Source organism: Dermacentor andersoni, chromosome 11 (genome assembly GCF_023375885.2).
Source record: "Dermacentor andersoni chromosome 11, qqDerAnde1_hic_scaffold, whole genome shotgun sequence".
Lineage (NCBI taxonomy): Eukaryota > Metazoa > Arthropoda > Arachnida > Ixodida > Ixodidae > Dermacentor > Dermacentor andersoni.
In genome coordinates, this window is record NC_092824.1 from 27,070,532 (window position 1) to 27,214,710 (window position 144,179).

General features: G+C 46.7%; 1 protein-coding gene across 1 annotated transcript; it reads right to left on the reverse strand.

The window, feature by feature from the left end:
* Window positions 1-34,487: 34,487 nt before the first annotated feature.
* On the reverse strand, window positions 34,488-103,435 carry LOC126517581 (uncharacterized). Its single transcript, XM_072285165.1, has 5 exons — window positions 102,993-103,435; window positions 98,645-98,722; window positions 97,427-97,792; window positions 47,317-47,428; window positions 34,488-34,627 (listed from the first exon to the last, which is right to left on the reverse strand). Exons 3-5 carry the CDS (start codon window positions 97,787-97,789, stop codon window positions 34,488-34,490), a joined length of 615 nt encoding a protein of 204 aa, XP_072141266.1. The 5' UTR covers window positions 97,790-97,792; window positions 98,645-98,722; window positions 102,993-103,435.
* Window positions 103,436-144,179: the final 40,744 nt, after the last annotated feature.

Consider the following 144,179-nt stretch of genomic DNA (forward strand, 5'->3'; position numbering starts at 1 on the left):
AGACAAGCAGGCAACGACATCGTATATTGTGAGAATTATATTCCCCTTCGTCTTCTTCATCTGTATACACTGTATATTGATTATGATGGCCGCGCCGTTCTCTTCAGCGCGTGACGCTGCTGAATTAAGCATCGAGGTGCAACAGCTGCCTCGCAAGCAGCTGGTGTTTTAAGTCTAAGCAAGATCAGTAGGGTAGAAGGTGCTATTTCTAAGTTCGTGAAAATTATCGCACTGGTTGTATCGCACTGGTTGGTTAGACTCACTCACTCAGTCGTAATTTTCCTTCCAATCTTCAACATTGTCCCAGCGGAGGCCAGCGGACATGGTAGGTCGCGCTTGCAAGTGCTGGCAGTCCATGGGGGAGCGGTCGAGTGGGCAGAGACGATGACGCTGGAGGCTCCTGGTGGCTCTTGGCCTTAGCGATGGAAAGGTGGAAATGATAGTAGTTTTATCTTACGTGTAAATCTGTACACATTCGCGTAGTAAATAAATTAAGAAGCTTGCTGTCATGTGCGCATAAACCGACAGGAACACATCTCATTCGATGATGCGACACCTCTGATGATGTGACAAATCTCTGAAGTGCGGACCACGGCAGCAACAGTTAGATAATTTACCTTCTTGCTCATTTTCGCTTCAACACGAAGCGGCGAAAACTCGGCGCACTCAAAGCTATCAGCCTTCGGCGCACTCTGTCTGCTTCGCGGATTGCTTTCACGATAGGGCCTGCGCAGCCCTCTCTTCTTCCCCTCCCCCGGTGCATTGCGCGCGGCGGAAGACGGTGCACTTCGTTCCCCTCTCATCCCTTGCGCGTGCAAGATTGACCGCGACTGCCGGCTCACCCTCGATAGATTTGACTCGCACATGGAGCATACGTCTCGCGACGATGATGTTATCGCCCCTGGTCTTTTTATGGAACATCATATAATATGCACCTCTAGTGTCCATGTACTGCTACTGCAATAAAACAAAAAAGTACATCTGACCGGGATTCGAACGATTGACCGCTCCGTGGCAGCCAGACCTCTGTGTAAGCCAAATTCCTTTCATGGAAGTGAAAGTTGCTTTGTGTTCAATTTGCATCCTACCTGGTTCAGGCCAAATGACATTGAAAGGTATCTCTCATTTTTTTAGTTCCCTAGCTAGAGTCCTACAGTAAGGCATAGGCATCCTTTGGCAAGTACCTCAGCAACATTTGTCACGTGATGCTTTTATCTGCAATATAAATGCATAATTGGTCAATATGACGCACATAATCGTTATAATACTGTAGAAGTAGATGATTGGCAGTGTTACAAAAATGCCGGGTCACGTCGCCGTCTGCGCGTCAAGGACATTGCAATAAACTGAAGGTGAAAAAAGAAAATTTCAAAATGGCTTGGTAGGACCAACAGAAGATGCTTGTGATGGTGTTTCGGCTCAGGAGATCCAATTTATCTGCAAAATAAATACATAATTGGTCAAGTTAACCTATGTAATCGTTATAACAGTCCAATAGTACATGATTGGTAGGGATGGGTGGACATAATAGGGTAGCTAAATAAGTAAGCAATAGCGAAGTAGCATACGAGACAAAAAATGTTAACGCATTAGTAGACGATTCTCAGAATTTCTGTAGGATATTTATAGCATCTATTTGCACTGTTTCGAGCCTACGTAGTACTAGATATATATCTCGATGCTTCGCACATAACTATTTGTCTAAACAAAACTAATACAGCAGTACTAGTATTTTAAGAGAGCCGAGATCCACCCGTTGAACTAGTGGAGCCAGGTTTCAAAACGTCACCAAGCGTTTAATAACTGTAAATTGCTTTCCAAATGAACAAAATGTCAATATTGCTTGGAGATGTTGCACCAATAAGTACATATTCAGCATGAAATGCTTTTAGTCCCCGTTCTTGGCTACATTCAAACATCCTTGCTCCAAAGGCGAGAGCTGTTATCGTGGCTTTCAAACGAGGACATCCGGGCAAGTTGGGAGAACAAAACAAAACCATCCGGGCAACCGCATGAAACTGAAGAAAATATTCGGTCTCTAGCCCCCAACCTTTTGTACAGGATCGCGTTACGTACCTAGTTACTGCACAAACAACTTACAAAAAATGTATTGCCCCCGCTGAAGTTTTATTTGTCATTTCCAATAGTGACGCTCAAAAGGCAAACATAGGGCACCATGCATTTCATTCTCATATTTTGGCGCTGAGAGAGGGTAGCTCTTTGGAAGACCAGCAGTCCGTAAGTTCTGCGGTGCTGGTTTTGTGTCGCTTCGAGAGATTTTGCCACTCAACTTTGCTTTGCTTTTCTGCATTAACGAATATGACAAACGGCTCGCTGCCCCTTGTCGATTAGCTTTGTCTCTCTTTGTTACAGAGAAATAACCGCCATTTAGCTTAGTAGTTACAGAAGAGTTGTCAAAAAGCCCCGTGAAAGTCCTGTTGCTTAGGAGGAAGGTGACCAACATGGCAGCATGTAAAGCGTTCTCTACGTCACCACTCGTTCGAAAGTCCGTGGTTTTCATGAATAGCAGAAGAAACAAGGCCAATGACGAGGTATTATAAGTGTGATTCACTACCCAGTGAAATATTTCATAATTCCAGGTCTGAATTCCCTCAATATTCCACACAGGACAATGGATGCACAGGCTGCTGTGAAGTCCGGGCGCTTCTCTTGCTCCATCTCCAAGGCATGAGCATAGCGTCGATGGTGAGCCCATTTCGGTTGGTCATGTGCACAGCCACTCCCCGCGGTGGTGTAGTGGCTATAGCTTTGCGCTGCTAAGACCCAGGGTGCGGGAACAAATGCCAGCCATGGCGCCTGCATTTCGATGGAGGCTAAATACAGAAACGGCCATGTACCGGGCATTGAGATCAGGTTAATGAACTTCAGATGATCAAAATTAATCCAGAGTTCCCCACTACGATGTGTTTCATATTCATATCATGGTTTTTGCAGAAAAGACCTGAGAGAAAACCACTAAAGCATGCTACAATTTTTTATATTAGAAATTGACATGCAGCCGTTCCATCGTCAGTCAAATAAAATGTAGAAACATGCATATATCGGAACGTCAAAGCACGTTCACGCGAATCGGAATGCACCGCTAAATATTCTCCCAGTTTTCGACAGAAACTAAAACAGGGCGAGGATCCTAGGGGGATTAAGATGCCGATGCCAAGAATTTGACTTACGTAATATAACGGAATAGTCATCGCGTGCTAACAAGAAACGACCATGCGAATCTACACGAACTTTGTTGTTGTTACACAAGCGTCTAGAGATAGTAACTTTGAAGAGATAATGTAGTCAAGGGGCCCTAATTTTGGTCTAAGGCAGTTAATCTACTTGCGTTTTTTAATCCCGCTCAACTTGTGAGCTTGCAAAATAAACTCGAAATTTCAGCTTGGATCATTCATGGTCAGGAAAACATAATAGTATATAGAAAACCCCTATATGTTTTCTAAGGGAATATTCTGATTATTCGTCACCTGCACGTGCACCAGAAAAACAAATCTATTATGTAGCTGACGTGCACCACGTTAGCTTATCCATAATATTTGAAAACGCGCCTGCTTTAAAACGCAGCTGTGCCTGTGCTCACACTGATTCCTGCAGCGTGATCACACTCTCCTGCTCCAGGAAGCAGAAGATGCGGAGCTATCTGCTGCGATGGCGGCACGCCTCATACAACCGATGTGAGAAGCACCATTCAGAGACAGCGTCCACGCAGTACGAACAAAGCAAGAGCTGAAGTTCTTAAGAAGGGCACAGCCAGGCCGGATGGCGGAATCCAACAAAAAGGTACAGATCGGCTACCTTTGCTTCGGAGGCGATGCCCACAACATCGCAAAATACTGGTTCCGCCGCGTTGAGTGTTTGTATTGTCGGTGGAGGAGACAGCTAGCGTCAATGTGAAATTCCAAGTCACGTCAAGAAAACGTAACTCCTTGTTATGAAGCGTCCTCGGATAGAGAGGACTATAGTGAGTTCCTGTTACACCTTCGTTAGTCGTCGACATGACTGGTGATTCGGTGGCGAGGATTAATCGGTGGGTCTCCGGTACATTTACAGTTGCGCGAAGGAACCGTACCGCAATTCCTTAAGGCGCTTTCTGTACCGTACGCGTTACAGGAGCCTGTAAATGCAGAAACCTGAAGGTTGGCTGACACGGGCACACTTACACCGGGCACCAGCGCCGAGTGGGAGACGCCACTCATTCCTGTCGTCAGGAAGGACCGCTCCATCCACCGTGTGTGGCGATTTCAGAACGATAGTCAACACAGCATGTCACACAGAACAATATCCGCTGCCAGACATAAGCGATCTATTTGCGAAGCTCAGCGGAGGGAAAATATTGACTGGAATCGATTTGAAAGATGCATACAACCAGCTACACATAGCTGGCGCGACGAAGAAGCTGCATACGAGGCAATGAAGCGATTAATAAAGGAGGCGCAGGTTTTGACCCACTGTGACTTAACAAAACTACTCATCTTGGAAACGGACGCATCCTCATGCGATGTCGGGGCAGTCTTGTACCACAGAGTGGACGGCGTAAACCAACTAATCGGTTTTCCATCTCACACCCTGTCTGTCACCGAGCGAAATTATGCTCTGGTGAGGGGGGGGGGGGGGGGCGTGAAACCGGTAGTGCTATGGTAGTGTGGCTCACGCACTTTCTCCTTCTCGTGTAGGTTGCATTAGCTCCAGAACGCTTTCAACAGGCCAGGAATATAACAACCACAGGATTATGGTCACATCACCGAAATGTTCGCCTGCAACAGTGAAGAAATGTTTAAAGCACTCGATCGTGGACCAGCTATGTCTACTGCACTGGAATCCGGCATATTTCGAGCCACAGTCAGCAAACCATGGTCCACAGCCATTATCTCCAGCCTACAAAAAGCGGCAGACTGCAGTGTCTCTCTGGGGCGTGGAATCGGCAGTGCTATTACACTGCCGCTCACGCACGTTCTGCTTCTCGTGCAGGTTCGTGGATATGTACCATGCGAGACATTTGCCCGTTCTTATCCTTCCGGTTCCACCCCGTATCCTGCATAACTGTGTACGTATGTACTCGGACGCCAGTGACCGCTCATGGCATCGCATTTTGTTGCTCCATCCTTATGCCTTTTATTTCTTACTGTTAATACTCTGTGGTGATATTGAAATGAATCCCGGCCCTAGCACAGGTACGACACTACAGAAAACTTTGAATGAGCAAAACGTGATTGTTCGAAAGCTTAATACTTTTGAGGCGAATCAAGCGGCCCTAAAGGCAGCTATAGATGATTTGACTTCACGTGTGTCGTCAACTGAAGCAAAAATGTCAGTATTGCCGAACTTAGAATCCGCCATTACGAAGTGTTCTACGGCATACCTGGTGGGAATGTTCGCGAATCTTGGTCATCATCTGAATGGCTTTTGAAGGAAGTATGCTGAACAATATTACAAGTTAACTCTGAATCGATGGAAAAAGCCTATCGACTTGGAAAATTTCAAGAAGGAAAAACGCGACCCTTGATCGCAAGGTTTGGGTCTATGAAAGAAAAACATTCGATTGTAGGAAAGGCCAGGAATTTGAAAGATGCAGGTATCAGTATGTCGGAAGACTTTTCCAAGCCAGACTGCAAGAGAAGGCGAAATCTTTGGCGATTTGCTCAGGAACATAAAAGAAGGACGCACGTGTGCAATTAAAACGTGACATACTTTACATAGACGGCATCAAGTGCACCTATGATGACCTTTCAGACGAGGTTTTGCCGTGCTAATGACCCAATAAATCCTTATCGACTTCACTTCCTTTTTTGGTCGTCAATTGTTGGAGTAGTGAAAACAAAGTTAATGTTTTGAATAACTTACTGTGCATGGTCAAACCAAGTGTAGTTACCGGTACCAAATAATGACTCGATGACGATGTAGCGAGCTGTGAAGTATTTCCTAACTTTACATGTTCTAGAAAAGATAGGAATTATCACGCAGGTGGTGCATTTACTTTGGTAGACCGGCGCGTTCGTTCTATACGCGTTAACATTATACTGGATAGGAGTGAAGCTGTTTGGTGTGAGCTGAAACTCTCGATAGGCAAATCCCTACCAGTGTGCTCCTTTTACCGGCCACGAATTGTTTCAGCTAGATAACTGCGTCATTTTACTGCTACAGCTACAAAACTCACATCCGATTACGTCATTGTGGGTGGCGACTTTACCTGATCTCAACTGGTATGAACAGCCGATAGCGTCTGGAACCTCCCCTTGCTTGAAATCTGAAATTTTCGATCTTATGAACCTCCTTTTATTAAGACAAACCGTGCTGAATGAACCCTACGCGAGGAAGTCATATCCTCGTACTTTTTTTTCACAAATATGGCAGCAATGATCCAGAACATAGAAATATTGCCAGGGATCAGTGATCATGACGCTGTACTATGCGAAATAAATAAAGGGTTTACAATGAGAAGAGTCGGTGCATGTACAATTATGCCAAGGCTGTTGTCTAAGCAATACGTACTTCACTGGAAGCGTGTGTTGTTGTATTCGAAACACTTGCGGATGGAGTATTCAATGGAAAACCTATGAGTTCTATTTAAAGAAACAATTTTTGAACTGCGTAACTGGTTTGTTCCGTCGTGGGTATTGACTAGAAGGCGTAATAGAAGTAAGCCATGGTAGACTAAAGAACTGGATGCTTTAGTGAAGCGTAGGCAAAGAATTTACCGTTCATTCAAACGATACCCTTCTAAAGAGAACTTATGTAAACTAAAACTGGCAACCCGGGGGGCGAACAATGCTGTAGTCCAAACAAAATCAGCCTACTTTAAAACAATAGGGAAGGATATAAAACGAAATAAAAAAGACATGTCTATTCCCGTTTTGACAAATGGAGATGTTATAATTTGCGTCGCCACAGAAAAGGCCAAGTTGTTGAATCTATATTTTACATCAGTGTTATCTGTCCCAACAGATCCTCGGAAAGATCTGAAATTGTTGAAAGGAGAATCCGCGCCCATGCCGAAAATAGCGATCGAAGCTTGGGGCGTTGAATTACTACTTAGGGATTTAGATTGTGGAAAATATGTGGGCCCTGATTGTTTACCCAATTTTACGTTGGAAGTTGTGCTCACATATAGTGGCAATGTAACTGTTAATTATTTTTGAGACGTCCTTGGAGCACAGTTCACTTCCGACTGATTGGGAAATTGTATCCGTTGCTGCTATACATAAAACTGGCCCGCGCAACGTTATTAATAACTACCGTCCCATTTGCCTCATTTCTGTGAGCAGTGAAGTTCTAGAGCATGTTTTATATACCACAATAGTCAAACATATAGATAGCATTTTTTTGTTTAACTGAAACCAGCATGGATTTAGACAAGGACTATCATGCCTCACACAGCTAGTAGAGTACTCACGTCTGTTTGGGAGAACTGGGCGGGAAATCATCGGTTGAATGCATTATTCTTGACTTTCAAAAAGCCTTCGACACCTTTTCACATTGCCTGTTACTGAAAACGCTAACAAGCTTTAATATTACTCCCGAAGTTATTGCGTGGATATCCGAATATTTACGCGAGAAGCGAGAATATGTAGTCGTAAAGGGCGAACAATCTGCAATAACTAATGTTACGTCAGGAGTACCTCAGGGATGAATTCGAGGGCGCCTTCTTTTCCTACTTTGTATCAATGACAATAGTGAAAACCTACAGTCCCATATTAGATTATTTGCACATGACTGTATATTATACCGCAAGATTACATCTGAAAGTGACTCCTTCGTAATTCAAAACGATTTATATGTCATGGTGTGAGCGATGGGAAATGAAACTGAATCTCGAGAAAACGGTGTGCATGAGGTTCACCAGTAAAAAAAGATATGCTGAAAAAATTGAATACACAATAAATGGCTCTCCAGTAAAATTGGTATGTGAATATAAATAACTAGGCGTTTACTTTTACCCCTCTTTATAATGTAATCGGCATGTGGATTAAACCGTAGGCACAGCTTGTCGGAGCCTTGGATTTTTACGACGAAAACACCTTTGTTTCCACAAGAAATGCGGGAGTTACTATAGAAGTCATATGTAACATCTGTGCTGAAATAAGCATGCTCTGTGTGGGATCCTGAGACTAAAAAGGTTCAGTCCATGGCAGCAAGATATCTACTTGATATAGCAAGTATAACAGGCAGTTTAGTGCAACGAAATCTAAGGTAATGCTAAACTGGCAATCTCTGCAGCATCCAAGAGCGTCGTTTCGACTGAAGCTTTTACACAGCATATATCATTCTCCTGCTCGAATTCCCCATGACGTTACATAAGCCAGCATGTCTGCACATTAGCACGCAAAGATCATGAACATAAAAGAATACAAATGTATTACTTCGACCTCAGCAGCTCTTTTTTCCCCAAGAACAATCAGTCAGTGGGAACGACTTCCTTCCTCAGTTGTAGGAATTTTTTGTCCTAACAAGTTTTGTCTGCATTAAACGTGATAGAATCACTTGATCCCCAGTGCTTGATAAATATCGCGCATACGTCTAACAGTTACGACCTATAAAGAATGCCAGTTGCAAATGACATCCTTTTCTTTTAGTGCCTCTTCTTTCACCTTGCTCTACTGTAACTTCATCACCGCGTTCTTTTGAGCAAATTATTACTTGCTTTGTTCTTTGCCATTTCATTATGAATCTTTGTAATCATTGTGCTTCACGTTCTTTTTTTTTTCGCATGTGACGTGTGACATCTGCAACGTGCCTGTGTCCGATGTGGCTGCGTGCAACGTGGTTCTGTGCTTTTCTGTCGGTGTATAATATTCTATGTTTTTCAATTACACGAATTTATGCAAACCTGAAATTTTGATGCTTGTTCTTTCTGTGCACCCCCACTGTAATGCCAGAATTGGCGCTGTGTGTACTAAATAAATAAAAATAGATTGAGCTCGAAGCCTTCACGGTGGTATTCGGCGTGGCGAAGTTCCGCAAATATTTACTGGGAAAGACATTTACATTAGTTACCAATCATAACCGCTGATTCCCGATAAGCCAATTCCTGATATTCCCGATAAGCCAATAACACCGTTGGCAGCAGCAAGGATGTAGCCTTGGGCTTTTTTAGTCGGTGGCTACAAGTACTCCATTCAGTAAAAACCGGGAAAGGACATAATTGCGGCAGATGGTTTGAGCCGTCTTGCCGTGTAAGTTCCACATCATAAGACAGTGAAGTCAATGTTGAAAGACGAAAGTGAGTATGTGCTTCTAAAAACCATCTGGCCACCGGGCTGGTGTCGTTGCACAATTTAGCCGAACTGACGGCACATGATGGCATGCTGAGGCCGGTTATGAGTTATGTTCTGGAAGGCTGACAAAGGAAATTGCCTTAAACACAAGAAGCATTGCGGCCTTTGTTCAAAAAAAAAAAAACGAGAGCTGACCTGCAGCCACGGTTTTGTTTATTGGGGAGATCGGGCCGCGATACCCACTGCAGCTCGGAACTCAATGCTGCAGCTCCTGTATGATACCCATCAAGGCACGACAGCGATGAAAAACCTGGCTCTGACACTTTTCGGGTATCCCGGACTGCTTTATCGTGCATATTACTCAGAACGACAGGAATGGAGACATTACTCATCCTCTGCGTTTATTCCATTCTCTTTTTGCTCCCCCTTGGGAGGCTGCAAGCGCGCGCCTTCTCATGGCGCTGCGGTAGGCAGCGACGCCTTATATAACATATCCCCTCGTGAAAAAAAAATGGTCCGTTGCTTCCTGATGTAGTCATGCAGCTTCTTTGGTGTCTTCTTGTTGCGGGCGCTTCTCCTCACGCGCTCTTCGTATCTTGGCAAATTACCTGAAGCTTGTTGCGTGCGCCCTGCAGCAGGTGGTTCAGGATTCAGGGGTGCGTTAACTGCGCTTGATGTGCCAGGTTGTGATGGATGGCTTACAGCCGCACTAGTTGAGTGATCGGATGCCGGTGACCAGTTCATGACAGCAGTGGTACCTAAATTCATTCTGCTGATAGCTTCAGGGTGAACGACCGCTAATTTGGAAGCATTCTACACCCACCCATCTTTCAAGAGGTAAGAGGTGGGTCCGCGCTTTCCAATAATTTTCTTGGGCGCAGAAAATTGTGAAAACTTCCCATGAACTGCAGGTGATTTAACCCGCACCTAGTCACCAACGGATAAGTTGGGTTCCTTGGCACCGCGTTTTTGATCGGTGTAGCGCTTCGACGTCACTTGCTTGTTCTTGATGCGCTCTCTCAACTGCTGTAGTGCCTTTGAAGGGTCATTGGTGAAACATTTGTCAGGGAATCCCACAATGTCAAGTCTGGTACGAGGTTGGCGTCCATGAAGAAGAACAGCGGGTGCAACACCAGTAGTCGCATGAGGCGTACAGCGATATGTTTGTAGGTAATCAAACATCGCTGTTCTTATCTCACGACGTTCTAACAGGGCTAATTGAATATAGGACTTTATTACCCTGTTAAATCTTTCCACTAAACCGATAGCTTGCGGGTAATACAGAGAAGAGTTGTAGTGGGTGATTCCGCGCTCTGTGAGAAAATCTTCAAAATTCGCCGAAGAAAATTGTAGTCCATGATCGGATACGATACCACGTGGATATCCTTCTCTTGAGAAAAGTTCAAGTAGGAATTTGGTCACTGTAGACATGGTCGTATCGCGTACGAAAGTCACCTCTGGCCACTTGGTGTAATAATCAATAAGCGTAATGGCAAATCGACAGTCAGCTGTAGCTTGCGTGAAAGGTCCCACAATGTCGATAGCAACTTTGTCCCAGGCTTTCTCGGGAAGAGTGACGGGTTGCTTTGGGGCTGTAGATGTACGTGCTGATTTGTCACATGACTGGCAGGCTACACATGTGCGTACAAGTTCTTCAATATGATTATCCATGCACGGCCACCAATATGACTCCCTAAGACAAGCTTTGGTGTGACTAATTCCTGGGTGTGACTCATGAGCCAGATCCATAAGACAGCGGGTCAAAGCTGAAGGCACGACAATCCTGTCACCCCGGCAATGAATGCCGCTAACAACAGAGAGTTCAGATCGCACGTGAAAGTACGGTAGCAGCTCTTTTGACAAGGATTTCTTGTCAGGCCAAGAAGTAGTGTTAAGCTGCTTAACTTGAGAGATAGCCTGGTCGGCGGCACTGGCTTCTTGAAGCTCTTGCGTGGTAACTACTGGTGACAAGAGACATAAATTCTTCTTCGGGTGCATCATGGATGAAACTCTGTACGGGCAGCCGGGAGAGTGCGTCAGCCACGACGTTTTCGCTACCCTTCCTGTATTCCATGATGTAGTTGTAGCACGGCAACCGTGATGACCAGCGCGCAATCCTTAGCGGACAGTGACCTGTGCCTTTCGTTGGGAGGAGCGTAACCAAAGCAGCGTGGTCTGTCCGCAAGATGAAAGGTCGGCCCCACAGGTAAACGTGCCAGTGCTCGCAGGCCCAGACGCAGGCAAGGGCCTCACGTTCACCGACGGAGTACTTCCGTTCATGCGGTTGAAGAGTGCGTGAGGCGAACACGACAGTTTGCAGTGATGTTCCGTCATCCTGCTGCGGTACAGCACCTAATCCATATCCCGAGGCATCAGTTGTAACGTACACGGGTAATTGAGGATCAAAAAGGTGAAGAACTTCGCAAGATGTTATCAACGCTTTCAGCTGCTCCAAGCCGGTTTGGGCTGCCGCAGTCCTAGCGAAAGATTTGTTTCCTCGAAGCAAAGCATGCATTGGCTCCACAACATCAGAAACATTTGGGATGAACTTGGAATGGAAGCCTGTGAGTTCTAGCAGCGAGCGAAGTTCATTAATATTTGTATGTGATGGTGCCTTGGTTATCGCCTCGATAGATGACATCAGTGGGAATAACCCTTTGGCGCTGACAACATGGCCTAAAAAATCGACTCTGTGACGTCAAAAACACATTTATAGTTGAGCCTGAGGCCAGCGTCAGAGAGCCGTTCCAAAACAGTGCGCAAATTTACCAAGTGATCCTCTCTGGAGCGTCCGTACACGATTATGTCGTCAATGTAAAACAAGACGCATTTGCATCCTTGGAGGATCATATGCATCATCTTCTGAAACGCTGACGATGCCGATGCTAGACCGAAGCACGCCCTCTTAAAGCGAAATAGTCCGTCGTGGGTTATAAACGTCGTAAGATCACGACTCTCTGGACTTAGTGGCAACTGATGGTATGCAGAAGCTAAATCTAGCTTGGAAATCGCTGTGCACCAGCCAAGCTGTTCAAAAGTTCCTCAGTTTGTGGCAGGGGAAAACTGTCCACTAATATAGCTTTGTTTGGCTCTCGTAGGTCTACGCACGTGCGAATCGAGCCATCCTTTTTTCTGGCTACGATGATTGGTGAGACCCACTCTGAAGAATCGACGTGCTCAATGATGTCCTATGTTTCTAATTTTTGTACTTCTGCCGAGACTTGCTCACGAATGACGAGTAGTAGTCGTCTCAGTTTGCTGGTCACTGGTTGAACAGATGCGCGAACTCTGACCTTGTGAACGAAACCCTTGACAATTCCTAGCTGCTTTTCAAACAAGTGCTCGAACTCGGAACGTGATTCAGGAGGAAGCATAGGAGTTTCTTGCGTCATTAGCAGACACCTGAGAGGTGACCCTTGAATCTTCATATCCAGAGCCGCGATACCATCTAAACCAAGAATTGTTGTTCCTCCCGATACAACGTACTGAAGGACAGAAGTGCATCGGCCATGAAATGAAACTGGAACAATGAAACATCCTTTTATAGGAATTGCTGACTTAGAATAATCGAGGAGCTGGAGTGATGCTGATGTTAGAGGAAATACAGTATCGAAATTGCGTCGGTAAAGTTCTTCGGCTAGGATTGAAACCGATGATCCAGTGTCAATCAGGAACGACACGGAAATTCCTTCAATTTCCAACACTGCATAAATTCCCTTCTTACGACTCCAGGTGTGACAAACACTTATGTGATCGTCCGTGTCAGCTGTATCTGCGTCGCCTTCCATGGCATGCTGAATTTTCTTTTCAGACTTTCGAGAAGACTTGCACATCTTTTCCAGATGGCCAGTCTTTCCACATCTGCGACACTTATGTGTCTTAGCTTTGTAGTGAGGGCTATTCGCCAGATGGTCCAAAGAGCCACAGCGATAACATTCTTGCTCTTTCAGAGCTCGACGACTTTCAGTTGGCGTCGTATAGCATGTGCACGTGTCACAGTGCTTTTCTCTCATATTTGAAGTGTTCGTGTTTTTAACGTGATGCACTTGTGCTTCATGTCGTGCATGTTCTCTCGCTTCTCTAGTCACCTGATCATGCTGTCTCGCAATGGTAAGGGTCCGAGAAAGCGTAAGAGACTCCTCCAGTAAAAGGCGTTCACGCAAGTATTCGCTAGTAGTTTTTTCTATAAGCTGGTCGCCCATCATGTCGTCCGCCAAGTCACCGAAGTTGCACGCTCCTACGAGACCTCGTAGCGTGGTGACGTAATCGAGCGCAGTCTCACCTGGGGCTTGTGCACGTCGACGGAAACGGTGACGCGCTGCGGTGACATTGACAGAGCTCTTGTAGTGACTTGCAAGTGTCGCAACAGCGCAGTCGAACTCATCTGGGGCAGGAGTCATCAACGTCCCTCCGGTGGCGCTCGAAGCCAAAAAGCGCGGGTCGTCTTCCGACGTGAGAGTCTGGAAGATACGTTGCCCTTCCAAGCCCAAGCAGTTGAGCAGAATCGCCTTCCGACGCATGGCAGGTAGGTCGGAGGCGCACGGCGCCACCATGTACTTCTTGAATGCTTGAATCCATTGCTCCCATGGGATGACTGGGTCTCCAGATGATGACAGGAACGGGGGTGGCGGTTGTAGCCCCGAAATACTCATCGTAGAGGGTGATGTGCAGCAATCGACGGCACAGATGAAGGGCAAGCCGGTAGCACATGGGTTGTTAAATCCTCGTCGCCAATTATGTTATATCGTGCATATTACTCAGTACGACAGGAACGGAGACATCACTCTTCCTCTGCGTTTATTCCCCTCTCTTTTTCCTCCCCCTTGGGAGGGTCCAAGCGCGCGCCTTCTCATGGCGCTGCGGTAAACAGCGACACCTTATATAACACGGACTTTACAAGGATGTCCAGAATATTGTTCCAACGTCAAAAACGGGACTGTAGTGCAGCAGATACAGCCGCAGGTTGCCGTTTTAATTATGAGCGCAACGGCGTCTTCTTCTTCTTCACTGCGCCTCGAAAAATACGCTCATGCACTCTCGCGTGGCCCCGTTCTTCATCGGAGTACAGGCGCAGCATTTGCGTCCCTCCGAAAGAAGCATCGTCCCGATGCACAATTTAAGCGTGTGAGGGCCGTGTTTCACGGCACCAGAGCTAAACACGCAAAAAAGAAAGAAAAACAAATCAAAAGTTAGTTCGACAGGTATGGCTTCATCCGTACCACATGCACCTCTTCAGGGAAGTGCTTGCGGCAAGTGGAACAATTGTCACCGTCGGGAACGACCTCGTAATTCACGTCGCTCAGGTGGTGGATTACTCTGTACGGTCCAAAGTACCGTCGTGGAGTTTTCAGGAAACTCTACGGCGGCGTATGGGTGTCCAGACCCATACGTTTTCGCTGGGAGTGCAGAAAACAGATGTGTATCGAAGATCGTATCGTTTCGCGTCTTGGTCATGCTGAGTGCAGATATGTACGCAAGCAAGCTCTCTGGATTCTTCGGCGCGCTGGGTAAATTCGTCAACGTCGGTAGGTATGCCTTCAAACTCATGCGGCAGCGCGGCATCTAGCGCCGTCGGGGCTGTGTGACCGTGGGCCAAGCTGAACGGTGCCATTCTAGTAGTTTCTTGTCGAGTGGTATTGTAGTCGAAGGTAACGTAAGGCAAAAGCTGATCCCAGTTCTTATGTCCTGATCCCGGCTGGTATACATGCAAAGCATGTCTGCGAGGATCTTACTGAGACGCTTGGTTAATCCGTTCTTCTGGAGATGACATGCGGCTGTTTTCCGGTGGCTTGTACCCCTCAGTCTGCAAGTGGAGTCAAGGAGTTTGGCAGTGAATGCAGTTCCTTTTGTCCGTGATCACGACTTTGGGGGTGCCGTGCCTAAGGACGATGTGTTCGATGAAAAAAGGAGCTGCTTAGGCTGCTGTGCCTCGCTGAGTAGCTTCCGTCTCCGCGTAATGCGTCAGGTAATCGGTGACAACAATTATCTATCTGTTGCCACCGGTTGAAGTTGGAAATGGGCCCGCGAAATCCATCCCAACTTGGGCGAATCGCTGGCCTCGTACCTCGACCGGTTTTAAGAGACCTGCAGGCTTACAGGGAGGTGCTTGGCGTCTTTGGTAGTCGGCACATGTTTGCACGTGATGTTTTACAGCAGCTTTGGCCAGTAATACTCACATCGGAGTCGGGACAATGTTTTTGTGTAGCCTAGATTAGCTGCGATGCTTTAAGCGTGGCATGTTTTTAGCATTTCTTTTCGAAGTGATGCCTGTAAGACAAGCAGGTACGTGCTGCCACTGGCAGAAAAGTTCTTATAGAGAACATTGTTCCGGAGACAAAACGGCAGTGCGCTGGTATAAAGTCGCGGAACTTCTTTACTTCGGCCTTCCAAGAAATTAATTAGTGGGAGCAATTCTGGGTCGTGGCGCTGCTCCTCTGAAATGGTCACGGCGTTGACAGTGCCCAAAAATTTAGCGTTCACATCACCGGTAACTGCAGACTCGACGGGTGACCACGAAAGGCAGTCGGCGTCGGCGTACCTCTTCCCTGATCTGTAAATTATGGTCACGTCGAACTCCTGAAGCCTGAGACTCCAGCACACCAGACGGCCAAATGGATCTTTCAGCTTATTCAACCAAGAAAGGGAATGATGATCACCGACAACCTGGAAGGAACGGCTGTACAAATGCGGATAAAATTTGATAACTGCCAACCCCACGGCGAGGCATTCCTTCTTGGTAGTCGAGTAGTTTCGTTCCGTACGAGAGAGAGTTCGGTTAGCGTAGGCGATTACTTTTTCGGAGGCGCCTTGCCACTGCTCCAGTATGGCACCCAGACCAACATTGCTCGCATCATTGTAAAGTGCTGTGGCAGCATGCTGGTCGAAGTGCGCAAGAACAGAAGGCGTTTGCAGGCGTTCGCGTAGTTCGCTAAATGCTACTTGCTCACTCCCCCCCCTCCCCCCCACACACACATAGAAAGCGCAAATCGTCGCATGTCAGGCGTGTTAACGGCGCAGCAATACAAGAAATGTTCGCTATAAAGCGTCGGTAATAAGCGCACATCACCAAGAAGCACCTCACTGCCTTCTTGTCGGATGATGTGGGCAACTTTGCCACAGCGTCTATTTTGTCTGGGTCAGGTCGTACATCCTCGTGACTGACGACGTGGCTGAGAGAGCACAGTTCACTGAAACCAAAATGGCATTTTCGGGCTTTAACGTCAGGCCAAACGAGCGTATGGTTTAGAGAACAGCGAGTAACCAGCTTAGGTGCTCCTAAAATGTAGCTGACAACGATATAACGTCGTCTAGATAGATCAAGCATGTTTGCCACTTCAGACCTGATAGTACGATGTCCATTAGACGATGAAGAGTCACCATATGTTGCGGAATGTTTGTGACTGCGCCGTGATCTCACTGAAAATCCATCGCCGAGATGAGTTCCTTGCAGTAGTCGGGGAGAATGACGAAAGTGGCAACGAAGCTAGAATCACCGATATGAATTCGCGCGGTGAATGTTTCTGTTGGTGCCACTAGCTGAACCCCGGCACTTCTTATGTGGAGCCCTGTCGACGGCGTATTCACTTTCCTGATGTGATCGGCCAGCTCTTGCCGAATAATAGAGAAGTCTGCGCCAGTGTCAACAAGTGCGGTGACGTGATGCCCATCCACCAGAATGCTAAGATCGGCACGGGCAACGTCGTCGGAGTGAGTATTTGTCGTCGTCAAGCCGTCTTCGTTGGCCTTAACATTCGTTGTCATCATATCGCCTTCGTGGGGAACGTGGGGGGTATTTTTGGCGTCTCTACACAGGGCAACCTTCCCCCCGGAGGTCACTGCTGTTAGTTTCTTTGCCGCGGTCTAGTGGAGCGACCAGCCCTGCCGACGTCAGTGGAAAACTCTGGTGGTTTGGGGAAGTGTGACGCGCAGGTGATAAGAACTGCCAGCGACGACGTGGTAAAGCTGCTTGGCGGGGTGACAGCTGATCACTGTTTGGGGCGCGACGGTCGTCGAAGTGCAAAGATGCGGTAGGCGAAAAGACACCGGCTCCAGCATCTGCATGGTGCCTGGTTCGCTGCAATGGAAGCGGAGGTGTCGACGGTCGACCTTGCGCCGCAAGTCTGTACGGCGAACTGGAGGTCGTCTCATAGACTCCCGTTGCCAGCACGGCATGGGAACGGGGCTGCAATGGCGTTACGGGCAGTGAAGGGGGAGGACGTCGGACCATGTCTGCATAGGTCGGCTGACGTGTTGCTGGACATGGGGCTGGTGAGGAGAAGACTTACTGCGCACGACTTTGGCTACAGAGACAACCACCGACTCTGCAGAAGGAATGCCAAGGGCTCGCAGCTCTTCACGCAGGATGTCCCGAATCATGTCCCTTAAAGAAGCGTGGTCGATAATCTGGGCTGCAGAGCTCATTGGCGTGTTGTTGGGCTGGTGGTCGAAGTGGCGGCAAGGTTGCTGAAGCGCCCGCTCGATGACAGTCGCTTCCCTGATGAATTCGTCGACCGTTGTTGGCGGATTTCGTACAAGACCGGCAAAGAGGGGTTCCTTAACTCCGCGCATCCGAGGACGCACTTTATTTGCCTCGATTATATCGAGGTCAGGTCGGCGAAATAGACGAGCCATATCTTTCGCATACACGGCGACGGTTTCGTTGGCTTTCTGTACACGAGTCTCAATAAGTTGTTGCGCGTAATCTCGCCAGTACCAGATCGAGAATATATCGAGGGTCTGACGGCGAAAATTTCCCCACGTTTGGAAGCTCACTTCCCTTTTCGCGTATCATGTAGAGCGGTGTTTTCTAGCGCGAAATAAGCTTGGGCGAGATTTTGTTGGTCGATCCATCGATTTACCAGTGCGAGGTGTTCGTACTGGTCATGCCAGTCCTCGACATCTTCAAAAGCATCGCCCTGGAATATTTCGGATACGCGAGGCTGTTCAAGAGTCACCTGGGAAAGGCGAGCCGCCGTCTGTGAAGGAGGGAGAAGCGCCGATGATGTAACCATGCTGGTGGGAGTCGCAACGGGAGGGAAGTCCGGGTTCAGACTGAGCAGGTGCCGACTGAAACGGCGCGCTGGATTCGTCACGAGAGGTGGAGCTTCGGAACTGGGTGTAAGGCTACAACTAGAGGTCTTCCCCATGGGGTTGAGGCTCGAGCACCTCCACCAGAATCGCAAAGTCAAAACGGGGGTCGTAGGGCAGGAGGCACAGCGTCAGGTCACCATTTTAATTATGAGCTCAACCGCGACTTCTTCCCCACTGCGCCTTGACAAATACGCTCCTGCACACTGGCGTTCTCCTCTTCTTCCGCGGAGTACAGGCACGGCAATATCATTCACGCATGTGCAGTGTGCCATAAAAACTGCACGAAGTCGCGCGTGCAAGAGCCAATTTCGTGGCTGGACACATTTGAGCAATGGTCGAGAATCCACGTTGATTTCGTAGGACCAGTCAAGAGCGAATGTGATGATCGTATAGTGTATTCGCATGTCAAATGGATCGTAGTTGTTCCATTGAAAAGAACTAGCGCAAAAAACGCTGTCGAAGCATTGGCTGCGCTGACCTGCCTGCAGGGTCTGCGTGCTTTGGTATGACAAAGAACACGTGGATGAATACCAAATGGGCATTGAGTTCTTGCTATTATTAGTATTATTTAATGTAGTTGCCACCTACCTCTGGTAGCGATGAAAAGAAAATGTACTTGCGCACCCGGTGACAAAAGGGTGCGCCGGCCGGAGTGATCTTCCCACCGGAGCGAATTCCCCTCACGCTGTTTTCACTGCCACAGCTCATTTACTATGTTGGAAGTAGGCAGCTTAATTATGTTTCCTCCGGATCTTCTTCCTAAGGTGTAAATCAATCAATGAATCAATCAATCATTCAATTAATGCAAGCAATCAATGCAATCGTTACATTGTCTGATTAAAACATTCACCGACCGATCAACTTCCCCAAATCAACTCAATGCGATGGTCATGCACGCGCATTTGACTGCGCTACTCGACAGTCATGTGATTAGCTCGCATACCGACGGTCGCGAGCGAAAGAGGGGAACGCACTAGGCCCACTCGTACTGTGCTGTGCACCGGGACCCTTCTTTTTTCGTAACCTCGGCTCGCTCGCTCTCGGGCCGCTAAATTGCGGCACCCGGCTCCATCACTTGCTGCCGCTCGCGGCGCCACCGTCCTCGCCACCACAAGTCGTGGCCTCCCAGCACGGTTATCGAGCACTGCATCACGATTCCCCTCTCGAACACTTTGTGTCATCATCATCATCATCAGCCTGGTTAAGCCCACTGCAGGGCAAAGGCCTCTCCCATACTTCTCCAACTACCCCGGTCATGTACTAATTGTGGCCATGTTGTCCCTGCAAACTTCTTAATCTCATCCGCCCACCTAACTTTCTGCCGCCCTCTGCTACGCTTCCCTTCCCTTGGAATCCAGTCCGTAACCCTTAATGACCATCGGTTATCTTCCCTCCTCTTTACATGTCCTGCCCATGCCCATTTCTTTTTCTGGATTTCAACTAAGATATCATTAACTCCCCTTTGTTCCCTCACCCAATCTGCTCTTTTCTTATCCCTATACGTTACACCTATCATTCTTCTTTCCATAACTCGTTGCGTCGTCCTCAATTTAAGTAGAACCCTTCTCGTAAGCCTCCAGGTTTCTGCCCCGTACGTCAGTACTGGTAAGACACAGCTGTTATATACTTTTCTCTTGAGGGATAATGGCAACCTGCTGTTAATGATCTGAGAATGCCTGCCAAACGCACCCCAGCCCATTCTTATTCTTCTGATTATTTCAGTCTCATGATCCGGATCCGCAGTCTCTACCTGTCCTAAGTAGACGTATTACCTTACCACTTCCAGTGCCTCACTACCTATCGTAAACTGCTGTTCTCTTCCGAGACTGTTAAACATTACTTTAGTTTTCTGCAGATTAATTTTTAGACTCACCCTTCGGCTTTGCCTCTCCAGGTCAGTGAGCATGCATTGCAGTTGCTCTCCTGAGTTACTAAGCAAGGCAATATCATCAGCGAATCGCAAGTTACTAAGGTATTCTCCATTAACTCTTATCCCCAATTCTTCCCAATCCAGGTCTCTGAATACCTCCTGTAAACACGCTGTGAATAGCATTGGAGAGATGGTATGTCCCTGCCTGACGCCTTTCTTTATTGGGATTTTGTTGCTTTCTTTATGGAGGACGATGGTGGCCGTGGAGCTGCAATAGATAGATATATTTCAGTATTTTTACTTACGGCTCGTCTACACCCTGATTTCTTAATGCCTGCATGAGTGCTGAGGTTTCGACTGAATAAAACGCTTTTTCGTGTGGAATGTCTGGAATGAAAAGAAGAGTTGTTTGCTGCGTTCAGGCACAGATGAATGTTGCACTTCTATGTTACCGACGTATTGTTTGTGCAATATGGCCGCTTACATCTTTTTCCTTTATATCAAATTCTGTCCAGTGGCCGACTTGGTCAGATCGGGAGTCTTTGGGTGGCATTGCAACCGTTGGCCCCTGTGCTTTTCTGACTTGAATCTGGAATTCGATGTCTTGACTAGAAGGCCTTCCTGGTCGTTTATTGGGTAGGCACTTGTTATGCGAGGTAAGGCATTCTGCATTTTCAGCTTTGAATTGAGCCAGCGGTAGTACTTGTTCCTTCCCAAGCTGCTTCTGCACCCTCCTGAACAATAGCCATGCTGCTACTACCGATAAGTCTAGCATAAGCGTAAAAATTCGAAAGTGCCATTTATTCGACCTGATATGAATGCGGTAAAGTCCAAGCAGTTAGTCCAGCAGGTCTACCCCGCCCATGTGCCTGTTGTGGACCTTTACTACGCTGGAGCAATCAATTTCGCGAAACTCCTTGGCGGAGGTACACCAGTGCTTAGTCTTTTGGACTGGATTTCTCCCAACAAAGCTCGACAGAAATGTCACGGCGCGGTTATCGTACTACCGCACACGCGATAACTCCACGTCATCTCTCGCGCTTGTGAGTTCCTCTGAAACACCACATCTTTTACATTTCAGTTCCTTTTCGCTTTTCAGGTGACAGTTTGGTAGACAATTCACCCTCACCGTACTGATCGACTAAATTCCACCTTGTGATAGAGTTACCTGCAGCTTCGGGCTACTGAACAGATGGCAGCATGTTACCATATTTTGTCTTTCAAGTTCATACTGTGCCAAATATGGCACACACCAATTTCGCGTTCTCTGCTGTTGTTGCAGGCGAAATTGAGAAAACTAATAACTGGCTTGAATTGGTGAGACCATAAAATATGCCAACATAAGTTTTCTATGTTTCTGCGGTGGAAATTTTCAATGAAAAAAATACCAATTGCTCGTGTTTGCCCCCTCCGAGTTTCTCGTCGCTTCCAAAAATCTACTTCGCCTCTGTTTTGCGTATCACTCAAGAGATGGCAGCACTTGCCCATAATCAGTGCGCATAACTATGAAAATTACTCTGACGGTATCACATTCTCCCATGAGCATCTCGCACACGCGTAAAAAAATGGTAACCACTATGTGCCAAATATGGGACGCCATGCAATAGAGGGTTAACGACGTAAATTACGAGATTTCGCCGCTACAGCTTGATGAATCCTCAAGTCTGGCGCCTGTTTACGTCGTCGACGTTTCGCGGCGGAAGCAATATTCCGCCCTGAAATCTTTGCCTTGTATGCGCCGAGACGGCGCTTCACCACCCAGGGGTCCTGTTACGGAAGGATGAAAGAAGAGAGGAAGAAGATCGCGGGACGCTGGCTGTTGGTGGTCAGCCACCTTAACTACTCTGTCTCATTTTGTATATATACTTTAAATGCACTCTTTCTATACTCGCAACAACCCCGTAGCGATATTTTACTTCGACAACAGGTGTCACTTGGCTGGGCGGAACCAAATGCCGCCAGAACTGAGCCACCGGTCCTGTGGACAAATGTGACGCCCTTGACCGCTGCTTGAAGACCAATGCACTACAACATTCCTCAAGTAGCTATTTAGGTCAGGAAATTCAGCCAAGGCATGGAGGCGAACTAATTCGGTATCTTGGTTTAGATATCTTGATTAATAAGAACCCAACTGTCCGCTCCGACAAAGCTTTGTAACTTCTTGATCGGATTGCTAACGCCTAACTAAAGCCGTCTCACAACGTTAATTGCCTAGACAACTGGTTATGCCAGTGTTTCTGTATAGTGCATCTAACACACCAGGGGTTTTTTCGGAATCTTGTAGGCTGAACGGGCTTATTAACAAATGGATGAAGACGGTTCTTTATTTACCTGCAGGTTTTCCCAATATCCACATATGGTTACCCTCAAAGAGGGGGGGGGTTGGATGTTATTCAGTTGCAGAGTGCTGCTCAGGCGGTTCAGTTCAAGAGCCTTGCGCGTTTGCTTAGTATAGGAACACATTGGTGGACCATGTATTTGATAGTATATTAAATACGAACTTTGTAAGAATTTCTGAACTTTTTCCAAATCCCTTCCGGAATAACTTTCCCGAAAGCTTTTGAAAGAGCCCCTAATAGAGGATCACAAACGTGGTGGCCTGATCTAAAGTCAAAATACATCAACAAGGACCTCCTGGCACATCAAGACCAAATCGCCGCTAACACTTGATAGTATTGACACGTTGATGTGGGACTCCCGCACCGCAGGACGGCGCGCGCAATGGTCCGTGCCATGAAAGATGATGAAGAGCATGAGCTGCACGTTCTTTTTCTGGCCCGACATTAAAGAGAAGCGTCTGCTTTGTGAGACTCCGGCTGCAATCTACGTTTCATTTTTCTGGTGGAGGTGCAGGGCACATGTCACCACTCCCAGATCGAACACTGTCTACAAGCCCAGTACGAAGTCCGGTCGAGCTGACTCCTGTTCACGTACGGACGAGCCGTCGACTTCAAACACTGCCACCTGAGCACGAGTCTCTATCCAGCCGAGTCAGAATCATGAGCACATCGGTTCCGTCTTCTTCCTCAACCGCATCGACCGAGGTCATCTTTAACCAGCCGCGAATCTCCACGTCCTTCCATGGGGACACCTTCGAGGATGTTGAGGACTGGTTCGATAAGTTTGAGCGTGTCGCAGACTTCAATGGCTGGACTCCAGAGCGCAAGCTACGCAACACCTATTTGGTCCTCGAGGACTATGCACGGACGTGGCTGGAAAACCATGAGGCAGCCCTATAGACATGGGATGAATTCCGACGGCAGCAAATCAGCACATACGCCTGCCTCGATCGCAAGGAGCTGAATCTGCAATGCAGGCGAGAGTACAGAAAGCGTCGCAACGTTTTTGCGGACGCACGGATCCGACCATGCTGGAAGAAAAGAAGCTCAGGAAGAACTTGATGCGCAGTGTCAAGCAAGAGGTATTCGGTGGCATAATACGCAACCGACCAAACAACGTTGCAGAGTTTCTCGCGGAAGCCATATAAATGGAGAAAGCACTGCAGCAGTGAACAGGGCAGTACAATTGCGACGTGTCGACCCTATCGCGTGACTTTCTCGCTATACCATTGGACAACACGGCCGCTCTGCGGGAGCTCATTAGGCTTGTTGTTCGAGAAGAGCTTCAAAAGCTCCAGGTGGCTCCAGCATCGGTACAGCGACTCGCTGTGGATGAGGTCGTCCGGGAGGAAATCAGACAGGCAGTCCCAGTCCGAGAACGAAGCGAGACACCACAGCACGAGGTACGGTAGCAACAGCCTCGCATGCCGTATGCGGAAGGTGCGCGAAGTTCGTTGTCCCCGAGTTTTCACGGTGTGAGCGACGTCCCGGCCTTTATGGTGTGCGCGCCGTTGAACAAGCAACTGGTGACTTCATGCCTCGCCGCACGCCATTCATGGCTGAAACAAGACCACCCCGCAAGAGCGACGTATGGCACACTGCAAAACGGAGGCCCTTGTGTTTTCATTGCAGTGCAGCCGATCACCTCTACAGGGCGTGTCCTTACCGCCGAGCTGGGCTCCGTGTGTATTAATGGAATGTGCCATGCCCGCTAAATGGTGAACGCCCTCCTGGAGATCGAGGCCTACCTCGTAGACGCCAGGACCTTGTTTGGCCGATGACTCCGTGACCCCCGGTCAGGTAGTTGTGACCGGGGGTCACGTTTCGGTCACCCACCCGAAACAGGTCTTCTAGCCCCCTCTTCACGCCGAGCGCAACAAGGCGTCGCTCACCCAGCCCTGCCTCCCCGGAAAACTGAGTCCAACGACCTGCGGAGGTGAGGTCGCTGACGTTGTGAACGCTGAAGAACCTTCACTACGACTACCGCGATATGACGTAATTGAGACGCAGAGAAAGCAGGGTAGTTCGATGTCAGTATCTTGGGATTTACCAGTTCGCATTCATGACAACGAAGTCTCAGCGTGAATGGACATGGGTCCGGACACGTCTGTTATAAGCCAGAATCTCGCGCGTATACTGAACAAAGTTTCCGCGCATTGGACCAGAACTCAGATCCGTACTGCAGGAGGGCACCCCATAAGTCCCATGGGCCGGTGCATGGCAGAAGTCAACATTCGGGGCTTTACATACATCGACGAGTGCGTCATTCTTCCTGAATGTTCAAAGGAACTTATACTCGGCATAGATTTCCTTCAGGTGAACAGTGCCATCATCGACCTGCAAGAGTCTAGAGTCAGCCTCGTTACTACGCAAGCCATTGTGAACAGTAATAGTGACATCGCGCTTCACGTAGATGGCAATCACGTCACGTTGCCACCCAAGAGCAGCGTGCTTACCCTTGTCCGATGCGACATGGAGGACATCGCCGAAGGAATTGGTGAGGCAAATATCTCCCTGCTCCTTAAACGCCACATTTGCATAGCCAGAGGGCTTCTTCAGGTGCGAAACCAATGTTCAATTATTTTGCTAACAAACTTTAGCTTCGAGTATCGGCCTGTACCGCGAGGAACGACAATCGCACTCCTTCGCGAAATCACTGATGTTACTGACATTGCCACATTGGAAATCGCATCGTCTCAGCAATCTGAATTACCCAGCCTAATAGAACGGATTCACGTTAACACTACTCTGCTAGACCATCAGAAAGACTGTCTACTTATTCTCGTGAATGAAATTGCGGACTGTTTTTCAGCGTCATCCAAAGTCCGGCGCACGTCAATCACAAAGCACCACATTATTACGGACGAGTACGCACGTCCTGGTCGTCAGCATTCTTACAGAGTGTCTCCAGCGGAAAGGTAAGCGATCAAGCATCAGGTGAAAGAGATGCTCCAAGACGACGTGATCCAGCCGTCCACCAGCCCGTGGGCCTACCCTGTGGTGTTAGTCGGGAAGAAACACAATGCACTACGCTTCTGTGTAGATTAGAGCAAGTTGAACCGTGTCACCAAGAGCGATGTTTATCTATTGCTACGCGTAGACGACGCGTTGAATTGTCTACAACATGCCAAGTTTTTTTCTTCATTGGATCTTAAATCAGGTTATTGGCAAGTCAAAGTTGATGAGCACGATCATGAAAAACAGCGTTTGTGACACCTGACGTGCTTTATGAGTTCAAAGTTCTCCCCTTGGGCCTCTGCTTCACACCTGCTACCTTTCAGTGGATGATGGATACCATGCTTGCTGAACTCAAATGGCAAACCTGCCTCATATACTGGGACGACGTCGTCGTGTTCTCGGCACTTTTGACGAACATCTCGCACGACTTGAGAGAGTCCTCGCTGCGATCCATTCTGCCGGCCTTACATCAAGCCTGAAAATGCTACTTCGGGTTCCAAGAGCTCAAATTCCTTGGCCATGTCGTTGGTCCTACAGGTGTCCTACCAGACCCCGACAAGTTAGTTGCCGTCGCCGAGTTTTCACCACCCACAGAAAAGAAGGCTGTCCAACGCTTCCTTGGTTTGTGCGCATATTATAGGCGCTTCGTCGAAGGATTTTCCAGAGTCACTGAGCCTCTGACAAGGCTTACACGCGACGATGTGCCTTTCATTTGGGCGGACGACCAGCAGCAGTCGTTCAATGAATCGCGCAAGGGTTTGCAAGCGGCCCCACTACTTGCTCATTTCAACGAAGACGCTGATACTGAAATTCACACTGACGCCAGCAATGTAGGTGTCGGCGCAGTTCTTGTGCAGTGGCAAGCTGGTGCGGAACGCACCATTGCTTTACAAGCGGCAGTCTCACCAAGGCTGAGAGAAACTACTCCACCACTGAAAAAGAATGGTTAGTGGCTGTGTGGGCAATTGGTAAATTCCGACCCTACTTGTACGGTAGACCCTTTAAGGCTGTCAGCGATCACCACGCCCTCTTCTGGCTCGCCAACCTCAAGGATCCTTCAGGCAGATTAGCCCGTTGGAGGCTGCGCTTACAAGAGTACGACATTACACTTGTCTACTGATCTGGAAGGAAGCACAGCTACGCTGACTGTTTGTCACGCGCACCACTCCCTACGACGTCATCGGACCCTGACCATGGCTTGCCATTTCTCGGCGTTATCGACACCATCAAGATGGCTGAGTACCAGCACGCTGACCCTGAGTTGCTGCCGCTGATCGAGCACCTTCAAGAAGTTAAATGTGTTTTACCCCGCTTGGTCGTGCGCGGCTTATCACGGTACTATTTTCACGACAACGTCCTTTACAGGAAAAACAGCGGAAGCGGTCCAAATACGTACCTCCTTGTCGTGCCGTCGGCGCTGCTCCAAGACATTTTGCAAGCATGCCATGATGAGTCATGCCCGGGCACCTGGAATTCGCCAATACATTAGCAAGGATACGACAGAAGTATTACTGGCCCTGGCTTTTTTTCTGTGCAACGGTACGTGAAGACCTGCCGCGATTGTCAGCGCCACAAGAAACCACCAGTTAAACCGGCTGGCTTTCTCCACCCTGTGGACCCTTCTCAAGCACAGTTCCAACAAATATCAATGGATTCACTTGGGCCATTCCCAGTGACCTACTCGCGCAACAGATGGATAGTTGTCGCTACCGACTGCTTAACCCTGTACGCCGAAACCGAAGCTATTCCGCAAGCAAACTCGTATGAAGTGACCAAATTTTTTTTTACGCCGTCTGTTCTCATCACCTGTCGCAGTACAGCCTTTACAGCCGAACTTATGCAGGACGTTCTCCAGCTGACGCATAGCTCTCACCACAAAAGCACTGCGTATCACCCTCAAGACAATAGATTAACGGAACGTCTGAACAGAAAGCTGGCTGATATGCTCTCCATGTATGTCGGCATAGAGCATAAGACGTGGGACGAGATTTTACCCTATGTGACCTTCGCGTATAAGAATGCTGTAAAGGAGACAACACAGTTCACGCTGTTCGAACTTGTATACGGGCGCCCCTTCACGTCAAAACTTGGCGCCATGCTACCTCTGGCCGATAACGGACCGACCGGCGAACACGTGAAAGAGTTCGTACAAAGAGCTGATGAAGCACGCTAGCTTGCTCGGCATCGTATCCGGAGTCAGTAGCATACCGACAACCTTCGATAAAACCAGGGTCGACGTGAGGTCCATTACAATACCGGCGCCTGCGTGTGCTTCTGGACGCCCACCAGTCACCGTGGACTCTCGGAAAAGTTGCTCCGCCGGAATTTTGGTCCCTACAAGTTTACAAGCTGCCTTCGTGACGGGACCTATGAAGTCGTCCCCTGCAGTTCTGACCCCGGTTCGCTCCGTCGTTGTCCTCGCGCTGAAGTTGTTCATGTAGTGCGCATGAAACGTTACTGTGCGCGTACATGAACGCCGAGATGCACCTGAAGAGCTCTATTTCTTGTATTCGCTTAAATAACTTGTTGACGCGACCGAGAAGGTCGCTTTTCGCATGGGGGGCAATTGACACAATGATGCGGCGCTCCCGCACCGCGGGATGGCGCAGGCAAACGTCGGCGCCATGAAAGACGACGAAGTGTGCAGGCTGCACGCTCTTCTTCTGACTCGCCATTGAAGAGAAGCGTCTACATTGTAAGACTCCGGCTTCAACCTACGTCACAGTAAACGATTCCAAGTTGTTGAAGGAAGGTGATCGTCTTCACGCATTGCCCCTTCGGACTAATTTTTATCCAACGAGGTCTCTTACTAAAAAAAAACAGCGATCTGACTTCCCGGATCTGCTTCCCGATCGACTTCCCGATCGGACTTCCCGCATGACATGAAAAACCGGAAACTGCATTCCACATCTTGCAGGAATGTGAGTCTGTGCACCTCGCGCGTACTGAGTCACACAGCTTCGTGGCTAAACAGGTGGCCCGTCTAGTCCGGGAAAAGAGACCGAGCGTTACGGTTCAAGAAGAACCTCAGTTAACGGCTCTGGAGGGAACGAGGCTGAAGCCTGACATTGTCATCGAGACTGACGGTGAAGTATTGGTGGTCGACTTGGTTGTCGTATTGGATGCCAAGGAAGGGTTGCTCAAAGACAAAGCGCGAGAATAGCAGCAAAGTATGCTCCTCTAGGGAGCTGCTTTGATCCGCGCAAGAAATTTTCCTCGCAAGGGTTGGTTTTCGGTGGAAGGAGAATGACATGTCGTCAAACTTAAGAGATGGGCAAGAACTTGGGTATGTCTCGCGCGTGTCTGGCTTGGCTCAGTGCCTGCGTCCTTCGTGTTAGTTTAATTTGCCCTAAAATATTTAGAAAGAGAGTCTAGGCTCTCTTTCGAGATTCAATTCGCGTTCTTTGATGTTTCATCTTTTCCTTTGTGGTTTAATTTTCTTTTCCATTTTTTGTAAATTTGTTATTTTTATTTTCGCTGTTTTTCGCATTTTCTTCCCTTGAATGCCATTTTGTTGCTCTATGACATATTTAGTTGAGGCTGGCTACATTAAAAAAAAGATAAGTATTACCCACTGACTCTAGCTTTCCCATAGGTATCTCATTTACAAATGACGCCTTGGGGAGGCCAGTACTGGACAGCAAGGGCGGACGTGAGGTGGGGTCTCCCCGCCCGTGCTGATCCTTCCCAAACGTCCAATAGGTTAAATCTTGCTGTGGCCACTGGCACCACAAGTTTCTGGCGCAATGTATGTTAGTAGCTGGGAGCCAGCGGCTTGGTCTTTCGAGGGACGTTAGCATCAGTAGCTCAACGCAGGCGTCGTCGCGGCGGTATACAGAAGTGGTGACACGCTGTGCGACTGAGGCGCCGAAAAAGGTATCCTGGCGTCTGGGACTTTGCATTGTGCTGGTGAAGGTACTTACAAAAACAGACAAAAACAGCTGGCGAAAAAGGGGGGGGGGGTGGAAACCGTATTAATAAATATGAAAGTGCCACGGGTTATACTTTGAGGGGGCAGGTGTGTATAGTAAAAAGGGTCGTAGAGTGGACATAAGCACGTGACGTGCACAACTGCGCACCAAGTCAGTATACTAACCCTTTAAAACTAATATGCTGATGATGACGAGGCCGCCTTTGACGAAGATAGGTCTTCCTATCGTAACGTTGGCCAAGCTTTCTGAGGCAACTTATCCATGTTTATAAACTTTATACCGCCGAAAGCGCAATGTACTGTACTTTGATAATTTCCTCTAATTTTCTTAAGTATTCCACAAACTTTCTTGGGATGACGAATGCTTGTTATTATTTCATTGTATAGGCATTTATCATTCTTTCGATAAGTTTTGCTAAACATTTGAAGCGGATGTTTGGAACTAATCCTTTCCAGCGCATCTAGTTGCAAGAAGAATCTGCTGCAAGAAATTGTATTTGTATGCACAGACATTTAGGACGCACGCACTGCACCCACGCTCAGTCCATGAGCGCAAAATACTAATAGACAAAAAATCGCAAACGCGAAAAACGTGGAGCGCCAGAAAAAGCGCTCTACAAAAAACGGCAGGTGAAATAAGTCGTGGTAGCAAACCCAGATCATTTTTTCGCAGATGGTGCCACTGACTCACGTTATCAGGCTCATTAATCCCAGCCTAAGGAGCACGCTAGCGAACTCGCCCTAATAAGTCATCAGTACTGCGTGTGTTTGTGAAGTATCCTTGTTTAGTGCGGAGCGGTATAGTGGCGCCACACAGCATACACTCGACAAAAGAAGGCTCTCGCCTCCCAGGTTCTGGTCCGCATTGTTGCGCCATATATAGCTTTTTCGTTCGTGATTACACACATAACACACAAAATGCTTTATAAGAGTACAAGAATGCGTGCAAACTCTAAATCTCGGAAGGCCAATGACACATAAGAGGCTTCCGACAAGAACGTTCGCCCAACCAGTGCAAACACTAAGTATGCGCTGAAATAGGGAAAAAAAGCCTACTTGTCACAGTCTTCATTTGCGTCTAAATATTTGTGAACTCAACACAACAACCGAGTTCTAATTTCGCACTAATGAACGAGGTGTGAAATATAGCTTCAAGGTGATAGATGGCACCGCGAAACATTTTGCTTATTCTGTACTCTCCTTCATATAGTGCCATCTGTTGACTTTGTACCACTACGTATCAAGTTGAGAGGATGAAGATGGCTGCCGGTAAGGCAATCTAGTTCTGCGTTGTTGCAAAGGTATCGGATATGTAACGAGTGGTCAACTCTAGTGCAGTTCTGCACGAGATTTCTTATTAACTCCTCTGTGGCAACCACCACTGTGAAAGGCACACCATCCATATTATAGTTCCAGCGGCTTGAAAGGACGGATCCATAAGGGCGCTGTCACAGTCACTCGTCTTTCTTTCTTTCTTTCTTTCTTTCTTTCTTTCTTTCTTTCTTTCTTTCTTTCTTTCTTTCTTCCTTTCTTTCTTTCTATCTTTCTTTCTTTCTTTATTTCTTTCTGCGCGAAATCGTCAGGCAGACACTCCATAGCCCGCAGCCTTTGTGCAAATACTCAGAGTGCACGTCTGTTTTAGGGGCTACGAACTCTTCCGCCTTTGTTACACTTCTAGAATTTTTTGTTATTTCTTCTGTCACTCTCCTCAGCGTACGATAGGTGCTTTCGACCTTCAATTCCCTCTTCAAGTCTTTTCTATAGCCCTTTTCCTTTTTACTTTTACCGCTACATCACATTTCTGCGGTAACCTGCTTCGTCCTAAGTGTTATCCACCCGTCTGATATTTCGTTCTTTTTATTCGTTCCCTCTTTTTCTACGCGTACACACGTGCGTTATTGCACGTATGTGAGTGCCTTCGCCTGTCTGTGTGGTCCCGTATTCGTAAGTGCGTCAGCGTGCGTGGGTGTGTAAATCTGTTCCTAAATGCCTGAGTCTGTTGCTTCGCCGCAGTAATAGCATCTTTGCAGTGATGTACCCTTTACAGAAAGGAAAAAATATACATTTGGTCGCGTAGATCGGTGCAGACTCTCCGGTACGCCATAAAAAGGTCACGCCAGCTTGTCATCCAGTCTCACCACTTTCTCCCTTAGAGGCCGTCCAATGGTATTAAGAAGAAATGATACAAGGCCTCTTGAGGAAAAGAAATCGGGAAGGATAAAACAGGGCAAGGACGAGTGATCTTGCCAGCTAAAAGCTGCTGAGCAAGAACGTGCGTGAGAAAGACGCATGCTATTCGCGAAAGAAACAATAGCAGCTGGTCTGAAGGCTCGTTGTCTACGCTCTTAAGTCTAGTGTGTCGTTTACCCATGATTTTCCGATAGTGTGGGATGTCCCATTATTATCATTGTTCACTTTGCTTCAAGTTAGCGATTCACCCAACGAATCCCGCCATCGTGTGCCGTCCTTTCTCTTGTTTGTCTTTTTTTTATTCACCTTTTGTTCGCCCTGGCAAACTCACCACAAGTAGACGTGTCTACACAAACGCTGCAATAACGCTGTCAAATCGGTGAGATGCTAAGGCTGGCGACTTCGAATGATTGCTCCAGAGGACACAGACGGAGCAAAGAATACTCTAAATTTCCTACCAGCAACACATTTTTCTAATACCCTCCCCACTTAACTGGCCATTTATGTAAGCATACGCACTATAGAAATTGAAATTATTTAAAGAAAGGCAGCGAGGTCGGTCTGAACAAGTATGTGCCAACGTCCTGCTACTAAGTGTACCGCTACTGCTGTGCGGCTTCGTATGCATTTTCGCTGAGGCCAAAACGCTCAGAAAATGTGAAGGCAAAGGGGGCACTCGATTTACGCAAGGGCATTCTTTATTTAATAATCTGGATAAAGTTGGAAGAGTTTCAACCATTTACCGCCGGCTTCTCCAGATGTGATTGCCGAATGATTAAAGGAAGATAACATGAGGTGACTTAAGATAACATGAGGTGACTTAAGAAGCTTTCTGACAATGAAACACTCATCCATCGATTAATGAATTGGTTATAGCTCGACGAATCAATGAATTACTATTCTGCCATCACAAAGGAAGATAGGCCTATGAAAGACGTCGCAGTGACTGGTTCCGAACTTGTTTTGACAACATGGATTTCTTAGTCGCGTACTAAAATCTAATTACACCTGCACATCTGCAGTCTTTCTCCGTGATAACACGGTCAACACAACCGGGAATCGAAACCATGACCTCGTGTTCAGCAGCAAACATGACTGCGATACGGTGTGGCTAATACACACTTTTTCTTCATTTCTAAATCATTCCTGCCCGCACTGCCTATGCAAGTGATCTTGCAATTATCGCTAAAAGTAAACTGCAATTATCGTTGAAGCAAGCCGCATCGGATCTCCCGTAACGATAAAAGCTCAGCTCGCTGCCTTGGTCTTTTAGTGCATCACTATATTGTCGCGGGGATTCACGAGTGCACGAGGAAGAGACGAAATCGTATGGTACAAAATTTACAGGCTGCTGCTACCACAGGATGGTTGACAGCATCTCACGCGGCAGTCCTTCGCGGAGGGAGTCCTTTGCTCGCATGCTCAAACGCGATGCCTCGTAACATCACTCAGGGTGGATGGAGCGCCTTCACGGCGCCTCCTAAAGTCCGTCAGTACTGCTAGTCAAGAAGAGTGGTAGGCGCGACACATGGAAAGCATCAGTAGTAGTAGTAGTAGTAGTAGTAGTAGTAGTAGTAGTAGTAGTAGTAGTAGTAGCAGTAGTAAACGACTTTATTGGGGGCCTGCTAGGCAGGTCCCTACTCAGCCGTTGGCTGGTCCCATGTCGGAACAGAGAGACCATGCCTTTCTGCTCGTTCACGGGCCATCAGGGCAGCCAGGTGCTAGACGTCTTTTTTCGGGTCTGTGATGGCCTTCGTCCAGTCTTCTCGGTTAAAAACATGTAACACAGGGCATGTGTTACAGCATGCCGGAGCATGTGATCTAATCAGCTAAATTCAGCGCCACAATCTGGGCAGAGCGGATCAATGTCCGGGTGGAGCATGTTAAGAAAGCCCCTGAGGGGTAGCACCCCGTCTACATAGGTAGTAGACGTAAAAGAAGAAGACCGGCAATGTGGCAGCGGAGTGATGAGGTAGTCAACATTGTCGAGTTTGCGTAGAACTTTGTAGGGTCCCGTGTAGAAAGAAGCAGTTTCTCGCACAGGCCTTGGCGTCGAGTCGACTTCCTGACTAGAACCAGAAATTCATGAGGGTACTCGAGTTCGTGGTGCTGGCTATCATAGCGCTATTTTTGGGAGGCCGGCAATGCACATAGCCTAGTATGAGCAACCTGGCGAGCTATTCTGCCCCGACAGATGACGTCCTGAGCACATGCGGTGGGTACGGGGGGACCAGCAGGAAGGAGCGTCCCGAAGGGCAACGCAGCATTGCAGCTGTGCAAAAGCAAGAACGGCGTATAGCCGGTGGTGTCATGCTGACACGAGCTTTAGGTAAAAGTAACGTAGGGTAGGATGGCCTCACAATCGCGGTGATCAGTAGAGATGCACATAGGCAGCCTATCCGACGGTAAGACCGTTGGTCAATGGATGGTACACTGCGATAAAGCGTTCTTCAGTCGACCAGCTACGAAGAAACAGCCGCCATGATCAATAAGAAGCTGGCCCGGTACGCTGTTTCGAAGAATGGTGTCATTGAGCAGAGAGTCTGCAACGTCTGTTGCGCAGCTACTGGTCATGGCGCGCGTCATAATGAAAGGTTGTTTCAGAGAATTTGCTGTTTTGTATGCTACCCCGTTTGCGGACTTTGTATCGACCACTTTTATCATCTTTGAACGGAACTGAAACGCCGGTTCTTGCGTTGTGCGGATTGCCATCGGCTGGGAAGAAACAGAGCAAACTGCGTACGTACTCCTCCTTAGTATAGCTAGGTGCAGTCCCCGAATAACTCTCTCGCAACTCACACATGCGCACAATTTACGGGAAAAGGCGGTGCAACTCTCCAGTGTCTGCACCTTTAATAAAATGGAAATACAGTCTCTCATGGCACATTCACAATGGGGAATCCGGCGGCTACAGCGAACGGAATTCTCCTGCCGCTGAGGTTTGCGTCGTGCACACTACTTGCCCACCGCGCCACCGGAACGCGGTACAGAGCCATCTGCTGTGTAAGATGCTCACCTGCAAGCAAGTGCGGGATATCCCGCAGTTGCCGCAAAAATCGCTCCGGAATCGATCGTCGCGGAGGGGGCTAACCCGGCGGATCTCGCTGCCCCGCCGAACTGGGTTCCGCGCCGCTGCAGACGCCGAATATCTCAGTGTGAACGCGCCATAACAGCGGTCTGTGAACTTGTACACGCAATTCATTTGAGTCACAAATACTTCATTCACTGTGATCTTGACTCACTCGCCTTAATTCTATTGTTCCACATTTTGCAGCACGAATGGATCACAAGGTCTTAGCGTTCACCGAGCGGCATTTCCAACACCTGGTCGCACAGTAGCAGTGTAGAAGCGCTAATGGTTTCTGACGCTTGTGCGCTTTTGCCCAATGCAATGCGGGGTGCACCGCCGCCTGCGCAATCTCGTGTTTCTAGAGCAAACTACTGCAAGGAAATAAATTCACTCGCCATCCCCGCCCTGCGTAAGTAAATGTCCAGTGAAGCTGTTGAAAACCACCACTGCAACTGCTGAAGGGGTATCCAGTGCTTTATTGTTGTAGAGTAACGGCAGTAAAGGTTACTTCGACCGTACACCTCCACTGGTAGTATTACCCTTCTTTTTATCTTTGCCGCTCCTCGTATTCACACTGCTCCTCGGGAGCCCGAACTAGTATTCGTTGCCCACCCATGGTGGTGTTCCAACAGCAATGATATCAGTTGCCATGCTTCTTCTTTTAGCGCGGACTCTTGCGCAACCGTAATCTTTGCAGGGAAATGTCTGCGGTTAAGCCCTATGCATGTGCTTTGCATTGTTATCAGGAACGCCTTATCATCAATTAGGTAGTTAGGACGCTTGTTTCGTGCTTGTTCTTTTTTGAAACAAATGGGGTGGTGTATGTTTTATGCGTGGTGCCAAATAATGAATGCGCTTTTCGCTTCGCTCTCCTTCGCTCTCCTTTTTTCTCATGGATGACAGAAAAAACGTTTACTGATACACGGCAATAGTGAAGATTGTAGCATGTACAAATTGGATGACGGTGAGGGTTTCTTCAGTGAAAAGAAATATCTTCTGGCCTGTAAGAAAAAAAGCTCGTCTCAGTTCGTGAACCTGGATTGCGCTCGCGTATACAGCTACTATTCCTGTTTTGTACATTGCGCGTAGACTGCTTAAATATGCACGACGCGAACATTAGTGTGGTGCTTGCCTTCGTCGCACATGGTGGTCTAGTAACGAGGGACAACCAGCGGCGCAAGCAGATTGGACAGTGTACCACCGTTTTGGATCGGTAGTTGCCTTAAGTTGCACTGCGAATCAGTTGGGTGATGCACGCATCTGATGGCATAGCCAACACAGCGACATGAACTACGCGGCATCTTAGTGTTACCTTCTTTCCAACATGTAGTTCCTTTTTGTGCTTTCGGTGGCCTCTAATATGTCGCTCACACTTTGTGCACCACCTGCTCTCAATATAGACATGATCAGTTTTGTGGGAATTGCAATTTCACAGGTCTTTCCACCCATGTGGATGTCAACCTCATACTCTTTGGACCATGTAATCACGTATGATAGCCTCTGGTGACGCCAAATTATCGCCAAAGAAGGCCACAAGCAAATTTTGCACATGGCTGCAGCAGGAATGGATAGAACGGGGAGCATCAATCAGGGGAGGAGTAAGTGCTCACCTTGATAGGCTGCTGCCCAATGCACCTGACCATCCCGCTCATCCTAGAAATGTAATACAGCAACAATCACCGAGTGGTACAGCATTGAAATAGGACTATGCAATCAAACCACTTCAGCATACGACTAACATAACGCATTTGCACTATACTTTATGCATTGGCTACCATCCACATGACAGCAGTGAGCATACACGCACACGGGTCGCTTACGGCACATTCAACCGTCCGGCTGCCGGCGTAATGCTTGCCTTCGTCGCAAATGGTGGTCGGTTAACAAGCAACAACCAGCTGCGGAAGCAGATTACCAGTGGGTCCTACCTGTTTGCACTGACAGTCACCACTGAAGAGGAGAAACTGCACTGCAACGCAATCGCGTGACGGAAGCATCTGCTGCCGCTGCCAACATAGCGACATGAAGTACCCGGCATTTCAGCGTTACCAGCTTTCCAAACTGCGCATTTCTATTTGTTCGGTCGCGTGCCACTAATGTGTGACTCACACTTGGTGCCCCACATTCTCTAAATATGGGCATGGTCGATTTTGTGGGCATCACCATTTTTCAGCCACTTTTCCAGGCCGTTCCACCCATGTGCGTATCAACTTCGTACACTTCGGACCATGTAATCACTTGTGACAGTCTCCGTTGATGCCAAATCATGGCCGAGGAAGGCCACAAGCAAAATTTACACACGGCAGCAACAGGAAAGGACGGAATCGGGAGCACCAATGACGGTGCGTGTAAATTCGGAGTATATGTCGCTGTGCGGACTGCAGGAGCAGGTGCTTGCCTCTAGAGACTGCTTCCCAATGCAACTGACCAGGCTCCCACATACGAGAAACGTAACATGGTCACGAGTACCAAGTCGGACAGCAGCACAACAAGATTCCGCAATGAATCACTTCAAAGTAGCTTGTGAAAAAACACAGGCTGTCTACCAAGAATAGTAATTCTGAACTAGGAATCAAATATGGGAATGAGAAAGCTTGCATTCAAGAAAGAAGCCACTCTGCCTTGCAGGCATTGAAGGCCAAAAATATTTAGAAATGTTTAATGCTACATAACACACGGTACGAATGTTAATGCAAGACACTCGCCAATGCCACATAAGCTATTTCAGGGGAGCAATTGGACATGGCAACGCACACTAGAAAATACTGCTACAGATATGTTATGCTACTAGACAGTGACTGGTGTTAAGTATGAGCAAAGAATTGTTTGACCTTTAATGTTTCGATGAGGAGGAGGAATAATCTTTAACAATATTGTAGACTGAAAAAGCTTGCATTCATCGAAAAAAAATTATTCTTGGCACAAATGGTATTTAACAAGGCCAGGAAACATTATGGAAGGGCAAGCTGGCGGAACTCCTTTGGCCAGCGTCGTCTGTGCTTGTTGAGAGGTTGCAGGTACATCTGAAGACAGAATTTTTGTTGTTGTGTTACCTGGACGACTCGGCCGATATACGTGTTGGTGGAATGATGCCAGAGGCTCTTTTCACTCTTAGCACAGTCGTCTGTAGACTTCATATCTCATCGAAATACTTCTGGAACAAGTTCATTGTTCATGGAGTAAAGCCTTGTGAATTCGGCTCCAGCCTCTTCCTGAAGGTGTAGATGGGGGCTCCCGTGATGACCAATATGTGTTTGGCAGAGACTCTGTTGGTGCAGAACAGTGACACATGGCATACAGCAGAGATTATCCAAACTCATGTAGTGTTTTCTTTTATGTTAGAACCACATATGCTGAACTGTAAATACGAACAAACGTTCATATCATCTGCTACAAACAAATGACATGTATCTCAGGACTATCAAGCCAATACATCATATATCAAGCATCTTTATTTCTGAACTAGGTGTTGTTTACCTTGTAGTAGCAGCCAAAGTCCACACAATGACCTTGTTGCAGCAGGCACCAGCTTCTATTTAGTGCGTGGAGTGCGTCGATTTATACTAGTGCCACCGTCATTATTGCATGTCTGGAACAGAAATTTTTGCCGCATCAGAAATTGAATAAGCACAATTTTGGATTATGAAATGCGAAAAGATGTGACACATATTTGTTTGACATATATATTGTGTGATATTTTGCAGGGTGTTTTGAAGCATGTTGCGCTCTTGTTGTGTGCTGCGCGTGCTCTCTGGTGTCAAAGGCCTAGTCAGGTGCCTTTTAGTGCCGCCTTTTGTCTTGGCACCAAGACAAACCGCCCTTGAGCGTTGTTTTGTCCATAAACAAACAAACAAACAAACATACGTGTAATGGTTTGCGACTAGAGAAGACATGCAAATATACATTGTTTGTTGTAGGGTGCTTAGCAGCATGGTAAATAAATATTGCTGCTCTCAATGAAATTAATGTCTGCCTAACTACAGTGCATGTCAACAGCTAAAGTAATATTAAGATCACAAATGAGAACATTTGTTCGCTCATTTATACAGTATAACAGATCCCACTGCTGGTTTCACAAGCAAGTGCATGAATGACATGAAGCTATTAGAAAAGATGCTTTCTTTTTCTGCATCAGCATGATGCACCGCTTCGCTACTAAAAAAATAAATGTCCTCAGGTAAACTAAACTGAACAGCACGAACATTTGAAACCAAAGAGGTACGAATTATCGGTGCGGTATCATGCGTGCAATTATTGTATACATTAAATTCAGTACTTTAGCTTCAGTTTATCAAAAGGTTATTAGGTTCGGTGGACGAAATAACTTGCAGGCAGACTGGAAAAAAAGATATATTGATAAGGCTACTCACTCATCCATGGCTACGGCTACAGCGAGATAAAAAATATGACGCGCTTTCCGATATCGCTTCCTCTTTCGTATAATGATGGCTCCGCAACTAAATTTTTATTGTGGAAACAGCAATGGAGGGTCCCGACTGCCCATATGTAGTGCAGCATCTAGTTCGTTAACTTGTCTCCGCCTTTGAGTTAACGAGAGCAATATTACATGAGGATTCAGGCAGCGATAATAAACGACTCGCCGGTATTGCTGTCCTCAGTCGCAGAAGATTGTTCCCGTTTCGATGCAGATGCATGGCTCACGACAGAAACGTAGCTTTCGGGCTTGCTTGTCCGCTTGCAAACGCGACAGTTCACCCCAAGGTAAATAACGCTGTACATCTAAGCGCAATAAACTAGTTTTTGCAATAAAGAAGCAACCAGTCTAAGTGCACGAACGAATGAATCCGTGCCGCCATGCACTCGAAAATACAGGTAAACATTTTAAATCCATGCCCGAGGTCTCGTGGAAGATCGATGATACTGAACGCTGTTTGCGTTTCAAACGAGAAAAAAACAATAAACTTGCTAATGAAGAGTACCGTATTTATTTAGCAATGATAATTTTATGGGCTGCTTCGGTAAGTGTAGAAGAAATTTTGTAAAACAAAATTGCGCTTAAAACGGCGCCTCTTGCGGGTAATATTGAAACTAACTCCAGCATCCCGTGAGTGCTTCTACTATGCTTGTTTTTCGCGCTGTGTGGCCATTTCTTCTACTTGAGAGAGTGCGGGTCTTGGCGCGTTGCTGGCGGTGCGGCGAGCGCTAACTGCTGGCGAGATTTGGAAGCGCGGCGCATGCGCATAGATTCTTAAGGGCCGTGCTTGCCCCGCGTCGTCAGCTACTTATCAGCCCTGGGCGTGCTAGGCACTAGCGCGCGCTGATCCTTTCAGCTTTATTTTTTTTTCGCAGTGTGACGCAAATGATACCAACTCTGCCTCCTGCTTGTGGAATAGGCGGACATTTTATGGCTGCAAAGTCACGCTTAGTATGCTCTTTGCTATCAAAAGTGGTCAGTTTCTGCGAGCAGCGTGTGAAAAGCATATGACTACCTCTCCGAAAAAAAAGCAACCTTGTTCATATTACTGATTACCCGACGAGAAGCCGGGCAGAATTGCGGCAAAATTAGCGCTCTTCTGCGCTTGCCGAGCACAGGGGTGGAGAAGTAGCAGAACAAGCGGGGCACACGGCGCCCTTACGACCCTGTGCGCATGCGCCGTGTTTAGAAATCTCGCCGCCAGTTGGCGCCGCGCGGGCCGCTGGCCATGCGTTCGCGTGTTCCGTCTAAGAGTGAACCCTACTGTACTTCCTATCTTTCTCATGGTGGCTGAATCATCACCACGCAGGAGTTCCCTACGGTAGGTAATTATTCTAACAAGCAGAGTTTAGCAGATTAATTAGCAGGCTTTACCTGACGTTTATACTTTCGTGCAGTGATGTTGGGGTAGCAGTGTATTGTATATCAAGATACACGATACAATTGTTCGTGTATCGGAAAAGCAGATACAGATTCACGTTTTGCCACAGATATCATGAATCAAGATATCATGAGACAAGATACCCAAGGAGTATGTAAGATAGTACGTAAGATACATGTATCTTCGATATTGCCCAACACGGCATACAACACAGCTACAACACGCATGCGCACAAGCCACGGGCAAAGGTGGCGCAACTCTCGCGTGTCTCCACGTTTAACTAGTCAGAAATACACTCTGTAACAGCGGCCCGTGAACATGGCCGGACACATGGTTGCAGTCCATAATATGCCATTCACTATATTTTTGCTGCACTCGCCTTACTTCTATCGCTCGACATTTTGCAGCAGGAATTGATCTCCGCGTGTTAGATAGAGATCATCCAGCGGCATTTGCAACAGCCGATCACACAGTTTCAGGATAGAAGTGGCAATGATTTCTCGCACTTGCGCGCTCTTGCCTGATGCAATGTGCGTTGCGCCGCCGGCTGCACCATCTTGTGTTTCAAGAGCAAAGTGCTGGAAGGAAAAATAGATCACTCGCCAACCCGGCCCTGTGAAAGTAGATGTCTAGCGAAGCTCTTAAACAGAACGACAAATGCCGAGGGGGACATGCAATGGTTCTTTGCTTTAAAGTAAAGGCAGTAATGGCGATTTTCACGGCACGCCACCGCTGGTCGTATTGCCGTTTTTTTTTTTTTTCATTTAACGCACCTCGTATTCACGGTTTTCCTCGGGAGTCCTATGTCGTACGCGTTACGAACCCATGTTGGTGTCTCAAGAACAATGATATCTGCTGCCATGCTAGTTATTTTATGTGCAAAAGGCTAGGGACGTCCCCCCTATGTCGCAAGCCGCCGTCACCGAGGCGGGTTGCGAAACTGTAATCTTTACTGGGAAACTTATGCGGAAAGCACTAAGGACGTGCATTGCATTGTTACCAAGAGTGCCTTATCATCAATTATGTGGCTCGGACGCTTGTTTTGTGCTTGTTCTTATTGAAACAAATGGAGTGGTGCATGTTGTATGCGTGGTTCCAAAGAATTTATGCACTTTAGGCTTCGCGTTGCTTAGTTTGAAGCCTCATCCACCTCCAACGCAGGTCGGCCTGGTATTCATACCTCCGGGATGCGCCCACATGCTTGAACATGGATGATTCATAAAACGTTTATTCATACACGATTATCGTGTTTAAACACTGCAACAATTCCAAAACCGTGAGGGCTTGCTCCATGTAGACGAAAACGGCTTGACCTGTAATAAAAAAAGATTGAGACGTTTCAGTTCGTGAACAACGGATGGCGCGCGAGCATACTGCTGCTGTTCACTTTTTGTGCCTTGCGCGTAGACCGTTTTAATATGCACGACGCGAACATGCTCAACGACCACAGCAGCGTCAAAGCGCAAACGGAAAAGTTGCGTACGTGGTGGATAACGCTGCGTTGATCTTGAAGGTGCAACGCCTGGTGTGCCAGAGTAAAAGCACATATCCAAGCAGGGCCTCGAGGCGCAAGGCTTTACTGAATTGAATCGCTCAAAGAAAAATATGTCAGAGAAATCGCAAAACAGGCCCAAAACACGCCCTAGAGATATGATAGCATCGGAGTTTCATTTCACTATACAAGAAAACACAAATCTGTTGCGCGTAAATTCAAACACAAGCCCCTTACCCGAGCGGCGCGGACCGCTCGATTCCTTGCAACAGCGACGCGCTCGGCTCTGCGCATGCGCAAGAAAGCTGCGATTGCCGGGAAGCGTGAGAAGCAGTCAGAGGTCATTGAACTTTATCGCGTCCCACTCTTAAGGGTGAAGCTTAAGTGCCCTCCAAATTTTGCCGCGAACTGGCACAGCCAGCCACCCGGATTCGAAGCACAAACTAAGGACGCGAACGCGGAGAAGGTCTTCTCGACATCAAGGAGCCGCCTCCTCCGGTGCTCACTTGAATCGCAACGACAGGCATAACATCGCCGATTTCATACGCGGCACATGGAGGCGTGCGCATTAAAGAGAGATTTTCTTAAGTGACCGACTGCACTTCGAGGCATCAGGTTCTCGCCTGTGCCAAAAAATTGTTTATGCGATTGTAATCTTGTTGTTTACTTTTGCAAGCTACGCTAGGAATGAGTGAAACAATAAACACATTATGCGGATCCTGCACACGGTGGGAATCGATGTAAGCGAAGTTTTCTGCACTGTTTGCTATGACCAAACGTACTTGGCAATGACATGCACGCCACATGTTTATTTCTTTATCGTTTAGTCCAACGCGAGGGAGGTGGGTTGATGTTAGGAGTTGCTTTGCATGCACTCCTATGCTTGTCTGCGAAGTACACATAACTGTCATTGTTGTGCGTCACGCATGAGAACCATTGCGAGTGTTGAGAATTGTCATTGCCTCACTGGTACATCGTGTCGAGGCAGAAATATTAAGCTTTTATTCACTTACGGGGCTGTATGTGCCCAAAACTAGACTCGTGCGATGAGGCGCGTCGTAGTGGTGAACTCGAAAGTAATTTTCACGCCATGGTGTTCCTTAACGTGTCCCCTAATTTGAGTTCCGGGGCGTTTCTTTTATCGTGGTCCAAATGTGGCTACTACCGTCGTAAATGTCACGATCTCGAGAAACTCAATAGCCGCAAATCTACCGGGGCAGGCACATAAATGTTCATTGGACTCGTGACCGCTTTCCTACTGTGGCCTAGACTCTACGGCGCGCTGTAACGCGGCTCTGCTTCAGCAGGCCATGCGTAAGTTGTCCGCTTGATAAATTTGCGTTGTGTTTTCGCAGCAATAACAGAAACGTACCTTAACGTACCTTCGACTTAAATTAATGATGTTCCCCCGCAACCGCTCTCGCGTCAATAGTAGCAGCCTTTCCTTGCATTTTCGCATGACCTATCCCTATCCTCTTCTCCCTCCTTGTATGGAAACCACGAGCGAAGAGAGGCAAGGCTGTTATTCACTCGTGTCACGACTGCATCGGCCCTACACCTTCCATGCCCCCTTCCTACTGTTCTATCTAGCTTCCATCTAGACGTTAGCGTCCGTAGCTGGGTAAGCGCTGCAGTTTCTGCAATGCCTTTGCACGGCGCCACGGATAATTAGAACTCTTAAGAGGTTAGTCCTGCGATGCCAAGGGAGCTCACATACTACGTAATGAAAAGGTCGGAAGGAGTTTTATTGCATCGCCTTTCCTCTCTGCCGCGCTCCTGTCCTGCATACATAAGCATTAACCACCCTCCCGCCCGACCCCCGACGCGGTGTGCGAGACAGCAGCGGCAGCAGCAGCAATAGTGAGGAAGTAGAAGCAAGAGGGAAAGATAGCTTCGCTTCATTAAATTACCTATATACACTCGGTGTCACCCTTGTGTAAAGCCCGGGAATGGTTGTCTCCAGGGTGCTCAGGAACCAGCCATCGACATCTAACGGTAGTTGCAGGGCCCAATTGTGCCCAGCACCTGCCGTTAGATGTTCGGGCCAGAAACTAGCGTTAGACGTCGCTAGTTGCCTCCAGAGCGCCCCGGTTGCCGCCGTTCCCGTGCTCTACACAAGGGTGATGTGAACTGCACGTCACAGAAAAAGCACATCCATATATTCAGCTCCTAATGAAGACGACGGGTGTTATAATTCGCTTGCGGACCACCCATGCTGGGACCCACATATTATATGGCCTCTCCAAACGGTCTTCCTTCGCAAGAACGGACCGTCACGACTTGGGTCCTCTGACATCACGAGAGAGCCTTAGATTAGAGGTGCCAAACAGATTGCGTATGCAAGAACTAGGGACCATGGTACTACGCAAGCTCAGACCCCTACCTCTGGACCGCGGACTCTACTGCTCCAATAAGCAGGCCGCTTGCGGTCCTTAATCTAAAGCTCTCTACAGATAAACATCACCGGTTGGTATAAGCCAACGACGTATTCTGCCACATGTTCAACTGTACAACAGACGTTGGCTACCTGCACCGATGTTTCTCCAATTCACGCTACAGCTATGTTCAGGGCACTTAAATGCACTGATATTTAGAGACCTTTACTTCTTTACCGGCAACACAGCTTCCGGAAACTCTTAAATTCAGTTCCTCGGACATTTAAAACAGAAACGTGGTTGCATTAAGGTCAAATTTGCTTTGTGCAACACCCATATAAATTAATTATGCTGCGTTTCTCCTTTTTGGTCGCTTCCCACTGTCGTATTTGTACTCTTGCTATAGGTTAGACTATGAGACACCCGCGTATATTGTTTTTCTCAATTGTGGTTATGTAAGGTAATTAGATTGTATATTTGTTTTAGTGCATAAGTCAAAGCAGAAAAGTTTTACACTGTCCTTAGAAACCTGCCACTCTTGCTTCTGCACCTCCTCCGCTATGCCACGTTGCCATCTAGGCGGTAGTGCCTCAAAGTCCCGCTTTGCGGACGAAAGCCTGTATAAAGAAACATCGAGTACGAGGTCGCGTGATGGTATCCCGGCCACGGCGCACGTATTTCGATGGGAGCGAAAATCCGAAACCACCAATGCACTTAGATGAAGGTGCACGTTAAAGAAACACAGCTAATCCGAAATTGCGGAGTACCCCACTACGGCGTGCTTCATAATTAGATCGTTGTTTTGGCATGTAAATCCGCACAGTTTAATTTTGATAAGAAACCTGGAAAAACTTTTGAAATTAGATTTTGTTTTGAAGACAAGGTCTTCTTTGTCGACTTTATATAGATTTGTGATGCGTGGAATCTGGGCTTGTGGTCACATTCGCCGCATAAATTAGATAATTAGGTGCCTGCTGGTGCAGATAAGGCATCGAAACCTGGCGTCACAATGTAGCTGTGACCATGTCTTTAATGTATAACACTAAAGCTCTGAATAACACGGAAGTGCCCATAAATGCAAACATTGCAGTAGATAGCACGTCGTGCAGGATGAAAGTAAACACTTGCTAGCATCAAATTTAGCCGCATAATACTACTTTTCTCTATTTACTATTACCGTATATACTCCGGTAAAATCCGCACTTTCTTATTCCGAGATTAGGGGTGAAAATTGGAGGTGCGCCCATAACAGGAAGAAAAAAACTTTTTTTTCGTGAATCTTTTCTGTGGTACCGGCCTTTATTGAACTACTGTGGTGGCTTGTACAGGCTCTGGATATTCCCTCAGAGGGCCACCTTCCCGCTAGAATGAATTCTGAAGCCCCAGAGAACAGCGATGGCAGCCCCTCGGAGGCAGCCGCTAGATCTTGGAGGCTGTGACATTGCTACCTGGAGGTGCCGGAAATTCGGCATAGCTGCCTTATATTGCCACCGACTAAAAATAAAGAAAGCTTCCGTACTCTCGCACCACACAACAAATACCACTACCAACATTCTAACGAAATTCGAGGGCGCGGCCTACACAGTCACAATTTTTAAATATTTGTCTTCGGGGATTTTTTTTACAATGTTCTGAGTGCCATTTTTACGTGGGTGCGGCCATTACACCAGTATATACGGTATTCGTATATTTTTAGGGTTGTTTCTTTTCCGGTTTTATATATATTTTTTTATTTTCGGAGGGTAAAAAGGGGGTGGTATTTTTTTCAAGCTGGAAATTTGGGAGAAATTTATTTTTTTCCGGTAAAATCTACAATTGTACGAATAGATAACATTCGGGTATTTTTCAATTTTATTGTAGGGTGTCATGAGTGTAATGAGAAGGAAAGTCACTGAAGAATAAAAGTGGGTTGGAGTGCATATGGCAGACATTGTCAGCACCAGTTGGAAGGTTACAATTATCATTGAAAAGAAAGGCGTACAAACAATGCATCTTACCGGTGTTGACATATCGGGCAGTGACTCGGACATTGATACAGACGCTTGAGAACAAGTTAAGGAACGCGCAAAGAGCGAAGAAGAATGGCAGGCATAAAGTTGAGAGACAAAACAAGAGCGGTTTCGATCAGAGAGCCTACACGGATAGCCTATAACCTAGTAGGCATTAAGAGAAAGAAATGGAGCCGGGGGGGTCATGTAATGCGCAAGTTAAATAACGGGTGGAGCATAAGGGTTACAGAATGGGGGGCGAATAGAAGGGACGCGCAGTCGAGGACGGCAGAAGACTAGGTGGGGCGAAGAAATCAAGACATTGGTGGTCACTAGTTGGAATTGTTTGGCGCAGGACAATGGTAATTAGAGATCGCAGGGAGGGGCCTTCGTTCTGGAGTGAACATAAAATGGGCTGATGATGATACTTGACTGTAAGCGCAAGAAAAGCCTATTGTGCCTTTTCTTCAGCCGGCCTCCGCAGAATGTCACGGTGAGTTACCAACTCCTAGTTAGGCGCGCTCGTTGGGCGGTTGGTTGAGGGCCTTGTAGCGTCGCCGTTCTGGGCACAGCTTGTGAACAACTATCAGTAACTAGAGTTCACTTAAGCAAACAGGCTCTAACTTCGTTGTCTCGACGCAGGGTTCGTGCTAGCACGTGCGCACCGCGAACTCTTTGTAGCATGCAAAGAGAGAGAGAGGGAGGGAGAGAGAGAGAGAGGGAAGGAGAGAGAGAGAGGGTGGTATTTGGTTTCAGAATTCGCAGAAAAGACGCGTTTAACCCGGATATCCGGAGACATGTCCGGAATGTAAAAATCTGGTCAAATTGTGGTTGACCGGTAAAGAACAAGGTTACGTTGATACATTTCAACATCTGCATAATTTCTGCCAAACGAACATCTGAGAAAATAACTGAGTCTGCTTGCAAAAATGCAATAGAATTAGAAATACTCACAAATACTTACAAAAGAGCTGCCAATCAGGAGGGAGGGCGTCCTTGAAGGCCCCCGTGACTAAGGCCACACCGCACGCAACACCATAAAGCCCACACAGCGCCTTTAGTGCCATCGTGGTCCACTGCACCAAACATCCGACAGACAAAATTTGTGAAAGCATGATGTAACATATTATGAAGAGCTGGAAGTAGCTATCGCTCAATTCAAGTTTACAAATGCGTCACTAAATAAAGCCTTTGAAGTGCTATGCTTGAATAATTGGGGCACAAATTAGGTGTTATTGTGATCTCGATATTTAGTCTGACCAGCTCTTTTGAAGTGCGCATCTGCCGGCCAATACCAAAGGCTATAACGAAAAAGCGCAGGCTAGCAAAAAAATAGTTATTCAAATCCGTTAATTTCGCTCATTAATAGTTTGTCGACAAAGCTATTGATATTGTATTACCTGAGTATCATATGATAAACAGAATGCTATTGGAAACAAATCCGGAATAGTATTGAATCGGTAAGTAAAAATTTCACAAGGTTGTGCCGTCCTTCGACGTGAACAAGCCGTTAACTTACAGAAGTTGCGTGATTTATGAACAGTATATATATGTCCCTTGTAGATAATAATTATTAGGTCCATAATATTTCAAGTGACGAGGAACTATGAAGCTGGAGTTTGATACCGCTTACTGCTGCAAGAGCCACAACAAAATACGCCTAGGTTAAATTGATGTGTCTTTGCCGATGAGGCAGTTGCCACTAAACCTGAAGAAATTTGTGCACACAAAAATTAACATGCACTTTCACGATAGGGACCTTCCACACAGCAAGCAGCTTGGGTCAGCTGGAGTAGCGGTCACCAGCAGGCTTCAAATTAGCGTACGTTTAGTGAAACAAAATTGATGCTTTAAGAACTGCGGGAATTAAAGCGACGTTTTGCTTTTGAAGCACAACACGTACAGAGCACCATAACATTACATAATCTTCAATTCCCTCGCAGGAGTTGTTGCAAAAGTAATATCACGTCACATTTGCAACATCACGTCTACCAGGTCAAGGTGTTTAGTCTTCAAGCATAAGCTCGAACAGCTCACCTGAACAAGGATGTAAACGCAAACATGTACTACAGTACCAGGTGCCTACTTCCAACTGCTGTCTGTCTAGCTCCCCAGCAACCACTTCCCTTTTATATGACGTAGGTGCCCAAAGGCGATAAGCAATTTCTTCTTCACGGCTGGGATAAGCGAGTAAGTAGAGCAAATGTCTATATTAAATCATGAATTTTCACACGGGCACTTTAAATGGACACTGAGCATTCCTCTACCCAATATTAACAAGCTGGATGTCGTGGACAGAAAGCACCAAGCACATCATGGCGACCAAACGGAGACGGGGGACTTCGCACTTCTGCGGGCGATACGACACGCGGCTAGCCAACGCAACAATCGCATCGAACACGTGACCGAGGAATTCTAGCTTTGTCAATTCTTAAGAGCCCAGCCGCGGTAACATTCAAGAGGCATCTTTCAGGCACTTTCGCTATCGCACGCGTGCTGAAGCGACAAGTTTAGTTGAATCTAATTACCTACATCAGGCAAGCCATTCCAATCACTTATGCTTTGTTTTAGTACAACGGCAAATGAGCTCGCATACTGAACATAAGAAGCATTGATCCACGCCGTTTTCATAAAATTCCTTTCTGTCGCTCTCTAAACAACACCGAAGTCGAAAATTTCCTATGTAGTAGCACCTCTGTACAAGTCTGCAGCGAAAATAACAGTCGAAAAAATTGTTGAAAATGATGCCCTCATATCAGTTACAGGAGTTGCACGATGAAGAATGTGGTTGCCGCTTGTTTTTTCTTCCCTATCCCATCTCTCCTCTCAAGCCCTTCTTCTTCTCGCCCTGTGCTGATTAGGGCACGTGGAGGCTACGTCATAACCCTGGCCAGGTTCGCGTTGTTCTTTTTTTCTTGTTTCACAGCACCGCTCTGTTCAGGTTACCACCACTTTGCCACGTCTTTCGGCTGCCACAATGCCTCCCGTGCCGGGCCGTGCTCCTGCTAAGAAGGGCTGCGATATACCTTGTATGAATAACGTGCGATTGCTTCACGTTTTCTTTACAATGCGTTATTAGCGGGCCGACAATCCATCCCGCAAGGACAAAACAGAAAGTGCGAGAAAGCGGACGAAGGAGGCCCCGCTACTCGCCGGCGCTTTGCCAGAATCGAAATGTGATACGATGCCGCCGTGTTTCGTTAGTAAAGACTTGCCAGTGCCGCTTGCATGGTGTACATCACCGGCACCAAAGAGAAAAACGAAAGGTGACACATTGCGTCGTAGCCACGAGGAAATTCGATTTCGTGTAAAGTTCTTAATGTTCTTTTTCCAAAATAAAAAAGAAAACGAGAACGATCGATTTGGGACAGCGAGTCGCAAACCAAAACACGCGACACGTATACGCGCCAGCAAACAACACAAGGAGGAACAGCAAGCGCTGACAGCATCAACTACAAGGAGGCGCGCTAGGCTCCAGGTGGCGCAGTGGCGGACCGACGTGTTTTTCCAGGGGTATATCAAGAAAGTAAATCACCAAATATTGTTTGTCACCTCCACCCTTGGAAAAGGATGACGAAGGGAAGAAAGGAGAGGCATTGCCAGTAGAAGAGATTGAAAGGGTGATTATCGCCGGCGACACAAACCTTGCTAGCTGCTCAGAAGCAATTGCGGAGAGAGTGAAAGTCAATAAAAGAGTGGCGGTAGAGTCATTTCACGGCGAATAATCGGTTCCGTCATTGAGCGAGCAAAAGCTAAGCTCGCGGAAAATGCCCACGGCCGCAACATTGTCGTACTAGCAGGTGGGCTAAATGACATCCTAAAAAAGAAAGGCACAGGACTAGCCCAGCGCTGGGTGAAGGAGGGTAGACAACTTGCGCGAGCTGTCCCCTCAGATGGAGATCGTGGTGTGCACGGTGCCGGAGGTGCCTGTACGTGACAGTAAAGTACGAAGAGCCGTAGTGGCTACTAGTGAGGATATATAAACAACGACCTGGGAGAAAGGTTTCAAGGTTGTAGAAGTAAACAGGCAAGTGAGAAGCTGTGGTCATTTAAAACGAGAGGGGATCTACTTCAATTACATGGTTGGACCAGAAATGGGCAGGAGACTTGCTGGACGCAGGGCGGCTTTCTTGGGGGGCCCACGGGCGCTCAGGGGGCCTCTCTAGGTAGTAATGAAGTAGGCGCCCCAGGGAAACCGTAGAAAACCATCGGCATCAATAACAGAAAATGAGGAAAACAAGAAAGAAAGCTCGCTATGTTATAGGCTACAAAAACATTCAGGGCAGCCCAAGAAAGGAAAAGCGGGTAGAGATTGAGGAGCTGTTTAAAAGAGAACAAATAGGGGTGCATGCGGTTACATAATCGAAAATTAGACACCTGGAGGAGCCGTCGGTGTTTGAGAATCATGTTTTGGGAAGGGCGCAACAAGCCTAAATCGGAAATAAAGGGAGAGTGAGACGGAATGCTCATCCATCATGGAGCCAAATGCAAAAGAATAAGTTCAATACGTCAAGAGCATGTCTGCTTATCCTGTACTATGAGTGGAAAGAAAACTTCGCTGGGTGTAACGCATTTGTGGACCGGAAATTAGAGCACAGAAGAATCAACAGTTAGCTGAATGCCTAAGTTCTGATATTACGGGATTCGCGAATGATGCCGAAATTATCCAATTAGGTGACATAAATTCCCAGATAAAGGATCTAGATGGCTATACAGAGAACATCGGGAAGTGAATGCTAGATCTTTCCGAGCAACGTAACCTCGTTATCGGTAGTACAGGGCCCAAGTATGACGGGCAGACCACGTGGCAAGTAAGAAACCGACAACTCATAATTGATTACTGTTTGATCACAGAAGGAATTCATGACTGGTTGAGGGAAAAGGTCATTGACGAGGAGGCAAATAGGAGCATTGGGAGTGACCGTAAACGCATCATTTTGAAATTGGGAGATGTAGTTATGAAAGAGAACAAAGAGCGCAATATCGCGATTTCAAATCCTAATGCCAAACAAATAGCAAATATAGTCACAAGAGTCGAGAAAGAACTTTGGTATTGGCTAAGCAAAGAATGGGAATATAGTGAGCTTCTAAGCACAACAACGACAGAAACACAGAAAGAGAAGTAACATGTTCGCTCGAAACGAAAAATGAGCCCAAAAAGCTGGTGGAACAGGGAGAATACGAGAAGCGGTCGCCATATGACAGAGAGCATCCCCAGAGCACAGACACGCAATGAAGCCGCGGTTGGCGCAGGATGAAGTAGCCAGAAAATGGGAAATATAGCGGGGAAAAAATTGTGTGGTTAAGATACCGGTGCAAGCATAAATAGAAGGATAAAGTTAACGTTTGTTCTCAGAAATACGTGAGAAAAAAAGGTCGCACGTACAATGTTTTGGACCTGCAGATAATATTGTTACGAATGATGTTTATTTACAGGGTGAGACGAGGTCCGAGATGGAAGCTACAGGCCAGGCCCAGCCGGCGCAGAGTACCCCGAGATAAGGCGCGCACACTCTACTTCTTCTTTCTCTGCCTCAGTCGCGCAGTGCTGCGACAATATTATCAGGCAGGAATTCTTGAACAGTTCAGCAGCACATCCTAGATGAAGATGCAAACAAGCTTGAAGGGGACGCGGCATTAAATTACATAAAAAAAATAAATACCAGCCGATACTTTCCAAGGAAATGAAAGGGTTCTGGTAGATGAAAGAAGGGGCTTGAAAGACAACTAGACGGAAAAGGAGCTGGTGCTAAAAAATGTCAGCTCGAAGAAAGCCGATGCGAAAATTTTATAGCGCACAGCCACAGGGCTATAGTTGGTTCCCGTTAGGCTAAATAATGGACTAAGACAAAACGTCAGCAAGCTGTGTTGAAAGCAGTGGAAAAAACTTTAAAAGAAAGATGTATACCAGAGAGTTCGGACGGGCGACAAAGTAGAAGGACCTTAATTTATAAAGATAAGGGACAGAAAGATAGAATTCGCTCGTACAGACCATTGACCATTACATCGGTAACGTACAGTTTCACCAAGCAGGCAAATAAATTAAAGCTGCAAACATGGCATAATAATATTAAAATTTTGGGAGAAATTGGGAAGGGCATCAAAGTAGGTAGGCGTCCGGGTGATAACTTATTTCTCCTTACTCAGTCTATAATCAAGAGTAGAAAGGTAACCAATATATGTAGCCCTTTTAAACATTACAGGAGCGTATGACAACGTAGGCCACAACAGTCTTTTGAATAATCTAGAAGGAGAAGGCTTAGCCGATAATTGTCTACAGCTTTTGCAAAATGTTTACCTAGGAAATACTGTTTGGGCACATTGAAAGGGAAGGGATTAGTTGCGAAGAGAAAATTAGTATCAAACAGGGACTGAGGTGCCTTTATCCCCACTGCTGTTTATTATGTACCGGGCGGGGATCGAAAGGGCACTAGAAGGAAGCTATATTGCATTAAATCTCATATACAAACAGGCCAGTACACTACTAGAGCTACAGCTTCTAGGTTGGTTTTATGCGGACTACATTGTGTTGCTAGCTAACAAGCAAAGTGATATGCAATGTCTGGCTAATATTTGTAGACAGGAAGGTGACAATATAGGTCTAAAATTTAGCGTTAGAAAATCAGCTGTTTTGGTATTCACTGAAAACTGTGAACAGACAGTGTCAATAGAGGTCCGGAAAATAGTTAGCGCAAAAGAATATAAATACCGTGGTATATGGATAAAGGAAGGAAATATTATATGCAAATCAAGGAAAAAATAATAGCAGTGAAGGGGAAGAGAAATACCTCGCATCGGGCGCTCACGGGAAGACTACAAATGACGCTGTGCAGGATGATATGGGATGAACAAGTCAGGGAAGCTCAAAGTGAAACGACAGAAGGATATGGAAGAAGGTAATTGGGCTTGTGGAGTGTTCAGGTATTTTTACATTAAAAACATTATTCACAGTGAAGGAAAAGAGCTATGAACGTTACCATCAACAATGCGATCTGTATGGGGAGAACACAGCAAAAAGGAACGTGAAGAGGAAAGTCAGAGAGGCTGACCTAATCTCATGGGTGGCGGAATTCGAAAAGAAACCTGCCATGAGTTACTGCATCAGAAGAAGAAAAGGAAATCAGGAAAGAAACCATGTATGATAACTCGAAGTGAAGCTCAAAACTTGTCGAATTGAGATCAGGATGCCTTAAAATATGCACCTATAACGCGAGATATAAGAAAGAAAAGAAGCATGTGTTGTTTGCTGCGCTAAAGCTAGAGAAACGACAGAGCATGTTTTGTTGGAATGTGAAGATATCTGCCCCGTGGTCGCTTTAGGCCCCACTGGCCTTCCTGAAGCGCTTGGGTGGAACGAGAGCAGAGGAAAAGTTAGCGTGTTGGCAATAGAGATTATTAAAAGGCGATTCGAAGATTAGTGGAAGTAGGGAAACGACAAGGACAAGGAAGTATAAAAACAAAGTTCACGCTAAGGGTTCACAAACTTTGTTTATGGGAATTGGTCGTTTGTATTTTTTCCTTTATTGTTTTTCCTTTTCTTTTTTATTTCTTTTTTAACACTGGTATGACAGAGCTTCGTGGCGTAACCCACCGCCCCGTAACAAATAGGACTCTTTGGAACCGGGCGGTGGGTTCGCGCCCCGTTAAAGAGAGACCCGCTGTGGTTGCTCCTAAGCACGAGGTCGCGGGATCGAATCCCAGCCATGGCGGCTGAAATTCCATGAGGGCAAATGCGAAAACTCCCGTGTGCTTAGATTTAGGTCCACATTAAAGAACCCGAAGTGGTCCAAATTATTCCGGAGTGCCCCCCCTACGGTGCGCCTCGTAATCATATCGTGGTTTTGGCATTGAAAACACCGTAAATAAATAATTGAGTATTGGGCGGCGTAATGTATTACTCATTTCTACTTTATAGTGCCTCGTAGAGTACTGGTGCAACTACGATACGTAAAATTGCGTAACTGACCTGTCTGTGCGAAACTTAATAAGAGGTACAAATTGAAGGTCGTACAGGTCCCTACATCGAGTCATGATGACAAGAAAGTCGAAAGCTTCTATGAAGACGTGGAATTGGCGACGGGTAAAGTCAAAACAAAATACACTGTACTGATGGACGACTTTAATGGCAGGGTAGGCAAGAAGCAGGCTGGAGACAAGTCTGTGGCTGAATATGGCATAGCCTGTAGGAAAAGCAGGGGAGAGTTAATAGTAGAGTTAGGAGAACAGAGTAATACGCGGATAATGAATGCCTTCTTCCGCAAGCGGTATAGCCGAAAGTGGACGTGGATGAGCCCGAATGGCGAGATAAGCAATGAAATATACGTTATACTCTGCGCTAACCCTGGCATCCTACAAGATGTGGACGTGCTCGGCAAGGTGAGCTGCAGTGAGCATAGGATGGTAAGAACTCGAGTTAGCCTAGACTTGAGGAGGGTTCGGAAGAAACTGGTACATACGAAGCCGATCAATGAGTTAGTGGTAAGAGGGAAAATAGAGCAATTCCGGATCAAGCTACAGCACAGGTATTCGGCTTTAACTCAGGAAGGGGACCTTAGTGTTAAAACAATGAACGACAATCTTGTGGGCATCATTGAGGAGTGTGCAATAGAAATCGGTGATAACTCCGTTAGACAGGATACCAGTAAGCTATCGCAGGAGACGAAAGATCTGATCAAGAAACGCCAATGTATGAAAGCCTCTAACCGTAGAGCTAGAATAGAAATGGCAGAACTATCCAAGTGAATCAACAAGCGTCAGACAGCTGACAAAAGCAAGTATAATATGGATAGAATTGAACATGCTCTCAGGAACGGAGCAAGCTTAAAAAACAATTAGAAGAGACTAGGAATAGGCAAGAATCAGATGCATGCGTTAAGAGACAAAGCTGGCAATATAATTACTAAGCTGGATGAGATACTTCAAGTGGATAAGGAGTTCTATAGAGATTTTTACAGTACCAGTTTCACCCACGACGATAATAGAAGAGAGAATAGTTTAGAGGAACTTGAAATCCCACAAGTAACGCCGGAAGGAGTAAGGAAAGCCGTGGAAGCTATCCAAACGGGGAAGGCAGCAGGGGTGCATCAGGTGACAGCAGATTTGTTGACGGATGTTGGGTAGATTGTTCTGGAAAAACTGGCCCCCCTGTATACGCAGGGCCTCATGACCTCGAGCCTACCGGAGTCTTGGAAGAACGCTAACATTATCTTAATGCATAAGAAAAGGGACGCCAAAGACTTGAAAAATTATACACCGATCAGCTGACTGTCCGTTGCCTACAAAGTGTTTACTAAGGTGATCGCAAATAGAATCAGCAACACCTTAGACTTCTGTAAACCAAAGGACCAGGCAGGATTCCTTAAAGGCTACTGAACAATAGACCATATTCACACTATCATTCAGGTGATAGAGAAATGAGCGGAATATAACCAACCCTTATATATAGCTTTCATTGATTACTTGAAAGCGTATGATTCAGTGGAAATCTCAGCAGTCTATAATTTTTTTCTTTAATACATACTGCAGACCGCAACAGGGTCCACGCAGGGCAGGCAAAACATAGTAACTGCACAACAGGAATAAGAATGCGGGACACAAGACAATTCAGAATGCGGAAAAAAGTGTTATTAAAATTACGACGAAGATGTAAGATGGTTCCATTCTGATATGGTACGTGGTTAAAAAGAAAATTTATGACAGCTAGTTCTCGGAAAATATGGCATTAATGACTGCGTGTTGTGGTGTTCCTGTATGTCGGGTGGATAGAGGAGATAAGGAGGGGGGGGCGGGGGGTGTCTTTTGCGAGCTTACGATTCAGTAGCAGCTGAAGGAAGTGAAGGCGAGATTTACTTCTTCTATCTTCAAGTGTTTCAATATTGTTAGTCGCCATAAAATCGGTAGGAGAATCCGCCATTGTGAATTCTTAATGAATAAACCCGAGAGCCTTTCTTTGAATTCGTTCAAGTTTATTAATGTTTTCTTTAGTAAGAGGGTCCCACACTATAGACAAATATTCTAGTTTCGGTCTGATGTAGGTGTAATATGATAGGTGTTTATTATTTTGGGGAAGGGGGAGGGGCATTTCTATGCTTATGGTTTAGAAAACATAGCTTACGGAACGCAGATGAGCTTATGTTTTCCATGTGCAAGTTCCAGGTAAGATCGATAGTTATCGTGACGCCTATGAACCTGTTTTAATGTTGATGAGCCTTGTTGATAAGTATAGTTTAACGGATTTTTTTTATGGGTAATCTGAATAAAAATTTTTTCTGTAGTAACAGTCATACAAAATTCACTGCACCAGTGAACCACATTGTCTAGGCTCGCGTTAAGTTCGTTTTGTTCTTCCGCGCACGTAATTTGACGAAATAACACACAGTCATCTACAAACAATCAAATTTCTGTTCCTGGAGTAATGACGGTAACAATATCATTATTATACAGCTGAAATAACAATTTCCCTACGACACCTCCCTGGGGCACTCCTGAGGTGACTGGAAGACAACTCGAGTCGTTGTCATTAACTGGAACAAATTGCACTCTGCTGGTTAGATAATCGGCAATCCAGGAAATGAAAATATCGGGAAGGTTAATTTCTTTTACTTCTTGCATTAGTTTTAAATGGCTAACCCTGCCAAGCGCTTTGCTAAAATCGATAAATACGGGTTCAATTTGACCATGATTATCTAAAGTTTTTGAAAAAGTATGGACTAATGTAACTAATTGGGTCATTGTCGAGTATCCTTTTCTAAAACCATGCTGAAAGTTACCTATTACGGGGTGTTGTTCAAGAAACTAATTTATGTATATAGCAATGATGTGGTCCAGCATTTTACAGAGTACAGAAGTTAAATATATAGGAAGAGATTTTTGTATTAGTAAGCGGTCACCCTTCTTAAAGAATGCAATAACCTGAGCGGTCTTTCAGTCCGATAGAAGTCTTGATTTCATCAGGGATTTACGAAACAGCGCAAGATACTTCGCAATGATTGTAGCATGGAGTCATGGAGGCATTACGGAATCAAGGTGTAGACGAGCAGTATGTAAAAATACTGCAAAGTATCAACAGCGGCTCTACAGCCACCTTAACCCTCCATACAGAAAGCAACAATATCCCAATAAAGAAAGGCGTCAAGCAGGGAGATATAATCTCTCCAATGCTAATCTAGCGTGTTAAAGGAGGTATTTAGAGAATTTGATTGTGAAGAATTGGGGATAAGAGTTAATAGAGAATACCTTAGTAACGTGTAATGCGCTGATGTTATTGTCTTGCTTAGTAACCCAGGGGATTAATTGCAATGCAAACTCACTGACCTGGAGAGGCAAAGCAGAAGGGTGGGTCTAAAAATTATTCTGCAGAAAACAAAATAATGTTTAAAAGTCTCGGAAGAGAACAACAGTTTACGATAGGTAGCGAGGCACTTGAAGCGGTAAAGGAATACATCTACTTAGGGCAGGTATTGACCGCTGAGGCGGATCATGAGACTGAATTATTCAGAAGAGTAACAATAGGCTAGGGTGCGTTTGGCAGGCTTTCTCAGATCATTAACAGGAGGTTGCCATTGTCCCTCAAAAGAAAAATGTGCAACGGCTTTGACTTACCTGTACTCACCTACAGGGCAGGTACCTGGAGCCTTAAAGTTGGGGTTCTACTTAAATTGAGGATGACTTACCCACCTATAGAAAAAAGAATGATGGGTGTAACGTCAAGGGATAAGCAAAGAGCAGATTGGGTGAGGGTACGAACGCGACCTAAAGAAATCTTATTTGAAATCAAGAAACAAAATGGGCATGGGCAGGGCGTGTAATGAGGAGGGAAGATAAGCAATGTCATTAAGGGTTGCGGACTGCATTCCAAGACAAGGGAAGCGTAGCAGGGGACGGCATAATGTTAGGTGGGGGGATGAGATTAAGAAGTTTGCAGGGACAACGTGGGCACGATCAGTACATGACCGGGATAGTTGGAGAAGTATGGGAGCGGCCTCTGCCCTGCAGTGGGCGTAACTAGGGTGATGATAATGATGACCTGTCTGTCGTTACCAAGCGGCGTGATAAGTTGCGAAACCGACAACCCATGCAGCTAGTCTGTTTGCGAACTGCAAGAAATGAATGGCTTTTACTGCAGTAATCTTCAAACGTGACTGCACCGCTGTGAGAAACTGAAGTACTTCGATGATATCGCCATGATCAGCCTCCGCCTATTTCTATGTCCACTGCAGGACAAAGACCTCTTCCAGCAACCGCCAATTACTCCGGTCTTAATGTACAAGCTGATTCCGAGATGCAGCTGCAAATTTCTTCCCTTCATCACCTAGCCTATTTTTATACTTCCCTCGTGTGCCCTTCCCTTCCTTCGACAGCCATTCTGTAACTCTAATGGTCCACAGGTTAATGGTTCACAGAACCGAGTTGCCCGCCGAGCTCCATTCTTTTTCTCCTAATGTCAACTAAATATCGACTATCCCCTCTTGCTCTCTGCTCCACGCCGCTCGTTTCCTGTCTTTTAACGTTATGCCTTGCATGTTTCGTTCCATCGTTCTTCGTACGGAGCCTAAATTTTCTCGAGCTTCTTTGTTAACGTCCAACTTTCTGTAACATATGTTGGCACCGGTATAACCTAATGATTCCACACTTTTCTTTTCAATGACAGTGGTAAGCTGCCAGTCAGGATTTTTTATGCCTCACGTACACATCCAACGCATATTTACTCTTGTGTGAATATACTTCTGATTGTCAAGATCTCGTGGGAGGAATTGTCCTACATCAACGTGCTCCTGCGTCAATGCTGACTGGCGATCATGAAATGTTGTTTTCTTGCCTCGCTGTTCAACATTATCATTGCCTCCTGCATATTATTCTTCAACCCCAGCCTTGCATTGCCTCTGTTAAAATACTAAACGAAATGTTTTCAATTCATGCGCACTGTTGCCGAAGAACACATGTCATCTGTTAAGCTACGGTTGCCGATATATTCACTATTGATCTTCACTGCTAAGCCACCGAAGTCTGGTACCTTGAGTACTTATATAAGCATGCAGTGTATAGCAATGACAATATTGTGCCTCCTTCCCAGACCCCTTTCTTTAATGGCAATCTTCTACTTTCCTTCTGGAATCCTCCTGATATCTCTACTGAATCAAGTTGTGTTTCTTAATGAATGAGAGTCATATACAGAGATTAAGTGTACTTAAATGTTCACATTTGACTGATTTATGACAAGCATCTGGTCGATTGTAGAATATCCCTTCGTTAAGCACGCGGGTTGTCTTGGTTGAATGAAGTGCAGTGTTTCCCTGATTATGTTGGAAATTATCTTGGTTGAATACCGAAAGCAAGCTCATCTGCCTGTAATTCCTCAATTCTTTATTGGTTTATGCTATCGTAAGCTATAGAAACTCGGTATCCAGTATCACAGAACCGTCTGTTGCAAAACGAGTAACAACACTTAAAATGTTTATAGAATGGCCCTGTATTTACGTTGTGCAATGCATTGTTTCCATCCACGTGACATATTATAATTATTTGACTATTGAGCAAATATTTGCGACAAATGTAGGTCGCAAGCATGTTGCAGGAATACATACGGCGTCATTGTTGTTCTCTGCCATGACCTTGAGGTAGGTCGCTGCTGCAAGGATGCAAAGCGACACCACCATGGCCACAGCAGCCAGCAGTGCATGGGCCTCCGGGTACTCATACGGACCATATATGGGCAAGGATTCGAGCGCAGCGGACGCCACTGGATCGGTGTATGCCACAATCCAGCAGCACCACCCGTAGATGGCCTGTGCTGGCTGAGGTATTCCCGGCTGCTGCGTTCGGTAGATTGCAGAGGCCCAAAACCAAAGCAGCAACCGGGTTAGCCCCCTGGCAACCAGCGTTGCTGCCACTGTGTCGGTGCACACGAACTGTTGTAAGAACAAAACAGACAACAGCCCAAGTCCCAAACCAAGGAGGCCCCCTTTTTATTGTCAGCGCACCGCTTTATGAATCCTGGCGGGCAAAGCGGACATCGCTCATTGGAACGCTGGTTGGGTTCGATGCAACGCCACAAGCACCGTGCTAACTTAGTATTGCGTGCGTACACGCAGGGGCAAAAAACACAGAGCTAGAAAATCCCATTCGACGGAGTAGCTGCTTGTCACATGTCTAACTATAACCTCGAAAGTTATCGTGCAACCCTGCGAGGCACGTTTACTCCACTGGTGTCCTCACTGAAGGAACGTTATTCACTGGGGGCGCACAGTGATTCTCCAAGAGGGAGCCGGAAATGGGATAACCATAGTGTGTTTCTGGTACTTACTTGCGTACAGAAACAAGCATAAAATTAGATGTGACAATGTAAGGTCGAACGTGCGAAAGCAAGACTGGTGGGTACGAGACGCCGTGGAACGTCTGCAGGCAAAGTTCGACCACGTGATGTTTTTTTAAAGCTAACCGAAAGCAGGTGACACAACACGCGCGACCAGGTGCTGCTCCAATGCGGCATAGAAAGAGGTAACCACCGCACTGGTTAAAGAAAAGCGCAACGGTCACTACAGTCCAAGAAACGCGTCCTTCCAAAGTTGCGCTTACTCCGTTAATCTGCGGCAAAAGAAAGTAATCCTGGGTACCTTTTGCAACGTGGAGGTACGCTAAACACCTGCTAATTAAAGCAATTTCAAGAACCACATAGGTAAAATAGGTCAACGTTGCACTTACTCCGTTAACTTGGGGCAAAAGAAGGTCATCCTTGGTAGCTCTGGCGTCGTAGAGGCAGGCTACATACCTCTCAACTAAAGCAACTTCAAGGACCACATAGATTAAATATGCGAACATAATCGATTGCTGATCGCCTCGACTTCGACCTCACCGTACTTTTCGCTTCTTCCTCTTCTCGTTGTTCTTCAAATTTTGACCCGTTCCCAAGATGGGGGGGGAGGGGCATTGGCCATGGTTTTGAGCGGAAACATAATATGAACTTCTTCGTGCCGGTTAATTTATTGATCATATTTAAATAACAGTACATATTATTTATTTTCCGTTTCCGTTTCATGAATAGTGGTCATGGCAATTATACGAAGATGCCATATTATGATAATAACGCGACTCAGTGTTAATATTGCGGTAAATGCGCTTAACATGAAAGAAAGCCTACCAGTCGCAATGACGTACTCATGTACTGTCTGACACCCATCCTTACAGGCTCGACCAAGGGTACTTGCCCCAAATGATAGAACTTTAATCTGAGAGAGGAGAATGCGCCTACGCGATAGGGGCTGCTCTAAGCAGATCTTCGGAATTATATTTGCGGCAAAGGAAGAGGAAACGCTCCAGTGATTCTATATTCCCACATGAACCAGGAAGGTTTGATGGTACGTACCGACACCTACTCTCGTGCAAATTGAGTTGCGGTATTCGACATCGTAATAGTGTAATGGAAACTTCCCATTGCCGAGAGGGACAAGAACGGACATTCCAGGGGAGCGCTAAATGCACGTAATTCCGTGCAGCAAGGAGGAGCTCATTTCTTGTGCCTAGGACTTGTTGTCGCGATCGCAATCTTGTTACCACTAGAAAAGTAAGGCTAGGAATAAAAAACCCATTGGCCCAGCAAGCGCTGCCTTTGCCAGTCCGGATGCCATCTCACTAAGGGCTAGTCAACAATGTTCAGATACCTAAAAAACGAACTTTCTGCAACATGATTTGGAATAACCCTAAGGTACTGCTGTATCTAAACGTTAGTGGCACATAGCCGCTCTGTTGGATTCTCGAAATGCTGGCTCAAACCCACTACGCAGCATTCGCAAAGAGGCGGTAGATTAAACTACGTTTATTAGAATCAACACACAAACATCGGTTGTCTGGCGTATCGTTGGTTAAATAAATATAATTACGAAATTACAAAATAGCTACACAAACGACAGGTACCCACCGTGGGGTAATCGCCCAAAAATTGGATGCTTTGAAGGAAATGGATGAGAAAAAGCTAGAATAAAATACCAGGGGAAGAGTAATTTTTGCGGTCTTCAAAACTGACAAAGTGCCCCTGCTAAAATGAATGAAAAGATAAATTAATATTTACGATAATTCGTCGTTTCAGAAAGGCGCCCGATCGGTAGCAAGAATAAAAGTGCTTCATCCCTTTTCAAACAACCTTTTGACTGCACCCTAACGTGGAAGTCTCCAGAGAAAGTAAGACGTGGAGGCTCATGCTGAGACCAAGCTTGTTTATAGGGACCCCAAGCAACCTTCTTCTTAGCGGGTGAAATCGTTGGCACGCAACGCGGTCAATTGTTTCGGGTTTCCGGCAATTTGTGCACAAAGTAGATGCGGCCAAACGATGCTTGCGAGCGTCGGAATTTAGTGTCCGGACGCGGCAGCATAACCTCTTTAGTGTAACCTCTATCTTGCGTGCTGGGCCCCGCGGGTACCTGACTCCTAATGTCAGCGCTGGCCTTGTGGTGCTACAAGGAGGCGAGATGTGCGTGCCGCTTTGTGATTGGTGGAAACGAAGCGTCTTTCATGGGGGAGGGGGGGGGAGGGGTCAATCCCTTAGCGCGCGCGCATCAGCGCCAATAAAGTTGCTATTGTTTCCACTTGTAGTATATAAGGCAAAAGGCATGCGCTGTCTCGTTTCATAATAAGTGTTACCGGTCATCCTCGAAGTTTCGAGGAATAACTCTGTCACGAATGTAAGAAGGTATAAGGAACTTTTGTGATAGAATGATGTTGCAATATAACCCCTATATACCACATGTAACACAGCAAGCCATGGCATAGACATACCTATGCGTCAATATATACGAAAAATTGCGCTCATGGCCAACGCGGCATTTTCAGCATAGCGGGATCATTAGAACAATCGCATTAATTATGCCAGAGCTATTTGAGCTTACTATCACAGATCGCCCCAAACTGCTTGGTTTCTTCAACTTGCGGGATGAATTTCTAGGTGCGAAACTTTTTTAGATTTCCTGCAGCAGGTAGCACGATTCCAGTCATGGAGCCGGCCTACTCTGAGGAGGTGCGCTATACTTGACCAAGAAATTTGAAGGCGTGTTCTATATTTAACATAAATTCACAATGGCCTGTGATAAAAACGTGCCAGTTCTTATTAAAAAGCAAAATACCGAGCTAGAAAATATATTAAGTTGGTGTCATGCTAATCTATTAATCAACAACATCCGGCTTCCTTCCCTTTCACTTTTTGCTCACATTCTATGTCTCCGAGTCCATGCTCATCATTTCTTGGGATTTTTCCTGACTCCAACCTGAACTATAAAGATCACATTTCTCACATAAGAAAGAAAATAGCATATGGTATTCGCGTTCTAATTAAAGCTCATTCCTACTGTACACATAATACATTCATCTCGCTATACCACTCATTGACTCTCATATTAACTACGTCATAATACGCTGGGGTAACAGTTATAACACTCACTTGGTATCCCTCCAGGTAATGGAGAACCAATCCATAAGAGTTATTACAAGCAGTTCAAGCTTTGCAACAGGAAAATTACTACTGCATGAAAACAACATCCTAACCATTTCAGAACTCACCAAATATATTCTAGGGATTTTATTCTATAGATATATGAATAACAACCATCGATCTCCTTCTCACCTTGTGACTTGATAGCTCATAGTCACACTAGATGTGGACTGAATAATAATTTACGTCTAGCTAAAGTGCGAGCTAACTATGGTAAACAGACTGTGGAAATTTCCTCGATATAGCTTTGTAACTCTACTACCTAGCAAAAAATTTATACCAACATAAAAGAGAACTAAAAGCATTCATAATAAATACTTACTGATCTTGTCCATTTTTTTTCTAATTTTATTATGTTTTTGTATTGTCATGCTGTTAACAAGTGTTCTAATTACTCATATGCTATAAACATGTTTGGATGTTACTCTTAGCTGTCATTTGTACTACTTTTGCTTTAAACATTGTACACCATCATAAGTACCTTTAACACGAGGTCCCCACACAGTCTTTGAAAATGGGACCTCCTTATGTATATTACGCACATGTAATTTTCTGTATATTCACTAATAAGTGCATTATGGAATTTTATGACAATATTTATTGCCGAATTTTTCTTTTTATACTACAGGCTCGTGAAGTTTCTGCGTATGTAGGAATTCAAAGTGTAGTGCGTCAAATATTTCGCAAGCACATGGCATGCTTAAAAATGTTTAACATTGATATTCACAATTATTTCTCTCTTGTCCCCAGAATAACTGCCACTGGTTTATAAACATTTCATGAGCTTGAACTTCTTGAAATGACACATGAAGCCCAGTATTTACTGCGCCGCAGTTACAACTGAACTGAGCTGTTTTGTAGTTAGCATGATTTTTTCTCTCACATGTTTTTTTTATATTCCTGGCAAGTTATCCCCATTCATGCAAGTAGGCTTTGTCCAGTTACATAATTTTTTACTTTACGTCAATGGAGCCCTGACCACATAATTAGCTGGTAGAAGGTTCAGTGTATTGATGCTCAATTAATAAATACGAACACTATTTTGCAAAGAGTGCAAAATTGTCTGCTTGCACTCGGTTTAGTGCAAGCTCTTGGGCCAGTTCGTGCATGAGGAATTTGAAAAAAGGGGATACCAGCTAAACACAAAAGACGCGCACCAAGGAAAGGGCGTTCGACATGGACGGACGTTGGACTTTCAACTGTACTTCATTGAAATTTACATTGCCACACATGACCGCGTCTAAGGCCTTTTTATGCCTGTGCGCGTACTTTGTGTTTCGCTGGTACCCCCCTTTTTTCAAGTTCATCTTGCACTTGCTGTGGAGTTTGCTCGTTCTTGCAATGTTCTAATGAATTTGGTTTCAACAGCACCAGAGAGAACATCTGCTTGGCACTGGTGTAATTTTAGTAGTTATAATCAAAGAAGAAGCTCTACTTCTACAGCTGTCAATAATAATATTTATTCATTTCGGTCCCTTTCCAAGTATTTGGTCAGGACAAGTGGGCAGTGTTCTACTTATTCCGAAAGAGCGTAGGTTTGGGCATGTTGGTATTCTATAACTTTTTTCTTTTAGCCCACGAAAAGGGGCGAGAGACATAAGTTAGCGCTGTGTCCACGTCGTACTTATGTCTCTCGACCCTTTTCGTGCGCTAAAAAAGTAATTTATTGTGCTTGGTGCTGTTCAGGTCAGAATATGTTCAACGAGCAAGTCCAAATTATAATGCTACTAGTAAGACTTCGACTACTGGGCTGATGAATTGAAAGCATTTTATCTAATTCTCTAAGTATTTTTGACAAATATACCAGTGTCTACAACAAGCATCATATGCACTGCAACTCAGTGTTAAGCAAGTGTGTATATCTAAGAGTACATGTGCATATATCTTCTACATATTAGCTAGCGCTTTCACTAGAGGAAATAGCCTATGTTGTGACTGCTCAAGTGACATTTGTGGTTGATGCACCAGCTTGTTTTTGTTTTTGTGCACTTACACTTCTGTGGTATCTTAAGCAATGTAGTCATGTGAAAGCTGAAGTATTACAGTTATGTTGAGTCTTGCTTGCACCTACTATTGCTACAGTATGCCAACAGATGCCTATCACCCTATTTGTGCATTTCCTGAAAACCACCTGTGTTCGCTAGCGGAAATTTGTAGTGTTATTTTTATTTCCCTGGTCAATTATGTAACATTTCGGGGCAACATTTACAATGGGAGGCAAGGAAAACCATACAACAAAACTGCTGCTAACAACTTACTCTTTATTTTGATGAAAGGATTAAAAATAACAATAACACTAGATGTATGGTTATATATTACACAATTTCTTTCAGTGGAAAGGCATAAGCTGTGATACAAAGGCATAAAATTACAATAAACAGTAATTCCATAAAAAGAAAGGTAGATATGTGCAGATTAATTTCTATCCTTTGTCATCTGGAAAGGATGCCTTTTTTTTCATGCATTGTTAATTGGGTCTGGCTCACGCGTCCTATTTATGTGGTATGCTTCGTTGATTTCTCTTGTAAAAAATGTGTAACTGCAAAGACGCAACAGAACTCACCTAACTTCCTGCAATTCCAGCGCGTATGGCTATACATTAACAGCCTTCCAAAATGTGAGTCCATCTGGTCCAACTGCCAACTCAGCAATGCCTATACGGCTGTGCCCTGCAACATAAAAGAAAATTATCAGCACTCCGATGCTACACACAAGTGTTAATAATTTTTTTAGACGGGTCTTTACCAATTACGCACGTGTTCATGAATTACCATGCTGTTCTAACTTGTAAAACATAGCATTTGCTTTTATCCTGCAATTTTTGTTTTCTATATGAAACAGAAATTACTTTGTTATTGTCAATGCAAACTGCAAAGCTAGAAAATGGTTTATTCGGTGTGGCGAGTAGCCCATGCCTTCCTGTATAGGCTTGCATTGCTTATATTCCGGGCCACGTCTTAGGCTGTACATAACAATGTGGTATATCCGAATGAAGGCTCAATTATATGGTAGGCATGAAAGATAGGTGTATCTACCGGGAGCCTGAGGGGAGGGGCAAAGTTTGTCAGTTGCCTACCCCCCCCCCGCCCCTGAAAGCGAGCTCTTTCGGCTGCATGCTGAAAACTGCCACAGAACTACAGCTCAAGCAAAATTTTCTTTCTTAATAGAGTGACCACATAAGTAGTGATTTTCCTTGCTACGCATCCCCTGCTTGGAAGCGAGGTTTGCCTTTTGTGCCTTCTCAGGTCTCCCTGCGCCAGACGATGCACAACATTCGCCACACATACTCGCGTTGCGAAACGCCTGGTGCTGGGCAGTACCCGCTCTAATATGTAAGCTTGCACAACTTGCATTATGCCCAGTTTTTTCAGACCACTATATATCCGCATTTAAAAACACAATCAGCTTCCTAGAGTTAACCTGTGGGCGAGTGGAAGGTCAGCTTAAAATATAATCAGCCGGGCCCAATGAACAGCGCGCCTTAGGGCATGAAACCATTTGATTATCAATTGCTGGAACTATTTAATTTCTGTCCAGAGATAGCCTACATAGCGTTGCAGTCTCAGTATCTTATCACAATCAAAAATAGAATGAAACCTCTTGCAGGTGTAACTGTCTAATTTTATTTTGTAATCACGACTTATCGTAGATATGCTCCTGAAAGTTACCTTGGTCGAACGTGCAAATCCATTACAATACCAATAGAACACTTCTCGATTTTTTTCTAAGCGCACGTTTGACTTCCGATTTGGCGATATCGTTTTCAGGCTCTTTCTAAATAGGAGCAAGACTATTACTTGTTTCCCAGCAGGACTAAATTACAGATACTTCGTATTTTCAAAAACTGAGGGCCACTTTGTGGTGACGTGTACCGAAAATGTTCACTGCCTTGGTTGCTTATGTGCTTTGAAAACATTTACAGAAAAGCCACTTTCTCGCAGTTTTCATGCGGTATACACGGCTTTTAGTTGCTCTGCCTTGGTATCCTTGGTAAAATATATCTATATGTGCGGCACAGCATTTATATTTCTTCGAAGTATGAATCAATGTTATGAGCGACGAGCGATTTATTTTTGATTTATGCAGATTCATCACTATCATTGTAGAAAGTCGCGCATTGAGACATTCCAGGATGTCACACTACTGCTAATAGGAATGTTTTCCAGACTCCTAAATCAACAGCATCAGAGACGGTTGAAATTCCGTGACATTAGAGAGAGAGAGTGATGCTTTGAGAAACTGTCACTTTCTTGCTTTAACTACAAGTTTTACAGAGTAGCCGACTAAACTGCTACTTTTGCATGTGTTTTCATGCATCATACGAGAGTAGTAATTTATTTCTTTGGTGTCCTTTGGAATCTAAACAAGGTATCTTGTTCATATCTGCGGAAAATTAGGGGCATGGTATGGCCAATATGTAGACAACATATGGGTGGGCTAAATGCTCATCTTCCAGTAGAATATGTATGGAAGTGCTCCACAGCATTATTAGTCTGTTTTACGAGCAGTGTAATACTAAGACGGATGCCTTGGTATAACCACAACTATAATTGAGCTGAAATTTTGCGAGCATATTGAAAACAATGTGTAAAGTTTATGTGCAATGGTAAACGCGTGTTGATAAAATACAGCGTTAAAAATGTAAGCAATGTAAGTTCGAATGTACGACGCTGCGGCTATTGGCTAGATTTGAAAATCTCCGAACAACTCTGCGTTAGAGATATTTTATACTTTGAAGGAATGGGCGGCATTTTAAGTGCAATATGTCACATATATTTAATGTTTCTGGCATATTTAGAAGCGTTGCGATTAATTATTAGAACCACTTTCTTTTCTTCATGCATGATCTATATCGCCAGGTGTCCTCACTGAAGAAGGCAGCTTCGTTATGTTCGGTGACTTAAGGACAAGTCAGTTACCGAGACGCAGAAGGTGTTTCCAAGTAAAAAAAAAAAGTGTTATAAAGAGGTTTAGAAATGCTTATTGAATGTTCGCATCTTACCTATGTTGTATCATAAGGTAGCTAGGTCAGGTGGCCACACGCACCAAGCCACACTCGGGGCCCTTCATTCCAGGAGAACAACCACCACTCCAATCGTCTGCGATCACATCTCTCGGCTCTTTGACAGCACCAGCCTTTCTAATAAAATTATGACGTCATGTATATAACAGACTGCATAGCAAACAACTCAACATACACTTTCCCTTAAGAAAAGAAAGGAAGAAACTAACTCAGCCATGCTGGAGGTCGGCGGATTCTAGTTCTGCGCTCTGACTGTGATGTAGCGCTCCTGGATGTCGATGGGGACTCTAGTTGATGCTCCTCTCCTCTTTGCTCGTTCTCTGCTAGATCTGTTTATTCTGTGGTGTCGAGAAGGCCAGGGCGCTCATCTGGCACAATTTGAGGCTCGGAAGCAACAGGAATACTGGCATTCCAGTTGCCAGCCACAGGAGTTGTCAACGGTGAGCCTCCTTGACGACCCGTGTACGACACTTTAGACAGCCTCTCGGCATTCCACGTGTTCTTGTCTTCCAGGGTGAAAGCACTACTTCTATATTTACACACTATCTTCAGGGGTTCACTGCATGACAAATCACCTTTCCTGGAAACATGAGGAGCTTTCACCCTCACGACAGAATGTTAGCACTTTTACCCTCTCTTTCGATCTGTATACTCCTTGCTGCTGATTTGTTTACCTCTCACCTTCTTCCGTGACTGGACAATTTATGGTGCCGGCTTGTAACAAAAACCTGGGCTTGGGGATAATAAACCTGATATGTCCAACACGGTGCGTGGAGCACGTCCATGCAAGAGTACAGCTGGTGTAACACCCGTTGTTGCATGTGGTGTGCTGCGATGAACAGCCAGGCACTCCAATACTGCTGTCTAAATAGGCCGATGTTCTAAAACTGCAAGCTGCACCTAGTCTTTCAAGACCATGTTGAAACGTTCCACCTTTCCGTTCTTTGAGGATGATAAATCGATGAGCAAGAGTGCTTAATTAGGTGCTTTACGAGAAAATCTTTGAACAGGGTGGACTTAGTTGCGGTCCATGATCTGGGTAGCCCTCTCTACTGAACCCTGCCGTCAAGAATCCGATTACAAATTAGATGTCACGCTTGAAACAAAGATACCTCGGGCCACTTCGAATAAAGGTCAATAACGCTATTGCAAACGTGCAGCTCTCATCAGCTCTTGAAAAAGAACCGACAATGTCCAGCGCTAGTTTCTGCTAAGCACGCTCAGGTAGCGGAATGGGTTCCAGTGGTGCTACTGTGGGCTTCGCTGACTTATCTGCCGCTTGACACCCACTGAAAGACGAGATTGCCTGCTCTACTTGTTTGTCGAGTCCTGGCCACCAATACTGCGTGCGAAGCCTCTGCTTCGTGCTCACAATTCCTTAGTGAAGTTCATGCGCGTACTCCACGAGCATTGATGTCAACGCAACTGGTATGACCAGGCACTCATTTCACAACAGAAGGCTGTCCATAACTGCCACCTAATCCCGCACGTAGTGAAAGGGTCGCAACTCGGGCTGATCGGACTGAACAGCTTCCTGAAGTTGTGCCTTTGTGATGCAGGTGGAAACAAGCGACCCAACTTCTTCCTCTTCTTCTTATGTGTCTGACAGCGGCAATCGTGATGGAGCATCCGCCCCCTTGTTATCACTTCCACGGTGATATAGTACATCAAAATTGTAGAACAAAAGACATGCCGGTCATCTTGCAATTTGGGTAGACCGGTGGCCTGTGCACCGGAATGAAAGGAAAGTAACCAGAGTTTGAAGTTCAGTTCGTAGCTCAAACTTCCTTTCCCAAAGAAAAGCGTGCCGGTGTTCACACGCCAATACACATGTGAATGCCTCCTTTTCTCCTACTGAGTACTTGCACTCCGTTTGTGACAGCCTTAGAGACGCGAAGGCAAAATGGTGCGGAGTTCATTTCCGTATCTTTGTTGTAGTACTGCTCCCAGACCGTCATGGAAAGCATCTGTAGTCACTACCGGAAGCATCGAGGGGTTAAACATTTGTATGGCCTTGCCTGTTGCGAGTAGTTGTTTCACCGCACGGAAGCTTTGAGCAGCCTTGTCGTCCCAGGAAAAATAAGCTCCTTAACGAAGTAACGAGCAAAGAGGCTCTACGACGTCAGCAGCAGAGTGGGGAAGGGCATAAAAGCTTTCATGTCCATGGGATAAACATAGCTTTGTGATGTTCGTGAGCGCTAGGGCATGAACAATAGCTTCAACCTTCAAATTCAAGGGTAACAAGCCGTTGTGGCTGACATGTCCCAAGAACGTGAGTTCATGCACATTGAACAAGCACTTCTTGTTAAGCCACAAGGGGGCCGCTGAGATACACTGAAGGCTCGCAGAGTGCTCACCCCCAAATTTACCGTAGATGATGATATCATCTACGTAGCAAAGTACGCCCCTGCAGCCTCTCAGAATTGAAGTCATCTTCTGAAAACCAGAGGCGAGGCCGAAACACACTCGACGGAACCGAAGACAGTCGTGCGTAATGAGTGTCGTCAGATTGCGGATTTCAGGCGTTAATTCCAGTTGATGAGAAGCTGATGACAAGCCAATTTTTAAAAGTGTGTTGCCCCTGCTAGCTGATGTAGTAGGTCGTCACTATGTGGAAAAGGATATCCATGAACGATGATAGCTTGGTTGGCTTCACAAAGAGCACAAAAATAGCACACACAAAAAGCATACAAAGAGCACACAAATTCAAATGCTCTCGCTTTTCTTTTAGACCTCTAGCACTGGACATATTCATTCAGAAGCATCCCCTTTCTCGAATAAACCTGCTTCCTCAAGTCGCTGTACTTCCGCAGGAAGTTGTTCCCGAAGGGCCAGAGGAAATAGAGGTAGCTTAGCGGCCACTGGAATCAAATCCAGCTTGCGGTTGATGTCTCCTCTGAGAAGAAGTGCCTGTCCATTTAGCAACTGATAAATAACCGATGCAATGCATATGACCTCGCAGTAAGCTCGTGCGCTGATCGCTTTATGTAGCTTTTAATGACAGCGCTTGAACATCGATGTCCTGTAATGAATACTACCTCTCTGCGCTACCTCAATGTGCTGGCTTGAGATCAAGGATGAGCACATTAAACTCTATAGCCTGTGCTGCTCGTAGTGGGGTAGTGAATTGTCACCGAATCAGCCCGGTTATTTGTGCTCACTTTCATACACTTGGTCACTTCACCATTTCGCCTCGGTGGAATTGCGAATTGTCGCTGTGGGCGGATCTCGAATCGTGAATCACCAGCCATGCCTGCTGCTATGTCGGTCTGCCATTTAAAAGTGATTATCTGAAGTGAGACGTTGGACTTCACCTGTAAATTATATTCTGCATCTCTCATTTTTGCTACGCGCTGCGTTGTGCATTCCCTCGACATGGTCTGTAAATTATGCTATGCATTTCTCTTTTCAGCGTGCCATAATCTCCAGTAAATGCACATGAAAGGCTAGCTTGGGCAAATTCAAGCATGTTGCTGCTGTGGTGCTCTGGGTGAAGGAGTCCCAGCGGGAATTATGGACAGAGGTTCCAGCGCGACCAACTGGAGTAATCCAGCGCACCCGACGCTGCGCTCCGTGATGCCTTGAAGGAAGGAAACCGGTAGAATCTGTTGTGGGGATTCAGGCCTCCTTGTCCATGGCAGCCCACGACGCAACAGTAACTACGGTGACAGTTTTTCGAGGCTGAGCTAGGTCTCTCCGGATCGGCCTCGCCGATTCCTTCTGCTTCAAGCATTACGTCCCATGGCACACGGAGAGTCTGTTTTCGTTAAACTATAGGCTGCGGCCAGCTCCCAGCGTGGTGTATGAGATGTGACGAGCCTTTTCGCACTCGTAACAGGGCCCAAAAAGTTCGAATCGATGCAAAACTCTGGCTAGAAACTTGCTTCGCCACAGCCAGTGCTCAGTACTACTCAAGCTGGTACTACCCAGACAACGTTTCTCGCCGCCACCAAGCGCCGCTACTATATCTCACACTCCAGCGCAAGACGCCCATAGCGGGGCCTTCCGTCCCAGATATCTCCGGAGAATAAAGACCTCTCAATCTGCCGAAGTAGCACCAACCATTTCCCTCCTCCTCCGCTCGGCGCGGCCTCGACGGTGGCGCCGCCAGTGCTGGCCCTGCCGTAGTTGATGACAAGCTACTACGATGGAGGTTGGCGCTTCGTAGCCTGCAGCGAACGGTGGAGCGTGTATCACTTGTACATGCCAAAGATAGATGGCACACGCGTTGCTTTTTAGATTTTTTTAGAGACTCGCAAGAGCCGCCAGTCATTGAGAATTATGTTTAGGAAGCGTGCAAGAGAACTAAGTCGGAAAGAAAGGGAGGGGGAGTCGGAATGCGCATCCATCAGGGAGCCAAATGGAAAAGAGTAAATTCAGAATGTCAAGAGCATCTTTGGTTAACAGGTAAACTGAGTGGGAAAGAAACTTGGCTGGGCGTTACGTATTTGTGGCCCGGAAATAATTGCACAGTGAAGAATAAAGAGTTAGTGCAATGCATAAGTGCTGAAATTAAGGGTTTGGGAATGGCACTGAATTTATCCTATTAGGTGACATGAATGCCCACATGCTGGATTTAAATGGTTATACCGACAACAACGGGTAGTACCTTCGCGAGTAACATAACCTTGTTATTGTGAATACAGGACCTAAGTGTGAAGGGCATAAAGTGGGAAACCGTCAATCAACAATTGATTACTGTCTGATGACAGAAGGAATTCATGATAAGTTGTGAGAAATGGTAATTGATGCGGAAGGATATGGTAGCATAGAAAGTCACGATAAACGCATCGTTTTGAAAATGGGATATGTGGTTGGGAAAGAGAGCAATGAGTGCAAAATGGGCAGTCCAAACTTGAACGCTCAACAAATAAAAAATATAGTCGCTGGATTCGTTGAAGAACTTGGCAAATGGCCAAATAAAGAGTGGGAATATTGGGAGCTTCTAAGTGTAATAACGACAGAAATACTGGAAGCAAGACAACAAGTTCGTTAGAAAGAAAAAAAAGGATACAGGATCTAGATGGCTATATCAACAACATCGGGAAGTGAATGTTTGCTCTTTCCGAGCAACATAAGGTCGTTATCGCGAGTACAGGGCCCAAGGGTGACGGGCAGACCACGTGGCAAGTAGGAAACCGACAACTCATAATTGATTACTGTCTGACCACAGAAGGAATTCATGACTGGTTGAGGGAAGTGGTCATTGATGAGGAGGCAAATCGGGCTACCGGGAGGGACCATAAACGCATCATTTTGAAAATAGGAGATGCAGTTATGGAAGAGAACGACGAGTGCAGTATGGCGAATCCAAGTCTGAACGCTAAACAAATAACAAATATAGTGACAAGAGTCGGCAAAGAACGTGGGAAATTGCCAAGCAAACAGTGGGAATATAGTGAGCTACTAAGTAAGCGTTATAACGACAGAAATACGGAAAGAGAAGTAACATGTTCGTTCGAAACGAAAAAGGAAACGAAAAAGCTGGTGGAAAAGGGACATTCGAGAAGCGATCGCCGAAGTACAGAAAGCATCTCGAGAGCACAAGCCGGCAAAGAAGGCGCAGTTGCCGCAGGATGAAGTAGCCAGTAAATAGGAAACATACCCGGAGAAAAAGTCTATGGTTCAAATGCTGGTGCAAGCGAAGATAAAAGGTAAAAGTGAACGTTGGTTGTCGGAAATACGTGAGAAAAAGAAGGCCGCACTGAGAATACTTTGGAATCCCATAAAATTATTAGGCACGAAGTCAACAACAATACAACAACATATCCTAGATGAAGATGGAAACAGACTCGAAAGAGAAACGGCGATAAATTACATCCGAAAAATAACAATCGAACCATTCCAAGGCAATGACGAGGTTGTAATTGAGGAAAAGAAGAGCATGAAAGAAACCCACGTGGAAATGGAGCTGGTGCTGACAAATTTTAATTATAAGAAAGCCGAAAATTCATTAAGCGCAGAACCACAGGGATAGACGACTTTCCCGTTTGGCTGATTAATGAATTAAGAACAAAGAACAAGGAAGCTCTGGTGAAAGCAGTGGAAAAAGCTTTAAAAGATAGACGAATACCAGACCAGCAGGCGGGTTCCGTAGTAGAGCAGAAGCTTCCAGGTTCATTTAATGCGGATGCCATTGTGTTCTTAGCTAACAAGCAAAGTGATTTGCAATGTCTGGCTAATATCTGTGGACAGGAAGGCAACAATTTAGGTTTGAAATTTAGTGTAAGAAAATCAGGTGTTCTGGTATTCAATGAAAACAGGTGACAGACACTGGTGATACAGGGCCAGTATCTACCTCTGGCAATAGAATATAAATACCTTGGTATATGGGTAAACGAAGTCAATAGATGTATGGAAACACAGGAAAAACAACAGTGAAGGGGAAGAGATATAGAGCCATAATGAAGCACAGAGCGCTATGGGGATATAATAGGTATGAGGTGCTCTGAGTGATGTGGAAAGGTGTATTTGTTCCAGGACTTACTTTTGGAAATGCGGTTGTTTGCTTTAAATCAGAGGTACAATCAGGACTCGATGGGAACCAAAGGTTAATGGGTCGCCTCGCATTGGGCGCTCAAGGGAACACAACAAATGAAGCTGTGCAGGGTGATATGAGCTGGACTTGTTTTGAAGTGAGGGAATCTCGCAGTAAAATTGAGTATGAAGAACGGCTGCGGAATATGGAAGAAATAAATGGGCTGGGAGAGTGTTACGGCACCTATCTGTACAGGAAAAACATTGATTCACAGTGGAGGAAAAGAACTGGGAAACTTACCAGCAAGTATGCTGCCTTTACGGTGGACAACACAGAAGCAAAGAAGGTCAAGCGGAAAGTCCGAGAGGCTGAAATAATCTCATGGGTGGCGGCAATGGAAAACAAACCTGTCATGAGTAACTACTTGAGAGGAAAAAAAAGAAATCAGGAAACAAACAATATATGATAACTCAAAGGGAAGCTCATTACTTTCGAAGCGAGTTCGCAATGCCTTACTTAGAACACGCACCTATAAAGCGAGATATAAGAAGGAAGAAGAAGCATGTGTTTGCTGCGGTAAAGCTAGGGAAGTCTGGAGCATGTTTTATTAGAATGTTAAGACGTCTACCCAGTGGTCGATTCAGGCACCACTGGCCTCCTTGAAGCCCTCGGGTTCAGCGCGAGCAGTGGTAAAGTAAACATGTCCGCAATAGGCATTAGTAAGAGGCGATTGGAGGATTGGTTGAAGAAAAGTAGGGAAAAGCACAGTTCGAACTAAGGGATACGAAAATTTGAGTGTGGCAGTTCATAGTGTTTTTAAATTTTTTTATTGATTAAGCTAGGTAGGACAATAGGCAGTATAATAGTGTCACGTGGTGGTGACGTTAAGATCACAGTGGCAATACTGTGAAAGGCAAAACTAGATTTTATTGGGCGAACCTGTGCCCACAATACAGGCTACACTTATAGCACAACGAAAGCGGCGAACACAGTCGGCGATCGTCGAAAATCTGATCAGCGGGTGAAGCGCGTCGGCTTTTATAGAGCAGTCGTCGAATGTTCCAGACTAATCGTTCGGACCTGCGTGCCTTCCACAAAGTTCTACACCATTCGCGTCAGGTGATGAACAAAGATAACATAAGGTTCGGCGACAACAGACAGCGGATAGAAGCATCGATAACTTTCCAGAAACTTCGGATACATGCAGGCGCGTTCCACGCTCTGCGATTACATTTGTTAGGCGGCGAAACGTGGTTGCCCGATAAAGATAAGTACACGTGTCAATACCCCCCTCTTAAGAAGCATCGACCCGATGCTACAAACAAACGGAGTTATTAACAAAAGCACCCGTAGCAAAGAAGAGAACAAAAATGACGAAGTTCATCAGCGTCCGTAAAAGGGTTTAAGGCATACCACGTGGACCACTTCAGATCGTGCGCGGCGCCGCTGTGAATGCGAAATGCCGTCTGGCACGAGCTCATAGTCCCGAGCGCCAATACGTCGGATGACCTTGTAGGGTCCGAAATAGCGTCGGAGTAGTTTCTCACTGAGTCCTCGTCGGCGTATCGGGGTCCAGACCCAAACACGGTCGCCAGGCTGGTACTCGACGAAGCGTCGTCGGAGGTTGTAGTGTCGGCTGTCGGTCCTCTGCTGGCTCTTGATTCGCAGGCGGGCGAGCTGTCGGGCTTCTTCGGCGCGCTGGAGATAGCTAGCGACGTCAACATTCTCTTCGTCAGTTACGTGCGGCAGCATGGCGTCAAGCGTCGTCGTCGGGTTCCTGCCGTATACCATCTTGAATGGCGTGATCTGTGTTGTTTCTTGCACCACCGTGTTGTAGGCAAAGGTTACGTACGGCAGGACCGCGTCCCACGTCTTCTGTTCGACGTCGACGTACATTGCTAGCATGTCGGCGAGGGTCTTGTTCAGGCGCTCCGTGAGACCATTCGTCTGCGGATGGTAGGCAGTTGTCCTCCTGTGGCTTGTGTGGCTGTACTGCAGAATGGCTTGGGTGAGCTCTGCTGTAAAAGCCGTTCCTCTGTCGGTGATGAGGACTTCAGGGGCACCATGTCGCAGCAGGATGTTTTCGACGAAAACTTTCGCCACTTCGGCTGCGCTGCCTTTTGGTAGAGCTTTAGTTTCAGCAAAGCGGGTGAGATAGTCCATCGCCACGACGATCCACTTATTCCCGGATGTTCACATCGGAAACGGCCCCAACAAATCCATCCCAATCTGCAGGAATGGTCGGCGAGGAGGTTCGATCGGCTGTAGTAATCCTGCTGGCCTTGTCGGTGGTGTCTTGCGTCGTTGACAATCTCGGTATGTCTTGACGTAACGGGCGACGTCGGCGGTCAGACGCGGCCAGTAATACCTTTCCTGTATTCTCGACAGCGTCCGGGAGAATCCGAGGTGCCCAGCGGTTGGATCGTCGTGTAGGGCGTGCAGTATCTCTGGACGCAGCGCTGACGGTACAACAAGGTAGCTGGCGCGGACTGGTGAGAAGTTCTTCTTCACGAGTAGGTTGTTTTGAAGCGTGAACGAAGATAATCCACACTTAAATGCCCTAGGGACAACGTCGGTGTGTGCTTCCAAATACTCGACTAGGGCTTCTTTCTAGCTCCGGGTCCCCTCGTTGTTGTTCGGCGAAGTCTTCCGCGCTTATTATGCCAAGGAAGGCGTCGCCATCCTCGTCATCTTGCGGCGGTGGGTCAATGGGGGCGCGTGATAGGCAATCGGCATCTGAGTGTTTTCTTCCGGACTTGTATGTTACAGTGATCTCGTATTCTTGTTCTCTGAGGCTTCACCGCGCCAGCCGTCCTGAAGGGTCCTTTAAGTTAGCTAGCCAACACAACGCGTGATGGTCGCTGACCACTTTGAATGGCCTGCCATAGAGGTAAGGGTGAAATTTCGCTCTAGCCCAAACGATGGCGAGGCATTCCTTTTCGGTTGTAGAATAATTGCCTTCCGCTTTTGACAACGACCGGCTAGCGTACGCTATCACGTGTTCATGTCCGTCTTTTCTCTGGACTAGGGCGGCACCGAGGTCTAGGCTACTGGCGTCAGTGTGTATTTCGGTATTGGCGTGCTCGTCGAAGTGCGCAAGTACGGGCGGCGACTACATGCGTCGTTTGAGTTCTTGAAATGCGTCGGCCTGCGGCGTTTCCCACTTGAACTCGACGTCACATTTAGTTAGCTTTGTCAGCGGCTCAGCGATGCGTGAAAAGTCCTTGACAAAGCGCCTATAGTAGGCACACATGCCAAGGAATCTGCGCACCGCCTTCTTGTCGGTTGGCTGCGGGAACTTTGCGATGGCAGCTGTCTTCTGTGGGTCAGGGTGTACTCCTGATTTGCTGATCACGTGGCCTAGGAACAAAAGCTCATCGTAAGCGAAACGGCACTTTTCCGGCTTCTGAGTGAGCCCTGATGTCTTGATGGCTTCTAACGCTGTCGCAAGCCGCCTAAGGTGATCGTCGAAATCTCCGGCGCAGACAACGACGTCATCCAGGTAAACAAGGCACGTCTGCCACTTCAGTCCGGCTAACACCGTGTCCATGACGCGCTGAAACGCTGCAGGCGCCGAGCACAGTCGGAATGGCATGACCTTGAACTCGTAGAGGCCGTCTGGCGTGATGAAGGCAGTCTTTTCGCGATCTCTCTCGTCCACTTCTATTTGCCAGTAGCCAGACTTGAGGTCCATCGACGAGAAGTATTTAGCGTTGCAGATCCGATCCAATGCGTCGTCTATCCGTGGAAGGGGGTACACATCCTTCTTCGTGATCTTGTTCAGTCGACGATAATCGACGCAGAAGCGCAGGGTTCTGTCCTTTTTCTTTACCAGGACTACAGGGGAGGCCCACGGGCTTTTCGACGGCTGGATGATGTCGTCGCGCAGCATTTCGTCGACTTGTTGCCTAATAGCTTCACGTTCTCGCGTCGAAACTCGGTAAGGGCTCTGGTGGAGTGGTCGAGCGCTCTCTTCGGTTATTATGCGATGCTTTGCAACTGGTGTTTGTCGAATCCTCGATGACGTCGAAAAGCAGCCTTTGTATCGTCGGAGAAGACTTCTGATCTGTTGCTGCTTACTCATAGGAAGACTTTGATTCACGTCGAAGTCTGGTTCGGGGACGATGCTCATCGGGGTAGATGTGGCTGAATCCGAGAGAACAGAGGCATTGCTGGTTTCCACAATTTCCTCGATGTATGCGATTGTCGTGCCCTTGTTGATGTGCTTGAACTCTTGGCTGAAGTTGGTTAGCATAACTTCCACTTGCCCTCCGTGGAGTCGAGCGATCCCTCTTGCGACGCAAATTTCACGGTCGAGCAGTAGATGCTGGTCGCCCTCGATGACGCCTTCTACGTCAGCGGGTGTTTCAGTGCCGACGGAAATAATAATGCTGGAGCGCGGCGGGATGCTCACTTGATCTTCGAGCACACTCAAGGCGTGGTGACTACGACAGCTCTCCGGCGGTATCGCTTGATCTTGTGACAGCGTTATCGATTTCGACTTCAGGTCGATGACTGCGCCATGTTGATTCAGGAAGTCCATGCCGAGAATGACGTCTCGTGAACATTGTTGGAGGACAACGAAGGTGGCAGGGTAAGTCCGGTCATGAACGGTAATTCTTGCCGTGCAGATCCCAGTTGGCGTAATCAGGTGTCCTCCAGCGGTCCGAATTTGAGGGCCTTCCCATGCAGTCTTAACTTTCCTCAACTGGGCGGCGATGGGTCCACTCATGACGGAGTAATCAGCGCCTGTGTCCACTAAGGCGGTAACTGCGTGGCCGTCGAGAAGCACGTCGAGGTCGGTGGTTCTTTGTCTGGCGTTGCAGTTAGGTCTTGGCGTCGGATCGCGGCTGCGTCGTGTTGAACTGAAGCTGGCACGTCGCGTCATCAAGTAGTCTTTCGTCGGTGTAGTCTTGGCTTCCTGACTGCGTCGGGACGGCGGCGGGTCGTTATTATGTCGTCGAGGTGGTCTCTTCGTCGTCTTCGTCGGCGGTGGAGGATCTTCGTCAGTTCGACGAACAGCAACCGCACCTCCATCGGTTGCTGCTTTTAGTTTTCCGGATACGGGCTCGCTGACCGGCCCCGGGCTGGGCCAGTGTATGGTAGGCGCTGCGGCGACAGGTAGCGGCCTGGTGATGGCGAACGCGACGGTTGTCGAGAGCTCCACTGAGTAGCGGCGAGGTAGTCGGCGATATCGCGAGGGCGTTCACCTTGCTGTGGGCGTGGAGCGTTCATGGCGAAACCTCGCAGTCCCATTTCCCGGTACGGACATCGTCGGTAGACGTGACCCGCTTCCCCGCAGTGGTAGCAGAGCGGGCGGTGGTCAGGAGCCCGCCAAACGTCGGTCTTCCTCGGGTAGCTGCGCTGGGCGACAGGTGGGCGTGCTGGCGGCGGCGGTGGTCGACGGAATTGCGGCGTTACAGGGCCCTGGCGCGGTCGCGGAGGAGGACCTTGACGGCGTACGACGGCGGCGTAGGTCATCGCTTCGGGCTGGGGTTGCGGTAATTGAGGTTGCACCTCCGGAACTCCAAGTGACCGCTGAACCTCATCTTTGACGATGTCAGCGATCGAGGCCACTTGAGGCTGCGACGACGGGAAAATCTTCTGAAGCTCCTCTCGCAGGAGTGCCCTGATAGCCTCGCGCAGGTCGTCGGAAGCCAGTGATTGAATTCCGGCATAGTTTGTAGAGTTGGTGCGGCGGTAGAATTGCCGGTTTCGCATCTCGAGTGTCTTCTCGATGCTAGTGGCCTCGCGAAGAAACGCGTCGACGGTCTTCGGTGGGCTTCGTACCATACCGGCGAAACGTTCCTCCTTTACACCACGCATCAGTAGCCGGACTTTCTTTTCCTCGGACATTTCCGGGTCGGCGTGGCGGAATAGGCGGCTCATTTCTTCCGTAAAGATGGCAGCGTTCTCGTTTGGTAGCTGCACTCGGGCGTCCAGCATAGCTTCAGCCCTTTCCTTGCGCACGACGCTTGTAAAGTGCGCAGGAAGCCGCTACGGAACAGGTCCCACGTTGTCAAGGTCGATTCCCTGTTCTCAAACCAAGTTCTGGCGGCGTCTTCTAAGGCGAAGTAGATATGCCGCAGCTTGTCGTCGGAGTCCCAGTTGTTGAACGTCGCGATGCGTTCGTAGGTCTCCAGCCATGATTCCGGGTCTTCAGTCGCTGCTCCATGGGAGGTTGATGGGTCCCGAGGTTGTTGTAGGATAACGGGGGACGCTGGGGCAGCCATTGGGGTTGTTTTGACCACGATCTTCTTTGTCGACTCAGGTAGAAGTCCGTGCTCTGGGGGCAGTCCTTGAAGTCTGCGGCTAGCAGGCTGGTCTTGGGTGATGTTGGTTTTCTCCTCGGGCTTCGGGCTTGGATCGCGGCTTTGCGGGGGCGTTCGGTACATGAAAGCACTAGCACCTCTACCAGATGTCACGTGGTGGTGACGTTAAGAACACAGTGGCAATATTGTGAAAGGCAAAACTCGATTTTATTGGGCGAACCTGTGCCCACAAAACAGGCTACACTTATAGCACAACGAAAGCAGCGAACACAGTCGGCGATCGTCGAAAATTTGATCAGCGGGTCAAGGGCGTCGGCTTTTATACAGCAGTCGTCGAATGTACACGTGTCAATAGAAATAGCTTGGTTGCGCAACCCACCGCGGAATTCCAAAGGGGACGCTCCTAACATCCATCCATCCATCGTGTGTTTTCAGGGCTCAGTAACTGCGACGAAAACCTGAGTTTTCTTGTGCATGCTTTGAGCTTGCTTCTGTTTTCTGGTTTTCAGATTTTTTAACCTTTAAATAATTGTTCGCCAATTTTATTTTTTTCTCTTGATTTCGTGCGCGCGGGTGTGTTACCTGTAGATTTGGTTTTGCGGGATAGTCACAACGTCTTCTAGCGCCACGTGTTTCAACACGTGCAAAGCTGCCTGGCGTTAAGTCTTTCTGGCCTTTAAATAATGGTTTGCAAGTAGCAAGATTATTAGCTATTAGTGGTTTTACTGTGTGCGTTTGGCAGGAAAGTGACAGCGTGGCTGCGTGGTTGAACACGTGCTACAATGTGTCATACCTTAAGCCCTTGCGCCATTGATTATTTTTAAAACCTTGGTGAGAATTACTTTGCGATATTTTAAGGATTTAGATCCTATGTGTACCTGTTTTTGCGAGAAGGCGCGTACTCTGCGTTATTATACTATTATAGTATTTGCATTACAAAAAGCCGTGCAAATATATGGGATCAGAGCCAGGAAAGGAGGCAGTGCCCGGGGGCGGGTCCCTCAAGGTAGATGACGGGACGGATGAGAATGGAGAGGGAGTCAATTCGCACACACTGCAATATCGATGCTAGGCTGCAGAAAATGGGGTATTATAGTATTTGCATTACAAAAAGCCGTGAAATACATGGTATCACAGCCAGGAAAGGAGGCAGTGCCCGGGGGGGGGGGGGGGTCCCTCAAGGTAGATGACGGGACGGATGAGAATGGAGAGGGAGTCAATTCGCCCACACTGTAATATCGATGCTAGGCTGCAGAAAATGGAGTATTATAGTATTTGCATTACACAAAGCCGTGCAATACGTGGGATCACAGCCAGGAAAGGAGGCAGTACCCTGGGGGGGTCCCTCAAGGTAGATGACGGGACGGATGAGAATGGAGAGGGAGTCAATTCGCACACACTGTAATATCGATGCTAGGCTGCAGAAAATGGAGTATTATAGTATTTGCATTACAAAAAGTCGTGCAATACATGGGATCATCGCCAGGAAAGGAGGCAGTGCCTGGGGGGGGGGGGGTCCCTCAAGGTAGATGACGGGAGGGATGAGAATGGAGAGGGAGTCAATTCGCACACACTGTAATATTGATGCTAGGCTGCAGAAAATGGAGTATTATAGTATTTGCATTACAAAAAGCCGTGCAATACATGGGATCACAGCCAGGAAAGGAGGCAGTGCCCGGGGGGAGTCCCTCAAGGTAGATGACGGGATGGATGAGAATGAAGAGGGAGTCAATTCGCACACACTGTAATATCGATGCTAGGCTGCAGAAAATGGAGTATTATAGTATTTGCATTACAAAAAGCCGTGCAAAGACATGGGATCACAGCCAGGAAAGGAGGCAGTGCCCGGGGGCGGGTCCCTCAAGGTAGATGACGGGACGGATGAGAATGGAGAGGGAGTCAATTCGCACACACTGCAATATCGATGCTAGGCTGCAGAAAATGGAGTATTATAGTATTTGCATTACAAAAAGCCGTGAAATACATGGTATCACAGCCAGGAAAGGAGGCAGTGCCCGGGGGGGGGGGTCCCTTAAGGTAGATGACGGGACGGATGAGAATGGAGAGGGAGTCAATTCGCCGACACTGTAATATCGATGCTAGGCTGCAGAAAATGGAGTATTATAGTATTTGCATTACACAAAGCCGTGCAATACGTGGGATCACAGCCAGGAAAGGAGGCAGTACCCTGGGGGGGTCCCTCAAGGTAGATGACGGGACGGATGAGAATGGAGAGGGAGTCAATTCGCACACACTGTAATATCGATGCTAGGCTGCAGAAAATAGAGTATTATAGTATTTGCATTACAAAAAGTCGTGCAATACATGGGATCACAGCCAGGAAAGGAGGCAGTGCCCTGGGGGGGGGGGGTCCCTCAAGGTAGATGACGGGACGGATGAGAATGGAGAGGGGGCAATTCGCACACACTGTAATATCGGTGCTAGGCTGCAGAAAATGGAGTATTATAGCATTTGCATTACAAAAAGCCGTGCAATACATGGGATCACAGCCAGGAAAGGAGGCAGTGCCCGGGGGGGGGGTCCCTCTAGGTAGATGATGGGACAGATGAGAATGGAGAGGGAGTCAATTCGCACACACTGTAATATCGGTGCTAGGCTGCAGAAAATGGAGTATTATAGCATTTGCATTACAAAAAGCCGTGCAATACATGGGATCACAGCCAGGAAAGGAGGCAGTGCCCTGGGGGGGGTCCCTCAAGGTAGATGACGGGACGGATGACAATGGAGAGGGAGTCAATTCGCACACACTGTAATATCGATGCTAGGCTGCAGAAAATAGAGTATTATAGTATTTGCATTACAAAAAGTCGTGCAATACATGGGATCACAGCCAGGAAAGGAGGCAGTGCCCTGGGGGGGGGGGTCCCTCAAGGTAGATGACGGGACGGATGAGAATGGAGAGGGGGCAATTCGCACACACTGTAATATCGGTGCTAGGCTGCAGAAAATGGAGTATTATAGTATTTGCATTACAAAAAGCCGTGCAATACATGGGATCACAGCCAGGAAAGGAGGCAGTGCCCGGGGGGGGGGGGTCCCTCAAGGTAGATGACGGGACAGATGAGAATGGAGAGGGGGTCAATTCGCCCACACTGTAATATCGATGCTAGGCTGCAGAAAATGGAGTATTATAGTATTTGCATTACAAAAAGCCGTGCAATACGTGGGATCACAGCCAGGAAAGGAGGCAGTGCCCTGGGGGGGGGGGGTCCCTCAAGGTAGATGACGGGACGGATGAGAATGGAGAGGGAGTCAATTCGCACACACTGTAATATCGATGCTAGGCTGCAGAAAATGGAGTAATATAGTATTTGCATTACAGAAGCCGTGCAATACATGGGATCACAGCCAGGAAAGGAGGCAGTGCCCGGGGGGGGGTCCCTCAAGGTAGATGACGGGACAGATGAGAATGGAGAGGGAGTCAATTCGGCCACACTGTAATATCGATGCTAGGCTGCAGAAAATGGAGTCTTATAGTATTTGCATTACAAAAAGCCGTGCAATACATGGGATCACAGCCAGGAAAGGAGGCAGTGCCCTGGGGGGGGTCCCTCAAGGTAGATGACGGGACGGATGAGAAGGGAGAGGGAGTCAATTCGCACACACTGTAGTATCGATGCTAGGCTGCAGAAAATGGAGTATTATAGTATTTGCATTACAAAAAGCCGTGCAATACATGGGATCACAGCCAGGAAAGGAGGCAGTGCCCTGTGGGGGGAGTCCCTCAAGGTAGATGACGGGACGGATGAGAATGGAGAGGAGACAATTCGCACACACTGTAATATCGGTGCTAGGCTGCAGAAAATGGAGTATTATAGCATTTGCATTACAAAAAGCCGTGCAATACATGGGATCACAGCCAGGAAAGGAGGCAGTGCCCGGGGGGGGGGGGGTCCCTCAAGGTAGATGATGGGACAGATGAGAATGGAGAGGGAGTCGATTCGCACACACTGTAATATCGGTGCTAGGCTGCAGAAAATGGAGTATTATAGCATTTGCATTACAAAAAGCCGTGCAATACGTGGGATCACAGCCAGGAAAGGAGGCAGTGCCCTGGGGGGGGGGGGTCCCTCAAGGTAGATGACGGGACGGATGAGAATGGAGAGGGAGTCAATTCGCACACACTGTAATATCGATGCTAGGCTGCAGAAAATGGAGTAATATAGTATTTGCATTACAGAAGCCGTGCAATACATGGGATCACAGCCAGGAAAGGAGGCAGTGCCCGGGGGGGGTCCCTCAAGGTAGATGACGGGACAGATGAGAATGGAGAGGGAGTCAATTCGGCCACACTGTAATATCGATGCTAGGCTGCAGAAAATGGAGTCTTATAGTATTTGCATTACAAAAAGCCGTGCAATACATGGGATCACAGCCAGGAAAGGAGGCAGTGCCCTGGGGGGGGTCCCTCAAGGTAGATGACGGGACGGATGAGAAGGGAGAGGGAGTCAATTCGCACACACTGTAGTATCGATGCTAGGCTGCAGAAAATGGAGTATTATAGTATTTGCATTACAAAAAGCCGTGCAATACATGGGATCACAGCCAGGAAAGGAGGCAGTGCCCTGTGGGGGGAGTCCCTCAAGGTAGATGACGGGACGGATGAGAATGGAGAGGAGACAATTCGCACACACTGTAATATCGGTGCTAGGCTGCAGAAAATGGAGTATTATAGCATTTGCATTACAAAAAGCCGTGCAATACATGGGATCACAGCCAGGAAAGGAGGCAGTGCCCGGGGGGGGGGGGGTCCCTCAAGGTAGATGATGGGACAGATGAGAATGGAGAGGGAGTCGATTCGCACACACTGTAATATCGGTGCTAGGCTGCAGAAAATGGAGTATTATAGCATTTGCATTACAAAAAGCCGTGCAATACATGGGATCACAGCCAGGAAAGGAGGCAGTGCCCTGGGGGGGGGTCCCTCAAGGTAGATGACGGGACGGATGACAATGGAGAGGGAGTCAATTCGCACACACTGTAATATCGATGCTAGGCTGCAGAAAATGGAGTATTATAGTATTTGCCTTACAAAAAGCCGTGCAATACATGGGATCACAGCCAGGAAAGGAGGCAGTGCCCGGGGGGGGGAGTCCCTCAAGGTAGATGACGGGACGGATGAGAATGGAGAGGGAGTCAATTCGCAAACACTGTAATATCGATGCTAGGTTGCAGAAACTGGAGTATTATAGTATTTGCATTACAAAAAGCCGTGCAATACATGGGATCACAGCCAGGAAAGGAGGCAGTGCCCGGGGGGGGGGGGGGTCCCTCAAGGTAGATGACGGGACAGATGAGAATGGAGAGGGGGTCAATTCGCCCACACTGTAATATCGATGCTAGGCTGCAGAAAATGGAGTATTATAGTATTTGCATTGCAAAAAGCCGTGCACTACATGGGATCACAGCCAGGAAAGGAGGCAGTGCCCTGGGGGGGGGGGTCCCTCAAGGTAGATGATGGGACGGATGAGAATGGAGAGGGAGTCAATTCGCACACACTGTAATATCGATGCTAGGCTGCAGAAAATGGGGTATTATAGTATTTGCATTACAAAAAGCCGTGCAATACATGGGATCACAGCCAGGAAAGGAGGCAGTGCCTGGGGGGGGGGGGGGGTCCCTCAAGGTAGATGACGGGACGGATGAGAATGGAGAGGGAGTCAATTCGCCCACACTGTAATATCGATGCTAGGCTGCAGAAAATGGAGTATTATAGTATTTGCATTACAAAAAGCCGTGGAATACGTGAGATCACAGCCAGGAAAGGAGGCAGTGCCCGGGGGAGGGGGTCCCTCAAGGTAGATGACGGGACGGATGAGAATGGAGAGGGAATGAATTCGCACACACTGTAATATCTATACTAGGCTGCAGAAAATGGAGTATTATAGTATTTGCATTACAAAAAGCCGTGCAATACATGGGATCACAGCCAGGAAAGGTGGCAGTGCCCGGGGGAGGGGGTCCCTCAAGGTAGATGACGGGACGGATGGGAATGGAAAGGGAGTGAATTCGCGCACACTGTAATATCGATGCTAGGCTGCAGAAAATGGAGTATTATAGTATGTGCATCACAATAAGCCGTGCAATACATGGGATCACAGCCAGGAAAGGTGGCAGTGCCCGGGGGAGGGGGTCCCTCAAGGTAGATGACGGGACGGATGAGAATGGAGAGGGAGTGAATTTGCGCACACTGTAATATCGATGCTAGGCTGCAGAAAATGGAGTATTATAGTATGTGCATTACAATAAGCCGTGCAATACATGGGATCACAGCCAAGAAAAGTGGCAGTGCCCGGGGGAGGGGGTCCCTCAAGGTAGATGACGGGATGGATGAGAATGGAGAGGGAGTGAATTCGCACACACTGTAATATCGATGCTAGGCTGCAGAAAATGGAGTATTATAGTATTTGCATTACAAAAAGCCGTGGAATACGTGAGATCACAGCCAGGAAAGGAGGCAGTGCCCGGGGGAGGGGGTCCCTCAAGGTAGATGACGGGACGGATGAGAATGGAGAGGGAGTGAATTCGCGCACACTGTAATATCGATGCTAGGCTGCAGAAAATGGAGTATTATAGTATGTGCATTACAATAAGCCGTGCAATACATGGGATCACAGCCAGGAAAGGAGGCAGTGCCTGGGGGGGGTCCCTCAAGGTAGATGACGGGACGGATGAGAATGGAGAGGGAGTGAATTCGCACACACTGTAATATCGATACTAGGGTGCAGAAAATGGAGTATTATAGTATTTGCATTACAAAAAGCCGTGCAATACATGGGCTCACAGCCAGGAAAGGAGACAGTGCCCGGGGGAGGGGGTCCCTCAAGGTAGATGACGGGACGGATGAGAATGGAGAGGGAGTGAATTTGCGCACACTGTAATATCGATGCTAGGCTGCAGAAAATGGAGTATTATAGTATGTGCATTACAATAAGCCGTGCAATACATGGGATCACAGCCAAGAAAAGTGGCAGTGCCCGGGGGAGGGGGTCCCTCAAGGTAGATGACGGGATGGATGAGAATGGAGAGGGAGTGAATTCGCACACACTGTAATATCGATGCTAGGCTGCAGAAAATGGAGTATTATAGTATTTTCATTACAAAAAGCCGTGCAATACATGGGATCACAGCCAGGAAAGGAGGCAGTGCCTGGGGGGGGTCCCTCAAGGTAGATGACGGGACGGATGAGAATGGAGAGGGAGTGAATTCGCACACACTGTAATATCGATACTAGGCTGCAGAAAATGGAGTATTATAGTATGTGCATTACAATAAGCCGTGCAATACATGGGATCACAGCCAGGAAAGGAGGCTGTGCCCGGGGGAGGGGGTCCCTCAAGGTAGATGACGGGACGGATGGGAATGGAGAGGGAGTGAATTCGCACACACTGCAATATCGATGCTAGGCTGCAGAAAATGGAGTATTATAGTATGTGCATTACAATAAGCCGTGCAACACATGGGATCACAGCCAGGAAAGGTGGCAGTGCCCGGGGGAGGGGGTCCCTCAAGGTAGATGACGGGACGGATGAGAATGGAGAGGGAGTGAATTCGCACACACTGTAATATCGATGTTAGGCTGCAGAAAATGGAGTATTATAGTATTTGCATTACAAAAAGCCGTGCAATACATGGGATCACAGCCAGGAAAGGAGGCAGTGCCTGGGGGGGGGTCCCTCAAGGTAGATGACGGGACGGATGAGAATCGAGAGGGAGTGAATTCGCACACACTGTAATATCGATACTAGGCTGCAGAAAATGGAGTATTATAGTATTTGCATTACAAAAAGCCGTGCAATACATGGGCTCACAGCCAGGAAAGGAGGCAGTGCCCGGGGGAGGGGGTCCCTCAAGGTAGATGACGGGACGGATGAGAATGGAGAGGGAGTGAATTCGCACACACTGTAATATCGATACTAGGCTGCAGAAAATGGAGTATTATAGTATGTGCATTACAAAAAGCCGTGCAATACATGGGCTCACAGCCAGGAAAGGAGGCAGTGCCCGGGGGAGGGGGTCCCTCAAGGTAGATGACGGGACGGATGAGAATGGAGAGGGAGTGAATTCGCGCACACTGTAATATCGATGCTAGGCTGCAGAAAATGGAGTATTATAGTATGTGCATTACAATAAGCCGTGCAATACATGGGATCACAGCCAGGAAAGGAGGCAGTGCCGGGGGGGGGGGGTCCCTCAAGGTAGATGCCGGGACGGATGAGAATGGAGAGGGAGTGAATTCGCACACACTGTAATATCGATACTAGGCTGCAGAAAATGGAGTATTATAGTATTTGCATTACAAAAAGCCGTGCAATACATGGGCTCACAGCCAGGAAAGGAGGCAGTGCCCGGGGGAGGGGGTCCCTCAAGGTAGATGACGGGACGGATGAGAATGGAGAGGGAGTCAATTCGCACACACTGTAATATCGATACTAGGCTGCAGAAAATGGAGTATTATAGTATTTGCATTACAAAAAGCCGTGCAATACATGGGATCACAGCCAGGAAAGGAGGCAGTGCGCGGGGGGGGAGGGGGATCCCTCAAGGTAGATGACGGGACGGATGAGAATGGAGAGGGAGTCAATTCGCACACACTGTAATATCTATGCTAGGCTGCCGAAAATGGAGTATTATAGTATTTGCATTACAAAAAGCCGTGCAATACATGGGATCAGAGCCAGGAAAGGAGGCAGTTCCCGGGGGGGGGGGGGGGGGTGGTCCCTCAAGGTAGATGACGGGACGGATGAGAATGGAGAGGGAGTCAATTCGCACACACTGTAATATCGATGCTAGGCTGCAGAAAATAGGGTATTATTGTATTTGCATTACAAAAAGCCGTGCAATACATGGGATCACAGCCAGGAAAGGAGGCAGTGCGCGGGGGGATCCCTCAAGGTAGATGAAGGGACAGATGAGAATGGAGAGGGAGTCAATTCGCATACACTGTAATTTCATTTGTAGGCTGCAGAAAATAGAGGATTTTCCAGGAAGATCATCTCAAACAGGTTGAAGAGCTCAAAAATGAGCTAAATAGCGTGCGTGATGCACGGAAGGTAGTGGAAAAAAAGACTTGAAGCAGACGAGCAAAAGCTGAACTGCGCCGCCATTGTGAACGAGAATGGTCGTGACAATGGAACGCAGTCCCCTGGCGGGACATGTGAGGGAATGTCAGCAAAGCACGTGGAGTGCATTTAACGTGGCGAGGGAATAGTTGGAAACAGCGGCACCTACCTTAAGGCCGCCACGCGGAAAATTCAAGAGCGCATGGATCAATGCCCCTTGTCGAGTCCGAATCACGCGGAAAAGGACAAAGGGAAGCAGGGAGAGGACGGACAACGTGAAATGATTATCGCGGGCGACTGAAACCTGGCTAGATGCTCGGAAGCAACTGTGTAGAGGGTCGAAGGCGATAAAACAGTGGTGTTAGGGACATTACCAAGGTGGACGCTGGGTTCTTTCTCTCATGGTGCAAGCAAAAGCAAAGCTCGCGGGAAATGGCCACGTGCGCAACCTTGTGATAGTACACGTGGGCTAAAAGACGTCCTAAACAGAAAAAAGAGAGGAATAGCGCAGCGATTCTTGAAGGGGGTGGACAACTTGCGCGAGCTATCCCCTCAGGTGCAGATCGGCGTGTGAATGCTGCCGGAGGTGCCTGTACGTGACAGTCACGTACAACGAGCCGTAGTGACTGCTAATGAAGTGATATGGAAAATGAACCGTGATAAAGACTTCGAAGTTGTCGAAGTAAACAGGGAAGTCAGAAGGAAGTGAGAAGATGTGGTGGTTTTCAGCAAGACGGGATCCACTTCAATTACATGCTTGCACGAGAAGTCGGCTGGCGACTTGCTGGTCGCGCTGTTGCTTTTTTAGGGGGCCCACGGGCGCTCAGGAGCCCAGAGTAGGTAGTAATGAAGAGGGCCCCTTAAGAGAACCTCGGAATAGCATCGCAAATAATAACATTAAAAGGATGACAGACAGCAAGAAAGAGACCTTACCATGCAATGCTACATAAACATGCAGGGCGGCAGAAGAAAGGAATAGTGGGCAGAGATTGTGGAGGTGTTAAATAGAGAACAAATACGGGTGTATTCGGTTACAGAAACGCACCTCAGAGACTCGGAAGAGCCGCCAGTGATTGAGAGTTATGTTTGAGAAGGGTGCGACAGAAAAGCCGGAAAGGAATGGAAGGGAATGCGGAAAGCTCACTCATCAATGAGCCAAAAGGAAAAGAGTAACCCTTTGGTTATCAGGTAGAATGAGTAGGAAACAATTTACTGGGCATTAGGTATTTGTGGACTGGAAATAATTGCACAGAGAAGAATCAAGGGTTAGTGGAATGCATAAGTGCGGATATAAGGTGTTTCGGGAATTCTGCTGAAATTATCCTATTATGTAACGTGAATTCCCACATACAGGATTTAGATCGCTATACCGACAATAACGGCAAGTCAATGCTACACCTTTGTGAGCAACATAAGCAGGTTATCGTGTATACTGGGCATAAGTGTGAAGGACAAATGACGTGGGAAGTGGGAAATCGGCTATCAACCATTGATTACTGTGTGATGACAGAAAGAATTCATGATTGGTTGAGAGGAATTGTCATTGATGAGGAAAGGTATAGCAGCATAGGGAGTGATCATAAACTCATCATTTTGAAAATTGGATAAGTAGTTGGGAAAGAGAGCAAGGAGTGCAAAATGGCCAGTCTAAAATGGAACGCTGAACAAATAACAAATATAGTCACTAGAGTCGAGGGAGAACTGGGAATATGGTCAAGAGTGGAATATTGTGAAATTCTAAGTGTAATAACGACAGAAATATGGAAAGAGAAATAACATGTTCGTTAGAAAGGAAAAAGAAAATAAACAGAAAAGCTGGTGGAACAGGGAGATACCAGAAGTGATCACCGAACGACAGAAAGCATCCCGAGAGCACTGGCAGGCAAAGAAGGAGCAGTTGCCGCAGGATGAAGTAGCCAGTAAATGGGAAATATACCGGGAGAAAAAGTATATGGTTCGAATACTGGTGCAAGCAAAGATGAAATGTGAAAGTGAACGTTGCTTGTTAGAAATACCTGAGAAAAAGAAGGCCATACCTAGAATATTTTGGAACCAGATAAAATTATTAGGCAGGAAGTAAACAACAATACGACAACATATCCTAGACTAACATAACAACCGAATCTTTCCGCGGCAATGACGAGGCTGCATTTTAAGAAGAAAAGGACCATGAAAGAGAACCAGTTGGAAAAAGAGCTCGTGATGACAAATTTCAACTGGAAGGAAGCCGAAGAGAAAATTCCTAAGCACAGAACTACTCGATGTTCCCATTAGGCTGAATAATGAACTAAGACAAAAAGTAAGGAAGCTCTTTCGAAAGCAGTGGAAGAAACCTTAAGAGAAAGACGAATACCAGACAGTTGGCGACAAAGAAAAAGGAAATAAATTTATAGAGGTATGTGGTAGAAACATAGAATTCACTCGTAGTATAGGCCATTGTCAGTTACGTCGGTAACGTACAGGTCACGATGCAGGAAAATAAATTTGAGCTGTAAGCAACGGCAATGACATCAAAATAGGTAGGCGTCCGGATGATAACTTATTTGTCCTTACTTAGCGTATAGAAATAGCAAGAGTAGAAAGGAAACCATTATATGTAGCCTTTTCAGACGTTACACGAGCGTAAGACAACCGAGACCACAATATCTTGACGAATATTCTGAAAGGGGGAGGCTTAGGCAATAGTTGTTTACAGCTCTTGAGAAATATTTGCCAAGGATGCATGCCGTTTGCATTGAATCAGAAGGGACGAGGAGCGAGGACGAAATTAATAACAACAAGGGACGTGTAAGCAGGAGTGCCCGTAATCCCCACAGCTGTTTATGATCTACAGGTTTAGAATAGAAAGTGCACAAGAAAGAAGAAATGTCGGGTTTAATCTGAAATACAAACAGGCGGGTGCAGCAGAAGAGCAGCAGCGTTCAGGTCTGTTTTCAGTGGACGACTTTGCGTTGCTAGCTAACAAGCAAAGTTATATATGCATTGTCTGTCTAGCATTTATGGACTGGAAGCCAAGAACTAAGGTCTGACTCTTAGCGTTAAAATGTCAGGTCTTTTCGTATTCGCTGAAAACAGTGAACAGACAGTGTCAATAGAGGGCCGGAAAATACCTCGCGTAAAAGAATATAAATACCTTGGTATATGGATAAACGAAGCGAAATAATATATGGAAAGCAAGGTGAAAATAATAGTAAAGGGGAAGAGAAATGCGGCCATAATGAAACAGATCGCAATGAAGATCGTATATATGGTACGAGGTGCCCCGGGGTATGTGTAATGTTTCCAGGACTTACATTTGCAAATGCGGTTCTTTCATTTCATTGGTGCAATTAGGGCGGTATTCTGTAAAAGTCAACCTAGTGGACTGTCCATTTCGGCCGTTGCTCATTGGATGGAGCTGTACGAGAGAAGACAAGCGACCCTAGCAAATCAGCAGCGGCAGAAATGGACAGCCCACTAGGTGGACTCTTAAAGAATACCCCCTCCCCCCTCCTCCCGCGCTCAGGACTCGATGGCATCCGAAGGTCAGTGGGTTCCCTCGCACACGGGAAGACTAAAATCAATCTGTGTAGGGTGATATAGGCAGATGAAAAATCAGGGAAAGAAACAATGTATGGTAACTCAAAGCGGAGCTCACTAGTTTGCGAAGCGAGATCAGGATGTCTTAAAACATGCCCCTATAAAGAGAGATATAAGAACGAAGAACAACCAAGTGTTTGCTGAGCTAGGGAAGCTAGGGAAACAACGGAGCATGTTTTATTGGAATGTGGTGATATCTGCCCAGTGGTCAATTTATGCCTCACTGGCCTTCTTGAAGTCCCTGGTTTGAGCGAGAGCAGAGGAAAAGAAAACATGTTCGCTATAGAGATTACTAAAAGGCGAACGAAGGTGTACAAAAACAAAGTTCCCAATATGGGTTTACGATGCCGGCCACCGTGGCCGATATTCCATGAGGGCCAAATGCGAAAACACCCCTATACTTAGATTTAGGTTCACACTAAAGAACCCCAACTGGTCTAAATTATTGCAGAATACCTCAAACGGCGCGCCTAATCTATTACTCGTTCGTTCTCTATGGCGCTCCTCACAATACTGGTGACCTACTAGACGCAAAATTATGTCACGGACCTGTCTATCGTTGCCAAGCTGCGTGTTAAGTCGTGAAACTGACAAAGCATGCAGCAGGTTTGTTTTCAGACAACAACAAATGGATCTGTTTTACTACAGTAATTTTCAAACGTGACCGCACCAGTTTGAGGAACTATAGTATTTCGATGCCATCGTCTTCATCAGCCTCCGCCTATTATGTCCACTGCAGGACGAAGACCTCTTCCAGCAACCGCCAATTACTCCAGTCTTGTACAAGCTGATTCCGAGATGCAGCTGCAAATTTCTTCACTTCATGACCTAACCTATTTTTATGCATGCATAGAGTGCCATTCCTTTCCTATGGCAGCCATTCTGTAACTCTAAAAGGCCGTTTATAGTCCGACGTAACGTCCGCGCGCGCACACGCTACGTTACGTCGGCGAAAACGACCCCTCTATAGTCGGGCGCACCGGCGCAGCCAACGTAACCGGCGGCTTCCGACGCACCCCGACGGGCCCGGCGCCGATATGGCTCCTGAGCCATTCGCGCGTCGGAGTCGGCGGAACTCTCGCACCACAATGCATTGCGCGCGGAGAAAAAGGCGCCAACACGAGTCCGCAGACGGCTTTTGCGGACGGCGCGCGACTTGGCGAACGTTCTGCGCATGCTCCGAAGATAATAGCCGACGGCGGACGCGTTGAAGTATAGAGGGGATGGCATCTCGGCTGGCGCAGCGCAACCGACGTAGCGTGACTGACCACGAACGACGCTCGCCCGCGCGCCGATAACGTCGGACTATAAACGTGCCTTCCGGTTTACCGGTCTACCGGTTATCTAGAAGAACCAAGTGGCCCGCCGAGCTGCATTCTTTTATGCGAAGCATACTAGCCGCACAACCACGCTCTTTCTTGCTGCGCCGCGCGCACCGCGTAGCTACCATATGACGTCATAACAGCTGCAAAAGCGGAGGCTCATCTCGTGCGCTCGCTTGCGGCCGCGTAGCTACATAGCCGGGTCTCAGCTCGTGCGCTCGCCTGCGGTAGGACAGATGGTACTGCGGCCTAACTCCCGCTACTCCCGCTAGGGTACTGACGTCACAACAGCTGCAAGCCGGTCTCAACTCTTGCGCTCGCCTGCGGTCGCACAGCCGGTGCTGCGGCCTAACTCCCGTTCCTCCCGCTAGGGCACTGGCGTCATAACACCTGTATAAAAGAGCGGCGCGCTCTCGTCGAGGCCAGTTGTATAGCGCGATGGCGGGAAAGGAAAGGGCCGCTCGTCAGACCGCAAAGCGCAAGTTACAAAGAGCCACGGAAACGGCCGAAGAACGAGAAGTTCGGCTTGCCAAGTGACGTGTACAGTACGCGGCTAAACAGCAGCGTTCCTCCCCACAGAGTCCGAGGTAAAGGATGAAGTTGCGAGTGTATCTGGGAGTACTTCTACTCTAGTATGCTTCGCATCCTGGGCTTAACCTTAGCTAAGCCACAGCCATTTTATTTCTCCTAATGTCAACTAAATATCGGCTATCCCCTCTTGCTCTCTGGTCCACGCCACTCGCTTCCTCTGTTTTAACGTTATGCCTTGCATGTTTCGGTCCATTGCTCTTTGTGCGGAGCTTAGATTTTTCTCGAGCTTCTTCGTTAATGTCCAACTTTCTGTCACATTTGTTGACACTGGTATAATCCAATGATTCTACATTTTTTTCCTTTTCAATGACAGTGGTAAGCTGCCAGTCAGGATTTTTTATTGCCTTCCGTACGCATCCAACGCATTTTTAATCTTCTGTAAATTTACTTCTCATTGTCAGGATCCCGTGAGAGTAATTGTCCTACATCATCAATGTGACCCTGCGTCAATGCTGTTTCCTTGCCTCGCTGTTCAACATTACCTTTGGCTTCCTGCATATTATTCTTCAACCCCTCCCTTGCATTGCCTCTATTAAAATACTAAATGAAATGTTTTCAATTCATACGCACTGTTACCGAAGAATACGATGTCATCTGTTAAGCTACGGTTGCCGAGATATTCGCCATTGATCTTCAATGCTAAGCCGCCGCTTTACCTTGAGTACTTATATAAGCATGCAGTGTATAGCAATGGCAATATTGTGCCTCCTTCCCAGATCCCTTTCTTTAAAGGTAATCTACTACTTTCCTGGTGGAGAACCAAGGCAGCCACGGAATCTTTGCAGACATTTCCTAAGACATCCAACTATGTGTCTTGAACTAATGAATGAAAGGCATATACACAAATTAAGTGTACTTCAAATGTTCCTAATTGACTGATTTATGACAAGCATCTGGTCGATTATAGAATATCCCTTCGTTAAGCACTCGGGGTTGAATGAAGTCAAGTGTTTCCCTAATTATGTTGGAAGTTATCTTGTTTCAATACCGAAAGCAAGCCCATGTGCCTGTAATTCCTCAATTTTTTATTGCTTTATGCTGTCGTAAGCTATGGGAACTCGGTCAGTATTCAATATCACAGAACCGTCTGTTGCAAAACGAGTAACAACACTTAAAATGTTTACAGAATGACCCTGTATTTACGTTGTGCAATGCATTGTTTCCATTCACGTGACATAATATAATTATTTGACTATTGAGCAAATATTTGCCACAAATGTAGGTCGCAAGCATGTTGTAGGAATACATACGGTCTCATTGTTGTTGGGTGCCATGACCTTGAGGTAGGTCGCTGCTGAAAGTATGCACAGCGTAACCACCATGACCACAGCCGCCAGCAAAGCATGGGCCTCCGAGTACTCATAAGGGCCATATGTAGGCAAGGAGGCGAGCGCAGTGGACGCCACCGGATCGCCGTAGGCCGCAATCGCGCAGCACCAGCCGTAGATGGCCTCGGCTGTCTGAGGTATCCCCGGCTGCTGCTCTCTGTATATTTCTGATGCCCAGAAGTACAGCAGCAGCCGGGTTAGCCCCCTGGCAGCCAGCGTGGCCACCCAGGCTTGCCAGGAGCCCCAGTGTCCCATGCAGGCGGAGAGCGTTGGGAAGGTTGGCATCGTCTGAGAATGAGATAGAGCAAAGAAAATGTTCCATCTAAGTAGAAAATACACTTCGGACGAACAAACATGAAATTGTTAGGTAACAGTGCTGCTTAGCGTTGCTGCCACTGTGTCGAGGCACACGCGCTGTTGAACGAACAAAACAGACAAGATACCCCAAGTCCCAAACCAAGGAGGCCCCCTTTTTACTGTAAGCGCACTGGTTTATGAATCCTGGTGGGAAAGCGGACGTCGCTCATTGGAGGAACACGGGTCGGGTTCGATGCAACGCCACAAGCACCGTGCTAACATAGTATTGCGTGCGGACAAGCTCGGGGTAAAACAAAGAGCGAGAAAATCCCATTCGACGGAGTAGCTGCTTGTCACATGTCTGACTATATAACCTGGAAAGTTATCGTGCACCCTTGCGAAGCCTGTTTACGCCACTTGTGTCCTAACTATGTGAACGTTATTCGCTAGGGGCTCATAGTGATTCTCCAAAAGGGGGCCGAAAATGGGACAACCTTAGAGTGTTGCCGGCACTTACTCGCGTACAGATGTTTACTCGAAATAAACGTGCCAGAATTTCAGCGGTATAATTACCCCTCCCTTGAACAAGCGTAAATGAGCATGTGAAAATATAAGGTGGAACGTGCCAAAGCAAGACGGGTGGCTATGAGACGCCGTAGGAGCTCTCCAGGGTAAGTTCGACCACCCGAAGTTCTTTAAAGCTCCCAGAAAGCAGGTGACATGAAACGCGCGACCAGCAGGTGCTCAGCAGCGGGACAGACAGAGGTACCCACCGCAATGGTTAAAGAAAAGCGGAACGGTCACTGCAGTCGAAGAAGCGCGTTTTTCCAATGTTGCACTTACCCCTTTGCGGGAGAAGTGGTTGATCTTTGCTGCTCCTGCCGTCCTCGATGCACCACAAGTAGCGGAAGATCAAGGATGCTTCCAGAATCATGTAACAGAGGTAAATTCACATGATTTCATGAATACACGCTACTCAAGAAAAATTGAATTGTTACTTCTTTGCGTTTTCCTTCATATTTTGGCACGTTCCCATGAGGGGGAGAGGGCTGACCATGGTCCTCAGTGGACACAGAATATGCACTTCTTGCTTCCCGTAAATTTTTTGAACAGTACTATTGATATCTAATTAATAGTAAATATAAATTATCTTGTGTTTCTGTTTCACTAATGTTGGTCATACCAATTATGACGAAGTATATATGAACATTACGCAATTCACTGTTAATAATGAGGTAAATGTGCTTAACATGAGAGTCTACCAGCCGCAATGATGTACTCATGTACTGTTTGTCACACCTCCTTTTAATCTCAACCAAGGGTACTTGCCCGAAATGATAACATGTTAATCTCTCAGAGGAGAATGAATATACACGATATGGGCTGCTCTAGACAGATCATTAATTGCATTTGTGGCAGAATAAGAGGAAGCGCTCCAGTGATTCTATATTCCCGCATGGACCAGGAAGGTTTGATAGTGCGTACCCACACCTACTCGTGTGCAGATTTAGTTGCGGTATACGACATCGTAATAGCGTAAAGGAAACTTCGCATTGCCGAGAGGGACAAGACCGAACATTCCAGGGGAGCGCTAAATGCACGTAATTCCGTGCAGCAAAGAGCTCATTTTTTGCACCTAGGACTATTTGTCGCGGTCGCAACCTTGTTACCACCAGCAGAGTAAGGCTTGGAATAAAGAAACCCACTGGCCCAATAATGGCTGCCTTTCCCATCCTGTATGCCATCTCATTATGGGCTTGTCCACAATGTTCAGATATCTACAAAAACCCAATTTCTTTACCATGATGTGGAATAACCCCAAGGTACTGCTGTATCTAAACGTTACTGGCACATAGCCGCTCTGTTGGATTCTCGAAATGCTGGCTCGTGCGCACTACGCAGCATTCGCCAAGAGGCGGCAGGGTAAACACACAAACATCGTTTGTCTGGCGTATCGTTGGTAAATAAATATAATTACCAAATTACAAAAAACCTACACAAATGACAGGTACCCACCGTGGGGTAATAGAAAAAGCTAGAATAAAATACCACGGGAAGAGTAATTTTCTGCGGTCTTCAAAACTGACAAAGTGCTGCTGCTAAAATGAATGAAAATATAAATCAGTATTTACGATAATTCGTCATTTCAGAAATCCGCCCGATTGCTAGCAAGAATAAAAGTGCTTCATCAATGTTCAAACAAGCTTGTGACAGCACCCAAACGTGAAAGTTTCCAGCGAAAGTAAGACGTGGACGTTCATGCTGAGACCAAGCTTGTTTATAGGGACCCCAAGCAACCTCTTAGCGGGTGAAATCTTCGGCACGCAACGTGGTCAATTGTTTCGGGTTTCTCCGCTTTGTGTACACAAAGTAAATGCAGCCAAACGATCCTTGTGGGTGTCGGAATTTAGTGTCGGGACACGGCAGCGTAACCTCTTTAGTGTAGGCTCTATTTTGCGTGCTGGGCTCCGCTTGTACCCGACTCTTAGCGTCAGTGCTAGCCTGGTGCTGCTCAAGAACTTCGATCCCAAGTACTCCGTTGAGAACCTCAAGTAGTTCGATGCCATCGTCATCATCAGCGTCCACCTATTTTATGTCCATTGCAGGACGAAGACCTCTTCCAGCCACCGCCAATTACTCTGGTCTTGCACAAGCTGATTCCGAGTTGCAGCTGCAAATTTCTTCACTTCATCACCGAACATATTTTTATGCTTCCATCGAGTGCCGTTCCCTTCCTATGGCAGCCATTCTGTTACTCTAATGGTCCACCGGTTATCTAGGAGAACCAGGTGGCCCGCCGAGCTGCATTTTGTTCTCCAAATGTGAACTAAATACCGGCTATCCCCTCTTGCTCTATGGTCCACGCCGCTCGTTTCCTGTCTTTTAACGTTACGCCTTAAATTTTCCTTTTATCGCTTTCTCTGCGGAGCTTAGCTTTTCTTCGACCTTCTTTGTTCTGCCCAAATGTTGGCGCCAGTATAATGCAACGATTCTACATTTTTCTTTTCAATGAGAGTGGTAAGCTGCCAGTCATAATTTGTTAATTCCTCCCATGTGCCCTCCAACCCATTTATTTTTTTCATTTATACAAGTACCTGCAGCACCACAAGAGCATTATTGCCGGGGTGGGGGGGGGGGGGGGGGGGACAATGAGGAAAATAAACATGTGACAAAAAAATAGAAACAGCTAAGCACAGGTGCTAAAAGTAACAAAATACGTAACATCGATGAGTCATCTCGACGGCGAAACGGTCTTCAGCAAAACTGCCGTGCAAAATCGCAACACAGAAATGGCAAGGGGACACTATCGCATGAAGCGCAATGCCAGCCAAATGATGTTAATTAAGTTAACGGAATGATATTATACTACGGCATACTGCGTGACAATAAAGACAAAATTTCTGAACTCGTTTTACATTCACCAATGCTCTTGGGAATCCTATTCCCGTGTGCGGAAGCACGCGGAATGAATGAATTACGGTAGACAACAGTACGACAGCGCATTTCAAGAACTTTCAGGCCGTGATCACATCGTTTAGAGATGAAGTGGGTAGGATTATTGTGCAACGTCTTATTTATTTCTGGGAGATTAGAATGAATTCAGAAAAAAAGTTCTAATTTTGCAGTGAATCGGCGGTGTGCTAGTGTTTTCTAACCAAGGTCTTCTTTAACTAATGTAATACTTCTACGGAAGTTATAATTACCAGAAAGAAATCTTGCAGCGCGGTTTTGGACGCGTTCAAGCTTTTCTATAAGTTTAGAGCTTTGGGGGTCTCATACCTGGCAAGCGTATTTGGGGGGCTTTATAAAAAATACGTCTATCAAGCTTTAGTATACGAGATGATGTTAAGGTTAAGCATTCAATATGTCTGCTCTATGTTAATTTTTCTGAAAAATAGACCCCGAGGTATGTATAGTGTTGGACCTTTTCAAGGAATAGTCCGTCCAATTTATACACTGATCTCACAGGAAAGCGTTTATGGGTGAATGACACAAGCTGACATTTAGCACTGTTCAAAAGGAAAGACATGCCGCACTTAATGCACCGAACATGAGTTTAGATCATTCTGCAAACTACTAACATCACAATCATTTTAAACATTCCTGTATATGGCACAATCATCAGCATATAACCTCATTCTGCATTCCAGATTGTGGACAATGTCATTTATAAAGACTAAAAATAACAAAGGCCCCAAAACAGACCTATTTTATTCTTCTGTAAATATCTGTCCCATTGTGAGGATTCCCTGTGAGTAATTGTCCTACATCAACGTTCCCCTGTGCAGACTCTCGACGCTGACTCGCGATAATGAATTCTTGTTGCCTTGCTACCCTATTGGACATTGCCTTTGTCTCCTGCATATTCATCTTCCACCCCACGCTTGCACTCCCTCGGTTAAAATACTAAATCAAATGTTTTCATTTCATACCCATTTTTTGCCGAATAATAGGATGTCATCTGCTAAGTTAAGTTGCCTAGATATTCAACATTGATCCCCACTGCTAAGCCACCCCAGTCTAATAGCATCAATACCTATATAAGCTTGCAGTGAATATCGATGGTAATATTGTGCCTCCTCGCCTGACCCCATTCCTTGTAGGCAATCTTCTACTTTTCTATTGGAGAAGGAAGGCAGCAGCGGATTCTTTGCAGATATTTCCTAAGATATTCAAGGATGTGCCTTGTACTCCTGCGCAGAGCTTCATGATGGCTGATATGTCCAATGAATCAAATTCCTTTTGAAAATCAATGAAAGGCATATACAGGGGCTGAGTGTACTCCAATATATTCTCATATAACTGATTTGTGGCAAACATCTGGGCCATTGTAGAATATCCCTTCATGAAGCCAGCGTGTTCTCTTGGTTGAATGAAGTAAATCCTTTCCCTTATTCTATCGGAAACACCTTGGTGAATACAATACTCGATACTGAAAGGATGCTCATGTGACTGTAATTCTTCAGTTCTTTATCGGTTTATGCTATCGAAAGCTATAGGAACTCAGTATCCAGTCTCACACAACCGTCTATTGCAAAACGAGAAACAACTCTTAAAATATTTATAGAATGACCCTGTATTCACGGCGTGGAATGAATTGTTTCCTCGAGATGGCATAATAATATTTTTTTACTGTTGAGTAAATATTTCCGACAAATGTAGGGCACGAGCATGCTGCAGGAATACGTACCGTCGCGTTGCCCGCATCGACTTGCATCTTCACGAAGGTCGATGCTGTGAGGACGGCGACGATCCCCACTATGACGACGGCGGCCAGGGCGCCGTGCGCGTTCGCGAACCAGGTAGCGTCAGGTAGAAGACAGGTAGCGTAGCCAGCGCTGTAGCGGCCACAGGGTCGGCGTAGGCGACGACAGCGCAGCCACAACCGTAGAGGGCTCGGGCTCCCTGGGGGATCCTCGGCTACTGCTGGCGGTAAATCACCGCCGCCATAAAGTAGAGCAGCAGCCTGGTTGCTGTCAGCGTCGCCACCCACGTTTCCCTGCGGCGTCAGTGCCCCAGGCACGCGGAAAACGTCGGCTGCGGTGGCCTTTCCTGACAATGAGATGGAACAAAGAAAATGCTCTAACCAAGTAGAAAATACAATTCGGACGAACCAACCGGAAATCGGAAAGAAATATTGCCGTCTAGCGTTGCTGCCACTGTGTCGGGACGCACAACTGACAACAGTCCAAGTCCCAAACCAAGCTCCCCGTTTAGCGTCAGCGCACGCGTTTATATATCCTGGCGGGCGGTGACGTCACCAGCGAGCTTGGACGCCGCAGCAGTCTTGCAAAGCGAGCGACGCTCAGTGGAACGCCGGAGCACTTTGATGCGTTCCGGTGCGCGTTCATTGGAGCGCCGGTGGCGTTCGATGCAACGCCACATGCAGCCTGCTAACGTAGTATTGCGTGCGTACACGCTCGGGCAAAAGAGAAAGCTAGAAAATGCTATTCGACGGAGTAGCTGTCTAACATGTCTAACTATCACCTGGATAGTTATCGTACAACCCCGCGAGGCACGTTTGCTGCACTTGTGCCCTAACCGAGTGAACGTGCTCCACTAGGGGTGTACAATGATTTTTTAAAAGGGAGCCGAAAATGGGGCAACCATGGAGTGTTGCCGGTACTTACTCGCGTACTGATGTGCACTCTAAATAAATGTGCCAGGATCTCAGCCGTATATAATATACATCTCCCTAGAACAAGCGTAAAAATGGAGGTGATAATATGAGACCGAACATGCCATAGCAAGACTGGTGGCCATGAGATGCTGTGTGGGACGTGGGCAGGTTAAGTTCGACCACGTGGGGTTTTTTAAAGGTCACCGAATGGCAGCTGACCCGACGCGCGCGACCAGAAGGTTTTCAACAGTGGCATAGACAGACGTAGCCACCGCAATGGTTAAAGGGAAGCGGAACGGTCACTGCAGTCGAAGTGGCGCGTCTTTCCAAAGCTGCACTTGCTCCATTGAATTCCGGTAAAAGAACATCATCTTCGGTCTCTTGGGTGTCGCGGAGTCACCTTATGTAGCTGGGAATTTACAAAATTTCGGGAATGATATAAGTAATGTAGGTGAACATGACTGAGCGCAATTCGACTCGATTTCGACCGATTTGTTCTTCGTGATGATGATGGCGTAATATTATGGACTGGGGTATTGGCCAAGGATTGCGTGCTGAAACGATTACCTATTCTTTTGAAGTGTTACATATTCGATGAAAAAAAAAAAAAAACAAAGGAAAGGAAACATACAAAAATGAACAAACTACAAGAGAACAATAAAAAAATTATTCGTTTTGTTGATTGTATGTAACCATAAACGGCATCAAACACGTCCCAGCTGCCTGACCCCTATACCTGACGCACCAGAAGACAGTAAAATTTGTGATGATAACATTCTCCTTAATTTAGCAAGCGGAAGTTGTATGTGTCTTTTTCTTAACAATCTAGTGATTCTGTTTCTTGGCAGTATGGCATAGAGGTGATAGCGTCAGACCAGTCATGTGTAAATATAGTAGGTTTAATGGAGAGATAGGGCAGCGTAACCTTGTGATCACTGCTTCTGATTGTTTTGATGGACGCTACTGGATTTTCCCAGGAAATTTTTAGGTGCTGAAATTCTTTCCATGTCATTATTGATTCATTAACATCTCTATAAATTCAATAATTTCTATATCTAATTGCCACTACTGGAAGGACCGGCATTATAGGTCCACTCAGGGATGCTCGCGCTAATGAGTTTGCCATTTCATTTGAACGTAAGCCACAGTGGCCAGGTACCCGGAGTGAATTCAACTTTAGAGGAACTAATGTCGGAAACGCCTTTAGAGTTGGCGAATTGTATGAAGCTGTAAGCAAAGTACCGACCGAAAGGGAATCTGTTATAATAATCGCACTTATAGAGTTCGAAGGGAGTTTTCGAAGCGCTATAATCATTGCTAAAAGCTCGGCTTCCAGAAGGGGTGAGAAATGTGGCAGTCTCGAGGAGAATGACCAGCCAAGGGGAAGCGAGAAAATGCCTACGCCCTCGTTTTCATTGTTCAGTGAAGCGTCCGTAGCTATTATGTTATTTGTTTGGACGTGTGCAAGGTACTCTTGCAACATGTTTTTTAAAAAAGCGACTGATTAAAACTTAGAGTCAGGAGGGAAAATGTATTCAAAATCTATCTTAATATTTTGATTTGATTCAGTTGATAAAATTACCTCTCAAATGTTCACATTCAGGCTATCTGATTGTTTTTGTGCAAATACAATCTGTGGACTATCAAAACAAAGCCAATGAGCAAGAAAGAATGAATTTGGATCATTAATAAAGGTTTATTCAGATCGTCTGTAAATTGTAAAATGTAGAGCTGTAAGATTTCAGAAGTGCTTGTATTGTTAAGATGTGAAATATCTGCAAGGCAGTGTTGGAAGGCACGCTTGTCGATAGATAACATTAATATCCGCCAACCTTCGGAGTCCCAGACAGGCGCAGGGCCTCACGCTCCAAAAGAACTAGAGGCTTTAGTTTAAAAGCAGGGCCGCCTGAGAACAAGACACACACATATTCCAATATGGGGCGCACATAAATTTTATAAATCGTTATTAATGAATCGTTACGTAGTCCATATTGTCGGTTACTCATTCTGCGCAGAATACCTAAAGCAAGTTGTGCCTTACACGCTACTGTTTCTACGTGTGGACTCCAGTTGAGTTTTCTATTATATATGATCCCCAAGTATTTTAGAGACTCAACCTATGGAACGGGTTCTTGCTTATGAGCAATAGAAATTGAAATCGGATCCATGACGGGGATGTATCTTTGTAATCTTTAGTATAAAGTGCTAATGTCATTGTGAGCCGCAAAGAATGCAATGTCATCTGCATACAAGTAAACATGCACGTCCTGACAAGTGCGGACGGAGCCCATTATGATATTAACATAGGGGACAGGACTGCTCCTTAGGGGACACCGCGAGTCTGTCTGAATGTAGGCGAGGAACATCCGTAGTTGAAGCAATAAAATTCTCTTTATCGCAAAAATTGTGCCAACCACGCGATAATATCATTTGGTAACTTACGACGCGGCAGAATATCCAGTAAAATTGTATGCTCAACGCCGTCTTAAGCTTTAGCTATGTATAATTTCACTAAAGCAGAATATTGTCTCCTTTTCCGGGCAAGTTAGATGCGGCTCTCTAAATCAGCATGTGCTCATCATATTGAGCAATTAGCTCTGAAGCCTATTGTATTTGCCCTTAATATTAAATTATCCGTCATCCAGATAGTAAATCTGCAATGTAATACCCTCTCTATGAGTGGACCATATTAGAAGTAAGAGAAATAGGTCTGATGTTTTCTATGTTATAAGCTACTCCTTGTTTTTAGGTATCGGTACTACTTTAGCTGCTTTCCAATTGTAAGGTATCCATGCTTTAAGGAATAATTTATAACGTTTGGAAGGTCTCCATGAGATCGATCGAATAAAATTTTTATCATGTATACGGTTCCATCAGGACCCATCAGGACCAGGGGGTGACAAGGGTAAGGTTCGAATCACTTGAGCTAATTCAGGCAATGTAACTTTAGTGAACACTGATGTTGGGTCTGATTTTTGCAAATTATATGATATCGATGACGTGTTCAGTTCAAGAAATTTTCTCATTTCATCGGGACAACTGATTGACATAATCAATATTAACTGGCAATGGCCGAATTTTCTGATATCTCATATATCTAAATAACGATTTTTTTTCTTTATTTTTAGAAAGAAAATCGCAGTGTTTCTTATCATAGCCTTCTTTAGCTTGAGCCACTGAACGTTTAAATACAGCACCGTGAAATTTATGATCAGACCAATTTTTTGGGCACTGCTTGTAAAAGAGCTGCTTCCAAGCTGCCTGTCGGCGTCGGTGGTATAGCGTACTCCCACCAAGGGTTATATGTAGCGCTCTTCAATGAAGCACACTAAACACTCAATATTAAGCACACAAACTCAATATTAAGCATTCACACACTTTAAAAGAAGAGTTACCAGGAGCGTATTCCACAGTCAACCGCGTCTCTTCACAGAAACGCACTTTTCACGTGCCCCGAAGGCCCAGAGCCACGCCATGGCTTCTCATTGGACGGCAGACTCGGGCGCTGCCATGAGCGCGTGCACGGGAGACACGCGCTGTATCGCCATGCGCGAGGCGTTGCTGGCGCTCTTCTAATGGCGATGCGACGAGTAATGGGTTTTAGTGATGAGACGCTTGGAAAGATGCCTCACCAGAGTGCTCGTAACTGGCATGTGGAGAGCTCTCTGCGGCAACAAGATGCTGTCCTTGCAGATATAACACTAAATTCAGCCATTTTATATTTTCTTTTAATTACAGCACGAAGTTTCATAGCCTTCGTTTATTCACGCTCGTCAAAATAGGAGGCCAAATGTACCTTAAGATCGTATTTAAATTTATTTTAATCTACAAATACGCGTACCAAGGAGCTTGATGGCATAATCGGGCAAGCAATTTCAAACATTATTGGAATGTGGTCAATGTTGGTGGCACAGTGCAAGGTTGTCCAGGAAGAGCTAGTGCGGGACGAACTTACGAAACTTAAATCCAATGCTGAGCGGAACTGTTTGCCAATATATGTAATAATTCTGATGTTGAGACAAGACAGATTATTATCTATTATTGTCCACACAAGGGGGGGGGGGGGGGGGGCGTTTGCCCCATTGGTTAGTTCGAAAGTCCCAGAGCGTGTGATGATGGGAGTTGAAATCTCGAACAAGAATTTTGTCGTTACACCATGAAGGCACTGCCGAATCCAAACATCGAGTTTACTGCACACCCGCTGGGAAGCATAAATTTACTAACTAGAAAGGTAGACACCCTTGTATGGTTATGTCAAATGCAAAAATTTCTCTTTCGGGAGACGAGAAATACAATAAATTTGTTGCTGCAGAGTGAATTGATCGGCAAGTCCAAAGGATTTTGAGGAGCCCTATGGTTGCGAAAGTACGGACTCAGTAACTGCCTTACTTCAAGTGCTTTCCTTTAAGAAATTTTCCTTCGTAAGGCAGTCTTACAGATACTTTTTTTTTTGTCTTTGACTGTGTTAGACTCATGGCTTTTTTTTTTTGACAAATGGAATCTACATTGTTTTAACGATCGAGGATCCAAGTCCATTTTAACTTCACCCCGTGTGTTATCATTGAAGCTTGCGCATTGGCTCTGGTTGACATCGATGGATGGGCCTACAATTTGGACATCTTGGGACGTGAAATCGGCGTTTACTTCTTAATGTGAAGGACGTGGACAGTCTATTGTTCGAGAAGTTATACCAACAACTGTTGGTGTTCTGAATATCTGTGCCATCTAGCTAGTTAGAACTTCTGTGAAGGACTCGCAGAGGTTTTCAGCTAGGCGCTCCATATCTTTTTCCATTGCCCTTCCGACAGCATCATTAATAGAAAGGGAAAGAGACACGTGCGTTGCTGCCACCTGGCGGGCTGCGACACCGGCGTATCCCTGTGTCCTAGCATGAATTTCAGTTACGGCTTCTCAACGGGAACAACGTATTCGTTCAACGATTTCCAGGATTTGAATTTCCTGTGTCTTTGCTGAGCAATTAGAACAATTAGCAGCATGCGCGTCATTGCAGAGGCAGCACCTTTCTTCCTTGCTTTTGCACTCGCTAGAATTGTGCCCTTCACCCCAAATCGGGCACAAGGAAGAAGATCTGCATCCTTTTATGGTGTGTCCATAACGCCAGCACTTTACCCATTGGAGGGCAGGAGGGGACAGAGGTTCAATTCTCTTTGTAGATTAGAGACCACGCCTTAAGCTCTGATGGTTGAATTGTCCCTGCAAATATGGTTATGACCGACTCAGTAGAATCCTGTTTTTCTCGACCACACGTCTACACCGATAAACTGACATTACACCCGCCGGTGAAAACATCTCTAATACCTCTGCCGGTGTCATGTTCATATCGACGCCGCGGACAACCCCTTTCACACATGCCAAGTGGGGAAGAATAAGTGCGCTCACCGGATAGGCGGCGAACAGCGAACACGTTAAAATGCTTTGTACAGTCATGTTCTGGAAATTGCCGATCGGACCATCGCCGATCGCCATTCCGCCTGAATCGCTTTTGGATTCTTCATCCGTATGACACCGTCACCGGCTGAAAGAAGAGCCACAAGAACTGATGTGACGCCATTGAGTAGAAACAGATTTTGATGGAAACAAACTTGCTGTGTCCGTTGGGCTCAGGATCCTTTTAATAACGACATGGGAGACGGCCGCTTTTTACATGCAACACAGACTTTATTTATACAGACACGCTAACACGATACAGATGATTTACATACACGCCCACTAGAGAATTCGGAAGTCGTTTGTCTATCTAAGGATGTGCCTAGCACTCATGCATCACGACCTGCCGGTGTGTGTCCTCGTTGTGGTAACCATTACGGTTATCGTTGCGTAGTGCGTCGTTGCCTTGTCTGACAGTTGAAGACAGCTGGTGTGTTGTTGCTTGCGACGGCGAAGTCTTTCGCCATCATCATCACGCCACACCTTGTCGCGACGTAGAAGCAGGGGAACAGCAGGCAGGCAAAATACCAGGCCACTGTTTTAGCTGGCCCATAACGCCTCTGCCGCTATAACGTCGGGCTCTGTCCGCAGGTAGCTCAGGGGCCCCGGTGTCCAGCAGGAAGCACTGCACCAGACTGCTATAGCAGGCCGTTGGTGCCAGGGCAGCTCAGCCACGAGCGGGATCTCTGATCAGGTCCGCAGGGTATCCGGACATCCGGTCGGCCGTAATCGGGCTCGCTCAGCAGGCATGTAGCTCAGGCGTCCCGTTCCCTAACAGGGAGCACTGCACCAGGCCGCTATAACCGCAGGCCGCTGGTGCCAGGAGAGCTCAGCCACGAGCGGGATCTCTGACCAGGTCCGCTCGGTAGCCGTACACCCTGTCACCAGTCAACGAGCCTTGAACCCCCGTTTTACCAGTAGCCGTTCAAGACTTCCGCTCGCTCTCACGCCCTGCGCGCTCTGCACGCCGCTTCTTTGTTGGTGGCACATGGTTTTCTTCGCAATCACCGGTGCGCTGCCTGATGCTCTCTGCCAGGTGCTGCGGCCGCGTCTCCTCGGCCGTATGGGGCCTGCGTCGGCTCCGGTGCTCGTTCCTGCTGTAGCTGTTTAGAGCCTTTCCTGCCACCAAACGGGAGCATGCTCACATTGTTTTTATCACCGATCGTGCGGTCACCCACTGCGGTGCAGGAGGTCTTGCGCCTGCTTAAAACAAAGATTGATCATGTTCAAGCGAACCTTATAGATTAACGCTACGTAAAACACCCCATGGTATCACGGCCTTATCGGAGGATCTCGCGTTCTCTGAGCCCCGCACTCACATTTTTTTCCCCCTTGCCACGTTCGACCTGTCTTTCTCTCCTTCATCTTTTTCTTCCCATTCCCCCTTCCCCGTGCAGTGCTGTTGAAGTGTCCTCCTGTGAGAGACAGTTACGGCGCTGCACTCATCCCTTCCGTTTCCTTTCCTAAAATCACTTCACACATCTCGCGTCTATGCAGCGCCTACAGCAGGCGATGGAGAATAACACCGTTAGCAAAATTGCAATATCCGTCCGTCTGGTCAACCATCGGAAGCCCCAGGGTAAACTCACGGTGGTGGCTCCCAACGTTTCTGCGAATACTCTAATCGAACAACTTAACGTGCGTAATACCGACTTGCACCTTGACCCCTCGTTTTGTGAGGTGCGGGCATGGTTCCGCGAGCGATCGGGGAATTTTTCCCACGTCGTCGCGGTGGATCCGTCGGCGTTCCGCACACTCATTAGCCACGGGCGTGTCGCCGTGGGGTGGACGTCTGCGAGCGTGAGGGAGGACCTCCACGCTCCTACGTGCACCTTCTGCTCCCCTGTGACCACTCCCGGCGCGTCTGCCCCGTTCGATGGCCGCCTGAGTGCGCTGTATGCACGCGATGCCCGGGTCCGCACTTCGGCGAGCGATGCACCGTTCGCTTGGAGGATGTAACCGTGTGCTGCAGTGAGCGTCGACGCGTGGGACGAACGAGCGCGCACCCTACAGGGTCTCAGGCTTGCCCAATCCTGCAAAGCAGCATATCCCGCTTGCGGGCCCACACTGGTTATGGATAGTCACGCTTTCCCTGCCTCTTCGCCCCGGTATGGCGGTCCCCTGTCGCTCGCGGTTGCTGGTGGCGCTCGGAGGTGCGCGCGGACTTCGGCGCGGCGGGCTGTCGGAAGATCGCCGAGTGGTTTTCCGTAGTCTTGTTTGTCTTTCCTTCTTTCTTCTCCTTGTTTCTAGTCTCTTTCTTTCGAGCTTGTTCGTTGTAGCTTTTTCTTCTTTTCCTCTGCCTACCATCTACGCGAACGCGCGGCACATCGTGCGGCTGTCCCCGTGATGTGTGCGGACCTTACGTCCCGCAACCTCTTCGGCCGGCCTTTCCAGTCGGCATTAGCCAGGCTGCGCTCCCCCACCTGTCTTCCCCCGCTAGAGACATCGGATGGCGTCCTCACCATCTCGGTTCAGGCTTCCGCTGCGCTCTTGCTGTGCACGCACGTCGCGGTGGACGATCCCGCTGCGGAAAGTGAATTTCACAGTCGCACTCGTGCGCTCGCGGGCTCTCCTTATCTGGCGATACCAGACGATCACCCATTTACACTTCCGGAGATAGAAGATTCGCTGCTTCTGGGAAATCTACGTGTGGCACTGGGCCTGCATGGGCTAAGTGGCATGTTTGTGCAGCAACTCCATCATCCCCACCCTCATTTCTTTTTATGCACACTCTTCTACGCTTCGCTTCGCTTGGGCTATTTCCCTTCTACGTGGAAGACGGGCCTCAACATTTTTATCCTTAAGCCTAACCATCCCCCTCACGTTCGATCAGCCTATCGTCCGCTGGTCATAAATTCTCTCTGGTAAAATTCTTGAATGCCTGCTCAATTCTCGCCTTTATTATTTGCTTAACTCTCATCACCTTATTCATGAAAACCAGTTTGGTTTTCCTCATGCGCGGAGTGCCCCTCTGGCACTGTACGCCCTCAGGTAGCGACTTATTGCGTTTCAGGCCGTCACGGCGCCTGTACTGTTAATTTCATTGGATTTCACTTGCGCCTTCGATAGCGTCTGGCATGATGCCGTGTTGTTTTTTCTTCGTACAAACCGTTTCCCGGCGAACCTGTATCAGCTTCTTCAGTCTTTTCTCAGCGGTTGTACGGTAGTTCTTCGGACAAAGACGGGAGACATCTCGGCCCGCCCTTCGATTCCCAGTCCGCAGGGATCGCCTATTAGGCCCCTGCTATTGAACCTAGTCATTCATCCAGAACTAAGTCTCCCATTGCCCGAGGGCGTCCACATACAGGCGTTTGCGGATGATCCCATCGTTGCTTTATGGTTCATTGCATTTGCAATTGCAGGCTTTAGCGGAATCAGACTTAACCTCTATTTGCGATTGGGCCAGGCAAAACAAGGTCAAAATCAGCCAATCAAAATCTTTCTTTGTCTTTTTCAACAACGAGCATATTGGCACATCTAAGCGCCGTCCGTCTATCCGATTGATGGAGCTTTTCAAAAACATCAGGACAATCCATATTAAACTCCTACGCGTGTTCTTCGATGACAAACTGAACTTTCACGCCCACGGTGACTATCTTTAGACTAAAGCAGAGATATTGGTAACGCGATTGGTAGATTTTATCCGCATGCATTTTACGCTGCGTGCAGTCCTTTTACGTCGTTTTTATAGACAGGTTCTGCTGATTTCCGTTGCATACTCGTCGCCGGTATGGTGGCCGTCTCTCCCGACGACGCACCTTCAGACACGCGTCCTGTCAGTACAACGGTCTCTGTTGGTGGCGTTGACTGGATCCTTCTATGCGACCGGAACTTCGGCGCTGCAGGTTTTGGCAAACTGTCTGCCTCTCACAGTGGAGTTGGACCGCCTGAGCGCAGAGTTTTCGTTTTTCGCGCTCCATGATATCACCTATTACGGGTCTGACACTTTCCATCCGAGCGACATCGACTGCCCGTTTAACCAATGGTCCCGTCACCCTCGCCAAATATGTCGCTTCACCTTCACGCGCCTCCCTACAGCACATTCTGCTCGCATCGCTGCCCTCTCTGCTTTTCACATCTACACTGACGACGCGTTCAGGAGTGTCTTCTCGGGCGTGGCTTTTCTTGTGTTCGACCCTCGCGGACGCTTAACGGTTCTGCGCGAGTTCCAAGATTTTAAACGCCGCAAGCGCGTATAGCGTTGAGGCGCTCACCTTCGCCGAGGCGCTCGCGTTCATAGCTTCGATGCCTGTTGGAGCGCCCGTACACGTCTACACGGACTGCCTTTCTTCACTGTCTGCGATCTCACATCTCAGCGACACCGACTCCCGCGTGTGGAGGTGCAAACGGGCGCTCACTTTGCTGGCTCGCGAGGGTCGCCGCGTGTGCCTGCATCACGTTCCTGGACACCGGGGCGTTGTGGGCAATGAGTTGGCAGACACGGCGGCGTCGTCGGCGGCTAGATCGGGCATGCTTCGGACTTCCACTGCGCCCATCAAAACAGTGAGCGCGCGCTTTTATCGCATCACGCGAAACCAGTGGAGTAGTTATTGGCAGCGGCAGGGCTGCGGCACGCGCCTTTACCGTTGGGTTCCCAGCGCCCATGCCATCGCTGATTGGTTCCCGTCGACCAAGCTTCTTGGACATTTATTTACGGGACGTGGGCGTTTTGTTTCTTACCGACATAGATTCCACCTTCGTGATTCAAACTTGCGCATGTGGGGCGCAGTGTGCGACGACGTGACGCATTATTCCACCTTCTGCTCTAACAAGGCAGACATAGTACCACAGTTGTGCGGCAGAGCACACGTTCAGTCTCTGTCTCCCAACAATTACTCCGTTCTGCTTAATTCTCGACGACCCCGCAGGGGCGTCTGCGTCAGCAGGCGTTTGGTATGTGGCGACACCACGTACCCGAGCACACGAGGGCTGGAACCTCCCTCGTGTAGCCGTGCGCGGCTTAGCCATGTCTGGGGAAAAGGGGATCCTGGGGGTTGAGCCGATGCTGGGTGTCCTGACCTTTAAGGCCCCCCGGCGGAGGCAACACACCTCTTCGGTCTCGGCTTCACATAAACGGCACCTCCAGGCTGACCCACCTGGAGGACATCGGCAGTCGCCTTTTCCTGTCTCTCCCTCCTCGAATCTTCGTCTTTATCTCTCACTTTTTAACCTTTCCTGTCTCCTGCTCTCTTCTTTTTACTTCCTTTCTCCTGGCGGCAAGGGTTAACCCTGTGTGGCTATCCAACCTAGGGTACACCATATTCGGTTATAGTGACGGCGTACGACTGGCGTCGTGCAGACTTGTACGCAAGCTCTGCCGCGTCCCCTCGTTGGGCTCCGTGGTGGGCGGTCGGCGCTGTTGCTGAATGCATACATTTTTTTATGGAAACTTCTTTCCCCTCCCTTACTGATCGCCCTCAGAAACGAGGGCGCACCGAAGATGTCTTCAAGTTTTTTGGACGCCAAAGCTAGAACTTTCCCCGCTTCCATGTTATTCATTCCGAAAAGCCAAACAAAGCAGTGCGAAACATCTCACCATTCCTTGTTTCAAAGTCCCTAACTGATATTTTTGGTCCAGGTTACAAAGTGTCGAGGATGGCAAGCGGCGACCTCCTCTTGGAGCTCCGCGATGTAAAACAGTATGAGAAACTACCGCAACTAGTGTCATTTGGAGAGACCCCCATAACAGTAACCCCGCACCATACAATGAACACCACCCGTGGTGTTGTGTGTCAGATGATGATTTGCTTGAGCTGACTGAAGCGGAACTACTGGAGGGCTTCAGCGAACAAAATGTGACCAATGTCAGAAGAATTAAGATGAGGCGGGATGGAAAAGAGATTCAGACGAAGCACCTAATAATTACTTTTGGATCAAGTATCTTGCCCGAATCAATCGAGGCCGGGTACATCAAGCTCCGTGTCAGGCCGTACGTGCCAGACCCACTCCGATGTTTCAAATGCCAGCGCTTCGGCCACAGCTCGCAGAGCTGCCGAGGCCGCCAAACATGTGCAAAATGCAGTGCCCACGAACACACATCTGAAGCTTGTGAGAATGCTCTCCACTGTGTAAACTGTGATGGGGAGCACGCCGCGTACTCGCGGGCGTGCCCATCCTGGAAAAAAGAAAAGGAAATTGTAACAGTTAAACTAAAGGAAAATATAAGTTTCAAGGAGGCACGCAGGCGGGTATCGTATCTGCCCAAGAAAACCTTTGCCGATGTGGCGCGTCAGGAGGCAGCGTCACAACGGCCTCCGGCGGCTGTCCGACCCACAGGCAGTGAGTCGGCAGTTACGCCATCTGCCCCCGCGGCGGTTGCAGCTAGCGCTGCTCCGTCGACCCAGAATGAGGGACCATCGACCTCGAAGGTGGCCGCCACCGAGGCTGTCCCAACCTCCCCGGCCCCTTCCAGCGCTGGCAACAGCCGGCGCAGCCACATCCCGCAGGGAGCCCCATCGACCTCCGGGCTGGTGGGCGCAGGTGTCTTGCCCTCCAATGCAGGACTCTCTCTTGTAACTTCTCGCTCGCAAGAGCGCGTGTCCGGCGCCTCACAAGAGGCAATGGACACTACTCCGGTCCTCAAGGCGCACCAAACGCCTAAGGAGCGCCGAGGCTCCCTCGAACGCTCCAGAAAGGCCAAAACCCCCGTTACAGGGCCTCGAAAGAGTTCTGTAACCTAAGGCATCACCTCTCTTTCCGTACACACAGCACTTATTTACTTTCGACATGGATACACAAATCATTCAATGGACTGTCAGAGGTCTTCTTAGGAACCTTGATGATGTGCAAGAGATTATACACAAAACACAATCAAAAAGTACTGTGTCTACAGGAAACACACCTAAAAACACAACACACAAACTTTCTCCGACAGCATGTTACTTTTCGCAAAGATCGCGATGATGCAATCGCATCATCGGGAGGTGTTGCAATTGTAATCCAAAAGAGCATAGCATGTCAACATTTACAGCTACGAACGGCCCTTGAAGCAGTGGCGGTTCGAATAGTTTTGCTAAACAAACTTATCACTATTTGCTCGATTTATATACCCCCACACTACAAACTAAGCAAACATGAATTTCAGTCCTTCATAGATGAATTGCCAGAACCTTATGTTGTTCTTGGCGATTTCAATGCACACAGCACCTTGTGGGGAGACTCTCGTATCGATGCGCGAGGTCGTCTCGTTGAACAGTTCCTTTACTCTTCTGGAGCGTGCCTTCTAAATAAGAAAGAACCCACATATTACTCTCTTGCGAACAGAACCTTTTCGTCAATAGATCTTAGTATAGTTTCCGCCTCTTTACTGCTCGAACTCAAATGGGAAGTTACGAGCAATCCTTACGGGAGCGATCACTTCCCCGTATTGCTAAGAACATCTAAAGAAAATGAATTTCCTCCACAAGCTCCTAGGTGGAAGATTGATACAGCAGACTGGGAGAAATTGCGAACTCTAACTAGTATTTCATGGGATGACGTGTCCTCGTTAGGAATTGATGCTGCCGTGGAATATTTTACAGCCTTCATAATAGATGCCGCAGCTAAATGTATATCACAAGTAAATGGATTGGCATGCAAATGGCGTGTCCCGTGGTGGAACGACGATTGTAGGATCGCTCGTAAGAAACAAAACAGAGCGTGGGGGTTGCTGCGCGCCTCCCCCACTGCGGAGAATCTTATCAGTTTTAAAAAAGTAAAATCCCAAGGTAGGCGAATCCGCCGCAGGCCAGAAGAGAGAGTTGGCAGAAGTTTTTATCCGGTATCAACTCCTATACAGATGAGGCCAAAGCCTGGAACAGGGTTAATAGGATAAAAGGGCGACAAACATATTCACTTCCTTTGGTGAACACACAAGGTGAAACATTGAAAGATCAGGCAGACTCACTTGGAGAACACTTTGACAGCGTGTCGAGTTCAAACCATTATTCGCAATCCTTTTTGAAATACAAACAAATAGAAGAATGTAAGCCAATAATACGAAAATCCAGACAGAATGAACCTTATAACCGGCCGTTCAGTATTGCTGAGCTGAGAGCTGCCTTGACCACATGCAAAAGCTCTGCACCAGGACCTGATAGAGTCATGTACGAAATGATCAGAAACCTACACACTGACACCAAACTTACACTACTCACGCTTTTCAACGCTATTTGGGCTACGGGATACCTCCCATCCACATGGAAAGATGCGATTGTGGTCCCTGTTCTTAAGCAGGGTAAGGACCCTTCCTTGGCGGCAAGTTACCGTCCGATAGCTCTTACAAATTGTCTTTGTAAGCTTTTTGAAAAAAATGGTTAACCGCAGACTTGTGCATTTCCTTGAACTCAACAGTATCCTCGATCCCTTTCAGTGTGGCTTCAGAGAAGGGCGGTCCACAACCGATCACCTTGTGCGCATTGAGGGAAACATTCGCGACGCGTTTCTACATAAACAATATTTCCTATCCGTATTCCTCGATATGGAGAAGGCGTACGACACTACGTGGCGCTATGGAATCTTGAGAGACTTGTCGGGAATTGGCATCTGTGGCAATAGGCTCGTCCTAATAGAAAGCTATTTGTCCAACCGTACATTCCGCATGAAAGTCGGTAATGCATTGTCGCGACCTTTTATACAGGAAACTGGTGTACCTCAAGGAGGTGTACTTAGCTGCACGCTCTTCATCGTGAAAATGAACACCCTTCGTGCTTCATTACCGCCAGCCATTTTTTATTCTGTTTTCGTAGACGACATACAGATAGGCTTCAAATCCTGCAACCTTACTGTATGTGAGAGGCAAGTTCAACAGGGCTTGAACAAAGTGTCCAAATGGGCAGAAGAAAACGGATTTAAAGTTAACCCCAACAAAAGTTCTTGTGTGCTTTTCACAAGAAAGAGAGGGCTCATTGCAGAACGCAGTATCGAAATGGATGGTCAGCGAATTCCTGTGAACACAGAACACAAGTTCTTAGGCATCATACTTGATTCGAAATTAACTTTTATTCCACACATAAAGTACCGCCAGGTCAAATGCTTAAAAACAATGAATTTACTCAAAGTGTTATCCCACACAACATGGGGCAGCGACAGGAAATGTTTAATGAATCTTTACAAGAGCCTCATCCGATCACGGTTCGACTACGGTGCCGTGATGTATCATTCTGCAGCCCCGAGCGCGCTAAAGATGCTAGATCCGGTCCACCATCTAGGAGCGCGGCTTGGATTATGGTAGCCGCACAGCTGGCAGAGACGGCAGCGGAATGCTTAGGAATACGACTGGCCACTGGAGCTTTCAGAACAAGTCCTATTGAAAGCTTATATGCAGAATCAAATGAGTGGTCACTTCATCTGCAGAGAACCTACATCAGCCAAACATATTTCTTGAAAGTCTACTCTAATCCTCAGCAACCATGTTTTCATACCATTACCGAAACGACATATGCTACACTCTTTCATAATCGTCTCTCCGTAAGACAGCCTTTCTCGCTGCGTGTGAGGGAGCTTAGTGACGAAATGCGTGTCCCAATCCCCGAGCTTCGCCCAATGCATCCAGCCAAGCTGCTACCTCCTTAGGAGCGGCAGCTGATACAATTCGATATATCCTTCATGCAAGTTACAAAACACGCTCCAGAGATTGAAATCCAAATGCATTTCCGGGAACTCCAGCACAAATACTCCTGCACGGAGTTCTACACAGACGCATCAAAGTCACACGACGGGGTGTCCTATGCAGCCGTCGGTCCATCCTTCTCGGAATCCGACGTACTGCATCCGGAAACTAGTATCTTTACGGCTGAGGCTTACGCACTGCTGTCGGTCGCAAATCATATAAATAAATCAAATCTCCAGAAATCAGTTATATATACGGACTCCCTTAGTGTTGTGAAGGCCTTGATGTCTTTCTGTAGCCACCAAAATCCGGTAATTAATGAACCAACATGTGATTATATGCTGGGTGCCTGGACATAGGGGCATTGAGGGAAACGTACTAGCGGACCAGATGGCCACATCCATTTCATTGCATGCAGTTAGTCCTACTGCTTCGGTCCCTGTCACAGACCTGAAGCCTTTCTTAAGAAGAAAACTGCGAAACCACTGGCAATGTATGTGGGACGCAGAAGTAAATAATAAACTACACGTAATAAAGCCACAGTTAGGTTCCTGGCCCTCCGTAACAAAATCACGGCGAACAGATGTCCTATTCTGTCGCCTCAGAATAGGACACACGTTTGGCACGCATAACTTTCTACTTACTGCAAATGATCCTCCAACCTGTGGTAGATGCGGGGAGAGGCTGACCGTCCTCCACGTTCTCCTGGAGTGTCGGGCAGCCGAATCTGAAAGAAGGAAACATTTTTCACTAGCATACCGGCAGCACATCCCCCTACATCCCGTAATGCTACTCGGCCCAGAACCTTTATTTGACGCCAACGCAGTGCTAAGTTTTCTAAGAGATGTTGTCTTGCATGTTTTTAGCCCCACATGTTCGTAGCGGGTCCTCTTTTCAGAGGAGGCCGCTGCGATAGCTCTTTAGTATAGCACATGCCTCTAGGCCCTTGTGTTTCAAGGGCTCTGACGAGGTAGTAGTGCTCCAAGTAATTTTACCATCCTATATATTTTTATTTTGCATCATTTTCCTACGCTGGATTTTAATGTTCATAGTATTCGTCATTAGCCATCGCCATAATTTTATAGCACGTAGAGTTTACGCACCTTACAGCGACTATTTTTAGGCCCCTTTACAGCCAAGTCACATCTTTCTTCACAGAACTCATCATTCCACTGCTAAATTACTAACACTGTCTTGGCGCTCTTTGGCCATATCTGGCCCTTGCGCCACTAAACCACACACATTCATTCAATTCTCGACGATCGCGGGCCTTGCTTTTCCAGCTAGCGCGTCTCGCAGTTCTTTCTGTCTCTCCTTCCTCTCCCCCTTCCCTAGTTCCTGATGCATCCTAAATTCACTCTTTCATTCATTTATCTGATTCATTTTTTACCTCATGTTACATTAGCATGTTTGTTCGTGTCAGCTGCACTGTTTCAGCCTACTATTGGCGGGGCTTCCCCGTGTCAGCTGACTCTAGCTGCATGCTTGATCTTTCTTTTCTCATTTCCTTTCTTCTACCTTCCCAGATTCTGTCGTATCACTTTCTTCTTTTTCCTGGCCATTCTTTGGTCTTCCTGTGCACTCTGGACGTTACTTATCATTTGTCTTCTGCCAAGCGTGCAGCCCAAGGCATCGTCTCCACCTTCCTGGCCGTTTCCTCTGGAAGCCGGATGTGGCATTCCTGACTGGCTACGCTGGCGTCAACTGCCTACCCGTGGACATGCGCAAACTCCGAAGAGCACTCTGCGCCCACGGGCTGCTTTATTTTCAATAAACACCGCCATTGCTGCGGATTTCTGTGGTGGGGGAGCCTTTGGGGGGGGGGGGGGGTGAGGCTGTAGGGTTGTCACACAAATAGGAGCACGCCTCTCCACTATGCGAAAGAATTCATTGTTTTCCTACGGCGATCACATTTTCTTCTGACCACTCATTCAGGCTAGCCTCTGATTTTTTTCTTTTACTAATTACCTTTTACCTAAATTTCTCCTGGGACAGCTCACGCTTCCCCTATTTGTTTATTTTTTATTGGCTTTTACGCCTGCTATACCCCACTCATGGTGCGGGTTTCCCCATTTTTAAAAAAAATTATTTTTGGGGAAATGGAAAACAATCACCATCGCCAACTCTCTTCTTGTTGTTGTCACAACACAATAATCATTCTAAGCTGGTCTTTTCACTACCATACGCCACTATCCACATCATCACGCAGTTCCACAGGTAACTTCTGCGGTGGAATGTAAGCGGACCAGGAGACGGCCCGTGGCTCTTGTAAAAAAATTGCATAACAGTCAGCAATCGATAAAAGAAAAAAACAGCTACTCACTCCTTGGCCAAAACCTTGGGTGGCAAGGAAATCTCCACTGGAAGCGGCACTGGACCACGCTGTCCGATCAGCAGCCGCTTGGTTTGGTTTGGTGCCTGTAGTTATAGCAGAACCCACTACGGGGGATCGGCCATGAATCGCGCGGCAGTGGGTCGAAAAAGAATAAATGCCTAAATAAATGAATTCTAATCGTTAATAATATTTTTCATGCTATAGTTCCTTAAAATTAGAAGTTAATATTTTCGGTTTCTTGTTGTGTAAAATAAAACAGTAAGATCAGCATGGAAGTCTCCTTGTTTTCATTACAAAATTTATACATGGCATCACTTACAGTGTTTTAGTACCGACGCCCCCAGAGACAGAATGAAAGGTAGGTAGCCTAATGGCTAATCCAAGTTATCGGAAGGGACTCCTAGAAGTCGTTTTCTATGCACGTTGAACCTACGACACTATATAAATAAATTATCCATAGTTTCGGATTCATTGCAGTAAAAACATTTAGGAGAAGGTACCAAACCAGACCTATGGGAAAAGAAATTAAGCCGTGGTATTCTGCAACGCATACGCATAAATGAAACTTCAAATTTTCTTGTTGCACACCATCCGCTGTGCCAAGGAAATCTAAGGTGCTGAAGAAAATCGGCGTTATCTAATACACATGCTTTGGCATGTTCTTGAATGGAAAATTTTTAAAATCTTGCAGAAGTGACGTATGCCGAAGGTTTTAGGATCCTCAGTACCGGGCTTTAAGAGATGCCGCTGCTAGTGCGTCTGCTGACTCGTTTAAAGTGAGCCCCACGTGCCCTGGCACCCATACCAGATGGATGAGGCGTAATTGTTGGGGAATGAGTGAATGAAATTCATGGAGAATGATACTTGAATTGGGCACAGATAAAGCGGAGCAAACAGACAAGGAGTCGGTTAAGATTACGGCTGAAAAAATAGATGGTCGGAAGTTTCCGTAGAGCTAGGATGATCGCCAATAACTCTGCTTGAAATATTGGCGTAAAGTCGGGTAGTGGAAGAGAGAAAGACGAATTTAATGCTGTAGAAAAAATACCCACTCCGGCCTTCTCTTCACTGACAGAAGCATCTGTGGCTATTATTGCATTTATTTAGAGGTCTTCAAGGTGGTCATCTAATAAACCTTTTAGGTAACGAATTGGTAGGAGCTTAGCGTTATTGGGAAATATATCGCCAAATTCAACACTTACTGTCGAAGTAGGTAAATTTTTAAACGCCACATCACGGATTGATATTTGTAACGGCTCTAACAGCTTCTGCACAAGAACTACCTGGGGACAATGCAGTCTGGACCATTGATTCTCAAAGAATGCAGTTGGTTCTCAAATAAAAGAGAAGGCAGGTGAGTTTCATGATATAAAATATTATTGGCTACAAATTTTGGAAGGCCTAGACACAGACGTAGTGATTCGCGTTCTAAATGAACAAGAGAGCATCCAAGCTCTAGACTAGGGCGGACATACATACAATAAATCATTAGCAAGGTCTCCCTGCGCATTCCAAAACGACTGCTGCAGACCCTTCGTAATAAGCCAACAGCGCGCGCTACTTTAGATGCGATGTATTCTATGTGTGTCTGCCAATAAAGCTTTTCGGTGTAAATCATTCCCAGATATCTTAAAGAATGTACCTGCGGAATAATCTCCTGGCCATACGACAGTGTTATTCGGATAGGAAAAGTTAAGGGAAAGAAAATGATCGCACTTTTGTTGACATTTAGCGACATTTGTATTCCTTTTAGCCAAATTTCAGTCTGTATCAAATACGACTGCAAAGCTTTAAATAGGGTATGTATATCATTCGATACCGTGCAAAATGCGATATCGTCAGCGTATACGTATACTTGTACGTCATGATGTGTCGGGATGTGATTTAGTAAAATACTGAATAATATTTGGGAAAGTACTGCACCTTGAGGAACGCTTCTTGTCTGTTTGTAACTTTTAGAAGAAACACCGTTTTGATAGCAATAAAATGTTCGTCCGCTTAGACGATATTGAATCCATGCAATTATATACTGTGGAAGATTCACAGTATTGAGTCTGTTGATTAAAGTACTGTGGTCTACACTGTCATACGCCTTCGCAATGTCTAATGTCACTAAGACCACGTGCTGGTTGTTGCGGCGAACGAGCTGAATTCTTTTCTCCAACTCAACATGAGCACACCGAATTGAGCAGCCGGGCCTGAATCATATTTGAGAATCACTTAATATTTGGTTCTGGCCTATTCACCTATCTATGTGACCATACAGAACTCTCTCAATTAACATTATTAGATTTGAGGTGAGAGAAACAAGTCTAATGTTGTCTATTGTATATCTATCGCCTGGCTTTTTGAGTAGTGCGATTATTTTGGAAACCTTCCAATCTGGTTGAAGCCATGCATTTTTAATGGAGTAGTTTATAAAATTAAGCAAATCCTGGGGCGACAATTCGAATAATAATTTTATCATTGCTGTAGTTATGCCATTAGGACCTGGGGCTGAAGCTTGCAGCATCTTTACCTCTCTCATTAATACTTCTAGTGTGACTGTTATGTACTCACTAGCTGGTTCAGGTGCCGGTATATGATAGGGCGAAGTGATGTGAATCGACGCTCTAAGCCTTTTGCAATATCTTCCAAAGTGCACTAATTCAGTGGAAGTTTAAGGTAACAGACTAGACTTATGATAGGTAACTGTATTTTTTGGCGTTATAATTTTCTTTCGCTTTGTCAAGTGTTTGCCTGAATATAGCTGCAACAACCTATAGTCATTCCAATTACGTGGACATTGATTATACAGTAACTTTCTCCAGGCTGCCTTTCTTCTTCTATATTTGCGTGCACAGTCCGGATTCCACCATGGTGAATAAATACCACCTTTAGTTGACTGCATACTGAACTTGCATTTTTTATAACTGTCACTTAGAACTTGACACAAATTAACTGCCTTAACTTCATCATTTAGGTCAACCTGTTTTTCTAAAGCTGATCGCAGTGAAACTTGAAATTTATTATAGTTAATATAGGTGCGGACATGCTTTTCAACCAAAATAATTGGGCGCGTTATTTCAAAAGTTATTGGAAGATGGTCGCTATTTGTGGCTGAGGTAATAGCAGACCAGGAGGAAATTACGCAGCCCGAACTGGAAAAAGTTAGGTCTAACACCGAACGCGATTTGCCGGAAACATAAGTTGGGGTTCTCGAATTTACACAATTAAGGTTATTTCACGAAGCCCAATCTAACAATCGTTTACCACAAGAGTCGGACCGATAACCCCATGATACTTGGTGAGAATTAAAATCACCATTCTGCATGCTGCAGCTGCGGCATCAAGAGAGCCTGTATTGCGGACTCATGTAGGGAAATAGACAATGATTATCGAAAACTGGGCGCATCCAGGAAGCGTTGCATCCAATGCTAGAATCTCACTTTCAGTGGAGAATGACAAGTGATTATTTTAGCTCGACATCCTTTAATGCTGTGGCCATATCGCCAACACTGAACGCATTGCACTGGGTGGGGAGAAATTGCCTCCACCCTGTATATCAATGGCCACGCCTTGATTACGAAGTAGATGCCATCTGGAGGAAATCAGGAGAAATATCTTCACAGACATATAAGAGATCATCGGCTGCAGCAAAAATGGAATGACAGTTCCACTGCAGCAGTTTCAAGCTTCCTATGTTGACAATATTCCGGCAGTATTAACCGCCGTCTGTAGAGTGTTATCCTTTAGGAAATCATCCTTTGATAAATTCTTATTTTCACTCTCTTTAGCATTTAGTTTTTGGAGGGTAGTAGCTCTCGGGGAGTATGGAGAAGCACGACGTTTACACGTTCTAGCATCCAAGTCCATGTTCTCAATGGTATCTGAACCGGATTCGTGACTGTGAAAGCCCCCATGTTCTACACGATTTGCGGGAGCTTCGGAGGCATCAGTACTGCGAGGCGAGGCCTCTGTAGATACGTGTTTCTCTATGTTCTCATCAGAGACTGTGATTTCAGAAGCAACACTTGGACGCGCAGTAATAAGCCAAAGTTGTGACAACTGAGAGGTGTCAAGGGCTTTTGCCATAGCTTTCTCTACGGCAGCAGCTACAACATCACCAAAAAATGCATCCATTGCTTTGGAGTGACGAGCACCAGCTTCAGCATAGCCACATGATTTCTCTAATGAGAGGGCACGAGCTTCACAACGCGAACACTGTTTCAATTCTATAATTTGTAGAATTTCGAGCTCTTGGTCTCTGGCAGGGCATTGCGCACAGTCCGCCGGGTGGGAACCTTCACACAAACAGCATCGTTCGCTCTGAGAGGAACACGTTTTTCCATCGTGGCCTTTCCCGCAAATGCGGCACCGAAGCTCTGATCGACATCCCTTAATACTGTGGCCATATCGCCAACACTGAACGCATTGCACTGGGTGGGGAGAAATTGCTTCCACCCTGTATATCAATGGCCACGCCTTGATCTCTGACAGCCTATTTGTGCCTGCAAAGGAGACAATAACCGACTCTGTGGGGGCTCTTCGATTCTCACAAATGCGTGAACATCGGTAGACGGAGACGGCACCTGCAGGGGAGAACATCTGCAGGAACTCGGAAGCACACAGACTCGCGTCGACTCCACCAACTAGACCCTTAACGCAAGCTAGATGAGCAGGAATAAAAGGCCTCACCGGGTGATTCGCGAACATTTCGCACTTCAGAAGGTGGGAGACACAGGTCTGGTCAGGCGAACAGCATAGAATGCCCCCTCTGCCAAATTGTCGAACATCGGTTATGCTTTGGAAATGCGGGGTTGCTTTTCGCAGCTCTTCTTGAATCACCTTGGGATTCTTTATGCGGATGAATCCCCCACAGGTCGGCACTAGGGCCACTGCAACGCTGTGAATGCCACTGCGCAAGAAAGCCCCTATAGGCATGTCATTAGTAGAAGGCGAAGCCTTCCAGACGAAAGATCTCTGGCCGGGAGAAGAAAGAGACATTAGGAACTCACCATCAGATTGACGACACAATAAGAGGAAAGAAGAAAACAAAACAAAAAGAACCGCCCCATGCTTGACCGATTCCCCACAGAGAGCAGGACCGGCTCCGTGCAAAGCCTCGCCAGCAGTGTTCCAATAATACGGGCCTCCCTCTCAGTAGCAAACTGGGACAAATTCCCCGAGTCCAGAAGAACGCGAGCCCATGAAGGATCTACCCCCTGACCACTGTTTCTGTTCTTTTTCCTTCTTCGACTTCTTCTTTTCATTAAGGTTTCGGCACGTTACCATGAGGGGATGGGGAACTGGCAATGGTCCTCATTGGAAAATGGAACTTCTTCGTTTTTTGTAATTTTCTGATCTGTACTATTCATATTACGTTTCATATTCATATTCATTCATATTCAAAAAGCTTTTGATTCAGTCGAAACCTCAGCAATCATGAAGGCATTACGGAATCAGGGTGTAGATGAGCCATATGTGAAGATATCTATAGCGGCTCCACAGCCACCGTAGTCCTCCACAAAGAAAGCAACAAAATCCCAATAAAGAAAGGCGTCAGACAGGGAGATACGATCTCTCCAATGCTATTCACAGCATGTTTACAGGAGGTATTCAGAGGCCTGGAGTGGGAAGAATTGGGGATAAAAGTTGATGGAGAATACCTTTGCAACTTGCGATTCGCTGATGATATTGCCTTGCTTAGTAACTCAGGAGACCAATTGCAATGCATGCTCACTTACCTAGAGAGGCAAAGCAGAAGGGTGGGTCTGAAAATTAATCTGCAGTAAACTAAAGTAATGTTTAACAGTCTCGAAAGAGAACAGCAGTTTACGATAGGTAGCGAGGCACTGGAAGTGGTCAGGGAATAGATCTACTTAGGGCAGGTAGTGACCACGGATCCGGAACATGAGACTGAAATAACCAGAAGAATAAGAATGGGCTGGGGTGCGTTTGGCAGGCATTCTCAAATCATGAACAGCAGGTTGCCACTATCCCTCAAGAGGAAAGTGTATAACAGCTGTGTCTTACCAGTACTCACCTACGGGGCAGAAACCTGGAGGCTTACGAAAAGGGTTCTGCTGAAATTGAGGACATGGCCACAATTAGTATACATGACCGGGGTAGTTGGAGAAGTATGGGAGAGGCCTTTGCCCTTCAGTGGGCGTAACCAGGCTGATGATGATGATGACTGTTGATATTTATTTCATAATAAATATAAAATATTTTCTCCTTCTGTTTCTTGAATAGTGGTCATACCAATTACGATGAAGATGCCATATTATGAAAATAACGTGATTCAGTGTTAATAATGGGGTAAATGTGCTTAACATCCCAGGTAGGGCACATTCTTGAAAACGTATTAAGGCATTCAACGTCTGAAACGGATTTTTGACAAAGATCAACGCATCAAAGACGTTCCAAACAAGATAGCTTAAAAACGAGGGGTGAATACGTGTTGAAAGCGTTGGAAGCCAGACAGCTTAAAAATGAGCGGTGAATTCGTTTTGAAAACGACTGCACATGACTCGCTCTATCTGTTTAGTTATCAAGGGTACCGGGTAAGCTTTCGACAGCGCCTTCAGCAGGAGAATTCCTCACTTGACTCGCTCTATCTGTTTAGTTATATTCGACCTACATAAGAATGAGTATGGCAAGAAAAAGAAAGCCTTTTGGTGTGTTAACCTCACGTCAGTTTGCGCCAGGAGGAAATGGAGCGCGAGTGCAGAAACATCGAAGCCGCCCTTTGGAATAAAGACAACGACTCCGCATTGACCTCGGAGGAGCGCTGCCAGTCAGCACATGTTCCTTACGTTAACGCATATTCTGATAGCGCGTCCGTTACATAAGTAGCCGAGGAACTATAAATATGCTGTAGCTACGGAAACAATCTTGGACTGCCAGGGGTAGGCGACGACTACGGCTATCCAGGGTCCCATCTAGAAGCCGGCGTCGAGGTTGGCTACACGTTTTCAAGACGTCTATGTAGTTCCAAGCGTGGTTAGCTTCATTGACTACTGGGCACGCCATCCCACTCAGTGCAGTATCAGAACTCCTTGTCCAATTGCGGAATGTGTGCAACGTAGATGTTCCGGCAGGCGCGAGAACAGTGCTCAGTACACTGAGGCGTACTCCGACACCTAGCGTGCCGCCTGGCATATATACTCACTTTTCCCTTGCTTACATCGACGGCATGCGTGTTGGCAGCACCACTGAACAATTCTGGCCCATTCTTGGAAACTGTGATCAGCTGGATCCACGTTCTGTGTTTATGATTGGCTGCTACGAAGTAAAGAGAAAAAAAACTTCAATATGTACAAGCCTTCCTTTCGGAGTTTATGGTGGACCACCTGGCCAGTCATTAACACTGGCACCACATCGAATGGTCACCACTTTGTTGTGCACGTGAAAGGATTTATTTGCGACACACCAGGAAGAGCATTTGTGCTTGGCATTAAATATCACGGTGGATACCATGGCTGCAGCAAATGCCAGCAGAAGGGCTTGTATTGCATGGGCAAAGTAGTTTTCCCTGATGCCGAAGCACGACAGCGGACAGATGAGGACTTTGAGAAAAGAGCTTGCCCTGAGCATCACGCGAACAACACACCACTCTCGGAACCTCCGATTGGGTTAGTGAGCCAGGTCCCATACGTGTACATGCATCTGGTGTGCTTGGGCGCACAGAAAAACACTTACCAGTTGTGGAAAGGAGAAAGCAGGTCTTCTTTCAAACTACGGCCCGATGAAATTTCCACTTTGTCAAGTAAGTTGGTAAACATTGGCAGCATATACGTCTGCCAAGAATTCGCTTGCAAACGGCAACCTCTACATGACTTGAGCGCGTGGAAGGCTACCGAGTATCGGCAATGGCCTTTGTACACAGGTCCGGTATTAATGCAACGCCACTTAATTCGCCAAAAGTATGGCAACTCCTTGGTGCTGCATGCGGCCATTCCAATTTTGGACCGCCAGCACTTGTGCCACAGCATGGACCAGTACGCCTACAAGCTGCTGGTATTCTTCGGTCGTACATTTAGCCAACTCTGCGGCCAGAAACATGTAATGTACAATGTGCTTGGCCTCGTGCACCTCGCTCAGGATGTCCGGCAGTTTGGCCCGCTGGACGGTTTCAGCAGCTTCAGAGCAGAAAAACTACATGAGTCATATAAGACAGCCCATTCGACCTGGGAAACATCAGCTGCAGCAGCTCTACAGGCGCGTGCAGGAGAAACATCAATCCAACTGCGCTACACTTCGATGCAATGCCACGCCAGAATTGCAGTTGAAACAGCCAGCCGCACGAAGGAGCGTTGCTGCCACAGCACTGTACTGGTACGCAGTACTAGGTAGCACACATTCAAAGTAGTGTTTTGAAGGCAAGTGAGGCTGACAATTGTTGTGTTCTTTAGGCTGGAACAGTCATAATAGCAGGTAGTGTTGTTTTTGATTTGGATGCCCGTACGCCAATGGTAGTCGGCCGAGAATTCAGCAGGAAGAAAGATATGTATGATGGCACGGTTCCTTCGAGTCTCTTTGCCATATCAAAGGTGTCAGCACTAATTGTGACAACGAGCTCCTGGAAAATAAGCAGCGTCGTATGCAAATGCTTCAAGATTCCCGCTGGACAAGGCAGATTTGCCGTGTTTCCTCTTATTCACGGTGCAATGATGGGAATACCTTACCGCTAAAATGACTTAATTTTTCTTGTACTGCTGAGGCACGAGTGCAGTGCAGTTTTCGTGCGTACAAAGCTAATTTTTGTGCCCAAGCGTCTGAATATTGAAAACTACGGTTGTATAATAAACAGCAGCTTTGTTTTATTTCCTCCTTGTGTAATATAAAGAAGAGAGCGCAGTAAACGTTTTCACCATTCTAGCATGTACAAGTTCACTATGCTTTGCATACGTACGTATGAAGTTAACATTATATATATATATATATATATATATATATATATATATACATATGGTGTGTATGTGTGTGTGCACATATTTAACTCTATATTAAATGTTAGGTGATAGCTTATGCATATGCAATTCAGTAAGCGTACACAATTCATCAGACAACGCGCTTCCCCCTGGGAGCAATGAACAACTTGCAGCTTGGCCCCAGAGCGCAAAATCATGCAAGTCACAACTTTGGTTGTGCGATCTGTTTGGGCAGGGCATAGTTGCATTATCGCATTCGCATTGCGCTGTGGTATTTTTGCGGCTGATCTGAATGTGCTGCCGCTAACCATTGTCATGTAAGTGTTGCAGTGTTTTGCTGTCGAGGAAATGATATTCTGTGATAAGCTAGGGTTGTGCGATCTGTTTGGGCCGGGCATAGTTGCGTTATCGCACTCGCATTGCGCTATGGTATGTTTGCGGCGGTTGTGAATGTGCTGCCGCTAACCATTGTCAAGTAAGTGTTGCAGTGTTTTGCTGTCAAGAAAGCGATATTCTTTGGTTAGTTTAGGTTGTGGGATCTGTTTTTGTGATTTTAATTTGGAAACCAGTAGTGTTTTCTATTGGCATGTGACCAAGCTGGCTACGTGATTCGTGAAGCCGGGCAACCGGGCAGCCCGGTGAGCAGGGCATTGTATCGTTATTGCGCTCGCATAGTACTGTGGTCTGTTTGGAGCTGTTCTGAACGTGCTGCCACTGCCATTTGTCATGTAAGTGTTGCAGTGTTTTGCTGTCAAGGAAACGATATTCTGTGATAAGCTAGGGTTGTGCGATCTGTTTGGGCCGGGCATAGTTGCGTTATCGCACTCGCATTGCGCTGTGGTATGTTTGCGGCTGTTGTGAATGTGCTGCCGCTACCCTTTCTCATGTAAGTGTTGTAGTGTTTTGCTGTCAAGAAAGCGATATTCTTTTATTAGTTTAGGTTGTGTGATCTGCATTTGTGATGTTAGTTTGGAAACCAGTAGTGTTTTCTATTGGCATGTGACCAAGCCGGCTACGTAATTCGTGAAGCCGGGCGAGCTGGGCACTGTTGCTTTATTGCGCTCGCATGGTGCTGTGGTCTGTTTGCAGTTGTTCTGAATGTGCTGCCGCTGCCCTTTGTCATGGAAGTGTTGCAGTGTTTTGCTGTGAAGAAAGCGATATTCTTTGATTAGTTTAGGTTGTTCGATCTGTTTTTGTGATGTTAATTTGGAAAGCAGTAGTGTTTGCTATTGTCATGTGACCAAGCCGGCTACGTGATTCGTGAAGCTGGGCGATATAGAGACGAACCCTGGTCCTGACAGATTGGACCGCGTTCTTGCTAAACTGGAGACGTTGTCAACCGGTCAGGACCAAATAATCACTGATGTACAGGACCATAAACATCAGATGCGTTCTATTGACACAACCATTTCTGACTTAAGCAAGCGCGTAGCAGATCTAGAAAGCGTTTTCCAGGGTGTCTCAACTCTCAAAACCGATCTGCAGTCTGCCCAATCTGTATCCGCTAAGACTGCTGCTCTTGTTACTAACGTTGAAGCTCGGTTAGATGACGCCGAAAATAGGTCACGCCGCAACAATTTGATATTTTATGGCCTTTCGGATTCTAATTCGCGCAAAACGTTCGTTGGATCGGAAGAATTGCTAATCCGTCATTGTCGTGACAAATTACGGATAACCTTGGACCCATGTGAAATTGAGCGTGCACATCGTTTGGGCCGCTACGAAGATGGCCGTCAGCGGCCGATTATAGTTAAATTTTTGTCCTCTAAAACAAAAGAAACTGTCCTCTCAAACGGGCCCAAGTTAAAGGGCGCCAATTTTAGCATTGGAGAAGACTTTTCCCTTCCTGTTCGTACAGCACGCAAACACCTTGTCGCATTCGCAAAAGCAAAAACCGGACCATTCTCCCTGCGGTACAAAACTTTGTTTCTCGGAAAGAAACGCTACACCTTCGATGCTGCCACAGAAACGGTTACGGAAATAGCATAGCGCTTACCTCGCCATCGTCACAAACCTAATCTTTGTGATACCGCCCCTCGAGAGAATATTTGCCTCTCGGTTATCTACACCAACATACGTAGCCTGCTTGCAAAGAGCGATCTTGTGTCCAGCCTCGTGTCTTTAACGGGCAGCAACCTGCTCTTCTTGACAGAGACCTGGCTGACCGATAATATAAGCGACGCTGAAGTTCTTTGTAACCTACCTAACTTTAATCTTTTCCGCACTGATCGCACAAACTCTCGAGGGGGTGGCGTCCTTATTGCTACAAGCAATAATCTAGTGTTCCCACATCAATATCTCATCAGACCTTGAAATATTATGGCTCCTTTGTCGCGCCACACCAGCATCTATATTAATTGGCGTTTGTTATAGACCCCCTCACAATAGCCCCGAATTCCCCCGTAAACTGCACAACAATTTAAACGAACTTAAAACTAGAGACCCTAAGGCACACATTCTTCTTTTGGGGGATTTTAACTATCCTGGCATAGATTGGTGTGCCCCTAATTATCCTACTTTTAGACAGGATGAACCCCGTGAATTTATGGCTGTCTGCTTAACTTTTAACCTAGCCCAACTAGTAACCCAGCCTACACGCATCGCCGGAGATACTGCTAAAATTCTTGACCTCATACTATCTAGTCTCCCCGACAGCCTGAACGCCATTACTTATCTCCGTGAAATCTACGATCATAAAGTCATCCATGCATGCTTTAACTTCACTCCAATAACAAAACCAACTTGCCAAAAAACAATTTCGCTCTACAACAAAGGAAACTATGAGGCCTTCAACGCGGAATTGGAGGCCTTTTTCCGTCATATCAGGGGTCATTTGACGAACAAGACATCCACACAAACTGGTCAATGTTTAAACATAAAATGAATGAATTGGCTAATAAATATATTCCCAAATTCAACTTCCGCGCTAACCACCACAAGCCATGGTTTACCAAGACTCTGGGAAGATTAGAAAATAAAAAGGAACGCCTTTTCCGAAGTGCTAAACTGAGCAGAACAGACTGCGCATGGGAAAAATATTACGCTGTTGAAGAGGCGTATTTGGTCGCAGTAAAAAACGCTAAACGTTCCTTTTACCACATCGATTTGCCAAACATACTTACAGATAACCCGACTAAATTCTGGCAGCTTTTAAACCCCCAATCTTCGCGCGTTGTTACCCTGACTGACGACTCTGAACGTGTTATTTCAGACGTTGAGTGCGCTAACATATTTAATTCTGCCTTCGCATCTGTATTCACTAAAGAACAAAAACCACCACCCCTCATGACAGCCAGTGACCCCACAATTGCAATGCCAGCCGTTACGTTCTCAGAAACCGGCATATTCCTTCTTATAGATAAGTTAAAACTTTTTTCATCTACCGGCATTGATGAAATCAACACAAAGGTCTTGAAAAACACTCGCCACACGTCTGCCAAGTTTTTATGCTTACTATTCTCGCAGTCCATTTCTACAGGTATCATACCCCACGACTGGAAAGTGGGGAAGGTCGTCCCAGCCCACAAGTTGGGTAAAAAAGATTCACCACTTAACTACCGCCCCATATCACTTACCAGCATACCCTGCAAGCTCATGGAACACGTCATTTACTCTTTAACAATGCAGTTTCTGGACTCAAATAATTTCTTTCATTCATCACAGCATGGATTTCGTAAAGGTTTCTTCTGTGAGACTCAACTAGCCATTTTTGTTCACGACCTGCATGCCAACCTTGACGCTAACCTCCAAACCGACGCAATCTTCCTCGACTTTGCTAAGGCATTTGACAAGGTACCCCATAACCGCCTATTTCTGAAACTTTCCAGCCTAAACTTGCATTGTGGCATACTAGCATGGATAAAAGAATACTTGACTGACCGCTCCCAATCAGTCGTCATTAATAAACCTATGTCTAACTTACTACCAGTTTCCTCAGGGGTACCCCAAGGATCCGTCCTAGGGCATCTTTTGTTTTTAATTTATATTAACGACCTACCTAAGAAATTAGATTGCCATATTCGGATGTTTGCCGACGATTGCGTTATTTACAAAACAGTTACTGACACCTTTAACCAACAATCCCTACAAAATAACCTAAAACTGGTACAAAACTGGTGCAACGACTGGCTAATGACACCTAATATAAACAAATGCAAATATATTTCTTTCCACCGTCACAGTAATCCCCTCCTGTTTCCCTACACCATCTCTAACGTTCCTATCGACCCTGTCCAATCATACAAATATCTCGGTGTTCATCTTAGTCATGATCCTACGTGGAATAGCCATATCGCGAATATGATTTCATCTGCTAACAAAACGCTTGGCTTCTTAAAGCGTCATCTCCACTCTGCCCCCCTGCATGTTAAGCTACTCGCATACAAATCACTAGTTCGACCAAAATTAGAATACGCATCGCCCATCTGGTCCCCGAAACAAGTATACCTTGCTAATTCACTTGAATCAGTTCGAAACAGGGCAACTAGATTCATTCATTCCTCGTACTCTTTTGATATCAGCATATCATCTTTGAAATCGCAGTCCAACTTACCTACTCTTGCACTTCATCGCCACATTTCTAGTTTGGGCTTATTTCATAAATTCTTTTATTCCGAGCTATCACAGGAACCCTACATCTGCCCTCCCCCACCACGTTTCTCTCTTCGCACCGGACATCAGCAGCAGGTGTCTCGACCACGAGCACACACAAAAACTTTTGCTTCGTCATTCTTCCCCCGGACTGCTTGCGACTGGAATGGCCTTCGCCAAGAACTTGCGGCCATCACATGCCCATCTTTGTTCCCTAACAAAATTACGCGGGCGCTTGCATCACAATAACCATTTTTGTTTGTATAACTCGTTCGAAATTCTTCTGTATACTGTTGTTAACCTATATGTGTCCCACCCCTTATGTAATACCCTCACATGAGGGTCTTTAAGGAAATAAAGTGAAGTGAAGTGAAGTGAAGCCGGGCAGTCGGGCGAGCCAGGCATTGTTGCGTTATCGTGCTCGCACGGCGCTGTGGTCTATTTGCTGCTGTTTTAAATGTGCTGCCGCTACCCTTTGTCATGTAAGTGTTGCAGTGTTTTGCTGTCAAGAAAGCGATATTCTTTGATTAGTTTAGGTTGTGCGATCTGTTTTCGTGATTGTTAATTTGGAAACCAGTAGTGTTTTCTATTGGCATGTGACCAAGACAGCTACGTGATTCGTGAAGCTGGGCAGCCGGGCCGCCGGGCGAGCCGGGCCTGGCTGCTTTATTGCGCTCGCATGCTGCTGTGGTCTGTTTGCAGCTGCTCTGAATGTGCTGCCACTGCCTTTTCTCATGGAAGCGTTGCAGTGTTTTGCTTCCATGAAAGCGATATTCTGTGACTAGATTGGGTAGTGTGATTTGTTTGTTTATTGATATGATATAAAGAGATCTCGACGCACAATTTAAGGCGCCGGGTACTCCTTATCTCTTGAATTGTTCCATCATACAACATACAGGGTTCAAGATTACATATGAAATAATATTTTCACGGAAGCACGAGGACTTATGACGAAACGTTTTCACAGAAAGACTATGGCGTAATAAACACGCCAATTGAAAACACAACTGGTTTCCAAATAAAAACCACACTAATAGATAACACTGCAAATTAATCAACCTGCAACAGTGGAAAGATTTACATTGTGATCTGTTTGTGTGATTTTTATTAGGAAACCAGTAGTGTTTTCAATTGGCATGAGACCAAGGCGGCTACGTGATTAGTGAAGCCGGGCAGCCGGGCGAGCCGGGTATAGTTGCGTTATCGCATTCGCATGGCACAGTGGTCTGTTTGCAGCTGTTCTGGATGTGCTGCGGCTGCCATTTTTTATGCAAGTGTTGCAGTTTTTTGCTGTCAAGAAAACAGTACTCTGTAATTAGCTTGGATTGTGGGATCTGTTTGGGCCGGGCATAGTTGCGTTATCGCACTCGCATGGCGCTGTGGTCTGTTCGCGGCTGTTCTGCTTGTGCTGCCACTTTACTTTGTCATGTAAGTGTTGAAGTGCTTTGCCGTCAAGGAAATGGTATTCTGTAATTAGTTTGGGTTGTGTGATCCGCTTTTTGTTGGTTTTAATTTGGAAATCAGTAGTGTTTTCAATTGGAGGACGTCGAGTGGGAGGGCACTAATGGGGTCGTGAAGCTCATTGTCGTGTTACGTGACGCGCCTTTTCATTGGCCCTGTAATTCAGGTGTTGAGGGCAGTATAAGGACGTAAGTTAAAGGGACGAACTTGTGCTTGTGTGTCTCTAGCGTCCGGATCGGCCGCTATGCGTGAACCTAACAAGAAAATCGCATTTTGCAGAATACGAAGAAAGGCGTCAAAATTACTCTGTGCGCACCTTGCTGATCTCCGCAGTAGAGCAGTCATCGTGGTATGTTAGTATTTCAAGTGTGTTGCAGACAAGAGAACTGTTACAAACGGGCTTTTTTAATGATTCACTACTAGTACGGTATCCCAAGAGGCGAGGTCAAGTGCCCGCCATATTTTCTTCCCTCGTGCTACAGCACACCGACAGAATTTTGCGTGCCCCTTACCGTGCTGTTATCGTTTGCCCTTCAGGTTCTTGATTGTATTTTCGCACCCTTTACCCACATGATGGTCTTACAGGGAACTTGTGTCCAATATGGGAAACAACCGAATTCAATTTTATTTGACGCCTAAAATGGTAGTATTATATTGAGCCCCTTGTAGCTTTGCGCTTCTTATCAATTTTTCTATTTGGCGAATGGATACAGCATTTTGGCTGCATAACACGCTCGTGGATACTGCGTAATTGAGTCGGGTATGCTCTTGGTAAAAACCAACTTGTATGCGCCAGGTAGTACCATTGTCCGCAGTTTGGGACATGTGTCAGACTGCACGCTGTGTGCCCTTCGCGCTGTATTTAGTTGGCCGCATGCCGAGTTCGTGTGGGTACCATGTGTGCGCGTAGAGTTTGCGAAGCGCTCGCTTTGTTTTTTCGATTTGTGTTCTGTTCGCGCGCTTCGCACCACAGGGCATGCCGCAGCTCTTTGTCTTTGTGCAACACATTTTCCAAGCGTACGTCTGTGCATTATTTGATACCGGTTTCACGCGGGGCCCTTTTGATCACGATCCAGTTCGTTACAAATCGAATTTCTCGGTCGTGATTGGTTCCATTGCGGAAGCTCCGAAAGTGAGCCAATCGCATCGAGAATTTCGATCCGGATCGGGCTTGATCGCGATCAAGAGTGGTCGTGTGACACCGGTATTACACATGGCACCCACGTAGGGAACACTACAAGTTGCAAGTGCATATATATGCCAGGGGTGGTATGTGGCGGTTTATGGTGAAGCCAATGCTTGGGCATTCAAAAAATTTCAACTACCAGCGTAGTGCATCAGCGTGTCTACTTCGACAAAATGGAGCAGCACCAGTGCAGATATCTTGGCATACCTGTCCAGGGCAGCAGTTGTGTCTACATTGAAACCACTACCAGCATGTGCGGTAGTTCTATTTCCAGCTGGACTGCAGAATATTCAGTAGTGTGCTCTCAAGCTGTTCATCGATGAAGCTTTGCCTGGACTGTGGGCCAAATATGTTTGGACGGCGAAGTGGGGGTGAACTGGCAAACATCGGTGGAACTGTGCCTGGAGTATGTGGCAAATATTTTTGGATGTGAAAGTGTGGGCGAACTGGCAAAGAATTTGCTGTGGGCTACGTGTGTTAAATTTTTTTTTGTCATTCAGAGTGCTTTTTTTTTACTTTAGGAGACTAGAGATATGCGCGAAGTGTGACATGTCAGTGTACTAATGTAGTTGCTGGTTTGCAAATTATTTGTTGTAACTTTGTTTTTGCCAGATCGGTACATATTTGCCTCTTGTACAGGGCTTTTGAGATAAATCAATTACTATTTATTATGACCATTGCTTTCTTACACAAATGCAGCTTGCAGTGCATTCCAGTTTATTTCCACGTTTATGTAAGTTTCTACTATGAGGCTTGCACTTTCATTTCTCATGTTAAGGAGTGGCAAGATGCAGCCTTACTCAGTCTCGTCGTTCACTGTTCTACAGTACTGCTCACTTGTTACACTGACTCCCCGTTTAAGTATTCTGTACTAATTTCACTGTATTGCTTTTTGTGGTATGGTTCTTTTTCTCGCCCTTACGTTCTTTGATATTTCCTAAAGGCAATATTTCCAATATTCAATTGTTCCCATTGTTTGATTTCTGTCACAGGATTGTTTAATGATGGTATGTGGCGGTATTTCTGTTTGTGCTCTTTTCAAGCTTCTAGCTGAATAGTAACATTGCTTGGAGGCAGTTACCATCCGATTCAAACTCTTGCATTTTTTCAGTCTATTTCTTCCATTTGCTGTGATATCACTTCTGCATAACTCTAGTCCATCTAATAGCGCGTGCTCTTTACTATGACAAATGAGAAACTTTAGTACACTCCATGTTTTTCTGCTCATTTTTGTATGTGTACTTGGAATTTTGTTTATGTACTAGTGAACGCTCACTTTCGCGTTCATTACAAATCCTTTCTGCGATTTTTGTCATTGTTGATGTACTTTTACTTCTATTTGCATTTTCACACATTTTGCTTGAACCTTGCATAAGCATTACATATTAATAGTGTTTTTTCTTGGTCACAATGTTCTCATTTCATGCACTCTTGGCATGAATGCCTTGGTCAGGCCGCCTGCCAAGACGCGACCATGTTGTTCTTTGCAGGACGTCATTCCCATTTTGGTTGTAAGCATCGTAGCTTACTAAAGGCGGTATTAAGAATTCGTTATTCCTAACAGGTTCATTATCATGTGCCTTGGTAGAGAGAGGATGCGCCGGCCATGCGGGCATCAGGGCTTGGCACTGCGCCGTGGCTGTTACAGTGAACACCGACGCTTCTATTCATCTGGGCGCGATCAGAGATACTTTTTAGAAGCGCCCGTGCTGTTTCACCTCACGCGATTGGCCTAGGCCATGCCAACGGGTACGACTGACGACGTCGGCGCGGCATAGGCCAGTCGCTGAGGCGAAACTGAACGCTCGTTCTGAACAACGATGTCCAATCGCGCTCCTGGCACCCGCGAAAATTCCCTTTATATTATCATAAACCTTTCAAGACACTTCTAGACCAGCTTTTTGATCACGCCCTAAAGCGTTGAGAAATTGTTTACGAATAGTTTTGGCAAAGGGATTATTTGTGTTTTTTCCAATCCTATTTCTAGACCAGCTTTTCGAATACGTCTTGCAGACCTATTCTAGATCGTCTCAAGAAAGTAATAAAGCCGGAAATTAATAGACGTATACGACGTTTTCACAACGCAGTTCTCTCATTCGTGTCTTCTTTAACCCGTTTTTATCGTCTTGGATAAACGCTACGAAAACGTTACGTATATTTTTTCTGCTATCTGGGAGGAGAGTCTATCACTCGCAATGACGTACTCATGTAATATCTGACACATTTCCTTTCAGCCTCGACCAAGGGTAGTTGCTCTACATGATCAAATGTCTATCTCCGAAAGAAGAATGCCTATATGCGATAGGAGGTGCTTTAAGCAGATATTTAATTATATTTGCGCCAAAATAGGAGGAAATGCTCCAGTGATTCTATATTCCACACATTCTGCAGAACTAAATGTTTGATGGTGCGTACCCACACCTACTAATGTGCAGATTTAGTTGCGGTATTCGACAGGGTAATAGTGTAATGAAAACTTCGCATTGCCGAAAGGGACGACAGCGGACTTTGCAGGGGAAAGCTAAATGATCGTAATGCGGTGAAGCAAGGAGGCGCTCATATTTTGTACATAAAACTTGTTGTCGCCTTCGTAATCTTGTTACCGCTAGCAGAGTAAAGCTGGGAATAAAGAAACTCACTGGCCCACCGAGCACTGCCTTTTCCAAGTAGTCTTGAATCTCATTAAGGGCTAGTCCACAATGTTCAGGTATCCGCAAAAGCAGAATTTCTTTATCATGATGTGATACTGTTATATCTAAACGTTAGCGGCAGATACCTACTCTGGGGTATTCACAAAATGCTGGCTCTTGCGAACAACGCAGCCCTGACCAAGAGGTGGTGATTGAACTATGTTTATTAGAATCAACACAAAAACTACGTTTGTCTGGCGTATCGTGGGTTAAATAAATATAATTAGGAAATTAGAAAAAAAGCTACACAAACGGCGCGTATCCATCGAAGGGGAACGGGCCAAGAATTGGGTGGTTTGAAGAAAATGGATGAAAAAAGTTAGAATAAAATACCACGGGAAGAGAAATTCTCCTGGGTCTTCAAAAGAGCCAAAGCGATCAAGCCTAAATGAATGGAAAGATAAATCAATATTTATGACAGTTTATTGTTTTAGGAAGGCGCCTCATTGGAATGAACAAGAAAAGTGTTTGAATGCTGTGCAAACAATGTTGTGGCTGCACCGCTAACGTGAAAGTTGCCAGCGAACGTATGAAAGGGACTGTCGCATATAAGAGGGAAGTAAAATAAAATGGTAGACGAAGAAAGGTTTCAAGAAGACGACGAGGATGGCGTTAAGGATGACGTGGATTAACCGAAGACAAAAGAAGATAAAGAAGTTCTCAGTGAGGTGACAAGAGATGATTGGTGGAGAAGTATCCGGTGAGATGGAAAGCGATGATTGGTGGAGAAGAGAAGAAAACAAAGAGAAGGATTACGTGAACTAACAAGGCTATAAAAGGGCGAGGAAGGGCAAGACACGGGGGGGAAGGAGAAAGCAGCGGAGACTCGGCGGGTGAGGGACGGTTCGACCGGAAGAGAGCGACGCCGGCTACTGCTCCGGCGTGCTCGTGTTCTACGGCTTTGCACCGCAGACTTCCTGCCGTTCCTGAGCCCGTTCCGGGGAGCCCACGGAGGACGCCACCACCTGCTACGGCCAGGGGTGTGTCTACCGCTGTTGCCACCCTTCCGGGTGGTGCCCCAACGCCAACATCATCGGCCACACCTCCACGGGCGTTTGGACCGGGAGTGTGTACGACGCAACCAACGACGCCTCCAGCGACGCCAGCCCTAGAACGTCGAACGCCACTCCGACGTCGGCTACGGGACCCGCACCACATCACATCCGCATCGAACCAGACGTGAGCACGAACGCCAACCCCTATCAGTAGAACGCGAGTGTAGTGGTACCGGGACGTGTGTACTGACAGTCTTTGTATTTTGCGTGTTAGTTTTGTTAGGTTTGTTTGCCGCTGTTCGTGCCGCGTGGGTTGTATTAAATGTGCGTCTGTGTGGGTACACCTGTCGCCCCGTCCATTCTTTCGGCCAGAGTGTTCGCCGGAGGAGATCTGTGACAAAGACAAGTGGCGAGCCTGCCAGGATTCATTTCCTTGTTTCTTTTTTCTTTGTCTCGGATCTTTCCGATCTCTCCACGGCAGAAAGTATGGATTTGGTAAAAACGCTAGAATTTGCGCTCAAGCTAGCCTTAAGCAAGGAAGAGGCGATGCGTCTCTGGGACGAGAAAAAAGAAGAAGCAAAGAGGCAGAGAGAGGAAAGGGCGCAAGCACGCGCAGACGCTCGCGAGGCAGAAGAGCGAGAGGCTAGAAGAGCTCGCGACGCAGAAGAACAGGGGAAAAGAAAGATAGAACGGAAGAAGGAGTTCTTTTTGTGGAAACGGGCGCATATCTCAGGAGGATATGAGGGGATCACGGAAGATGACCAGCGTTCCTTAGCGGGTACCGAATCTCCTAGACCGGCCAGGTTTTGTCCAAGAAAGTCAATGGCTTCTTTTTAATGACAAAAGAGATGACTTGGACGCGTATCCGCAACGATTGGAGCGGATAGCTCTGGGGCAGGACCAAGCTGCATGCGTTGTCCACTCTCGGGCAGAACTTGTCACCCCACCGTTCCACCACGGAAAGGAGAGCAAACCCCGCTTGGAAATGAGGTGTTGAGTGGAGCACTCGAGTCAAAAGAAGCAATGCAGGTGTCTGGTGGGGCAGTCAGTTTATCGTCGGTAGTGGAGACAAGAGCTCAAGCGACAGGCAGAGCAACGCAGCGTTTGGAAAGAGAGAAAAAGGGTATGGAAAAGTCCAAAGACAAGAAGCGCACGAGCAAAGACAAGTCCAAATACAAGAAGAGCAAGAGCGAAGACAAGAAAAGCAAAGGCAAGGATAGTAAAAAGGAGAGAAAGAAGGGTTTTTGTCCCTGGTTAAGCAGGGACAAAGATCCGTGACAGGGACGTTCATGCTGAGACCAAGCCTGTTTATAGGGCCCTCGAGCACCCTTCTTACCGGGTAAAATCGTCGGCATAGAAAGAGAAAGTGGTCAAGTGTTTTGGGTTTCCCGCATTGTGTACACAAAGCAAATGCCGATAAATGAGCCTTGCGTATATAGAAATTTAGTGGCAGGAGGCGGCAGCGTAACCTCCTTAGTGTAACCTCGATTTGGCATGCTGGACTCCGCTGGCACCCGACTACTAACGTCAGCGCTTGCCTGGCGGTGCTACAAAGAAGCCGGATGTGCGTGCCGCTCTCTGATTCGTAGAAACGCTGCATCCTTCATGGATGGCTCCCGGAGAGCGCACAGCGGCACCAATAAAATTGTTATTGTTTCCACTTTTCACATACAACTGTGTGTGATACGATTTAAGATGAAGGGCATGCGCTGTCTCATTTCATAATATTTGTGGGCTGTCATCCTCAAAAGTCTGCAAGAATGTAAGGAGGTATAAGAGACATTTGTGGTAGAATGGTGTGGCCATATAACTTGCATATACTACATGTGACATAGAGCCTGGCATATACATACTTATGCGTAAATATATACGAAAAATTGGGGTAATGATCAACGTGGCATTCTTTTCATAACGGGGCCCTTACAACAAGCGCTTAAATTTTACCGTAGCCAGTTGAGTTTACTATCGTAGATCGCCCCAAACTCCTTGGTTTCTTCAACTTGCGGGAGGAATCTTTATTTCTAAATTTTTTACGATGCCCTGTGGCACGTAGCACGATTCCAGTCCATGAGTCGGTCTAATCGGAAGAGGTGCACCAACCATACTTGACCAAGAAATTGAAATGCATAATCAATAATTACCAGAAATTCACTTTTGAAGTTTTAAACTGTGTTCCAGCGTTCGATCATGCTATGTGAACCGCTTGTGTCTGCCTCAGTATTCGCATAGCACTGACTTCAGCCACCACTCAGGTGTTCTCTTTCACTGCACGCAAAATCGTGCGCTACGCGAAACGTGACAAACGCCACAGCTGGCGCGCGATCCCTCCATTGTATGTGCGACGCCCAGCAACAAAGCGATGGCGACAAAAACGAAGGCGGGGCGCGTGACGCATGCGTCACGTGATCCTCTAGGTCTGGTGTGGGGGAAAGTAGGGAATGACTTTCGCTCGCGGAGGCTAGACGGGACAAGTGGAGAGAATGTGTACGTTTGCGGTTAAGGCTCGCCTCCTAAGTAAAACTGAAACGTGAACGCATTTCTCCGCAGAGTTCGGGAAATAATATCTAGAAACTGGTGTCACCATGACTATTGGTTCTAAATGGATCCGCTTTGGGAATTCCCGGGCTAGAATGTCTCATTTGAAATGTGTGTAAAATGTAATTAGTTAGAAACATAACTAGTGAAGTTTTGTGAATTAGTCGATTACGACAGTTCAATTTTTTGTCAAGTAATACTCGGCGCTTGGAATTTACCACCTCATGCATTAGAATTGTGCCATCAAACAGATGCTGGCAAGCAGGCAATGAACTTCAATCGACTTCGATACCCACTTACGAGGGAGGAGCCGCTGCGGACTGCTCGGACGTCAGGGCGGGTAGAGGAAATTTAAAAAAGAAGTTTTGACGTAAAATACACCCCGTATATCTCAATTGTGGGATCAATTATGAAGTCCGTAATGCTCAAGATGAGCAAATATGAAGCTGCAGTTTCATCAGTGTTACTGTTACCATAGCGAAAACAAGTCCATATGCAATTACCAGTGAAGCA

Excerpts from the sequence above, each read along its gene's own strand:
- LOC126517581 (XM_072285165.1), bottom strand. The coding sequence starts at position 97,789 with ATGCCAACCTTCCCAACGCTCTCCGCCTGCATGGGACACTGGGGCTCC. Across the intron at positions 47,429-97,426 it reads CACCCAACAACAATGAGACC|TGGACCACGATGGCACTAAA; the intron begins GTATGTATTCCT and ends TGTTTGGTGCAG. Across the intron at positions 34,628-47,316 it reads TCCTGATTGGCAGCTCTTTT|GTGAGCATCTTACACAGCAG; the intron begins GTAAGTATTTGT and ends ACTTGCTTGCAG.